Source organism: Rana temporaria, chromosome 5, assembly GCF_905171775.1.
Source record: "Rana temporaria chromosome 5, aRanTem1.1, whole genome shotgun sequence".
In the NCBI taxonomy this organism is placed as follows: Eukaryota; Metazoa; Chordata; class Amphibia; order Anura; family Ranidae; genus Rana; species Rana temporaria.
The window spans coordinates 411,868,112-411,997,989 of NC_053493.1; the positions used below are offsets into that span (position 1 = coordinate 411,868,112).

Below are 129,878 nucleotides of genomic sequence, written 5' to 3' on the forward strand. Positions count from 1 at the left end.
AGAGCGCCCGCCATCCCTCGCATGCGTCGAATGACTTTGACGCATGCGTGAAAGCATTTAACTGGCAGGGCCGCCCACGTCGCTGCGTCATCGTCGCGGCGATGCCGCGTCATCGTCGCGGCGACGCCGCGGACACGCCCCGCGTATTCTTTACGCGCGGATTTCTGTACGATGGTTAGTACAGCCATCGTACAGAAATCCCCAGGCAGACATGTACGGTGAAAACGGTTCGGCGGACCGGTTTCATCGTACATGTTTGCCCGTGTGTACGCGGCCTTAGGAGGTTGAGGTGGATGTGGCGGTGTAGGTGGAAGTGGCGGTGGAGGAGGAGGAGGAGGAGGTAGCCAACACAGCAGGTTTTGGTTTTTAATATATGTATTTTTTAAATTAGGGTAAACCCCAAAAGAGTGAGAAAGATCTAGGGTTGCTACCTCATCCCTTTAAACCAGAACACAGAGTAATTACACAGGTTCTGGGGCTAATTTACTGTCGATAAGGCACCAAGTGAGTTTAATTAGCAGCAACTTAATCAGCCAGAGAACCTGTGTAATTAATATGTTTTTGCTTTTAAAGGGATGAGATGGCAACCCTAGAAAGATCAGAAAAAAAACAATGGCTGGGTAAGGCCGGCCTGGTATCTATTCTGCACAAGGTACGGACAAGTCCTGTGGGATCCATGCCTGGTTCATTTTAATGAATGTGAGCTTGTCCACATTGGCTCTGGACAGGCGGCTGCGCTTGTCTGTGATAACGCCCCCTGCCGTGCTAAATACACGTTCAGACAATACACTGGCCGCAGGGCAGGCCAGTACCTCCAAGGCATAAAGGGCAAGCTTAGGCCATGTGCCCAATTTGGAGACCCAGAAGTTTAAGGGGGCATAGCCGTCATTCAGTACGTGTAGGCGTGTGCACACATACTGCTCCACCATGTTGCTGAAATGCTGCCTCCTGCTAAAACGTTCCATATCAGCTGGTGGTGCTGTTTGTTGTGGCGTGCTGACAAAGCTTTTCCACATTTCGGCCATGCTAACTCTGCCTTCTAAGGTGCTGGCGGTGCCCCTGCTGCGTTGGCGACCTCTTCCTCCTCCTCTGCCTTCGCCTTCTGCTTCCACTGTGCCCCCGCTGCCAGGTGGGAATTGCACCAGCAGCGTGTCTACCAGCGTGCGCTTGTACTCGCGCATCTTGCGTTCACGCTCCAGTGAGGGGATTAAGGACGGTACATTGTCCTTGTAACAGGGATCCAGCAGCGTGGCCACCCAGCACCTGTTATAATGTGCGAAACACGCCGGTCGTTGCGGAGACACTGCAGCATGTAATTGCTCATGTGTGCCAGGCTGCCCAGAGGCAACGAACAGCTGTCCTCTGTGGGAGGTGTATCATCTCTGTCCTCTGTATCCCCCAGCCATGCACCAGTAATGGCCATGAGCTGCTCTAGATGCCATCCTGCTGTGAACACGGTTCCTCCTCCTCCTCCATGTCTTCCTCCTCCTCATCCTCCACCGCGTCATCCTCCAGAACTGTGCCCTTGCTGGACAATTGTGTACCTGGCCTTTGTTGGTGCACGAACCCACCCTCGGAGCCACTTGTGAATGACTGCCCTGAAAGCCTTGGAAATGATCCCGATTCCTCCTCCTCCTCCTGTGCCACATCCTCTTCCATCATCGCCCGTAGCATTTTTTCAAGGAAGCATAGAACTGGGATAGTCACGCTGAGAGCGGCGTCATCGGCACTGGCCATGTTGGTGGAGTACTCAAAACAGCGCAACAAGGCACACAGGTCTCGCATGGAGGCCCAATTATTGGTGGTAAAGTGGTTCTGTTCCGCAGAGCGACTCACGCGTGCGTGCTGCAGCTGGAACTCCATTATCGCCTGCTGCTGCTCGCACAGTCTGGCCAGCATGTGCAAGGTGGAGTTCCACCTTGTGGGCACATCACATATGAGGCGGTGAGCGGGAAGTCCGAAGTTACGCTGCAGCGCTGCCAGGCGAGCAGCAGCAGGGTGAGAACGCCAAAAGTGCGCACAGACGGCCCACACTTTCTGCAGCAGCTGTGGCATATCGGGGTAAGTTTTCAGGAAACTCTGCACCACCAAATTCAGCACATGCGCCAGGCAAGGGATGTGCGTCAAACCGGCTAGGCCCAGAGCTGCTACGAGATTTCGCCCGTTATCGCACACCACCAGGCCCGGCTTGAGGCTCACTGACGCCAACCACTCATCGGTCTGTTGTTCCATGTCCCTCCACAACTCCTGCGCGGTGTGTGGTTTTTCCCCCAAACAGGAAAGTTTTAAAACTGCCTGCTGGCGTTTACCCATGGCTGTGCTGAAGTTGGTGGTGAATTTGTTACGCTGACTGGATGAAGAGGCGGTAGAGGATGAGGAAGCAGAGTAGAAGGAGTTAGGAACAGGAGGCAAACTGAAGCGCCCTGCAATCCTCGGTGGTGGAAGGACATGCGCCAAACTGCTATCCGCCTCAGGCCCAGCCGCCACTACATTTACCCAGTGTGCTGTTAGGGAGATATAACGTCCCTGACCGTGCTTACTGGTCCACGTATCCGTAGTTAGGTGGACCTTGGCACAGATGGCGTTGCGCAGTGCACACCTGATTTTGTCCCCCACTTGGTTGTGCAGGGAAGGGATAGCTTGCCTGGAAAAGTAGTGGCGGCTGGGCACGACGTACTGTGGGACAGCCAATGCCATCAGGCTTTTAAAACTCTGTGTCTCCACCAGACGGAATAACAGCATTTCAAAGGCCAGTAATTTTGAAATGCTGGCATTCAGGGACAGGGATCGCGGGTGGGTAGAGGGGTACTTCCTCTTACGCTCCAGTGTTTGGGAGATGGAGAGCTGAATGCTTCCATGGGACATTGTGGAGATGTTTGGTGACCCAGGTGGTAGTGTTGCTTGCCAGTCCTCTAATTGAGGGGTGGCAGGTGGCACTGTCACTACAGAGGTGGATGAAGAGGCAGAGAGGCCCGAGACTGATGCAGAAGAGGAAGCAGGAGGAGCCAGAGACCTTTCTTGGTTTTTGAGGTGTCTACTCCACTGCAGCTCGTGCTTTGCACTTAGATGCCTGGTCAAGCAGGTTGTGCTCAGGTTGAGAACGTTTATGCCTCGCTTCAGGCTCTGATTGCACAACGTGCAAACCACGCGTGTCTTGTCATCAGCACATTGTGTGAAGAACTGCCACGCTAGGGAACTCCTTGGACCTGGCTTTGGTGTGCTCGGTCCCTTGCTGCGTTGGGCAGTATCAGGCGTACTGTCTAAGGGACGGACGCTCTGCTTTGGCACCCTGCTCCCTCTTCTGCTGTGCTGGTGGCTCTGTGCGACCACCGCCTCTTCCTCCGAACTAAACGGGTCACCTGCATGAGGTTGATTCCATGTCGGGGTCGAGGACCTCATCGTCCTCCACATCATCTTCCACCCAGTCTTCACCACTGCCCTCCTTGTCGGTCTGCACAATTGCAAAAGCACCAGCAGTTGGCAACTGTGTTTCATCATCATCCAAGACGTGCTGTGATGGTCCCCCCATGTACTCATCTTGAAATATAAGTGGTTGGGCATCCGTGCACTCAATCTCTTCCCCTTCTGGGGCTGGGCTAGGTGGATGGCCCTGGGAACACATGCTAACAGACTCATCAAAAAGAAGAATAGACTGCTGCATGCTTTGGGGCTCAGACTGCTTGGCTGATTTGCAAGAGGGTGAGGTGAAAGACTGATGGTGGACATCGGCTGCAGACGCCAACTCTGAACTTTCAGCACAAGACTGGTTGGAAAACAATGTGAAGGAACTGGAGGCACTGTCAGCAACCCAATCTACTACCGCCTGTTCTGCTCCTGGCCTCAACATTCGTAGAGCTGGATTAGGCCCGACCAAATACCGCTGCAGGCTCTGTCGGCTACTCGCACCTGAGAAAGAAGCAGGAACCCAGCCCTAAACAATGTACTGCACAGACAGTATATCACAGGGGACAGGTAGAGTGCTGGTAAAATGGGCAGAGATTCACCTATATATTTCTCTACCTATAGCAATAAGCAGGAAGCCAGCCCTAAACAATGTACTGCATAGACAGTATATCACAGGGGACAGGTAGAGTGCTGGTGAAATGGGCAGAGATTCACCTATATATTTCTCTACCTATAGCAATAAGCAGGAAGCCAGCCCTAAACAATGTACTGCATAGACAGTATATCACAGGGGATAGGTAGAGTGCTGGTGAAATGGGCAGAGATTCACCTATATATTTCTCTACCTATAGCAATAAGCAGGAAGCCAGCCCTAAACAATGTACTGCACAGACAGTATATCACAGGGGACAGGTAGAGTGCTGGTGAAATGGGCAGAGATTCACCTATATATTTCTCTACCTATAGCAATAAGCAGGAAGCCAGCCCTAAACAATTTACTGCACATACAGTATATCACAGGGGACAGGTGGATTGCTAGTGAAATGGGCAGAGATTCACCTATATATTTCTCTACCTACAGCAATAAGCAGGAAGCCAGCCCTAAACAATGTACTGCACAGACAGTATATCACAGGGGACAGGTGGAGTGCTGGTGAAATGGGCAGAGATTCACCTATATATTTATCTACCTATAGCAATAAGCAGGAAGCCAGCCCTAAACAATGTACTGCACAGACAGTATATCACAGGGGACAGGTAGAGTGCTGGTGAAATGGGCAGAGATTCACCTATATATTTCTTTACCTATAGCAATAAGCAGGAAGCCAGCCCTAAACAATGTACTGCACAGACAGTATATCACAGGGGACAGGTGGAGTGCTGGTGAAATGGGCAGAGATTCACCTATATATTTCTCTACCTATAGCAATAAGCAGGAAGCCAGCCCTAAACAATGTACTGCACAGACAGTATATCACAGGGGACAGGTGGAGTGCTAGTGAAATGGGCAGAGATTCACCTATATATTTCTCTACCTATAGCAATAAGCAGGAAGCCAGCCCTAAAAAATGTACTGCACAGACAGTATATCACAGGGGACAGGTAGAGTGCTGGTAAAATGGGCAGAGATTCACCTATATATTTCTCTACCTATAGCAATAAGCAGGAAGCCAGCCCTAAACAATGTACTGCACAGACAGTATATCACAGGGGACAGGTGGAGTGCTGGTGAAATGGGCAGAGATTCACCTATATAGCAGGATACACCTCTCTGACACTGTCCCTAAGAATCAGCAGCAGCCTCTCCCTATCATAACTACAGCAGAGTTCTATGAATAAAGAGTGCTTATTTTAGATTTCTGAGGCAGGATACAACTCTCTGACACTGTCCCTAAGAATCAGCGGCAGCCTCTCCCTATCATAACTACAGCAGAGTGACGATGAATAAAGAGTGCTTGTTTAGATTTCTCAAGCAGGATACAACTCTCTGACACTGTCCCTAAGAATAAGCAGCAGCCTCTCCCTATCATAACTACAGCAGAGTGACGTTCTGTGCTGTGTGCCTCTATCTAATATAGAGGCTGGTCACATGCTGGGTCACATGCTGCACTGGCCAATCACAGCCATGCCATAAGTAGGCATGACTGTGATCAGTTCCCAGTCACAGTAGTAAAACGAATGGCGATTGGCTGCCGTGCAGCGCGCCAAAACATACCCGAATTCCGAACACGACTTTTTCCAATCATTCGGGTTCGGGAGCAAAAAAAAACCAAAGTCCGTACCGAACCCAAACTTTACAGTTCAGGTTCGCTCAACCCTAATCTCTATGGCTCCGCAAAAAGTCGCTGCTGTGCTTGATTGGCCTGCCCCTGAAGACAAGAAAGCCATACAACGTTGTGTGGGCTTCACCAATTTTTACAGAAAATGTATTAAAAACTTTTCCGATATCATTGCTCATGTCACCCAGTTAATTAAACAGCATGCTTCATTCAAATTGCCTCCTGAGGCTCAGGATGCTTTTGAAAAGTTAAAGACTTTGTTCACTTCTGCCCCATTCTAAGACACCCTGACCCTGCTCTGGCCTACGTGCTCGAGTTGGACACCTCCGAAACGGCAGTTGGGGCTATACTATCTCAAAGACAAGGGGCTAAATCTTTACTCCATCCAATTGCCTTTTTCTCTAGGAGACTGAACCCTTCTGAAAATAACTATTACGTGGGGGATCTTGAAATATTAGCTATTGAAGCCACCCAAGAGGAATGGCGCTATCTGTTGGAAGGGGCTGCACATCCTATTCTTATTTTTATTGATCATAAAAACTTGGAGTACTTAAGAACTTCCAGATGCCTAGGACCCTGACAGGCCAGATGTGCACTATTCTTTTCACGTTTCACTTTTCATCTTACCTTCTGCCCCGGATCCAAGAACGGTAAACCCGATGCACTCTCACGTATGTTCTCTGAGTCGGCCCCACCTCCTGAACCTGACACTATTTTACCTGCCACAAACCTTCTACTCCTACAGGCAGATGTGATGTCCCAAATCAAGGAGGCAGTCGATAATCACCCTCCATCCCTGGATCTGCACCTATAACCAAAAGATGAACTCTTCTACAAGGAACAAATCTTTATTCCTGAGCAGTTTAGGGTTCACATCCTCAAGAAATGCCATGACCATCCCCTTGCTGGGCACTTTGGAATCCACAAGACCTCTGACTTAGTGTCCCATTCCTTTTGGAGGATCCTAATTTATTGAAGGATTGTAGAGATTGTGATACATTTGCCTATATGTCTCAGTGTACTGCTCCCTGCTAGCCATGGGTAGAGGTAGAAAGGAATTTCATGTGTGATTCATTCCTCTGACAGGTTATTGACGTGCTAATGTCCCCTCACTATTCTAAAGGTTAATTGATCTATTGTGTTGTGTAAAGAAGATCTGTGTTTACCCTTAAAAGATGTGTATTGTATCATCAGGCTAAATGATTAGAGAAGTAGTATGTTAATTATTCTGATTGCTTCAGTGTATTAATTAACTCCCCTGATGTCTTTATCTAAAGAAACGTGTCTGCATGGTCGGCTCCGACTTGTCTCCTATAATCTGTATGGGAAACCCCACTGTGTGAGGGGGGCGTTCCTAACAGGCTGTAACCACATATAAGCTGAGTTTTTGTGTCAATAAAGTGTCTTGGTTCCAGCATCCAGTCTTGACTCATGTGTGGGGAATCCTGTGATGTTCTTGTATGGAGAGGAGGGAATGCTTGACGGGGATATCATACCGATACCGTCGCAATTGGTTGGTAGCAGTGGGATTTTCCCTTCTACTCTCCTTTACACCCGGATTCCAAGCAGACACTGGAAGAACTACTGGAAGTTCGTGGAAGGATTGCTAGCAACAAAACCAAGCGGGTCATCATAGCAGAATTAATGGAGCTAGACCAGGAGAACGTGATTGCAGCAACGCCAGCGGTACAAGAGATGGAGACACCAGTGATTCAGGAGGAGTCACCAACCAACAAGCTAATGAGAGAGAAGCTAGCATGGTTCGGCCCGAACCCAACGCCGGATGTGGTGCTGAAAGTGATGGACCTGTTAGTAAACGCAGAGCTACAGAAGGCTAAACAAATAAGAGACGCAGAGCTACAGAAGGCTAAACAAATAAGAGACGCAGAGCTACAGAAGGATAAACAAATAAGAGACGCAGAACTACAGTTAAAACTGGCAGCAGTCCAACAAGCAGCCACACATCCTCCAAACAGTGAGTACAGCACAGCAGACGCAAGGAAGATTCCGTTTAGCGCTTTTAAAGCTTTTGATGAAAAGGACTGTGAGATTGATAACTACCTGGCGGATTTTGAGCGACAATGTAACCTGCACCGAATAGCTAGAAGAGAGTGGGTTGCAATATTGTCAGGCAAACTGTCAGGCAAAGCTTCTGATGCTTTCCGGACCGTGCCAGATCAGGATATCCATAGCTACGCCAGGGTTAAAGAAGTGCTCCTGGCTCGTTATGCGGTAACTCCAGAGTCCCACCGACAGAAGTTCAGGGACTCACGCAAAACCACGAAAGACTCTTACGCAGAATGGGCATGCCAGTTGTCCCTGTCGGCCTCTAACTGGGTTAACAGCAGCCAGGCCACCACCGCAGAGGACATTTTGCAACTAATGCTCCTGGAGCAATTTTACAATCACATCCAGACGGACGTCAAGGATTGGGTGAGAGATCGCAGGCCCATGACTCTACCAGAGGCCGCGAAGTTGGCGGATGAATATGCGGATACTCGCAAGACAAACCAGGTCACACCACGGGTACAACCCCCACAACCAACGGCGCCCTCACACCCACCAGCCGCTAGATACCAACCGCCTAACAGACCGATGACATATAGCCCTCGCTATCCACGCCAGGAGGACAACGAACAACGCTGCTTCCGGTGCAAACAGTTGGGTCACTTCAAGCAGAATTGCCCCATGAATGACAACACCAGGTCAAATTGGTCTCAACCTGGGTACCGCCCACCAGCAGCAGCCCATTGTGTAGACTCGGCTTGGGATCCCCAGGAGCTGGGTCAGGAAGAACCATTGGGCACCCCTTACGAAGCCCTCATGGTACAATCTGTTATTACGGACAACAGGGAACACCATTGTCAGCTGGTCATGGGCGACAGCCATGAGCCGGAGGGGCCTTGGAGGGAGCTGGGCAGAAAGAGGCACCGCCAGCTACCCTCCAAGAAGAAGAGGTCCTGGAAGTCATATAACCAGCGGACCTGGGAGGAGAAGAAGCGACTGGAGGAGATGGAATCGCAGCGGGCGCCCCAGATGCGGGCCGAGATGTTCGCCAAGGGCCCACCGGTGGCCCCTTACACCACCACCCAGTTCCTGATGATGAAGGACCACGTGCAAAGCCTGCAGGACATGAGCAAGCAGGATCTGATCCGTGAGTACATAGAGCTGGAGGAGTGGATAAGCCGCATGGAGGAGGAGAACAACCACCTGAGGTCACAGCGGGCTGACCCCCCCAGGCTCCATGAACTGGAGATGGAGCTGGAGAAGCTCAAAGAGGAGAACCGGCGGCTGCGGAGGGAGCAGGGGGTGGCTGACCTTATGGGGCTCTGAGTCCCCTCTCCCCCCCCCGGACTCTGAGCACCAGTGCTACAGCATTTCAACAAATATAACTTTTTCTTTTTATGAATCTCCTGTGATTGTCACTTCAGAGCCATAACCTGCCCCTCCCATAGCGGGACACCTAGACGGCGGCGCACAGACCCATTCGCTGTCTTCACACTGACTTCTGGTGACTTTGCACATCGCACAAAGACTTGGGGACTGACCGGCGTGTGATCTGACGACCCGGTGACATACCTGAGTCTGAAGCAGTTGCCAAGGGAGGTCAGTCACGCCAAACGGAGTTAACCTCGGACTAAAAGCTCTGAACCCGTCAACCCTACTGGACCAGGGAAGGTCCAACCGGGTTTGCCGGAGCAGGGAGCAAAAGGGGGGCCATTGTGATACATTTGCCTATATGTCTCAGTGTACTGCTCCCTGCTAGCCATGGGTAGAGGTAGAAAGGAATTTCATGTGTGATTCATTCCTCTGACAGGTTATTGACGTGCTAATGTCCCCTCACTATTCTAAAGGTTAATTGATCTATTGTGTTGTGTAAAGAAGATCTGTGTTTACCCTTAAAAGATGTGTATTGTATCATCAGGCTAAATGATTAGAGAAGTAGTATGTTAATTATTCTGATTGCTTCAGTGTATTAATTAACTCCCCTGATGTCTTTATCTAAAGAAACGTGTCTGCATGGTCGGCTCCGACTTGTCTCCTATAATCTGTATGGGAAACCCCACTGTGTGAGGGGGGCGTTCCTAACAGGCTGTAACCACATATAAGCTGAGTTTTTGTGTCAATAAAGTGTCTTGGTTCCAGCATCCAGTCTTGACTCATGTGTGGGGAATCCTGTGATGTTCTTGTATGGAGAGGAGGGAATGCTTGACGGGGATATCATACCGATACCGTCACAGAGATTATTTCATGTTCTGCTCCGTATGTCTCAGAAACAAGTCTGATCGTGCCAAGACCTGGGGGTTGTTAGAATCTCTTTCTGTACATAAAAAACCTTGGAACATGATTTCCTTGGATTTTAATTGTGGAATTCCACCCGTCTGAAGGATTCACTACCATCTTTGTTATAGTGGATCATTTTTAAAAAATGGCCCATTTTGTACCTTTGAAAGGAACCCCCTCTGCCTCTGAAACTGCTTCTGTATTTGTCAAGGAGATCATAAGGTTACATGGCATTCCAGCAAGTATAACCTCAGATCATGGAGTGCAGTTTACCTCCAAATTTTGGAGGGCCCTATGTAAAGCTTTAAGGATTGAACTGTGTCTTTCACCTGCTTATCACCCGCAGATTGATGGTCAGACCAAAAGGACAAACTAGTCCTTGGAGCAATATTTGAGATGTTTCTCATCCTTCTCTCAGGATGATTGGGTGTCCCTCCTTCCCTTGGCAGAATTTGCGTACAATAATTCTGTTCATTCTGCTATCAAACAGTCACCCTTCTATGTCAATTACGGGTATCACCCTTCCTCTAGCCAATGTACCCAGGGAGTCTTCTGTACCAGCTGTGCAAGAGAGACTGGACTTTTTCAACAACAATAATTAACTCTTGCGAGAGACTATCCAAAAGTCACAGCCGGCTACTGTAATAAGAAATTTTTTGATAGTAAGAGAAGGGGAACCTGAATTTGAAGCCAGGAGACAGGGTTTTGCTCTCTACAGCTAACCTAAAGTTGAAATGCCCTTCAAAGAAGCTTGGCTCAAAATTCCTGGGTCCTTTCTCAATTAAAAAACGGATTAACTCTGTGGCTTTTGAATTATCCTTACCAAGTAGTTTAAAAATTCATCCTGTGTTCCACATCTCGCTGCTCAAGCCTACAGTCTCTAACCCTTTCCCGAATCGTGGCACTGAAGCCCCTGCCCCATTACTGGTTGAAGGAAGTGAAGAATAGGAGGTTGAGGCTGTTCTGGACTGTAGGAAGAGGGGAGGTCAGATTCAATTCCTTATTAAGTGGAAGGGTTATGGCCCTGAGGATAACTCCTGGGAACCAGCCTCTAATGTTCATGCTCCCAAAGACTCAGCAAAGACTATGGTCTAGATTCAGAGAGGAGTTACGTCGGCGTATCTCCAGATACGCCATCGTAACTCCGAATGAGGGCCGTCGCATCTCGGCGCCTGATTCATAGAATCAGATACGCCTCAATGTTGCCTAGATACGAGCTGTGTAAGTCTCCTACGCCGTCGTATCTTAGGGTGCATATTTACGCTGGCCGCTAGGTGTCGCTTCCGTTGATTTCCGCGTAGAATATGCAAATGAGCTAGATACGCCAATTCAGAAACGTACGTCCGCCCGGCACATTGATTTACGTCGTTTACGTAAGGCTTTTTTCGGCGTAAAGTTACCCCTGCTATATGAGGCGTAGCCAATGTTAAGTATGGACGTCGGGACAGCGTAAAATTTTTCGTTGTTTACGTCGTTTGCGTAAGTCGTACGCGAATAGGGCTGTGCGTAAGTTACGTTCACGTCGAAAGCATTGACTATTTGCGACGTGATTTCGAGCATGCGCACTGGGATACTTTCACGGACGGCGCATGCGCAGTTCGTTAGAAGCGTCAAATACGTGGGGTCACGAGTAATTAGCATACAACACGCCCCCTACCAGCCTATTTTGAATTAGGCGGGCTTACGCCGGCCCATATACGCTACGCCGTCGTAACTTCGGGTGCAAATTCTTTCTGAATATGGGACTTGCCTGTCAAAGTTACGGCGGAGTAGCGTATATGAGATACGCTACGCCCGCCTAAAGATAGGCATTTCTCTCTGAATCTAGCCCTATGTGTCCTCCCAGTATTAGGACCCGGCCTGCTCTTGACCTTGGCTCTGTGTTCTGTTCCCGTACTGTTGCCCATCTCTGACCCGGCTCCGTTCCTGACTCTGGCTCTGTCTATGATTTGATACCTCACTGCCCGCCTGCTGATGAACCTGTCTATCCCTGAGACCTTGCTCCTGTCTACGTTCCTGGTTGCTGTTAACTCTCGGTTACCTGCCTGGCTGTTTCCTGTTCCTGTTCTGCACATCACAGTCTACTCCAGGCCGCTGAACCCTGTCAAGCTGTTCTCCTGGGACCTTTTGCTCCAGGCACTCATGTCCCTCTTGTCCTTTGGCTTCCTCTGTCTCACCTTCAGCAGAGCCAGGAGATATAAGAGAGGCCGACCTCATCAACTCAGTCTTCCATCTGATCCCTGACATATGAGGAGGAACCAGCAGAAGAACCATAATTGCGGTTGGCAGTCAGACAGAGTGGTTCAATGATAGTTCAGCTAAAAAGGTAGGCAGAGTTCAAAGAATAGTCGTTATCTGGTATAAAACTAATATAGCAGAGCAGACAAACAGGCAGCTTGGTCAGGTAATACACATGTTATCACTCTCTATCACAAGCATGAGACTGCAGGCTTGGCTGGCTTAAATCAAATCTGGTCTCCACTCAGAGACTGGCCACATTAATTACCTTGCAAGTGGATGGACAGACAGACAAGGAGAATGCCATAGCCAAAACCAGGATGCTGGAATAGGGAACAGGAGCGCTAGATGCTTCTGACATTAACACTGTACAGTAACACAAGGACATTTCACTTTGTCACTACTTCGAACAATCCCTCTAGTAGAAGCCAAGGGTATGGACAGTATTAGTATACTACGAAGGTTGTCCCATCCAAGCAAGCACTGGCACTGGTGCACAAGGGTTAGCAACAGCAAACAGTTACTACCGTGTTTCTCCGAAAATAAATATACATTTTGGCTGCATAAAATGCATTAGGGCTTATTTTCAGGGGATGTCTTTTTTGTCCCGTCCTCTTTCCCCCTCTACCTCCCTGTCAGCTCAGGAGTCAGCATCTCTGTTATCCCCAAAATAAACCCTAGTAGAAGTCCTTGTAAAATCATTTAATCAGCTCAGTAAATGCATTATATAATGTTCAGTGTGTCTTTATGTAACATTGTAGAAAATACCTTATTTACAGCCCTGCTGGGCTTTCACATGACCCGCCGGAGCTCGTCTTCCCTGTTCTGAGCACTGCTGAGGGAGATGCTGAGATCCCCGCTGACATAAATCCCCCTCCGAGCGCTGCAGAGGAAGGGGCCGCTGACGTCAGCTGGGAGGAGAGGAGGAGAGCTCAGACGGGTTACAGCGGTGCTGTAAATAAGATATTTTCTACAATAATGTTACATAAAGACACACACTGGACATTGTATATTCCTTTTTACATGATTTTAAAAGGATTTTTACTAGGGCTTTTTTTTTCGGGGTAGGGGTTATAGTGCAGCCATCATAGAAAATTAAGATAGGTCCTATTTTCGGAGTAGGTCTTATTTTCGGGGAAACACGGTAGGATCATAGACACAGGTCTGTATTCACAATGTCCCTGGATACTTGTCCCCTTCCAATATCAGTCAGACATTTACCCATTTACTCTTCAGACCAGACTCCCAGTGAGACCCATTAATTTGCTCCAGATATTCTCAAGAAATAAGCCCCCCCCTAGCTCTGGCTTAGTTGGGACCTTGATAAACTCTTATAGGATCTACTACAGGGCTGCCCTGATGGGCAATAGCCTTTCAGGCTGGGATCTTCTCCTCGTGGACAAGAACAGGGCAGCTCCAGACCTTACACTATTTATGTATTTCTCAGCCACCTACTGGGCACCCACCCAGAGGGATTGGCTGAGGCAACATAAATATTCATGCTGCTGATCTGCCTTTGCCACTACATTCTAGAATCTCCCAGAGGACACGGGGAAACAATCAAACCTGCAACCAGTCCACAACAGCCCAAAGCAATCATAAACATTTGCACTGACTACAGAGGAGCCTAAAGAACTGAATTTACCTAGCCAACCTATCTATGAGGGTGCTACAGAAGAAGTAAGAAGGGGTGGCAGTGGGAAAATATTATGAAGGAGGTAAGCATAGGAGGCAGTGAGACTAGATTATGGAGAAAGCAGGGAGAGGGGGCAATGCGACCAGATTATGGAGATGGTAAGGTAAGAAATGCAGATGAGGCAATGGAATCAGTTTATGAAAGATACAAGGAGAGGAGGCAGTGTGACCAGACTATGGAGGTGGCAGGGAGAAGAGGCAGTAAGATTGGATTTTGGGGGAATTAGAGATAGAAGACAGTGATAAAAGATTATATAGGAAGTCAAAAGAGGGGGAAGTGGAATTATGGAGGGGGTAGTGACAGAAACACAGACAAATGGATTATGGAAAAGGTAGGGAGCAGAGGCAGTGTGACTTCTACTACTACTCTGTAATCCAAAGAACTTAAGAGGCAATTGAGGAAATGCAACCCTGGCCCAGCCCACCCATATAGAGCACCTTGCATCATTTTCCATCTTCAACTTGTTTTTGCTGAGGAACCTTTGTTCCAGAACTACACCGCAGGAGAACTTTGGAAAAGAACAGAAAATACTACAGAACTGGTAAAATGAACCATTTTTGCCAAATACTTCCCCCGAACATATAAAAAAATCCCAAATCTTTCCAAATGTGTTTTAATAGTGAATTGCTGGCTCACAGCTAAAAGTAAACTAAAGAAAATTGTGAACATGACTTGAATTTTCAGCAGGCGGAGTTAATTTTGACATCAAATTGTGATTTAGTTTAATCGTATTATAGTCATCTGAATTATTTTAGTTTTAGTCGTATTTTAGTTGACTAAAATCTCTCTGCCAATCCCCCCTAGAGCAGGAAGATGACAGATCCGTGTCCGCTCTGCTATGCAGAACAGACACAGCCCGCTCTCCTCTATAGGGGGTATGGATGGTAATGGACTGCATGTCTGTTTTCATCTGATTGTCATCCGATCCATCTGTTTTTAGCAGACTATCGGATTAGTTGCTCGGTGGGTGTCAGCAGACACACGTCTTCTAACATTCACTGCCCCATAGACAATAATGGGTGGTCTGATCAGGTCCGCCTGTAATTTTTTGGAGTCAAAAACACCCAGTGTGATAATTGTACAAGGCAGCATGTATCATCCAAACACAGAGATCAGGGATTCAGCAGGTTCAATGGTAACTCGTTAGCCACATAGTGTAAGTCCGTAAAAACGCTTTAATAAAAAAAGGGGGCTAAAAAGTACTCACAATATCATTGAGTCAACAGGCATGTCAGATCAATCCAAAGCAAGGTAAATCAGCTCATGTACACAGCAAGACAGGCGTGGCAATGGCACGTACGTAGGCTCCGCCCTACATGTTTCGTCACAACTGACATCATCGGGGGCAAGTACATGCCGTTGATAGCCACGCAGTATTTGTATGCATCCAGCAGGGGAGGGTTATATTAATTGACCAATCGATGATAGGAATATGGCCGCCAAAAAACCCAAGCCTCGATCGAAGACCAACAGGATCAGGGAGTATGCCTCCTGTCCTGTGTCATATCCGACCGGTTTGTGAACCAAGCCTCGATATGGAAAACATACTTCACATAATGAAACATGTCCATCGCAGAATTCAGAAACTGGATTGAAGCTTGGGTTTTCTGGCGGCCATATTCCTATCATTGATTGGACAATTGATATTGATTTTTTTTTGTATGAAAACCTTACTAATTAAACGAAAATCATACATTGAGTTCACATACGACAAAAATTGTATAGACTGCACATCCAGCTTTTGTCTGACGAAGAACCGTAATCGGCTGTCGAAAGCACCGTACTAACGACCCAAAAATCGGCAGATTGTTCGGACAAAATGTTACTTCTGATTTTCGTATTGTGTGCATACCTCCCAACTGTCCCTGATTATGAGGGACTGTCCCTGTGTAGCGCCATTCTCCCATTGAGTAGGCGCTATGTGTTAAATTATAGTTGCCTGAGCAGTAGTTTGGTTTAGAATTATTATTCTAAATTGTTGGTTCTGTTCAGTTCAGCTGGGTTGCACAAGTTTCCCCCTGACGGTGGGTGTCGCTGTCACTGCAGGTCAAGGTTGGAAAGGCAACAGGCTGGATGTATTGGGTATCTCTCTCTCAGAAGTGGCTCAGGGGGCGTGGTCAACCCGCTGTGCATTCTGGGGAGGGGAACTTAAGGGCCAGACGCTGTTTGGCGGGGTTCGTTTTCCGATCCCGACCTGATGGCCCTTCTGGCCTCAGGGATGTTGAGCTGTTTCGTAGCCTCAAAGCCAGCTGGCCCGAGGCCTAGCAACTGAGAGTAGGCCCAGGAGTTTCTGGGGCCTACTGATCCATGGATGGTCCGTCACTACCTTATCTATGGAAGGGGAAGCTGAACCAGTGGGATTCAATTGATGGACGTACCCTGGCGGATTTGCCTCACTGTGCTGCCGGTCCAGCTGAAAGATTCTTGGCACCGTGAGTTGTGTAACTTTTGTTGGAACTGTATCAAGTGTGCAGTTGTTTACACGATCTTGTGGCAGAAGACCGTGGAACGGCCTCACGACACTTATCAAGTCTGTGGCAGAGACTTTGACGAGCTTCGCACCAGCTGCTAGGCCAGTGAGAGTAGGCCTATCTGGTGGTTGCTGAAATCCAGTGTGGAGCTGAGTTAATCCTCTGGATCTAAGTTGTACCTGTGATCCGCAAAGCAAAAGTACCTGAGTCTTTCCCTGTCCCTCTACCCCTCTGTTGGAGAACTTTGCCTAATAAAACCCTTGAAAGAGACTTTGTGTTTGTTGCATACATTCTTATGGACAACTCTTCAAGGAGAACCCCTGAAACGAGCATATGGAACAGTAAGGTAATGGCAGGGCCAAATCTAAGCCAGCAGCTCCTTTGGGGGTAGTGCTACACGTGGGGGCTCGTCCAGGATTTGTCGTTATCTCTGGCAACTCAAAACGAACTGTGCAGTCACTTTTGGCTGTGTGGGCTCTGGGCGGAGCCAGGAAAAGAAAAGTCTGCGAGCTACGTGCTAAAGGGAGCAAGTGGGAGGAGTTCCCGCCCATTTGCCACGTGAGACGTCACATGTGTGCAGTTGGTTACATGATCTTGTGGCAGAAGACCGTGGAACGGCCTGACGACACTTATCAAGTCTGTGGCAGAGACTTTGAGGAGCTTCGCACCAGCTGCTAGGCAGTGAGAGTAAGCCTATCTGGTGGTTGCTGAAATCCAGTGTGGAGCTGAGTTAATCCTATGGATCTTATTTGTACCTGTGATCCGCAAAGCAAAAGTACCTGAGTCTTTCCCTACCCCTCTGTTGTAGAACTTTGCTTAATAAAACCCTTGAAAGAGACTTCGTATTTGGTGCATACATTTTTATGGACAACTCTTCAAGGAGAACCCCTGAAACGAGCGTATGGAACAATAAGGTAACGGCAGGCCCAAATTCAGGGGGTAGTGCTACACCTGATTTGGAACAAAGTCCCTCTGTCCCTCATTCCTCCTCATTTGTCCCTCATTTTGGTCTGATCTATATAGTTGTATATAAAATGAACTATTTATCGTTCAAAAAGTGTTTCCCAGTGATTAAGGTTTCATCCAATTTCTAAATTGCTGCTTTTGTAAATTTCAAAAGCCAATATAAAGAAATACTAGTGCTAAAAAAAGAGCACTTGTGGGTTTAAGTAATCATTCTTTTTGTATAAGTCTCCATTAAGGGGGTGTGGCAGGGGATGGGTCCTATGCCTACATACATTTGGTAATAGGTGTCCCTCATTCCCATCACAGAAAGTTGGGAGGTGTGTGGTGTGTATGGGCCTCAAGTCTCTGAATAAATCACAGATTCTCTTTTGTATGATGAGCTGTCTGTGTGTGAGGCAGGCAGCAGCAAGACTGAGTCTGTGAATGACTCAGATGCCCCGTACACATGTGCGGGATTTCCAAGGAGAAAGCCGAGAACTTGCTTGGTAGCTTTTCCCCCTACACACGGACGGTTTCCCCTTTGGAGAAACTCACATGAGAGCTTTGGTCGGGAATCCCGACCGCGTGTATGCTCTATCGCAGTTTTTCCCATAGCAAAACTGCCAAAAACCACGGGAAAAAGTCCTCCGGGAATCCCGGCGGGAAAGAAGAGAGCAGGTTCTCTTTTTTTGTCCGTCGGTTTTTGGCAGTTTTGCCGTCGGGATTCCCGACCAAAAGCTCTCCTCGCAGTTTTCCTGTCGGGAAAGCCGGCCGTGTGTATGAGGCTAAAGACTCATAGGTAGATTCAGTAAGAGTTAGGCCGACTTATCAGTAGATAAGCCGACCTAACTCAGAATCTACGCCGACTTATGTTTAAGCGTATGCTCAAACAGAGATACGCTTAAACATATCTAAGATACGACGGCTTGCGCCGTCCTATTTTAGATTGAAATATTTTGGATGGCCGCTAGGTGGCGCTTCCATTGCGGTCGGTGTAGAATATGTAAATGAGGAGATACGCCGATTCACGAACGTACACCCGGCCGACGCAGTACTTTTACGCCATTTGCGTAAGAGATAGGCCGCGTAAAGTTAGAGCTAGGCCCTATTGGAATAGTAATGTCAAGTATGGCCGCCGTTCCCGCGTCGAAATTCAATTTTTTTTACGACGTTTGCGTAAGTCGTCTGTGAATCGGGATTTACGTTGTTTACGTCCACGTCAAAATCAGTAGGCCTGTGCGGCGTACTTAGCCGCAATGCACACTGGGAAATGTAGGCGCCCGGCGCATGCGCAGTAACAGAAAACGTAAAAAACGTGAGGTCAAGCCTCATTAGCATAAAACACGCCCCCCTCAAACACATTTAAATTAGACGACCTTACGCCCGCCCGCTTTAGGCTACGCCGCCGTAAGATAGCAGGCAAGTACATTGTGAATCATGTACTTGCCTAGCTGACTTACGGCGGCGTAGCCTAAACACGCTAAGCTACGCCGCCGCAAGTTTGCACCATCGTACCTGAATCTAGCTATCAGAGAGCACACAAGTTATGCAGGCAGAAGAACTGAATGTGAATGACTCGAATCTCAGAGCAGTGAAGCACATAAGATTCATGAGCTGCTGTGAGAAGTCTCTGATAAATCACAGAGAGCTCACAATGTATTGGATCATCAGCTGTGTGTGAGTCAGCAAGACTGGACTGATAAGGGACTTGCTAGGTGCTAAATCTAGATGTTTATGTTAAAGTGGAGTTCCAGCCTGAATTTTTTTGGGCAAAAATCCTAAAAAACATAAAAAAAATTTTTTTTTTATACTTACCAGAAATAGCGGTTGCGATGCGGAAGTCCCTAATCTGCCTCTTCATCGTCCGCGGTGGTCTTCTTCCTCCGTCCTTCTGCGGTGTCTTCTGGTGAATGGGGCGCGCTGCCTTCTGGGAACTATCCCAGAGAGCAGCCGACCCATTCACAAAGAGCCGCGCGGCTCACGCATTTGCGCAGTAGGAAACAGGCAGTTTCCCTTACTGAAGATGGCGGCGCCGGGAGCTGCCAGGATCGAGGGATCGTCCACCGGGGGGGCTGACATTGAGGGCAAGTAGGACAGGTAAGTGTCCTTATTAAAAGTCAGCAGCTACAGTTTGTAGCTGCTGACTTTAAAAAAAAAATTGCGGGTGGAACCCCCCTTTAATTATGTTTTTGTATGTTTCAAGATATCTGTCTGTATACAATGATTAATAACTATTTTTGCTGTATTGCAGACATTTTAGAACAATTTTTTGTATAAACCTTACAACAGCTAAATAAAGTTACTTAACATTTAATATGCTGACTGTACTACTGAGTGTATCACAGGACTGAAGTTCATGATCCTTAAAGTTCCTTAGAGTTCCACCCACATTTTTCACTCCTCACCATGCAGCACTAATGTGCATCCTTAAAATGTATTGGCAGTTTATTTTTATTTTTTTTCTGTTCACGTACCTGATTTATGCCTACATCTAATTTCACTTCCTCCTTTTAGGGCCGCGGTGATGTACGTAATTTCTGGCTTTCCATTGGCTCCTGAGAGATGTGTGTCATCAATGGGAGATCTTGACCAGCTTGACATGGCACTGCTCCCGTAACATTTAACATTGGCGTCTATAGAAGATCTTGGTCAGCTTGACATGGCACTAATCCGGTAACATTTAACATTGACATCTATGAAATATCTTGGTCTGCTTGATGATTGTAATATTCATAATACAGAAGAAGGGAAACAATATCTAACGAGTGGACATTGATGGTCAGACTTTAAGGCCAAGGAAGTAGGTTAAAAAAGTTTAATTTGATAGCATATAAGTACAAAAACAAATACAGAAATAATACAAAAAAATATTATTATTATTAGCCACTGTATATTCCTCAGAAGTCGCCAACGCACGTTTCGCCGTGGGGCTTCTTCAGGACGAAGACGAGGAATGCATGTTTAGCAGAAAAACAGATTTGTGTCTGTAATGATACAGTGTAAAGGGTTAATAACATATATATATATAAAAGAAAGAAAAAATTAAAAGAATGAATATCTAAGTGTATAATTACATGACATATGGTCCTCAGCGGAAGTATCCAAAGGGCATATGCGATGCACAATAAACGACAGTATACGTCGGAAGTGCAGTTTTGGCAGGAATTTTCACGCACAGCACCAGGAATCTCATTTTCGCAAAAATATGTATATATATACTCAGTATAGTCATGGTAGTCATTATCCACAATGCATGCACACTCATAGAAAAGAAGAGAAGACATATAATAGAGGTTCAGATGTAGCCAAAGTATGTTTAAATACAAAGACAGAGAGGAAAAATAAATAAAAAAGAATAAAGGTAAAAAGAAATATAAAACAAAACAAAAACGACAGATATGTCTATAGTAATAAAAATATGGCGTTTATGATGTGGCAACACAGAAAATCACCTTTGGTGAACCAATAAAGGTCAAGCAAGTGGTCCGTGGATTGCAGGGCTAGAAACTCCCAGGCAGACTGCACAGCTCAAAAAGACTGTGGTTACAAAGAGGGAGAAAAGACAGTATATGGATGAGAATAAATATAGGAGTCCCCATGATTAGCAGCCCAAATTTAGTTAAATAATAACCAAAATCAAGAATATGAGCCTTAATTCACCTAATTAAAATGGTCTCAGGCTTACTGGGACAGCAGATAGTAGTCAGCATGTACAACATGTGAATCCAAATGTTCAAGCCGGTAACGCCGCTAGTAACCCTACACTGCAGTCAAAACAGGAGGCCTATGAATAAGAGGAGATATAAGTGAGAGTGTAACAAATAACACTCTCAGAAAGCACCAAGGAATATCAAGAGGCGCAGAAGCATAAGTACTTACCATGGAGCAGCGTTAGTAACGGATATCTGTGTCCCAGGGTGTACACGAGGCAACACAAAGCAGATGCGTCTGTGTCTCCCTTAAATAGGGCACATCCCTGCGTCAACGTGCGACGTGTGACGTCATTAGACGCGCGCCAACTCGTTCCGGCGGCGCATAAACAGGTCGCAATTTTCGATGTGACAACGGAACGGATATTATAGCATAGCCGTGAATCACGGCCAAGCATAGGCTTATAAAGAGGCGCATATATAAAGGATTAGGCCACTAAACAAAATAGACCATAAATAGTAAAAAAAAAAGGGTTTTAGAAAGCGGGCTCACATGGCACAGCTAGGAAAAAGGGAAACATAGATGTCAAAAGTAATAAATACTTGAACGATCTCAAGCTTGCCATCATGTGGACAAATAGGAACAGCACATCCTATATTGATAGGCAAATATTGCCCAATTCGACTCTAGAAAAAGTGATTGTATAGACGCACAGTATAGATCAAAAGGAAAAAATTAGAAGAGTGTGTACATACATGGAGGGCAATGACTATGTCCTAAACAAAATATACAACCAGTGATTAATCAATTCCTGGTTGACCGTTATGGAGCCAAAACATAAAAAGAGAAATTGGTAAATTGTCGCAACCATATCCATGAATAGAATAATACCCATAAGATGAAGCTAAATACATATGCCCCTGGTACAACCTTGGAGGACCAAACAATCAAGCAATCAGCAAAGAGATATCCAAACGTCTAAAAATATTCATCAATAGATTGTGTATATGTGTGCAAGGGTATATGATTGCACATTACTTCCTGGGTTTGGTATGGTAGTCCCATTACCATTGTATTAAAAAATAGCACATAACCTATATTTTATTACTGTTTATAAAAAAAACAACTAATATTGGACAAAAATAACAATAACTGGTAAACATATATTCTTCTTATTTGGGATTTACCCAAATATCATTTATATTGTGTTTATAAAGAGCGTCCATATACAAAAAATATATAGTCTAATGCATAAACCATCCCAGTTGGAAAAAGTGGGAGAGGTTAAGATGTTGTGGGTTAACAAGGATGATAATAGGCTTAAAATAACACAAAATAATGACGGGTAAATAACAGAGAACCTGTTTGGGGATCATTAAACATATAGAAATGACTTGAAACTCATTGAGTCATTCAACCCTGGCCACACGTTTGCCTTGAGGCGATAGATCCATTGAGTTTCCCGCTGTAGGACTTTCTGATCGAAATTGCCCCCTCTGGGGTCCTCGGCTATGCAGTCCAGTACCGAAAATTGTATTCGGGGGGTTACATAGCCGTGTGTAAAAGCAACATGATATCCCATAGTTTTATTTAGTAGACCATTGGTAATATAATACATGTGATCTTTAACCCGTTTCCATAAGGGGCGGATAGTTTTGCCCACATAGAAGCATCCACAGGTACAGAAAATTATATATATAACCCCTTGTGTTTGACACGTGACATGTTTGTGTAATCTGTGTGTTTCCCCATTGGGAAGGTCAATGGTCTGACCCTCTCTAATTAGGTGACAAAAATTACAGTGCCCACATTTATAGAGGCCCGGTATTTCTGACAAACCTGATAGAGGCTTGCAGTAAGTACTTTTAACCAACCGATCTCTTACCGATGTGGATCGTCTAAATGTAATATTAGGGTTCTTTGCCACATATTTGGAGAGAGTGGCATCTGCCGTGATTAGATGCCAATGTCTTTGGATAAGTTGACGGATTTGGACATGCTGGTCCGAAAAGGTCGTGATGAATCGCATCACGACATTGTCAGACTTTTTTTTGGGGGTCTTAAGCAGAGTACTAGCTCTGTTTCTTTCAGCAGCTCGATTGAATGCCCTCTTTAAGCAGGATCTGCTATATCCTCTCGTATTAAGTCTGGTGTAAAGCTTATCCGCTTCGCTTTTGAATTTCGCATTATCTGAGCAATTTCGACGTAGCCGAAGGTACTGGCTGTACGGTATGCTCTTTAGCAATGGTGCCGGGTGGGCACTAGCTGCATGTAGCAGAGTGTTGCCCGCAGTGGGTTTGCGGTATAAAGATGTTTGTACGCCATTGACCTCATCGACATAGATCAATATGTCCAGGAAGGCAATGGCCGAGTCACTATGATTCATAGTGAACTTTAAATTAAATTCATTGCAATTCAAGAAACTCATAAAAGCAAGCAGATCCTTTACTGTACCCGTCCAGAACATCAGCACATCGTCGATGTATCGAAACCAGCTTAGTATAAATTATAAAAAATAGGTGTTAGAGTCAGACGAAAAAAGTTTTCGCTCCCACCCCCCCAGGTACAGGTTCGCGTAGCTGGGGGCACATGAAGTGCCCATAGCGACTCCCTGTACCTGGAGGAGGTGGGACCCATCAAAGGAAAACACATTTTTCGTAAGGATATGGGAGAGAGATTTAAGCACAAAACCATTGAGTTTATCCATTTTTGGTCCCCTTTCGGCAAGGAAGTTGGAGATAATTTGGAGGCCTTTATCATGTGGTATTGATGAATACAGGGCCTCCACATCTATTGAGACCAAAAGGCAGCCATCAGGCACCGTTAATCCATCAATTGTTCTGAGTAAGTCGGGCGTGTCTTGAATGTAGGAGGGTAATGAGGTCACGTGTGGCCTAAGGTATTGGTCAATGAATACACTTGCTCTTTCAGTTTTAGAGCCGACTCCTGATATAATTGGGCGGCCTGGTGGATGTTGTAAATTTTTGTGCGTTTTGGGTAGCGCATAAAAAGTGGGGATTCTAGGGTGTGGGACCTGAATACCATCAAAGATGGCTTTGGTAATAGACCCGTCAAAAAGTGCCAATTGTAATAGGTCATCGAATTGCTGATTGAATTTGGTGATGATCTCTTTATTAATTTGTAAGTACCATGTGCGGTTTTTCAGAATATCCCAGCACATGTTCCTATATTGTAAGTTGTTCATCACCACGATATTACCGCCCTTATCGGATGGTTTTATAATAATTTCTGAATTTTTACTCAGTGCATCCAGGGCTTGGGTGTGTATGGACGAAAATTTAGGGTTAATATGTTTGACAAGAGAGAGTGATTCTACCTCCTTTATTGTTTGAATAAGGAAGGCCCAAACATTCGAGTTAGTTTGGAGTGGTGGAAAATTTAAAGACTTCTTTTTTACTGCTTTTTCAAGTGTTTCTAGATCTTGCCTGTATACAGATAGTTGTACCCTTTCTCCTTTTGACTCATAAGATTCAGGCGTAGTATCTTGTGTTGGACAGCTATCATTTTCGTCTAATAATGAGATTAGTGTTTTTAAAGCACGAAAGTCGGCAACTGTGAAGCTTTTCCAAATTTCTTGGTTGACGACTTCAGCTTGTTTTTCTTTTCTTTCCCTATCATACATGAATTTCAATGTTAGTTTTCGAGCAAACAAGTACAAATCTTTGATAAGATTGAACTTGTTTGTTACTTGATTCGGGCAGAAATTGAGACCTAGACTGAGAAGTTCTTCCTCAGATCGATTAAGGGCATATTTGGACAAATTAATTATTTCCAGTTTAAGTGTATCATTGACCATAATGGGGGGTCTAGACAGAGTCAAGTAGGGAGATTTATGTATATTAGGATCTGGTGTATTTCCACCGTCATTTTGAATAGTCTTTGTCATTGGTGCAAAATAATGGTCAATCTGTCATTTTTTAGGGGTGTCTTTGGGTATTGCACCCGATAGATTGGTGTTGTGTGGTCTGGCTAGGCTTTTTGCTGATTCCAGAATATTTTGACGTAAGATCGGGTCTATTCTAGGGGTACAGGAAGAAGAACAAGTAGACAGCTCAGATGAGGCACCCAGTGTGGAGGGAGGAAACATAGATGTTAACTGAGATAGCGGGAGTGGCTGTTCTGTTACAGAATCTGTCACTGCAGTGCTTGTAGTGTGTATATCGTCATTATCTGTTAATCTTTTTTTAGTTTGTGCACCGTTAGAGTACCCACCACCTTGTTGAGTCCTTTTCCGGGTATTCCGTCCATGTCGTTGTCCTTTCTCACGACCTTTTCGGACCAGCATGTCCAAATCCGTCAACTTATCCAAAGACATTGGCATCTAATCACGGCAGATGCCACTCTCTCCAAATATGTGGCAAAGAACCCTAATATTACATTTAGACGATCCACATCGGTAAGAGATCGGTTGGTTAAAAGTACTTACTGCAAGCCTCTATCAGGTTTGTCAGAAATACCGGGCCTCTATAAATGTGGGCACTGTAATTTTTGTCACCTAATTAGAGAGGGTCAGACCATTGACCTTCCCAATGGGGAAACACACAGATTACACAAACATGTCACGTGTCAAACACAAGGGGTTATATATATAATTTTCTGTACCTGTGGATGCTTCTATGTGGGCAAAACTATCCGCCCCTTATGGAAACGGGTTAAAGATCACATGTATTATATTACCAATGGTCTACTAAATAAAACTATGGGATATCATGTTGCTTTTACACACGGCTATGTAACCCCCCGAATACAATTTTCGGTACTGGACTGCATAGCCGAGGACCCCAGAGGGGGCAATTTCGATCAGAAAGTCCTACAGCGGGAAACTCAATGGATCTATCGCCTCAAGGCAAACGTGTGGCCAGGGTTGAATGACTCAATGAGTTTCAAGTCATTTCTATATGTTTAATGATCCCCAAACAGGTTCTCTGTTATTTACCCGTCATTATTTTGTGTTATTTTAAGCCTATTATCATCCTTGTTAACCCACAACATCTTAACCTCTCCCACTTTTTCCAACTGGGATGGTTTATGCATTAGACTATATATTTTTTGTATATGGACGCTCTTTATAAACACAATATAAATGATATTTGGGTAAATCCCAAATAAGAAGAATATATGTTTACCAGTTATTGTTATTTTTGTCCAATATTAGTTGTTTTTTTTATAAACAGTAATAAAATATAGGTTATGTGCTATTTTTTAATACAATGGTAATGGGACTACCATACCAAACCCAGGAAGTAATGTGCAATCATATACCCTTGCACACATATACACAATCTATTGATGAATATTTTTAGACGTTTGGATATCTCTTTGCTGATTGCTTGATTGTTTGGTCCTCCAAGGTTGTACCAGGGGCATATGTATTTAGCTTCATCTTATGGGTATTATTCTATTCATGGATATGGTTGCGACAATTTACCAATTTCTCTTTTTATGTTTTGGCTCCATAACGGTCAACCAGGAATTGATTAATCACTGGTTGTATATTTTGTTTAGGACATAGTCATTGCCCTCTATGTATGTACACACTCTTCTAATTTTTTCCTTTTGATCTATACTGTGCGTCTATACAATCACTTTTTCTAGAGTCGAATTGGGCAATATTTGCCTATCAATATAGGATGTGCTGTTCCTATTTGTCCACATGATGGCAAGCTTGAGATCGTTCAAGTATTTATTACTTTTGACATCTATGTTTCCCTTTTTCCTAGCTGTGCCATGTGAGCCCGCTTTCTAAAACCCTTTTTTTTTTACTATTTATGGTCTATTTTGTTTAGTGGCCTAATCCTTTATATATGCGCCTCTTTATAAGCCTATGCTTGGCCGTGATTCACGGCTATGCTATAATATCCGTTCCGTTGTCACATCGAAAATTGCGACCTGTTTATGCGCCGCCGGAACGAGTTGGCGCGCGTCTAATGACGTCACACGTCGCACGTTGACGCAGGGATGTGCCCTATTTAAGGGAGACACAGACGCATCTGCTTTGTGTTGCCTCGTGTACACCCTGGGACACAGATATCCGTTACTAACGCTGCTCCATGGTAAGTACTTATGCTTCTGCGCCTCTTGATATTCCTTGGTGCTTTCTGAGAGTGTTATTTGTTACACTCTCACTTATATCTCCTCTTATTCATAGGCCTCCTGTTTTGACTGCAGTGTAGGGTTACTAGCGGCGTTACCGGCTTGAACATTTGGATTCACATGTTGTACATGCTGACTACTATCTGCTGTCCCAGTAAGCCTGAGACCATTTTAATTAGGTGAATTAAGGCTCATATTCTTGATTTTGGTTATTATTTAACTAAATTTGGGCTGCTAATCATGGGGACTCCTATATTTATTCTCATCCATATACTGTCTTTTCTCCCTCTTTGTAACCACAGTCTTTTTGAGCTGTGCAGTCTGCCTGGGAGTTTCTAGCCCTGCAATCCACGGACCACTTGCTTGACCTTTATTGGTTCACCAAAGGTGATTTTCTGTGTTGCCACATCATAAACGCCATATTTTTATTACTATAGACATATCTGTCGTTTTTGTTTTGTTTTATATTTCTTTTTACCTTTATTCTTTTTTATTTATTTTTCCTCTCTGTCTTTGTATTTAAACATACTTTGGCTACATCTGAACCTCTATTATATGTCTTCTCTTCTTTTCTATGAGTGTGCATGCATTGTGGATAATGACTACCATGACTATACTGAGTATATATATACATATTTTTGCGAAAATTAGATTCCTGGTGCTGTGCGTGAAAATTCCTGCCAAAACTGCACTTCCGACGTATGCTGTCGTTTATTGTGCATCGCATATGCCCTTTGGATACTTCCGCTGAGGACCATATGTCATGTAATTATACACTTAGATATTCATTCTTTAAATTTTTTCTTTCTTTTTTATATATATATATGTTATTAACCCTTTACACTGTATCATTACAGACACAAATCTGTTTTTCTGCTAAACATGCATTCCTCGTCCTGAAGAAGCCCCACGGCGATACGTGCGTTGGCGACTTCTGAGGAATATACAGTGGCTAATAATAATAATATTTTTTTGTATTATTTCTGTATTTGTTTTTGGACTTATATGCTATCAAATTAAACTTTTTTAACCTACTTCCTTGGCCTTAAAGTCTGACCATCAATGTCCACTCGTTAGATATTGTTTCCCTTCTTTAATACTTTACAGATGTGGCCCATGTGAGTGCTTTCCTTGCGTTTTCTTTCCAATTTCTTTATTTTCTTCCCCCCCCTTTCTTTCTCTTAATATCTATCTATTTTCCCTTTTCCCTCCTTTTTCTTGCAATTTTTCCTTCTCTCCCCCCCCCCCTCTTCTTATTGCCCCCCATCTATTCCCCCTCTTATTTTGAATCAATTCATAATACAGACTCACAGTGATCGCTCCTACTTGTGCCAGAGGTACCAGTGACACCTAGTGGCAGAAGGAAGGACTGACAGACAAACTGAGCAAGACAAAGCTACAAATCAGCACTGGGTGGCTACAGCCATGCAGACTACATTTAGGAGACACTCCTGCATATGTCAGGGTGGCCACATGAACTTTGAGGATGAATTGTCCCACAGTCCCTGCAGCTACAGAGATCAGTGAGATTTTGTTTTTTGGCCTAATTATTGTTTGTTGGGAATATATAAATACTTGGCTGTCCATAGCCTGGCCACAGGTTCACATTAAGTGTCTCTGATCCCTAAATCTAAACTCCAAACTGTTTATAGTATTGAATAGGGGCTAATGAGCTAGAACCCCTGTCGAGTTATTATTGCTATCAGTGTCCCCTTCTTTATTTCTCCTGGTGACCACTGACACTGACACAGAAAGTGTTGGAAATCAAACATTTAATGGCTGCCATTGGAACAGGAAATGAGGGAAACCTTCCAATGTCACCATGTGTTCCGGTGACACCGATCTAAGAGGGTCATTCCTCTGAGATGGAGAGATTTCCTCTCACTTCCTGTGTCTCTGGGGACTGGAAATGAAAGTTTGGAGCACAGACGGTAAAAACTGACCGAGGTTCTAACCCTTCCCTACTCTATCCAAACTGAAAAAAAAAATCTATTGTAACCAAATCCTGAAAATTAACTCTTCAAAATACTATACTGAACATTTAAAGGTTTCAACAAAATTTTATTGAAATGCCAAAGATGAAAGTTCAACAATAAAATGTACAATAAAATGTCATCACAAAATATTCCCATCACAAGACATAAAATGGCACAACAAATAGAGACAAGATAAAATACAGAAAAGTGAAATCTAAAACCTTAAACTACATTGAATATATAAAATAACACATTTAAAGGACAAAATATAATTGAACCTCCTCTTCTGGGGTGCCCCCACTTTCCGCTCCACCTCTTTTGTGTCAGCTCCAGAGAAAGTGGCTTGCTATGGGGGGGGGGGCACATCTGTGGGTTTGCTCCTGAGCCGGGCTGTGTGTGTCCATAGATACACACAGTGCAGCTTGGTCCCACCCTCACCACTCCCTCCTCGCAGGATCTGAAATTACACAGTGCAGAGCTCAGTGAGGGGAACTCTGAGAGCTGATTGGTGAGAAACGACCCCCCCTCCCCCTTCACACAGCACACAGGAACAAAGGTAAGGCTGTCAATCACAGGCTGTGTGTTGGAGCTCCCTCCCCTGTCACCTTTTTTCTCTTGTTGTCAGGAAAATGAATCAGTGACCATGAGCCATAATTTATTCTGGCATGATAAAAAAAATTAGGAAGAAGAAAGGTGTGGCTATGGGGGATAAATATGTCCCTTCAGTAGCCAATTTGTTTATGAGCCATTGGGAAAATCAAGTCATTTTTGATATCATCAGAACTGAATTGAAATTTTACAAAAGATATATTGATGATATCATTATCGTTTGGGCTGGGAAACTAGATACTTTTTACATGCTGATAGTGGAAGGAAGCAGCAGACAGAAATTACACTTAGTGCTCTGGATTGAACACACACTATAGAGGGATATGCTTTGTTCATATTTCATGTCTGATCGCTGCCACAAATTTATCCGGGGCACCCGGCTCTCCCCACCTGTCCTCGCCTGGGCTGGGAGTCTCAGGTTGGGAATGATTGCCCGGGAGAAGTCCTTATGTGTTTTCACCAGGAATTTCCTTTACATGTTCCTCCATACTGTTCTGGACCTAACAATTACCCCAACCAGAAACATTTTTTTTATTTCGAGTAGATAGTTATTTTTTTCATCTGTGTCCCATTGGGGAGATTTCATTTCACTTCCTGTCCCATAGACATTGCAGGAAGTGAGAGCAAATCTGTCTAAAGTGAGGGGAGTCCCCCTGGTGGTCACCAAAACGAATGTCCTCAATAACCGCTATAAGAACGGCCGCCGTCAAACGGCTTGACAGAGGCACAATGGCTCTCCTGAGAGAATTGCGTAGCTGTACAGCTCAGTTGCAGGCAGGCGCGTGCCGCTTGCTCCCGCTACACGCTGGTCAGGAGGACTTGGTGTCCTGCAGCGGCCACGATTTCCTTGTACACAGGCAGAACGGGGAAATGCCTATGTAAACAAGGCATGTCCTCGTTCTGACAGGGATCTTCTGTTCCCAGTGGTCGGGAACCATGATCTCTGTCATGTCCCAGTAAGCCCATCCCTCCTACAGTTAGAGACACTCATAGGGAATACAGTTAACCCCTTGATCAACCCCTAGTGTTAACCCCTTTCCGCCAGTGACAGTTATACAGCAATTAGTGCATTTTTATAGCACTGATCGATGTATAAATGTCACTGGTCCCAAAAATGTTTCAAAAGTTTTTTTTTTAAACATAAATATGTAGAAGAATACGTATCGGCCTAAACTGAGGAAGAAATTTGTTTAAAAAAAAATTAACATGGGATAGTTATTATAGCAAAAAGTAAAAAAAAAATATTATATTTTTTTCAAAATTATTGCTTTTTTTTGGTTAAAAAAAAAACGCAATAAGCGTTTATCGATTGGTTTGCGCAAAATTTATAGCGTTTACAAAATAGGGGATAGTTTTATTGCATTTTTATTAATTATTTATGTTTTACTACTAATGGCGGCGATCAGCGATTTTTTTCGTGACTGCGACATTATGGCGGACACATCGGACAATTTTGACCAATTTTTGGGACCATTGTCATTTTCACAGCAAAAAGGCTTCCGGCGGCAATCGGGTCTGCGGGTCCCGTGGCTGCGGTCACAGAGCTTCGGACCGGGTCGCGGGACCCGCAGACCCGATCGCCGCCGAAGTCTCGCGATCGGTCCCCAGAGCTGAAGAACGGGGAGAGCCTTTACAACCCCTTTATTTTAAATACATTTATACTTTTCACTCGGTCCCTCTAATGTAATGACTGCTCAACTTTAATCCTAACCCCTAACATTAATATACCCCCTAAGCTTATTATAACCCCTAACATACAATCTGAATGTACAATCTGTTACAGATCTGCCATCAACTACTGTATGTAGTGGAAGGGTCTGCCTGGATATAATTTGAGTAGATTGCTTGTCTGTCCTTATATTACATACTTTTCGCAAATCTAAGGCCTCGTACACACGGACGGACTGTCCGCTGAAAAAGGTCCGCCGCACCGTTTTCAGCGGACATGTCCGCCCGGAGATTTCTGTCTGATGGTTGTACACACCATCAGACAGAATTCCCTAGAAGTTCAATGCTTCCACGCATGCGTCAAATCACTTCGACGCATGCGAGGGATGGCGGCCGATCGGACATGTCCGGTGAGTCTGTACAGACGACATGTCCGGTGAGTCTGTCCGCTGGAAAACGGTCGGCTGGACAAATGTCCGCTGGAAACCTGTCCGACAGGCCGTACACACGACCGAACATGTCCGCTGAAACTGGTCCGCGGTCGTGTGTACGGGGCCTTAGGCTGACCATACACTATACAACCAAATCTCCTTTAGTTTTACCCAATCTATGTCATATGAAGACAAACTTTGTATACGAGCCGGCCTGATTTTAGACTACTCAGAGGTAGTTGATATCAGGCCGGCCCATATTCTCCACCGCTGATCTAACGGATCTGTACATTATATAGCGTTTGGTCAGCCTAACGCTAAATAAACCTCCCCAAAAAATCCTCCCCTGTCTTATTTGGGTTGATTTACTAAAACTGGAGAGTTCCAAATCTGGTGTAGCTCTGCATGGGAGCCAATCAGCTTCTCACTTTGAAAAAAAAAAGCCTGGAAGCTGATTGGTTTCTATGTAGAGCTGCACCAGATTTTCCACTTTCCAGTCTTAGTAAATCTCCCCCCATTGGATGCGGAGGTGATGGATGATGGAGGAGACTCTCCTGTGCTGAGATCTACCAGATCCACCGATTGAAGAAATATGTTATCTGTACAAACTGTGTCATCCTATGAATCAGATTCACATTTCTCACCAGATTTCACCAGATTCAGCTCAGATTTCCTGCAATACGATCATTTTACAGGTCTCCTGACCCCCCCAGACAGGTTTATAAGACCTTTCAATACACATAACCCAACATGGAGGGGCTCAGTGAAGGTGGTGGTGAAGGTGTGGAGGTGTCTGATCGGGTCACACAGATCATAAAAGGACAGTTGCCCAGCCTCATAATCCACATAGATCCTGACTCTGTTACTGGAGAGATTGGGAGATATGCTGATTGGTTTATTGTCATGAAATAGATAACACACACCTCTACCCCTCCACAAACCCCAGGACTTCATATTATATCCAATCCCTGCCTGTTCTACTCCTCCCCTCTCTATACTGGGATAACACATCCCGACGCTGTAATGTTCTGACTCACTAACATCCACTTCCCAGTAATGTCGCCCCGAGGAAAATCTTTGACTGCTTAACACCTGGGGCCACCGCTGAAATCTCTCCAGAGTTTTTGGATGATTCTGCTTTATATCTGACCAGGATGCAGTTTTCATGTCATCTGATATCTGTAGATTATTATAAGCTGTGTTCACATCCAGTAATATGTCTGAAGCTTCCTGTATATAGAAGTATACATATCCCCCATTTATCATATCAGATAACCCTGTGAGTAATGTGTGTGAGATTCCAGACACATCCAGATCCCCTCCATCATGGAGGAGTCTATCATGTCTCTCTCTGTCCTCATTATCTCCCTCCTCAGTATCACACAAGTCCCCTGTGTCTGATTCCTGTAGGACAGTCAGTGGGTCAGTCATGTTACACAGCTCCTCAATGTCCTCCATCTTTCTGGACAGATCCTCCTTCTTTATTTCCAGCTGATGGATCAGATCAGACAATGAGATCCGCTCTTCCTGGCTGGAGATGTTCCTCCGCACTCTCTTCTCCAGGTCATCCAGATGTCTCCTGAGCTCTATGAACAGAGCAGTGACTCTCTCTGTTAGACTGGCTGATTTTTCTTGTACTTTTCTCCTGCGGTCCTGCAGACTCTGGACCCTTTTCTCTGTCTCCTCTCTCTCTGTAATCAGTTTCTGCAGAACATTTCTCAGTTTCTGTTTCTTCTTCTCAGAGGCCTCATCCAGAGTCTCCACCTTGTGTCCCCGGTGTTCTCCGGCCAAACTGCAGGACACACAGATACAGGCAGAGTCCTCAGTGCAGTAATATTCAAGAAGTTTCCTGTGGATGGAGCATTTTCTGTTCTCCATGGAAGTGGTGGGATCAGTTAGGACATGTTCTGGTGACTTGCTGTGGACTCTCAGGTGATTATCACACAGAGAAGCTTCACACAGCAGACAGGATTTAACAGCAGGTACAGGAGAGTGAATACAGTAAGTACAGAAGATTCCAGTCCTCCCTTCTTCCAGCTGAGTAGATCGGAAAGTCTCCACTATGTTACGTAGTGTTATGTTCCTCTGCAGTACAGGCCGATCCTGGAACTCTTCTCTGCACTGAGGACAGGAATAACCTCCAGACCCCCCCTGTGTATCCAACACACGATCAATACAGACCCGGCAGAAGTTGTGTCCACATCTCAGGTTTACAGGATCTGTATAAATGTTCAGACAGATGGAACAGTCCAGCTCCTGTCTCAGATTAGCAGACGCCATCGCTGACAGCAGAAGAGAGAAATGAAACTAAAAAGTCTCCAATGATCTAAAGGGCGTCTCACATTTCTCGGCACAGGGTGGGGCTGAGCTGGTCTTGCAGCTTTTATCTTAAGGGAGGTTGTAGATAAAGAAAATGTTTATAAATTAAAGGTATCTAGTCCTACATTTGTGAATTTATATCCATTTTTTTTTACATATTGTATTGATTTTAAAGTTTAAATTGCATCTGTAGACAAGGCACAAAACATGCCTGACTCAGAAAGCTGCATGACAATCAGGTAACTAATATTTGAATAATTGAGGTCCTCAATGGCAGCTTTTTGGTTTTCTTTAAAGCGGAGCTCCATCCAAAAGTGGAACTTCCGCTATAAGCACTCCTCACCCCCTTACATGCCACATTTGGCATGTCATTTATTTTTTGAGGAGAGCGGGTACCTATTTTTGACAAGTACCCAGCTCCCACTTCTGCTCGGCCACCTAGGTGACTCTCCCCCTCCCTCCCTGCAATCTCTTGGGACACGTCACAGGTCTGAGAAGATTACCTGGCCACTGAGTAGGCGCATCGCGGATGATATGCCGCAAGCTGTCAAAACAGGGGTGCCCACACTTGTAATTCCTGCGCCACGGAAAGTAGAGGGAGAGAAGCGAGGCTTTGGGTGGCCACATCCGTGGACTGTGGGACAGATGAGTGTCTCGTAAAAATGAGTGGAACTCCACTTTTAGACCCAATTCACACCTTAAAGAGAGAGGAGGCAATAATAACAAATTATGGGGGTGGTATGGAGAGGAGGCAGTGAGACCATATAATGATAAAGTAGGTAAGATAAGAAAAGTCCATAAAAGCTGTTAGGAAAGGTTCCACTCGCTGGTGATACCATCTGATATTTGGTGTGCAGTACTGGTGTCCACCAGCAGGTGTCTCCTGGCAGTTTGGAACTGTCAGGAGAGCCTTTCTGCTGGTGTTATGTGATCTTTGGGCCGCAGTACTGGCGTCCACCAGCGGGTGGATCCTGGCAGGATGGAGCAGATATCTCCTCCTGCAAAAAGGAATCACCTGAACCTGACAGCAGGTAATGGTATAAAAACCTGGCAAGTTCAACATACTTTGCCTTGGCTTCATCTTGTGCCCCTGATTTGAATCTTGATCCCGAACCTGTTGCCTGAACCTGTTATCCGATCCTGATCCTGACTCTGATTCCAATCCTGATTCAAAACCTATTTGTACCTGTTCCTGTCAGTCCTGTATCCCTGGATCCCTGCCCTGCTATCTGATGCCTTCCACCCTCTCCCTGTCCATTGCTCCTTGTCCCCCATTTGCTGATCTCCCGTTATGACCATGGCTTAGCTAGACTACGATTCCGGTATTCCCTTTTGGCTATATTTATTTGTCTGATTATTGCTACGTTGGGTTCTTGTCTAATATTGGTTTGTTGTGCACTGTGTATTATTGGAGGTGGTTGTGTTACATATTATTAACATTTCATTAATAAATTATTACTTTCTTCACCTATATACACCTGACTCACTTGTGCAGTCCACACAGTTCTGATCGCATCTGATTCATGGCAAAAGCATGACAAGTTTATACGAAGACAATGTCAGCAGTAAACCAAAGGAAATACGAGGAGGAACCAGCAGGAGAACCATTATTGCGGTTGGCAGACAAGCAGAGTGGTTCAATGATAGTTCAGCTAAAAAAGGTAGGCATAGATCAGAGAATAGTCATTATCTGATCCAAGGTCATACTCAGGAAAAACTAATATAGCAGAGCAGACAAACAGGTAGCTTGATCAGGTAATACACACGTTATCAATCTCTATCACAAGCATGAGACTGCAGGCTTGGCTGGCTTAAATCAAATCTGGTCTTCGTTCAGAGACTGGCCACATTAATCCCCTTGCAGGTGGATGGACAGACAGACAAGGAGAATGCCATAGCCAAAACCAGGATGCTGGAATAAGAAGCAGGAATGCTAGATGCTCCTGACATTAACACTGTACAGTAACACAAGGACATTTCACTTTGTCACTACTTCGAAAAGTCCCTCTAGTAGAAGCCATGGGTATGGACAGTATTAGTATACTACAACATTTGAATGAATAGAGAACTCTGCGCTATGGTAATAAAAATATTAATATATTAAAGAAGCTGCTCTCGTGAGTAGGTGTAGCGTGCGTTCCACTGCCCCTCTGTGCCAAATCTGGAAGTGGTTGAACATGACCAGGAATGCCTCGACGTACGTTTCATCTACTGATGTCATCAGGAAGTTTGTCTTATCCAAGCAAGCACTGGCACTGGTGCACAAGGGATAGTAACAGCAAACAGTTACTACCGTGTTTCCCCCGAAAAAACATATAAATTTGGTTGCATAAAATGCATTAGGGCTTATTTTCAGGGGATGTCTTATTTGTCCCGGCTTCCCCCCCCCCTCCCTCCCTGTCAGCTCAGGAGTCAGCATCTCTGTAGTCCCCAAAATAAACCCTAGTAGAAGTCCTTGTAAAATCCTTTAAGCCGCTCAGTAAGAGGATTATATAATGTTTAGTGTGTCTTTATGTAACATTGTAGAAAATACCTTATTTACAGCCCTGCTGGGCTTTCACATGACCCGCCGGAGCTCTTCTTCCCCGTTCTGAGCACTGCTGAGGGAGATGCCGAGATCCTCACTGATGTAAGCCCCGCTCCGAGCGCTGCAGAGGGAGGGGGCCACTGACGTAAGCTGGGAGAAGACGAGGAGAGCTCTGACAGGTTACAGCGGCGCTGTAAATAGATATTTTCTACAATAATGTTACATAACTGGACATTATATAATCCTTTTTACGTGATTTTACAAGGATTTTAACTAGGGCTTTTTTTTTCGGGGTAGGGGTTATAGTGCAGCCATCCTAGAAAATTGAGATAGGTCCTATTTTCGGAGTAGGTCTTATTTTTGGGGAAACACGGTAGGATCATAGACACAGGTCTGTACTCACAATGTCCCTGGATACTTGTCCCCTTCCAATATCAGCCAGACATTTACCCATTTACTCTTCAGACCAGACTCCCAGTGAGACCCATTAATTTGCTCCAGATATTCTCAAGAAATAAGCCCCCCCCCAGCACTGGCTTAGCTGGGACCTTGATAAACTCTTATAGGAATTACTACAATAGCCTTTCAGGCTGGGATCTTCTCCTCGTGGACAATAACAGGGCAGCTCCAGACCCTACACTATTTATGTATTCCTCAGCCACCTACTGGGCACCCACCTAGAGGGATTGGCTGAGGCAACATAAATATTCATGCTGCTGATCTGCCTTTGCCACTACATTCTAGAATCTCCCAGAGGACACGGGGAAACAATCAAACCTGCAACCAGTCTACAACAGCCCAAAGCAATCATAAACACTGACTACAGTGGAGCCTAAAGAACTGAATTTACCTAGCCAACCTATCTATGAGGGTGCTACAGAAGAAGTAGGAAGGGGTGGCAGTGGGAAAAGATTATGAAGGAGGAAAGCATAGGAGGCAGTGAGACTAGATTATAGAGAAAGCAGGGAGAGGGGGCAATGCGACCAGATTATGGAGATGGTAAGGTAAGAAATGCAGATGAGGCAGTGGAATCAGTTTATGAAAGATACAGGGAGAGGAGGCAGTGTGACCAGACTATGTAGGTGGCAGGGAGAAGAGGCAATAAGGTTGGATTTTGGGGGAATTAGAGATAGAAGACAGTGATAAAAGATTATATAGGAAGTAAAAAGAGGGGAAAGTGGGTTTATGGAGGGGGTAGTGACAGAAACACAGAAGAATGGATTATGGAAAAGGTAGGGTGCAGAGGCAGTGCGACTTCTACTACTACTCTGTAATCCAAAGAACTTCAGAGGCAATTGAGGAAATGCAACCCTGGCCCAGCCCACCCATATAGAGCACCTTGCATCATTTTCCATCTTCAACTTGTTTTTGCTGAGGAACCTTTGTTCCATAAATACACCCAGGGATGGACTGGCCATAGGGACTACAGGGAGTTTCCCGGTGGGCTGATGGCTCAGTGGGCCGTTTTTTAAAACAAAGATGCTGCTTGGAGGACTTTTTGTAATGCCCTGGCAGTGCCCCAGTGTGAAAGCACTCAGGCTTTCACACTGGGACTGCAGCGGAAGCATTTTTCAGTCACTAGTCAAGCTATTTTTAGCCCAAAAGCGCCTAAAAAACGCCTTACTGTAAAAAGGGGTCCTACACTCACCCCCTCTCTTTTACACTCACTCTCTTTATCTTACACTCACCCCCTTCTCTAACCACCTTTCCCTCAACTGTCCCTCTCTCTCTCACCCTCTCATGATATACAATAATGGATGTAGGGGCCTATTGGTAAGCGTGATTTTTCACGGGGGGTGGGGGCAGCATTTTATTGAATTAAAGTGGGCCGGTCTGGATGAAGTCCAGGGCCAAATTTTTGTCCCAGTCCAGCCCTGAATACACCGCAGGAGAACTTTGGAAAAGAACAGAAAATACTACAGAACTGGTAAAATGAACCATTTTTGCCAAATACTTCCCCCGAACATAAAAAAAAAATCCCAAATCTTTCCAAATGTGTTTTAATAGTGAATTGCTGGCTCACAGCTAAAAGTAAACTAAAGAAAATTGTGAAATTATTATACCTACTTCAAAAAGATAAAATACACATAGCGTTCATACAAGAAACGCATTTTCGCTCAGATGTTTTCCCTAAACTCGTTAATCAATATTTCCCAGTTGTATACCACGCTTCCACAACTGTTTCTAAGACTAAAGGTGTTACTATACTAATTTCCAAGACATGCCCCATAATTATTACAGAAGTCAAAAGAGATGAAGATGGTAGATTCTTATTCCTTAACCACCTGAGGCCCGCGCTATAGCCGAATGACGGCTACAGCGTGGACCTGAAAATCCAACTGGACGTCAATTGACGTCCGCCCCTTTTGGCGTTCCCCGCGCGCGCTCCCGAGCGCGCAGCGGGGAAACTCTGTGTTGGCCGTGTCCCTTGGACACAGCCAATCACAGATCACGGCGAACGGCCAATCAGAGTGGTCGTTTGCTATGCGATCTGTGCGGCCAATGAGAGATGATCTCAAATGTAAACATTTGAGATCATCTCTCATTGCCGGCTCACACAGAGACAGCGTCCTGTCTCTGGAGAGGAGACCGATCTGTGTCCCTGTGTCACCCCCTAGTGTTAACCCCTTCAATGCCAGTCACATTTATACAGTAATTAGTGCATATTTATAGCACTAATCGCAGTATAAATGTGAATGGCGCCACAAATTTGTCCGATGTGTCCGCCATAATGTCGCGTCCCAATAAAAATCGCAGATTGCCGCCATTACTAGTAAAAAAAGAATAATAAAAAAAAACCAATTCTGTCCCCTATTTTGTAGGCGCTATAACTTTTGCGCAAACCAGTCGCTTATTGCGTTTTTTTACCAAAATTATGTAGAATACGTATCGGCCTAAACTGAGAATGGAAATTAAGCCTTATGCCGCGTACACACCATCACTTTATGTGATGAAAAAAAATGACGTTTTTAAAAACGTCACTTTAAATGACCGTGTGTGGGGGAAAACGTCGTTTTATGTCTTTTGAAAAACGACAAAAAAAATTGAAGCATGCTTAAATTTTATGTGTCGTTTTTCAAAACGTCGTTTTTTACTTCACAGAAATTGACCGTGTGTAGCAAAAAACGTCGTTTAAAACGACGTTTTTACACCCGCGCATGCCCAGAAGCTAGTTATGAAGCGAGCTTCAATGGAAAAACGTGGTGAACGTAACCTCGCTTTGCTAGAGCATTGTGAGAAAAACGATGGTGTGTAGGCAACTTCGTCTTTGAAAATTGAAGTTTCAAAAACGTATTTTTTTACTTCACAGAAAATGTCGTTTTTTTTCATCACATAAAGTGATGGTGTGTATGCGGCATAAGAATTGGTAATCTGCCATGTAATAAATGTTTGACTTTTGGGATTAATACCGCTTTGAGGTAAAGAAAATGTCCGGTCATTAGAATCACTTTAAGTAATAAAATATTTGTGACTGGATTCAGGTAGATGCGCGCATCTTTAAGGCGGCGTAGCGTATCGTATTTACGCTACGCCGCCTTAAGTCAGAGAGGCAAGTACTGTGGGCCAGATCCACAGCCAGCCGGTGTAACTTAAATATTCGGATTTAAGTTACACTGCCGGAAAATTTCTACCTAAGTGCCCGATCCACAAAGCACTTACCTAGAAATTTTCGGCTGTGTAACTTAAATCCGGCCGGCGCAAGGCGTTCCTAATTTAATGGGGCGAGTCCCATTTAAATTAGGCGCGCTCCCGCGCCGGCCGTACTTCGCATGCTCACGACGTCATTTTCCCGACATGCTTTGCGCGGTTTTACGTTGCGCCAGGTTTTGAGGATCGCGACGGGCGTAAAAAAAAAAATACGAGTTGCGGCGGGAAAAATTTTTTTTGAAAAAAAAAAGACGGCGACGCGGGATAGAAGGGTCTACTTTTACAAGGCATAAACAGTTTAGGCCTTGTAAAAGCAGCCCTAATATTGCGACGGCAAACTAATACTTACGGAGAAAAAACGAAGCTTAAAAGCTACGTGGATCTCCGTAAGTGCTAATTTGCATACCCGAAGCGGCATTTCGACGAGAAATGCCCCCAGCGGCGGCTGCGGTACTGCATCCTAAGATCCGGCAGTGTAAGTCCCTTACACATGTCGGATCTTCTGCCTATCTATGAGAAACTGATTCTGTGGATCAGTTCCATAGATAGAAACAGGGATACGACGGCGTATCAGTAGATACGCTGGCGTATCCCTTTTGAGGATATGGCCCTTTATTCTCAAAGTCCTTGCCTCCTAACTTACGGCGGCGTAGCGTAAATGTGGCCGGCGTAAGCGCGCCTAATTCAAATGAGGATGGGGGGGCGTGTTTTATGTTAATGTTTTACGAACGGCGTATGCGCCGTCCGTGTACATATCCCAGTGTGCATTGCTCCAAAGTACGCCGCAAGGACGTATTGGTTTCGACGTGAACGTAAATTACGTCCAGCCCCATTCTCGGACCACTTATGCAAACGATGTAAAAATTTCAAATTTCGACACGGGAACGACGGCCATACTTAACATTGGCTACGCCATCTAGGGGGCAGCTTTATCTTTACGCAGCGTATCTCTTATGGAAACGGCGTATCTTTACTGAGACGGGCACACGTACGTTCGTGAATCGGCGTATCTAGTCATTTACATATTCTACGCCAAACTCAACGGAAGCACCACCTAGCAGCCAGCCTAAATATTGCACCCTAAGATACGACGGCGTATGAGACTTACGCCGCTCGTATCTTAGCCTAATTTAAGCGTATCTGGTTTCCAGAATACGCGTAAATTTAGGACGGCGCCGATTCAGAGTTACGTCGGCGTATCTACTGATACGCCGATGTATCTCTCTCTGAATCCAGCTATTGGACTTTTCCAGATGACATTTTTAAAACATAAATGAATGATCATCCGGCATCATCTCTGCTGTTAAGCAGTCAGACAGGTAAAAGGTCATAAACAAGCATTCTTGTGTTGGAATCCCATTAGCCCCACATAGCACCTTTCAGGTACGTCACCCACCTCCCTCTCTGTCACTCCCCTCATTTGAGGCGCATTGCATTCGTCTCTTCTCCCCAGTTTCTCTAAGGATAGCTGTCATCTACCGCCCCCCCGGTCCAGTATCCTCCTTTCTTGATGACTTCTCTGCCTGGCTACCCTACTTTCTCTCTTCTGAAATCCCCACAATCATTCTTGGCGACTTCAACATCCCTACTAATGCTAGCACTTCTGCAACTTCCAAACTTCTCAGTCTAACCTCCTCTTTTGACCTGAAGCAATGGATACACGCTCCTATTCACTCTGAAGGCAATACCCTTGACCTTGTCTTTTTCCACCTATGCGCTCCATGCAACCTCTCCAACTATCCTTACCCCCTCTCTGATCACTACCTTATTAATTTCACTCTCTCCATCTCCTCTGTCTCCTCTCCCTCCAAATGCCTAACAGTCACTCGTAGAAACCTTCATCATATCAACCCTTCTCTTCTATACTCTGCGACTGACCACCTCTATGACAAAATCGCACCCCTGTCCTGCACCGACCTAGCCACTTCTGTCTACACTTGACTTCTAGCATCACTGGACAGACTGGCCCCCCTCACTACACACAGAGGGGTAGATTCAGGTAGAATAGCATTTTTTGTGCGGGCGTAACATATCCTATTTACGTTACGCCTCCACAACTTTTACAGGCAAGTGCCGTATTCTCAAAAGAAAGTTGCGGCGGCGTATCGTAAATAGGCCGGCGTAACCCTGCCTAATTCAAATTGTGAAGAGGTGGGCATGTGTTATGTAAATTAACCATGACCCGACGTGATTGACGTTTTTCACGAACGGCGCATATGCCGTCCGTGGAATTTCCCAGTGTGCATTGCTCCAAACTACGCCACAAGGACGTATTGGTTTCGACGTGAACGTAAATTACGTCCAGCCCCATTCACGGACGACTTACGCAAACGACGTAAATTTTTCAAATTTCGTCGCGGGAACGACGGCCATACTTAACATTGGTACGCCGCATATACTCCTCATATAGCAGGGGTAACTTTACGCCGGGAAAAGCCTAACTTAAACGGCATAACTGTAATGCGGCGGCCGGGCATACGTTCGTAAATTCACGTATCTAGCTGATTTATATATTCTAGGCATAAATCAGCGTACACGCCCCTAGCGGCCAGCGTAAATATGCAGTTACGATCCGACGTCGTAAGAGACTTACGCCGGTCGGATCTAATAGAAATCTATGCGTAACTGATTCTATGAATCAGGCGCATAGATACGACCGGCCAGACTCAGAGATACGACGGCATATCCGGAGATACGCCGTCGTATCTCCTTTCTGAATCTTGCCCAGAATAAGGCCCCGTCCCCTTCAACCCTGGCAAACAGATGATACTAAAAGTCTGAAAAAACACAGCCGTGCTCTCGAGCGCCAGTGGCGCAAGACTAGTCCCAGAAAGACTTCTTCGTCCAGTATAAATCTGCCCTCCAAAAATACAATTCCTGCCTCCTCGCTGCCAAGCAGACCTATTTCACCACCCTCATTAAAAACGTATCATCCCGTCCCCGTCAACTCTTATCTACCTTCAACTCTCTCCTCCGTCCTCCATTGCCTCCACCCACTAACTCACTCAACGCCCAGGAGGTTGCCAATCACTTCAAACAGAAGATTGATACAATTCGCAAGGAGATCTCTACTGTTCAGACACCCTCCACACTTCACACCTCATGCACACAGGTACAGTCATTACTCCCCTCTTTAAACCCCACCGCTACAGACGAGGTTGCTAAATTACTTGCTAACGTCCATCTTACCACCTGCGCTCTGGATCCTGTTTCCTTACAAATGCTACGTTCACCCTCTGGCTCTATTCTACACTCTCTAACCCACATCTTCAATCTCTCCCTCTCTTCTGGCATCTTCCCTAACTCTTTGAAACATGCACTAGTCAGCCCCATACTTAAAAAGCCCTCACTGGACCCATCCAATCTTGACAACCTACGCCCCATCTCCTTGCTCCCCTTTTTATCCAAACTCCTTGAACGTCTAGTCTACAGCCGACAGAGCGTCCACCTTGCTGATAATAACCTTCTTGATCCCCTTCAGTCTGGATTTCGTCCTCAACATTCCACAGAAACTGCTCTCCTAAAACTAACAAACGATATACTAACGGCCAAAACTAAGGGACACTATTTCGTGCTCCTACTCCTGGACCCCTCTGCCGCCTTCGATACGGTCGACCACCCCCTCCTCCTCAAAAAACTCCACACCTTTGGTCTCCGTGACTGTACTCTTCGCTGGTTCTCTACCTACTTATCCAACCGCACTTTCAGCGTTACTTACAACTCTACTTCCTCCTCTCCTCTTCCATTCTCTGTTGGGGTCCCCCAAGGTTCTGTTCTTGGTCCTCTCCTATTTTCAATCTACACCTCCTCCTTGGGTCAGCTGATAGCCTCCCACGGCTTCCAATACCACCTCTACGCTGACACTCAAATCTATTTCTCTGCCCCTCAACTCACTCCTTCATTTTCCTCAGGTATCACTAATTTACTATCAGAGATATCAGTTTGGATGTCACACCACTTCCTCAAACTCAATCTATCCAAAACGGAACTTATCATTTTCCCTCCCCCACGTGCCTCTTCCCCTGATCTCTCTGTCAAAATTGATGGCGCAACTATCGACCCATCCCCACATGCCAAGGTCCTAGGAGTAATCCTGGACTCTGAACTGTCCTTTGAGCCTCACATCCAATCACTGTACAAATCTTGCCGCCTCAACCTTCGCAACATCTCCAAAATACGCCCCTTTCTAACCAATGATACAACAAAACTCTTAATTCACTCCCTGGTCATCTCTCGCCTTGATTACTGCAACTCCCTTCTCATTGGCTTACCTCTGCATACTCTAACCCCCCTTCAGTCCATCATGAATGCTGCGGCCAGACTCATCTACCTTACCAACCGCTCTGTCTCTGCTGCTCCTCTTTGTCAATCCCTCCACTGGCTTCCGCTCGCCCAACAAATTAAATTCAAACTAACAATTACCTACAAAGCCATCCACAACTCTGCCCCCAGCTACATCACTGACCTAGTCTCTAAATACCAACCTAATCGTTCTCTTTGTTCTTCACAAGACCTCCTGCTCTCTAGCTCTCTCATCACCTCCTCCCATGCTCGTTTACAGGACTTTTCCAGAGCCTCTCCAAGCCTATGGAACTCCTTACCCCAAACTATCCGTCTATCTCCTTCGCTATTAGCTTTTAGAGGATCCCTGAAAACCCTCCTCTTCAGAGAAGCCTATCCTACCCACATCTAACAACTGTAATTTAATTTTATCCATCTGATCATCCCCCACATCTACTACCCTCTGTTCCACTTGACCCTCCCTTCTAGATTGTAAGCTCTAATGAGCAGGGCCCTCTGATCCCTCCTGTATTGATTTGTATTGTAACTGTACTGTCTTCCCTGATGTTGTAAAGCGCTGCGCAAACTGTTGGTGCTATATAAATCCTGTAAAATAATAATAATAATTAGAATCTTTAACATGGATGTAAACTCTCCATATACCCAGCGATGTGACAATCCTCAGGTGATGCACAGGGAGGAAACAAATCCTCCTACATAAGGTGTACCTGTTTATCTGCAGTCTTCTCTTCTCTACAGCTGCTCAAAGTGAATAATTTATACAGCTTGTCTGAGATTTCAGAAAGAAGGGGGAGGGGATCTAAAAATTACACAGTGCTGAGCTCAGTGAGGGGAACTTTGAGAGCTGATTGGCGAGAAACAACCCCCCCTTCCCTTCACACAGCACACAGGAACAAAGCTAAGACTGTCAATCACAGGCTGTGTGTTGGAGCTCCCTCCCCTGTCACCTTTTTCCTTTTGGTGTCAGGAAAGCTCATCAGAAGTGACCATGAGCCACATTTCTTCTGGCACGATAAACAATTTTTTAGGCAGAAGAAAGGTGTGGCTATGGGGGCTAAATATGCCCCTTCAGTAGCCAATCTGTTTATGAGCCATTGGGAAAATCAAGCCATTTTTTATATCATCCGACCTAAATTATCGTTTGGGCTGGGACACGAGATACTTATTTACATGAGAGAGAAGATCACCGCTCAAGGTAGGTCTATTGTAGGGTCGTTTCAAAAATATAGGACTCCAAGGGTGCAGGCAATGCACTAAGGCAAATATTGGTAAAAAGATGAGGGATGGACAGCCGCACTCCAAACCAAACAGGTTGTCTTTATTCAAATCAACAGCAAGAACACAGCAGATCACAGCAATAGGAACAGGAGAATACCGACGTTTCGCACTGGCTTCAGTGCTTATTCATGGCTTATACTTATTTACATGCTGATAGCAGAGGAAGGAAGCAGCAGACAGAAATGACACTTAGTGCTCTGGATTGAGACAAGTACACAATATAGAGGGATATGCTTTGTTCATATTTCATGTCTGATCGTTGGCACAACTTTCTCTGGGGCACCCGGCTCTCCCCACCAGTCCTCGCCTGGGCTGGAAGTCTTTAAGAGTGTACATAGTTAGTCAGGTTGAAAAAAGACACAAGTCCATCCAGTTCAACCACAAAAAACAAAAAAACAAAATAAAAAACACAGTAAAATCCTATACACCCAACTCCATACCCACAGTTGATCCAGAGGAAGGCAAAAAACCCCAGCGGAGCATGATCCAATTTGCTACAGCAGGGTAAAAAATTCCTTCCTGATCCCCCGAGAGGCAATCGGATTTACCCTGGATCAACTATACCTACAAATCTTAGTACTCAGTTATATTCTGTACATTTAGGAAAGAATCCAGACCTTTCTTAAAACAATCTACTGAGCTGGCCAGAACCACCTCTGGAGGGAGTCTGTTCCACATTTTCACAGCTCTTACTGTGAAAAAACCTTTCCGTATTTGGAGGTGAAATCTCTTTTCCTCTAGACGTAAAGAGTGCCCCCTTGTCCTCAGTGATGACCGTAAAGTGAATAACTCAACACCAAGCTCACTGTATGGACCTCTTATATATTTGTACATGTTGATCATATCCCCCCTTATTCTCCTCTTCTCAAGAGTGAATAAATGTAGTTCCTCTAATCTTTCCTCATAGCTGAGCTCCTCCATGCCTCTTATCAGTTTGGTTGCTCTTCTCTGCACTTTCTCCAGTTCTCCTATATCCTTTTTGAGAACTGGTGCCCAAAACTGAACTGCATATTCCAGATGAGGTCTTACTAATGATTTGTACAGGGGCAAAATGATATCTCTCTCTCTGGAGTCCATACCTCTCTTAATACAAGAAAGGACTTTGCTCGCTTTGGAAACCGCAGCTTGGCATTGCATGCCATTATTGAGCTTATGATCAACTAAAACCCCCAGATCCTTCTCCACTACAGATCCCCCCAGTTGTACTCCCCCTAGTATGTATGATGCATGCATATTCTTAGCCCCCAAGTGCATAACTTTACATTTATCTACATTAAACCTCATCTGCCACTTAGTCGCCCAATCAGACAGAGCATTGAGGTCGGCTTGTAAATTGGAGACATCCTGTAAGGACGTTATTCCACTGCATAGCTTGGTGTCATCTGCAAAGACAGAAATGTTACTTTTGATCTCAGACCCAACATCATTTATAAATATATTGAAAAGTAAGGGTCCCAGCACTGAACCTTGGGGTACACCACTGATAACCTTGGACCATTCAGAGTAAGAATCATTAACCACGACTCTCTGAATTCTGTCTTTCAGCCAGTTTTCTATCCATTTACAAACTGATATATCCAATCCTGTAGACCTTACCTTACACATGAGCCGTGTGTGCGGAACTGTATCGAACGCTTTTGCAAAATCCAAATATATCACGTCCACAGCCACTCCTCTGTCCAGGGTTTTACTTACCTCTTCATAAAAGGAAATCAGGTTTGTCTGACAACTTCTGTCTTTCATGAATCCATGTTGTCTGCTGCTTAAATAGTTTTTTTCCTGCAAGAACTCATCCATGTGGTCTTTTATTAAACGTTCCAGTATCTTCCCAACTATAGAAGTTAAACTAACAGGTCTATAGTTACTTGGTAAAGACTTTGTTCCCTTTTTAAATATGGGCACCACATTGGCCCTGCGCCAATCCAGTGGTACTATTCCTGTCTTTAATGAGTCCCTAAATATTAGATACAGTGGCTTTGAAATGACAGAGCTCAACTCACCTAGGATCCGTGGATGGATGCCATCAGGTCCAGGTGCTTTATCCACCTTTATTCTGTCTAAATATTTCTGGACCATATCACTTTTGAGCCATTGTGGATTTGGGGCTGTGTCACTCCCACTCCCATTTTGGACATGAGCTCCCCCATGCTCCATTGTATACACAGAGCTGAAGAAAACATTTAATAAATTTGCCTTCTCTTTGTCCCCAGTCACCCACTCTAGATTATTTTGTAAGGGGCCTACATGCTCAGACTTTACCTTTTTACTATTAATATATTTAAAGAATTTTTTGGGGTTTGTCCTACTATCTTTTGCAATCTGTCGTTCGTTTTGAATTTTTGCATCCTTGATTTCCTTTTTACATATCCTGTTATATTCTTTGTAACATTTAAACAACACTAGTGTTCCTTCATTTTTATATTTTTTAAAAGCTACTTTCTTATTGTTTATAGCTTTTTTAACTTTGACCGTGAGCCACATAGGTTTTATTTTTAGCCTTTTAAACTTATTGCCCATGGGAACATACTTTGCAGTGAGGTTCCACACAGTCTTTTTGAAGAATTCCCATTTTTGTTCTGTGTTCATCTGTGCCAATAGTCCCTCCCAGTCCAAGTCCTGGAGAGCAGCCCTCATCCTTGGAAAATTTGCTCTCTTAAAATTTAGTGTTTTAATATTTCCTGTATGTATTTCTTGCTTATAGTTAACATTAAATGAAATCATGTTATGATCACTGCTACCCAGGTGTTCCTTTATCTGAACATTAGTAATAAGCTCTGCATGGTTTGAGATTATCAGGTCCAACAGGGCATCATTCCTAGTTGGGGCCTCAATAAACTGCACCATAAAATTGTCCTGCAATAGGTTTTTAAATTTTTGTCCTTTAACTGTCCCAGAAGTGCCATTAATCCAGTCAATTTCTGGGTAGTTAAAATCCCCCATTATTATCACTGTCCCAGACCTTGCAGCCCTTTCCATCTGTGCAAGGAGCTGAGTCTCCACCTCCTCATTAACATTGGGTGGTTTATAACAAACTCCAATGATTAATTTTGAACTACGCACATCTGTATGCAGTTCCACCCATAATGCTTCAGCCTCATCACACTCTCCATCCACCAGGTTCTTGGGTTGGGAATGATTGCTCGGGTGAAGTCCTTATGTGCTTTCACCAGGAAATTCCTGTACATGTTTCCCCATACTGTTCTGGACATAACACTTACCCCAACCAGAAACATTATTTTATTTAGAGTAGAGAGGATAGAGTAAGAGGGGGTTATAACCCCGATCATTTTTTTTCTTTTCATCTGTGTCCCATTGGGGAGATTTCCCTTCACTTTTTGTCCCAGAGACATTACAGGAAGTGAGAGCAAATCTGTCTAAAGTGAGGGGAGTCCCCCTGGTGGTCACCAAAACTAATGTCCTCATTAAAATACTTTCCCTGTTCTGGTGAAACCCAAAATTTGGTAATCAGGAGAAATAGAGAGGGCGACTCTCCCTAATGGGGGACAAAATAAAAAATAAAGTTTTACCTTTAGTTATACTGTAACCACTTCAGCCCCGGAATAATTTACCCCCTTCCTGACCAGGCCATTTTTTTTGCGATACGGCACTGCATCGCTTTAACTGACAATTGCGCGGTCGTGCGACGTGGCTCCCAAACACAATTGACGTTCTTTTTTTCCCACAAACAGAGCTTTCTTTTGGTGGTATTTGATCATCTATGCGTTTTTTATTTTTTGCGCTATAAACAAAGAAAGACTGCAAATTTTGAAAAAAATACAATATTTTGTAGTTTTTGCTATAATAAATATCCCCAATTTAAAAAAAAAAAACGTATTTTTTTCTCAGTTTAGGCCGATACATATTCTTCTACATATCTTTGGTAAAATAAATTGCAATAAGCATATATTGATTGGTTTGCGCAAAAGTTATAACGTCTACAAAATAGGGATAGAATTATGCCCTTTTTATGATTATTATTTTTTTTTACTAGTAATGGTGGCGATCTGCGATTTTTATCGTGACTGCAACACATTGTGGCAGACAGATCGGACACTTTTGACACTATTAACATTATTACAGCGATCAGTCCTAAAAATAGCCATTGATTACTGTATAAATGTCACTGACAGGGAAGGGGTTAACACTAGGGGGCGATAAAGGGGTTAACTGTGTTACCTAGATGTGTTCTAACTGTGGGGGGAGGGTACTGACTAGGGGAGGGGACCAATCATTGTTCCTATTTAGTAGGAACACACAATCTGTCTCCTCTCCCCTGAGAGAATTGGCATGTGTGTGTCCACCAGATTTTGCACTCTCCAGTTTTAGTAAATCTCCCCATTGGATGCGGAGGTGATGGATGATGGAGGAGACTCTCCTGTGCTGAGATCTACCAGATCCACCTATTGAAGAAATATGTTATCTGTACAAACTGTGTCATCCTATGAACCAGATTGACATTTCTCACCAGATTTCACCAGATTCATCCCAGATTTCCTGCAAAATGATCATTTTACACGTCTCCTGACCCCCCCAGATAGGTTTATACGACCTTCACATACCCATAACCCGGCATGGAGAGGCTCAGTGAAGGTGGTGGTGAAGGTGTGGAGGTGTCTGATCGGGTCACACAGATCATAAAAGGACAGCTGCCCAGCCTCATAATCCACATAGATCCTGACTCTGTTACTGGAGAGATTGTCAGATAACCGGATCTCTTCATTGTCATGTCTTAGATAACACCCATTATACCTCCACAAACCCCAGGACTTGTTATTATTATATCCAATCCCTGACTGCTGTCCTCCCCTCTCTATACTGGGATAACACATCCCAACGCTGCATGTTTCTGCCTCACTAACATCTACTTCCCAGTAATGTCTTCCCGAGGAAAATCTCTGACTGCTTAATACCTGATACCAGGACTGAAATCTCTCCGGTGTTTCTGGACGATTCTGCTCTATATCTGACCAGGATACAGTTTTCATGTCATTTGATATCTGTAGATTATTATAAGCTGTGTTCACATCCAGTAATATGTCTGAAGCTTCCTGTATATTGAAGAATACATATACCCCTTTCATCATATCAGATAACCCTGTGTGTAATATGTGTGAGATTCCAGCCACATCCAGATCCCCTCCATCATGGAGGAGTATATCATGTCTCTCTCTGTCCTCATTATCTCCCTCCTCAGTATCACACAAGTCCCCTGTGTCTGATTCCTGTAGGACAGTCAGTGGGTCAGTCATGTTACACAGCTCCTCAATGTCCTCCATCTTCCTGGACAGACCCTCCTTCTTTATTTCCAGCTGATGGATCAGATCAGACAATGAGATCCGCTCTTCCTGGCTGGAGATGTTCCTCCGGACTCTATTCTCCAGGTCATCCAGATGTCTCCTGAGCTCTATGAACAGGGCAGTGACTCTCTCTGTTAGACTGGCTGATTTTTCTTGTACTTTTCTCCTGCGATCCTGCAGACTCTGGACTCTTTTCTCCGTCTCCTCTCTCTCTGTCATCAGTTTCTGCAGAACATTTCTCAGTTTCTGTTTCTTCTTCTCAGAGGCCTCATCCAGAGTCTCCACCTTATGTCCCTGGTGTTCTCCGGCCAAACTGCAGGACACACAGATACAGGCAGAGTCCACATTGCAGTAGTATTCAAGAAGTTTCCTGTGGATGGAGCATTTTCTGTTCTCCATGGAAGTGGTGGGATCAGTTAGGACATGTTCTGGTGCCTTGCTGTGGACTCTCAGGTGATTATCACACAGAGAAGCTTCACACAGCAGACAGGATTTAACAGCAGGTACAGGAGAGTGATAGCAGTAAGTACAGAAGATTTCAGTCTTCCCTTCTTCCAGCTGAGTAGATCGGAAAGTCTCCACTATGTTACGTAGTGTTATGTTCCTCTGCAGTACAGGCCGATCCCGGAACTCTTCTCTGCACTCAGGACAGGAATAACCTCCAGACCCCTCCTGTGTATTTAACACACGATCAATACAGACCCGGCAGAAGTTGTGTCCACATCTCAGGTTGACAGGATCTGTATAAATGTTTAGACATATAGAACAGTCCAGCTCCTGTCTCAGATCAGCAGAAGCCATCGCTGAAAGCAGAAGAGAGAAATTAAATGAAAAATTCTCCGACAACGAAAATCCAAAGGGCGAATCACAGGGTGGGGCTGAGCTGGCCTTGCAGCTTTTATCTTGAGGAAGTTTGTAGATAAAGAAAATGTTTATAAATTAAAGGGATCTAGTCCTACATTTGTGAATTGATCTCCGCTTTTTCTACATATTGTATTGATTTTAAACTTTAAATTGCATCTGCAGACAAGGCACAAAACTGTCTGCTTGACTCAGAAAGCTGAATAATTGAGGTTCTCAATGGCAGCTTTTTGGTTCTCTTTAAAGCTGAGCTCCATCCAAAAGTTTAACTTCCCCTTTAAGCACTCCTCACCCATTTTTTTTGAGGGGAGCGGGTACCTAGTTTTGACAGGTACCCAGCTCCCACTTCCGCTTGGCCACCAAGGTGACTCCTCCTATCCCCCTCCCTCCCTGAAATCTCCTGGGACATGTCACAGGTCCCAGATGATTGCCTGTACAGAGCCACAGAGCCAATACAGGGCAGTGATGGTTTGGAAAACTAAACTGATTGGTGCTGAGGGGTTTTAGACACACAGTAATCACACCTCCTTGATTAGTGACCACAGAGAGAAAGCTCCCAGTACTGTGGTTATCAGGAAACAGACAACCAGGAAGTGTGGAGATCAGAGAAGAATTACAGCAACTTGAGAGCAAAAATGAACAATGAGGACATGAAAATAGCACTGCATTAAGGTAAAGGAAGCTATTAAGATAAAAAAATGTTTTCCTTTACAAACCCTTTAAACAGAGAGGAGGCAATAATAACAAATTATGGAGGAGGTATGGAGAGGAGGCAGTGAGACCATATAATGATAAAGGAGGTAAGATATGAAAAGTCCATAAAAGCATGAAAAATTTATATGAAGACAATATCAGCAGTAAACCAGAGGAAATATGAGGAGGAACCAGCAGGAGAACCAGCATTGTGTATAGCCAAGATGGCAGCCACTGTGGACAGCAAGGAAGTCACTTATCTGTTTACTTCCTGACTTCAACTGCGTGACATCACATCCAACTACCTAGAGCAGGGGTCCTCAAACTACAGCCCGTTGGCCACATGCGGCCCGCGGAGGACTTGTAACCGGCCCACCCGACCCTGACAGGCAACGCCGGTTACACTGCAGGTTGTAACACAGCGATCCCGCTGTGTCACGGAGATGACAGTGTTAACAGTTCGGGCGCGCTGTGATAAATGTCCCGCCCTCCTCCTCCTAGACTAGCTTGTGTGATAGAGCCAGTGTTCTGTCTATCACACAAGCTGGTCTAGGAGGAGGAGGGCGGGACATTTATCACAGCGCGCCAGAACTGTTACCAACACTGTGAGCTTCGTGACACAGCGGGACTGTCACAGCAGTTGAGTGAGCAGTGAGCAGTGGTACAGTAAGGAGAAAGTGCTGTGAGGGGCTTACAATGATGAGGGAGGGGGGGGGGCTTGCGATGGTGAGGGGGGCTGATATTGATGTAATGATGATGATGGTGGTGGGGGGGGGCTGATGATGATAAAATGATGATGTAATGATGATTATGATGGTGGGGGGGCTGATGATGATGATGATGGTGGGGGGGGGCTTGCAATGAGGGGCTGATGGTGTAATGATGAAGGTGGGGGGGCTTGCAATGAGGGGCTTGCAATGGTGAGGGGGGGGTTGCACTGAGGGGCTGATGATGATGATGTAATGATGATTGGGGGGGCTTGCAATGAGGGGCTGATGATGGTGAGGGGGGCTTGCAAAGCTGAGGGGGGGTTGCACTGAGGGGCTGATGATGATGATGTAATGATGATTGGGGGGGCTTGCAATGATCTTGATCGGCTTGCAATTAATGATTGTGAGGGGGGGCTTTTAATGAGGGGCTTACAATGATGATGGCGAGGTGGGGCTTGCAATGAGGGGATGATGATGATGTAATGATGATGGTGAGGTGGGGGGGGGGGGGCTTGCAATGATCGTTTTTTTATAGTCCGGCCCTCTAACGGTCTGAGGGACAGTGAACCGCCCCCCTGTTTAAAAAGTTTGAGGACCCCTGACCTAGAGGGACTTGCTGCTGTACCACTGACCACCTGGAATGCTACCACCTGATGGACGTTCTACAGCTATGCTTTTATATTTATTTTGCATGTGAGTGCAATATTCTTTGTTTTATGTTTTTTTTTTTTTAAATGCCATGCTTAGATTGTGGGCTTTCTCTCCCTTTCTTTCTTTTTTTTGTTTTTTACATACTGCTGGTTCTTCCTGGTGTTTCTCCCTGGTATAGTTCCTGGATCCTGGTATTCAACGTTACACCCACCTGGAGGGGTCTGCTGTGACACCACTGACCACCTAGTATACTGCCACCTACTGGAGACTTGGCCGGTGTGCTCATATACTCATTTTAATTTTTAATGAGTTTTAAAAAATACAACATTCAGGTAGTGGGGCTATCTGTCCCTCTTTCTTTTCTTTTTGCAGATTATGGAGGAGGTGTGTAGAGAAGGCAGTAAGACTGTATTGTGGAAGAGTTAGGGAGAGAAGTCAGTATCAGATTATGGGGGTAGTAGAGAGGGGAGGCAATGAGACCAGATTATGGAGAAGGTAGGAAGAGGGGGCAGGGCGGAAAAAAAACAAAATTATGGAGGATTTAGAGAGAGGATCCAGTGATAACAGATTATGGAAGTGTAGCACCTGAAAGTGCCCGCTGATTTGTCTTTGGTTCTTTTCCCAGATCAGTCCAGGGGAAGCCAGGCACATGGCACAGTCCCTCATTCTGGCCTAATGGTCAGTCTAGGGCAGCGTTTCTAAACTCCAGTCCTCAAGGCGCCCCAACAGGTCATGTTTTCAGGATTCCCATTATTTTGCACAGGTGATTTGATCAGTTTCACTGCCTTAGTAGTTACCACAGCCGTTTCATCCGAGGGAAATCCTGAAAACATGACCTGTTGGGGCCCCATGAGGACTGGAGTTGAGAAACACTGGTCTAGGGGGTTGTGTTTTTGAGATTTATTGCTAAATACATTTGGATGGGGTGTGGGGAGCTGTGGACTACTCCAGTAACGGTCACACTGACCCCTTATGAAGGTGGTCAGACACTATAGCTGTCTACTATGTTCTTCACCTTTAGCAGCCCCCTTTTCCATAAGCCAAGCAAGCCTACCGATATTCAGTTGACCCCCAGAACGTATACACAATACTATAGTACCTGGCTATCACACCAGGGCATGCACAATCTGAGCAAAGCCAACAAGTAATTGGAGTTGGCAGACTGGCAGAGTGGTTCAATGATAGTCCAGGTAAAGGTAGGCAGAGTTCAGAGAATAGTCATTATCTGATCCAAGGTCATACACAGGAAAAACTAATATAGCAGAGCAGACAAACAGGCAGCTTGATCAGGTAATGCACACGTTATCACTCTCTATCACAAGCACGAGACTGCAGGCTTGGCTGGCTTAAATAAAATCTGGTCTCCGCCCAGAGACTGACCACATTAATCACCTTGCAGGTGGACAGACAGACAAGGAGAATGCCATAGCCAAAACCAGGATGCTGGAATAAGGAGCAGGAGCGCTAGACGCTCCTGACATTAACACTTTACAGTAACACAAGGACATTTCACTTTATCACTACTTCTTAAAACAGTCCCTCTAGTAGAAGCCAAGGGTACAGACAGTGTTACTATACTATGAAGGTTGTCCCATTCAAGCAAGCACTGGCACTGGTGCACAAGGGATAGTACCAGCAATCAGTTACTAGCATCCTAGACTCAGGTCTGTACTCACAATGTCCCTGAATACTTGTCCCCTTCCAATATCAGCCAGACATTTTGTAACTTTCCGCTTGTCACTTTAAACCCTTGTTCAGCACTGACTGACAGGTGGAACCTTTATGCATTCCTCTTGTTTCCCTGGGGAATGTTTTAATCATCAGACACTTCCTCCTTTTTCTAGTTTTGGAGAAAGGGGGTTCTCATTGATTCAGCATTCACAGGCAAGCCAGCCAGCAGTACCTCGTGGGAAGGCGATTGATTATTGAAGGTTTCTAAAGTTTAAACTTGCACCCCTTGGCAAGCGGAGCAAGGTATGCAGTAAAGGTGCATTGTCTATAACAGTATATATTTTTTAAGGCATAAATTGAGTCCATGCTGTTAGTTAAAAGATATGCTGTAGACTATCCAAATCTTTGAACATATAGTCATGCTTCCTTAGATGTTTAATGTTAATTTAGATATGTGCGTAGATAACAGAACCCCACTTTGTAATTCCACATTTGTAATTATGTTGTAACCCCTTTTTGTGATCTCTGTAAACTAATATATTGTATGTCATTTTACAGTTTTCACGGTGCTTAAGGAGTTAAAAGGATTAACCTCTGTGGTGTTCAACCCTACTGCACAGCCAGGGAACAGGGCGGAAAAATCTGTCGCGGCCGAGACTGAGTGCACCGCGCGGGGAGCAGTTCACCCAGGTGCCACAGAGGTGGAGGCGCTTAAGCTTAAGGAGTCCTCCCTCCTGTGTCACGATCTTCATCTTCTCCACCCGGGCGGCTCAGCTGCACACTGTCCTCTCCTCTCCACCTGCCGCCCGGGTGGAGTTTGTCCTGAGGGGGGGCTGTACTAATGGAGGGGGCGGTTTGTGGGTTTGTGGGAGGGTCTGTACTAATGGGGGTGGTTTGTGGGGGGTTCTGTACTAATTGTGGGGGATGGCTTGTGGGGGGGTCTGTACTAATTGTGGGGGAGGTCTGTACTAATTGTGGGGGGTCTGTACTAATTGTGGGGGATGGCTTGTGGTGGGGTCTGTACTAATTGTGGGGGTCTGTACTAATTCTGGGGGATGGCTTGTGGGGGGGGTCTGTACTAATTGTGGGGGGTCTGTACTAATTGTGGGGGATGGCTTGTGGGGGGGTCTGTACTAATTGTGGGGGATGGCTTGTGGGGGGGTCTGTACTAATTGTGTGGGATGGCTTGTGGGGGGGTCTGTACTAATTGTGGGGGATGGCTTGTGCTGGGTTCTGTACTAATTGTGGGGGGTGGCTTGTGGGGGGGTCTGTACTAATGGGGAATGGCTTGTGGTGGGGGTCTGTACAAATGGAGGGGGTGGTTTGTCCGGGGGTCTGTACTAATGGATGGGGGGTCTCAACTAATGGGGGGTGGTTTATGGGGGGGGTCTGTACTAATTGAAGCGGGAGGTTTGTCCTGAGGGGGGGTCTGTACTAATGGAGGGGGGGTGGTTTGTCCTGGGGGGCAGCAGTGTGTGTGGGCTGCCGCTGCGGGCAGCATCTGAAGGACGAGTCCACGCCGCACTCACCACACAGCCGGCACTGACCTCGAGCATAGTTTGGTAAAGTCAATATAAACCCAAATCCAACCACCAAGCTGATAAAAACTTTAACATGATAATGTCGCTTAGAAAGCCTTTTTTTTTTTTTCAACAACAGCGCTGTCACACTTTGCTATGCTGTACCCATACGAAATTGTTCAAAGTTTGCATAATAAACTAAAAAAGACCAAATCTTTTTTATTTTTTTTGTAGCACTATCCCCGAAAGAGCTGCTGGTTTGTTTGGGTGGCATGTTACCTCATGGCTCCTCTGCCGTCTTAGGGGTGTATGGTGCATATAGCAGTAATGGAATGTCCAGGACAGGTGTCTTTTCTGTGCTCTTTATTACCCAGCCGGGTAAAAACAATAAAACTTGTGGTGAAGAAGGTAGAGTTGAAAGGAGAAGGAGAACAGCAGATTCAGGCGTAGCAATAGGTAAACAGTCCTGCTCCCACGTGTAACACTTCTTGCACCACTCCTGCTTGAGTAGGAATAGCGTACCTGGACAGGCCTCTCTCACTGACCTGGCAGCCAGAGTATCGCTCGAACTTTTAAGGAAAAGTCTTTGCCACAGACCCTCCTGCAATGAACTGGAACCTTTAAGGAAAAGTCTCTGCCACAGACAACCCTGATTGTGGTTACAGAGATGAACCTCCTCGATAGAATTACGCCTGGATCTCCTTCAAGTTGCTTTCAGGTACCGACTGACAGGTGACCAGCCTCTTAGTGTCCGGATACCTCGATCCCCGGTGGTTTGTCGAGACCCTATTGGATCGCCAGCCTCTCATTGGCTCTCCTCAGGTGGACTCCCCACCGAACAGCTATGCCGCTTGGGATCTTCAGGATTGGGAACCCAATCGACCACTGGGCTCCCTGCCAAAGCTCAATTGTTCCGGACCAACATGGTCCCGGAACCAGGAACACCGCGTGGCACCATTGATTACACAAGGATTTAATTATTATGATCAATTACCATTGGCTCATCTTAAATAGATGGTACCTGACACCATATAAATCTCTAAAACATACCCTTCCTCAACACCCACTTGTTGGAGGTGAAGAGCAGTGGTTCTCAACCCTCTCCTCGAGTACCCCCAAAAGGCCTTTTTGCAGGTTTTCCTTTATCTTGCACAGGTGCTTTAAATCAGAGTCAATGGCTTGGTATTTTGGTATTTTGGACAGCCATTTTATCTAAGAGAAATTCCCAAAACATGGCCTGTTGGGGGTACTTGAAGACAGGGTTGAGAACCACTGGTGTAGAGAACAGGTTGGGACCCTCTACCACATTTTATAGAGCGGCAAAAATGTAAACAGTATCTGGAAATTAGTTTCTAACTTTGTTTCTACACTTACAGGAAATCAAATTCCTCTTACACCAGCAATGGCTCTATAAGGAATGGACTTAACTATATACCCTACAATTTTGGACAGCAGTAGCCAATATCTTGATTACCGTAAGACTTACTATCACCTCACTATGGAAATCCAATGATGTCCCCAATCTTTCCGGAGTCATCGCTAGAGTAAATAAACAAGCTCAGGTTGAGTTGTTGATAGCCTTTAAAAATCTTTCTGTGGTTAGATTTAGGAAATAATGGCAAAACTGGATCTCACACCCTAGAGCTTCTAATTATCTTAACGATTCTATTAAAACATTATAATGCTAAAATTATTAGGCTATAATATGAGGTTCTATACTGTTTATTATCTTAGTTGACTTCCTCTAATTCCCTAACCTTTACCTAAATGCTTTAGGAATACTAGGGTCTCTCTTTGTACCGTACCCGTTTACAGTGTGCCCCCAATGGGGTAAACAGGTTATGTAAAACTATACACGAGAAATAAATATGATGCTTTTTATAATGGGAATTATCAGGTATGATTTCAAATATTCTGATTACTGTTAAACATATTGGTAAATGTTACGTAACCTAAAGGTTACTGAAAGGAAATAGTAGGTATTCTGAACGACCACCCTTCTTGTAGGTACACCAACAGGGCCATCAGATATCTGGAGACACCGAATGAAGGAGACACGAGAGGCAGGTTATACATTCGTAAGCTGTCTGAATTATTGTAGCTCGTGTCTAAGCTTTTATTCAGTTACAAAACAAAGAAAGGCGTGATTATGAGAAGGCATAGGTAGGCATACTTGTCCTTCTACTTACACAAGCTTATTCTATTGTGCAAAGTATCATATGACTTAAAGTCTTACAAGTTAAAATAGACAACATGAGGAGTAAACAATAACAATTTCAGGAATCGGCTGACCACAGCCAACCAAACTTCCTGACTATGTGCACACCGTTTTATCGCAAACAATATATATTTACTTAATCAGCAACATTTTTAACTTCAGAGGCGCAGTTCGTATATATTAGATTACAAAACACAATGGGCTTGTTACATGATCCTTTTAGGTACTACTCCATATATTTGATTTCTTTCCCATATTGTTTTTGTTATACGGAAAAATGTAATAAAAATGTAATGTTAAAAAAACTGCCGCGCTATACAAGTTATAATGAAGTGCAACAACACATAAAATGACGAAAGTCAATCCAAAAAAAAATGTCCAAAGGAAGATAGGTGATAAAGTCTTTAAAATCGTGTCCAAAGGATGATAAATGACCATACACCCAAGTGCACCTTTCACCGTGATAATACAAGATGTACTCTTACCGGATCTCTAGACGCCACATTATAGGAGTCTAAACAGACAGCGAACAGACCAATTCACAAAACATGGAGGATCTATCCATTTGGACATAAGTGGGGATAGTGTCACGGCTGACCATGCTGGTTCTCACTCTCTCATAGGTGTCATGTAAAGAAAAGAGAGAATGTCCACATAGTGTAAAACCGTATGGTGGTTTTATTAAAGCGTTGCTGAATAACTTACACAAGTCCAGTAAAATGCGGCATATAAATGAAAAGTTTCCCAGGTTAAAATCTGCAGATCAAAGATCAGGCTGGCATGGTGTAGTAGGACATAGACTCCACCCTAAATGTTTCGTCATATGTGACGTCAATCGCTTCTCGGTTTGAGAATTTATAATTCATATATGTGTATATTTATCTTGAATACAATTATATTGTATTTTATCTTTACTTCCGCTTCGGCTAAAGTCCCATTTATTATGGGGGAGTATCTCCTTTTTTGATTCTATCATATTAGGGATGTTGGCAGGTTAACTGGGTTTAGCTGGAAGTACCTTTCTTATATCTGTGTGTGACGTCATAGGGGCATTATGGAATCTATGTCCTCCTACACCACAACAGCCTGATCTTTGATCTGCAGATTTTAACCAGGGAAACTTTTCATTTATAAATGCCACATTTTACACAGAATGTGGACATTCTCCCTTTTCTTTGTATGACACCTGTGAGAAAGAGTGAGAACCAGCATGGTCAGCCGTGACACTATCCCCACTTATATCCAATGGATTGATCCTCCATGTTTTGTGAATCCTATAATGTGGAGTCTAAAGAACCAGTAAGAGTACATCTTGTATTATCGCGGTGAAAGGTGCACTTGGGTGTATGGTCGTTTATCATCCTTTGGAAACGATTTGAAAGACTTTATCACCTATCTTCCTTTGGACATTTTTTTGCATTGACTTTTTGTCATTTTATGTGTTGTTGCACTTTACTATCACTTCTATAGGGTGGAAATGTATGTTTTTTACACAAACTGTTCTGTTGTGTGATTGCCAGATGCTTTTTGGTCACTTATGTTTATTGTTTTCACCTGCGCAATACCAATATCCCACATACCATTACTAATTGTTAATGACAGCACTTCATATGTGTTTTGTATGTATGTAACTATTTGTATGTGAGCGGGACCCAACAAAATTCATTGATATTGTTATTAACTAAACTTTTTAGACAGATTATAACAAAACATGTTAAAGTTTTAATTGTGTGTTTATATTATTATACTTGTGTATTGAAGTCCGCCACAAAGAAACCCTAAGATGCTCTTTTCATAACGAGTTACTTAGTGGGTAATGCTCGGGGCACGGCACACAGCTCAGCATCAGAAATAATGTCACGTTTATTAGCATTCAGCCATTTGGCGTCCCGACGCTCAGTTCCCGGGGGCAGCTTGAAGGTGAAATTCTGTAGCATAGCTGAGAGGAGTAGGAAGAGCTCCATTCGGGCCAAATTCTCTCCGGCACAAACACGCTTTCCTGTAGAAGAGTTGAGGGAAATGAGGCAGAACTATAAATCTTACTGCATTTTGTCATATTTTATCAAACGCATCAAATGATTTGCCTAGCCCAAATCAGTAACACTTATTTATAACTAGTGTTATTCTGTTATTTGTCAGTAATATTTCGCACAAGCTTGAAGATCAGCGCAGGACAAGAACTGAGGAGTGAATTCCTGGATCTATATATGGAATCTGGATCCACCAAATCTTGGACAAAGCCCCCTTTTGCGTTGATCCTCTGGTTTCCTGCACAGCAGTGTTCTCCACTTAATCATTCTCCTAGATTCTCATAGTTGGATGGCCATGTCTTGGTAGGCTTGCAGTTGTGCCATACTCTTTCCATTTTCAGATGATGGATTGAATAGAGCTCCGTGAGATGTTCAAAGCTTGGGATATATTTTATAACCTAACCCGGCTTTATCCTTCTCCACAACTTTATCCCTGACCTGTCTGGTGTGTTCCTTGGCCTTCATGATTTCGTTTGTTCACTAAGGTTCTCGAACAAACCTCTGAGGGCTTCACAGAACAGCTGTATTTATACTAAGATTAAATTACTCACAGGTGGACTCTACTAATTTGGTGGCATCTGAAGGCAATTGGTTCAACTAGATTTTAGTTAGGGGTATTCGGAGTAAAGGGGGCTGAATACAAATGCACGCCTTACTTTTCACATATTTGTAAAAAATTTGAAAACTATTTTCCTTCCACTTCACAATTGTGTGACACTTTGTGTTGGTTTATCACATAAAATCCCAATAAAATACATTTACTTTTTTGGTTGTAACATGACACAATTCGAAAAATTCCAAGGGGTATGAATACTTTTTTCAAGGCAATGTATTAGCGAGAAGAAATTGTTCACTCCAGTCTGACACTGACAGAATAATGTTGTGGATTTCTCACCTGCTGAGAATGGCATGAAGGCCACCCGATTGCGGAACTGACCCTGCTCATCCAGGAAGTGCCCGGGGTTGAACCGTTCTGGTGTCTCCCATTGAGAAGGGTCATTAAGCACCGATGTCAGGAATGGAAGGATGATGGTACCCTGGTAAAGGGAAGAGAGAGAAACTATTGTACACGAGTAAAAACACATCATACAGGCTCAGTGCCAATTACATCATGTCAATGTCCGTAACAAGCTAAATACACAAAATTTGACTTATTTATCTAGCAGTAAATGTTGGAATAACTAGGAAGAGTATAATAATCCGGAGTAAATACAAAGTATACATGGGCCCAAACAGGACAAGAAACTTGTTCCTTATTGGCTTTTGTACACTGTGGTATCCGGGTAAGCTACTCATCGATCATGATCTACCTGTCAATTGCAACCGTCTGACAGGCAGACAACGACCGTGATGGTGCCCGTGATGGCAACCACGACCACGCCGCCACTCCTGACCACCACTGCCACATCTCAGATAACAGCAGCATTCTATATTACAGTCAAGGCAAGTGCTAGGTTAGGGGCGGGCCAGACGGGAACAGGAGAGACCACACCAATCAGCCAGCCCAGCAGATCCCAGGGCTGTGTCTGTGTAAAGATGAAGTGATGTAGATAAATATGAATAATCGTTGCGATAATTAAACAATGTCCTTATAAACAAATAAATGATGAATAGTCCAATCTATAGTGAATATGAACAATATAATAGTCCAATATATGTGAATAAAAGGCGAGATGCTATAGACAGAAGCTCTTCACTTTGATCCACCTCTGTGCATGTGACAAATTACTCCTTGTGCGACCCTTCACCGGATGTGCCCTTACCTTAAAGGGGTTGTAAACCCTTGTGTTTTTTCACCTTAATGCATCCTATGCATTAAGGTGAAAAAAATTCTGTCACTGACCGTCCCCCCCAGCCCCCCCATTTTACTCACATGAGTCCTGTATTCCCCTGTCGGAGACATGCTCTTCCTCTCTGCCCGTTGTCTCGGCTCTCGAGTGGATAGCTTGATAGCAGCGCAGCCATTGGCTCCCGCTGCTGTCAATCAAGTCCAATGACTCGGGAACGTGTCCGCAAGGTAACGCCTGGGAGAGCATTTCTCCTAGAGGGGGTTATAGGTTGCTAGAAGGAGCTACCAGCGCCGCTGGGGGACCCCAAAAGTCGAGGATCAGGGCCACTCTGTGCAAAACGAACTGTACAGTGGAGGGAAGTATATGTTCGCTATTTAAAAAAAAAACAAAAAAAAACAAAGCCTTACAAGCACTTTAAGGATTAATAAAAAAAATGTGTAACGGTGGTTAATCCTTTGGGGTATTCCCTTTTTTTGTTCCTCCTTCCTTTGGTATGTATCTTAGGCAACCGATTCTACCATGTAATACTCTTTTCTGATAGTCACCAGAGGAGGTATTTTATGTAAATAACCCTGTGCTGCCAGTATACGGTATAGCCGCGAACAGGGTGGTTGAAAAAAGCAAAATGGGTGTGTAAGTGTAGTGCTTAAACAATACAAAATGTGATATCCAGTATTGTATACAATAAACAAATGACACAATTAATAATAACTAGCAGTAACTAAATGATGATGGCTCACTGTGACATAAACAATCAAATATAGTGTACCAAAAAAGAATGAACTAAAGTCCATAAATATTGAAAAAATGAATAGTCCACCAAGTGCCAGGAAAAAATGAAATAAAGTGTAAAATTGAAGAAGGGGAAACAACTTCCAAATGTTTCTTGAAAATACAAAATCGTGACTTCTTGTGCAAAGTATAATGACCCACCACCGGTAAGTGTGAGCTTACCGCAAAGGATGGACTCAGGGGGACTTATGTCTCCGTGAATCAAAACGAGCATGTATGGAATGAACCAAGATGTCGATAACTGGGAGAATCCTAGTTAGATGTACACCATGACCTCCGATCATCGATGGTAAAGTGCAGCAAAACATATAGTGGAAATTGATGATGGATACCGAAACTTGTTCTCAGTGAATATCAGCAATATGAGGAGATGGAAAAGGAAAATGGCCACATAGCATGATCTCGTTTTTAAAATATATAAAATATTTATTACAGCTATTGCACTTACATGTAGCTGAGATAACAAACGCTTATATATACAAGTGAGGCGGCAGTGGAGTCCTCCCGACACGTTTCGTGTTACAACACTTCATCTGGGGTCAAAGGAGGCCAGAGGAGGTCTTACATCACCCACATGCATTATATGTTATATATATATATATATATATATATATATATCTCAACTCACATTTTCCATATTAAAAACAGCCTGTGTGCAAACAACCTGTGTGGGGAGACGGTGGTTTCACCTGAGATCTGGCTCTGCAGCTCTGGTCGTTTTTCCAAATACTTCCTCCTACGTCAGCCCTCCAATCTCCCCTACTAGTTTCGTCACAGCCTCGTGACTTCCAACCATATCTCCCAGAGGAAGTCACGAGGCTGTGACAAAACTAGTGGGTGATGTGAGAGGAGGGCACTGGTGACTATCAGTAAGGAGTATTACATGGTGGAATCGGTTGCCTAAGATACATACCATAAGGAAGGAGGAACAAATAGAGGATTAACCACTGTTACATGTGTTTTTATTAAGCCTTAGGGTAAGGGCACATCCAGTGAAGGGTTGCACTAGGAGTGATTTGTCGCATGCACAAAGGTGGATCAAAGTGAAGAGCTTCTTTCTATAGCATCTCACTTTTTATTCACATATATTGGATTTTGTATTTTTCATATTCACTATGGATTGAACCATTCATAATTTATTTGTTTATAAGGACATTGTTTAATTATCGCATTGATTATTCATATTTATCTTCATCACTTCATCTATTTATTTACATGCTGCTTATGATTGGGAATCCATGTGGATTTTTGAGCACTTGCACTTTACTGAGGATCGGGAGATTGTACTGACCATCCACATTAGGAGGGTCACATATCACATTTATTGATTATTTATGTTCACTTAGCGCTGCACTCATTTGGTACCGTATTTGCTGGCGTATAAGACTACCTTTTATATCGTCTTATATGCCAGGTCAGCTGCTCGGATGCCTGCTGGATGTGCGGTATAATGGGAGGGCCCGTGGAACCCAGAATTTCTTAGAAAGTATGAGATACCCTTGCTTTAGCTCCCCATGCACCTCTTATGTCTAAATCACCCTGTGTCTATTAGGGACATAGGGTGACTGAGAAAAAATATCTTGGACTTCTTCAAATGGGACAGTACTATTCATTAACAATCTCTCAAGAAATATAAGGATGTTATTTGGGCATTCCAGGAAGTTCAATGTAACAGGCCGACTGTCTATTGGTTAACGATGCTAATGTCATCACCCCCAGACACCTGTTTGTTGTAATGTTAATGAATCCAGACTAACTTCCAAGGATCCTTTCATGGGGGCTTGGGCCAATTGACCCTGTATTGTATTAAAAAAGGATTCCTGTGATAATGTGTATTAAAGTTCAGGAGACAGCAAGGCTGCTAAAAGGAATTAGGTAATTATCATGTTAATTAGGTCTGGTCACAGGTGTATTTCCAGAGTAATATGATGCACCTCCTTTTTTGGTGCATAAAACTTGTAGTCTTTTCAATAAAGATTGTCAGTCCTGCTTGAAACCTCAAGACAGAGCTTCGTCTCGTTATTGAGGGAGAATTATTCTTATGGGTCTTGTTCGCCTGACTGGAGTGTCGGTAGCTGCCTTGGTGCTCAGAAAGGGAATGTCCTAAACGGCTTTAACCCCTTTCATACACGGGGTGTCAATACATGCGGTAATACTGTATGTAGCTTCGGCTACATACAGTATATACTGCTTAGCTAATCCCGGCGAGCGATGTATTCAAATGAATACAGAACCTGCTCGGATTGGAGTAACAACCTCTGCCAATCCGAGCAGGCTACATACAGTAGCCTGCTCGGATTGGCTTTGAGAGTCAGAGAGGCGCGGGCTGATGTTACAGCCTCTGCCAATCCAAGCAGGCTTTGTATTAATTAATAGAATACATCACTCGCTGTGATTGGCTCCAGCAAGAAGGAAGAAGAATATGGCTCCAGCTCCAGCAAGAATGAAGCATATGGCTCCAGAAGGAAGAAATATGAAGTGATGGAAGCCTCGGAAGGGGGGGTCATCATATACGGTAAGTACAGGCAAAATAATCTTTAAAAAAAATGTAAAATTAGGGGGTCGTCTTATACGCCTGGTCGCTTCATGTTTTCACACACATCAAAACACATGGTGCCAAACATCCAGGGCGAATTTCTAGAAGGGTCGGAGATCCCAGATGAAGCTCAGGTTGATCGGGCAAAACATGTCAGATTACACGACACCCTGTGAGTGACTCTCTGATGTCACATCCTATGCAGCTTGCCAGACCTGCACATGCTCTATGGACTCCTCAAGCACCCAGACATCCATCTTTAATCAGGCGCATTCAGCCACTGCTCCACGAGACTTAATCTGAACAAGTGGTGAATGATCTTTCTCTCTGTGAAGCTCCCCATGCTGACTTCAATCATGTACTGACCCCAGGAAAGTCATTGCATCAAGGCTGGGTGAGTGGACTTCTAGCACTTTTTGACTTTACATCTGGCTTTCCTTTGGATGAGTTCTATATTGAAGACCTCCCAGCCATTGTCCCTGGCTCATGAAGAGTCACCTCTAGACAAGGGTGCTACATTACATACTGCGGACCTCTGAATTGAGCAGTACTTGCTACTGTCCCCTAAACTTTTCAAACCTTCATTTTTAATGGGGCCATGCTAGGTTATCTCCTAAAAGAAAAAAGCTATGGGCTGGTGACCTTTGATCTATTCTATGTCGTTCAAGGAGATCTCCACCTCTCCAAGTTTGCCTACCCCTGCTGTAGTAAATTACATTCTGCTAAGGGTTACATTAAAAGAAAAAACTCAGAATTAACAAGCTGTATGACATCTAAATGGTAGCTGGTCACGTGCAGAACAAGAAAGCAGTCACTTTTCTGGCTGCCAGAAATACAGAAATGTGCCTATACTCCCATACCCTACAACTTTCCCTCGATACAGATGCTTGTCCTTTTTTTTCCCATTTTTAGTGGCGTTTTATCGCCATTTCCCTTATTATCTGCACACTCTGGCACAAACATGGGCTGACGTATGTCATAGTCTTATACCTTCGGGAGGGTGTATCCACGGAACTCGATGTCTTTTGTCACGGCGTGAAAGAGAGCAATTGGTGCCAAATCTAGGACTCTCTGTATTTCATGGATGACGGCGTTGGTGTATGGCAGTTGTGGTCTGTTTTCAATCCCAGGTAGATGCAATGACTGCGTCACCTCATCAATTTCTTGTTGAACCTTTGCTGAAATATAAAGGGAGTCACCTGTGATTTTCTAAAACTTCTATGTTAAAGAGAATTGATAGACTTTTTTGATATGTACATTGTGATTGTGTGCTCCATTCTGGAGTTTGTTTGCAAATGCTCACCACTACTAGCTGGAAAAAGCAGGGGAGCACAGTATTGGAATGTTAGGAGATTATGGAATAATTATAGACAGTGTGAGAACCACTCATCCTATTCAGTCGCCCAGTACTTACCAATAATCAGTTATTTCAATCATTTGTCTCCATGCAATCATCAAGCAACTACTCATCTCCTGCAGTACTGTGCAGTTGCCGGAGACAGTCTCAGGATTTTGCTAGGCTAAAGAGACGCTCAGAAGAGACATTTGGTGGTCAATGAAAGATGTGGCCTGTGGGTTCCATAAAACATGTAGGTTGGGGTAAATTGAAGTATTCGGGATAACTTGGAGGAACTCAGGGTATTTGTGAGCAACTCAGGGTATCAGGTGGAACTGCGAATAAATTGGGGTATTGGAATGAACTGTGAACAACTCGGGTATCGAGAGTAACTGTGAATACCATGGGGTATCAGGAGTAACTGAGTAACTCAGGGTATTGGAAGTAATAGTGGGTTCGGGAGTAACTGGGAGTAGCTGGAGTACTGTGAGTAACTGAGTAGCTTGGAGTACCGAGAGTAATTTGGAGTAAGTGGAGTACAGTTTCCAGTGACCCAGAGCAACTTGAAATAAATTGGAGCAGTTCAGAGTTACTTAGAGTAGTCTGGAGTAACTTAAAGTATTGGGGTAAATAGGAGTAACTTGAAATACCATGGTAATTTGGAGTAGCTTGGGCCTAGGGATCAGTGAGACAGGAGCAAAGAAGAAGAGAAGGATTATCCCTTTAGAACAGCAGGTAAGATGTCCAACAGGATTGGGACCCAGTGCACATCTTGCTCCATGTATGCTTTCCTTGAAGAACCGTTCAAGAGCGAATACTGCGAGATGTGATCTAGTAGTTTCTCTGGAAGCCCTGATCCAGGTTCTAATCAGGTGGCAACGGTGAGAAGCATCGGCAAACTGGATAGGACCATGAACATTATCCAACAGGTGCTGGTGGGGGCCAGTAGAGAGGGGGTGGGGATATGGAGGTACAGAAGCTAGAGGTAGGTAGCTGGGTGACAGTTAGGAGGGGTAGAGTGAAGAGCCTTAGGCAAGCTAGTCCTGAGTTGGTACACCCCAACAAATATGCCAAGTTGCGTGATGTTGGGGATATCGGCTCAGGGGTGGCATTGCTGGAGCAGCTTCCCTCCCCTAGCTGCAGGGGAATGACTGCTTGGGTAAAGAGGGGGCAAGGATACAGGCAAGGTTAAGCATATTCTGGTGGCAGGGGACTCAATTATTAGAAGGATAGATAGGCCAATCTGTCACAAAAAACACAATTGCTGAACGGTAAGTTGTTTACCAGGCACTTGGGTGTGGCACATCACGAATCGGGTGGACAGATTATTGGGTGGGGCTGGGGAGGACCCAGCTGTCATGGTACATGTTGGTACCAATAACAAAGTTAGAGGAAGATGGAGCGTCCTAAAAAATTCAGGGACTACATTGAAGAGAAGGACCTCCAAAGTGGTATTCTCAGAGGTACTACCTGTACCCCGAGCCACGCCAGAAAGGCTGGGTGACAAAGGGGAGGGTTCAGAGGAAGGGCTAGCCAACAGTGAGCAGGGGTCAGAGGGTACTAATAGAGGCATTAGTGGTAATATAATACCTAAACCCTGGGGGGAGTGGGTTGACAAAACATAATTACAGCCTCTAAAAAAAATAATAATAATAAGGAAAGAATTTGTACCCGTACAAAACCTATAGGCATGATCACAAATGCCAGGAGCCTAGCTAACAAATGTAGGAGCTGGAGCTGCTGGTACATAAGGAGGATTTGAACTTTGTGGGTGTATCAGAAACGTGGTTTGACAGCTCAGCATCTATCCAGGGGTATTCATTGTATCAAAAGGGACAGGGAGGGTAGAAGAGGAGGAGTTTTCCTCTATATCCAAAAATGATTTGCTAGTGAACGTGAGGGACGACATTGCAAATGACGAAAGGGGGAGGTAGAGTCCCTGTGGGTGGAGCTTCAAAGAGACGAGACAAGTGGGAAATGAATAGTGGGGGGTATGTTACAGGCCCCCTAATCTGAAAGATGAGGAGGAGTTGGCCCTCTTATAATAGTTTGAAATGGAAGCGAGGCAGGGCAATGTTATCATAGTGGGGGACTTTAACTATAGAAGATATCGACTGGGTGGAAGGGACAGCTAACTCTTTAAAGGCCCGTCATTTCTTAAAGGTCTTACAGGACAACAATTTCATGTCCCAATTGGTGGATGCCCCAACTAGAACAAATGCTTTTCTAGATCTATTAATTACAGATAACACAGATCTGGTCACAGGTGTGGCGATACGGGCCAACTTCCAGTGATCATAGAATACTTATATTCAGCATAAATCATAGGAAAAGAAGGCACGCTAAAAGAGCCAACCTTTCTAAACTGTGCTCAACACTACAAGATATTAAATGGGACCAAATCCTAGAAACAGTGAACAATGGGGAAAAATTGGAGTGCTTTAGGAACATATTAAATAAACAAGGTATCAATAAGTGTATTCCAATGGGTAATAAATATAAATGTAGTGCTACCCCTGTGAGGGCCGCTTGTTGAACCTGTACCCCACTGTTTGCCACGACCATGCAAGTCCTCTGACACCCCGGGTTCAGACATTTTCAATAATATTCAAAGAGTTAAAGACACATACAATGTAGGTGCAAAAGTTGAACCAGGTTTACTGAAAAGCTATGAGCATAAATCCCCAGTGGTCCAAAGTTGACCCCTGAGGAAGTTTCGCATTAGCAAGAAAACAATAATAGCAATGATTTAAAATAGCGACACAGAACCAATACTGATTGTAGAATATAAAGATTTCTTTAAGCAACACTCTACTGAAACCGACGTAAACAGGCAGGAGGAGGGCAGAGGGGTGACCACTCTTGTGTCAAACCACTCCCTTCTCAACCTCAACACCAAAGGCCAAATGGAGCAGTAAGATATAACAATGTCCTTACATTGCAAAGGAAAATGCAAGCGAGCGAATAGGCTGGCGAGCAATAAGAAGGGGGTGGGACTTCTTCATTTCAATGTCCTTACATTAATAGAAATATTAACTCTGGAATACTTAAACGCGCTCAGTCAGCAAATAGAGTGCTGGGTATAGGCACTTGTACTGATGTTACTAACTGAACAGTCCCCTTAGGGCAGTGCTTCTCAATTATTTTCTGTCATGCCCCCCCCCCTAGGAAGAAGAAAACATTTTGCGCCCCCCCCCCCCCCCGCGCGACTGTAAATAGTATCATTTGTCTATAAAATTGTTATAAGTACACCTCTGCATAACACCGTATCCTTATTAACGTATAAGAGAATAAAAAAAGAAAGAAATGTGGATCAATTTACAAAAAAGAATACGCCTCGCTACATACGCCTCGTCATATGTCCTCGTCTTAGCCTTCGGGAGACTTTCTGTTATCTCCTTCTCTCCTTCTCTCTCCGCCTGTCTTCTCATCCCTGTTAAATTTTTTTCCATGATGTCACTTGAGGGTCTGCTACACTTCGTATCTACAAAGAGTCACCCGGGCGGGTTTGGCCAATCAAGATAGAGCATTATGTCATTGTCTATCCAATTGGGTCTGTTCTCCTCGAAAGGGTCACGTGGTCCTCCGCGTCGGGCTGCTACTGGGGCTGGGCTGGGACAATCTCAAGTGATCGCGCCGCGCTGCTCCCTCTCTCTGCAGTATGCAGTATTTGCCGAGGTCAAACGAGCCCCCCTTTACGGAGCCTCGCGGCCCCCCAGGGGGGCGCGCCCCACTATTTGAGAAGGACTGCCTTAGGGTAAGGTGACCAGATTTTTAAAATGAAACATATTTTTTCTTTACTAGTAATGGCAACAATTAGCAACTCTCTGCCCGTCGCCGCCGCCTCACAGCCTCTTTTTTTTTTCTTAAAGTGTATTTTGTGCGTGTACTCGAGAGAGGAGCCGGACTGCAGGAGTTGGGAGTAGGCAGGCCTCCCCCAGAGGCAATCTGCCACCTTTCTCCATGCCCCGGGTGGCAATGGCGGGTGTGTGAGGGGGTCCTCCCACACAGCCCGCCCTACCTGCTCCGCTTTGAAGCCCAACGGGGCAGAGGGACTCCCTATAAGGGAGTGAGAGGATTTGCCCGCTCAACCAGCCCCGTTAGTCCTTCACCTCTCTTTTTTAGAGACCGCGTGGTCAAAGTGCGTGCATGTTAACCCAATTTCGAGTGCGTGTAAGTGTGGTGGTTTTTGTGGGAGGGGGGTGGGCGTACTAAGCGCAGGCTTACCTCGCATAGCACACCCACCGGGAGCCGGGCTGAGACCACCAAACTCAATTCACATGTCGCCGAGACCGGGATCCGAACCCCTAGCTGCAGAGGTAAATGGCTTATCAGCGCAGTGCCTCTTAAGTCTTACTCTTTGGGCCCCGGCTACTACTGGATGGGGAGCGGAGGAAGATCACTCCGCCAGGCAAGGCAAGGAGATAGGCAGGTGGCTGGCCAGGATTTGAGCCAAGGCAGAAGAACATGCGAGCGAAGCTGAATGGGCATGCACCCGAAACTGAAGAAATATTCCCTTCGCTCCGACCAGCACATGATCATCAGAAAGGGGCACAGATAATGGGAAAAATACAACCCCCCTAAGCTAGTAGGCACGGCGGAGCAGGGGGGGGGGGTGTAATTCTATTTTTTTTTTTTCATTTTAATTCTGCACTGATTGTCTTTGAAATTGCCCCTGCCCCCTATTAAATCCATTCTGGGGACAAAACCAGGGACAGACTTGGTCCGGGGACAGTGTCCTCAATCAGGGGACTGTCCCCTGAAACTGGGGATGTCTGGTCACCCTACCTTAGGGGGAGAAGGATATGTTGTAGTCTCTCAGAGAAGAAAGAAGCATCAGCTAGACCTGGAGCCCCGTGATCGGTCCCTGGAGCTGAAGAACGGGGAAGCTGTGTGTAAACACAGCTTCCCCGTTCTTTACTGTGGCGCCGTCATTGATTGTGTGTTCCCTTATATAGGGAATCACAATCGATGACATCACACCTACAGCCACACCCCCCTACAGTTAGAAACACAGATGAGGTCATACAAAACCCATTCAGCGCCCCCTTGTGGTTAACTCCCAAACGGCAATTGTCATTTTCACAGTAATCAGTGCATTTTAAATGCATTTTTTGCTGTGAAAATGACAATGGTCCCAAAAATGTGTCAAAATTGTCCGATGTGTCCGCCATAATGTCGCAGTCACGAAAAAAAATCGCTGATCGCCGCCATTAGTAGTAAAAAATTTTTTTTTTATAAAAATGCAATAAAACTATCCCCTATTTTGTAAACGCTATACATTTTGCGCAAACCAACCGATAAACGCTTATTGCGATTTTTTTTACCAAAAATAGGTAGAAGAATACGTATCGGCCTAAACTGAGGAAAACATTTTTTTTAATATATTTTTGGGGGATATTTATTATAGCAAAAAGTAAAAAATATTGAATTTTTTTTCAAAATTGTCGCTCTATTTTTGTTTATAGCGCAAAAAATAAAAACCGCAGATGTGATCAAATACCACCAAAAGAAATCTCTATTTGTGGGAAAAAAAAGGACGCCAATTTTGTTTGGGAGCCACGTCGCACGACCGCGCTATTGTCAGTTAAAGCGACGCAGTGCCGAATCGCAAAAAGGGCTCTGGTCTTTGACCAGCAATATGGTCCGGGGGTTAAGTGGTTAAATGTCTTTTTAAAACACCTCCTAGTATCAACTTAAAAGTTGAACTGCAGCCTTTTGTTATTTGTGTAATGTTGGATGGAGTGTGCAAGGTTTGGAATATCTGACAGACAAACAAAGCAAATTATTCTGAATTACGTATACCAGGGCTAATATGGATCTTACCTTGGACATCGGGATAGTGAGCCAAGAAGACCAGGCAGAATTTCAGAGTGTTAGCAGTGGTTTCAGAACCTGCTGCTAACAAACCCACCGTCGCCGCCATCAGGCTGTCATCACAGAAATCTGGGTCCTCCTCATGCTCCACCTGAGAAGACAGAGAAAGGAATAACATCAGCCAGCAGAAATGAGCAAACAGCATGAGGTGAATGCTACAGCAGGCTCCCAAGGCATTACAATATATATTCAAATACAGTATTTGTTTTTTAGAACTCTGCAAAAATGATTATTATTTACTTGTTCAATGGGTGGTGAGTTTTTCTCCCTTTGAAAAGCCATGGCCTGCATAAAGTCGTGTGCCTGGTCCCTTATTGCATGCTAAGGTTCCTGCAGTGGGAGTCCCGGTGTTCTGCCGAGATGTGTCCCCCTGGCGGATAATGCCCGTCCTGGACTGCGCAGGCGCAGCGCTCTAGCTTCGAAAATTACCGAACATGAGTTGTGCATGAGCTGTAGACTGCGCCTGCGCAATGAACAGGGCATAGTAACAGTCGTTGCTGCACGCTCCTGATGCTCGCCCAACTCTGCAACAGTGAAAAACTCGCCCTTCTTGTCATACACCCGCTGCCCCTTGCAGACGATATAATAGTAATACACACTCCACGGGGGGCATGGCTTGTGTATTATTATATCGTCTGCAAGGGGGGGTGGGTGTATGACAAGAAGGGAGAGTTTTGCACTGCTGATGGGGGAGTTTGTGGCATCCGCCCCTTACACTATATAATTGTATTATACACGTCCCTTGCAGAGTGGAGCGAGCATCGTGAGCGTGCGTCAGCGTGTGGCACAATATTGTGCTCATTGCGCATGCGCCGTGTCCAGGCGATTGACAGCTGTGTTGAGCTTCGGCAATTTTCGGAGGTCTGCCGCGCCTGTGCAGGACAGAGCGGGCAAAATCCGCCGGGGGACTATTCTCGGCAGGACACCGGCAACCAAATACCCCAGACGTGTGCCAGAAGCTGAGAATTTTTGGGCCAGTGGCTGCAGTTCTTTAACTGAGTAATGACTCTTCGCCCACCAGACGATTAAGTATTGAACTTTTTTATCTTTTTTTTTTTTGGTAAAGTGTTTTAAAAAATAATACGACAAATTTGTGGAGAGAAGAAAAGCAAGGCAATTTGTGGACATGTGGAAAGGTGATAAATAGGGAGCAAATGGAAGAGAAAATTATTATTTGAAAGAAAATAATAAAAAGAAAAGAGGAAGATGAGGCGGAGTGGAGAGTAGGGGAATTGGAGAAGGAGGGAAAAGAAGAAGAGGAGAAGTAAGTAATGGAGAGGCAGATAGAGTAGAAAGGGAAGAAAAGGAGAAGCAAAAAATGGAGAGAAAAGAAATAAAAAAGGAGGTAAAAAGAGTATAGGAAAGGAGATAAGAGAAGAAAAATGGGAAGGAGAGGAAAAACAAGGAATTAAGAGGGGAGGAGAGGAATAGAGAAGGGGGGCGCTGGCAGCGCAGCAACTGAATGCTGTCAGACAGAATGTATTTGCTTTAATGAGTAAGTGAGTTAGCAGCCCTTAGTGGTCAACAATAGCAGCCACTCATACAGTGGCTGCCCCCTAATCATCATGCAGGGTGCTGGATGTATGGATTTCAATGTTTCTTTTTTTTTTTTTTTTTTTAGGACCATCGGATAGCATTTTAATTATATTTTTTTGCAGTTTTGAACTGTATAAAACTATTTGTATTTATTACAGCTTTGCATATATTTTGCTGTATATTAGGGTTTTTAGCGCACACTATTTTATTTTCACATTGATATTCAGGAGTAGTCAATGTTGGAAATAAACAAGGAGTGACTAAGTTGTTTTGTGTTGTCGTTAGTCTGGAAGTGGCGAATTCCAGAAAATGTTGCGGACGTTAAGACAGCAAGATTTACCAAGTTATTGGATGTGGGGTCTGAATGAGAGGTCAGAGTCTAGGATTACACCCAGCACCCTGGCATGTATGGAGAGACTATTAAACATTCCACATATACACAGCTTTGGTTGTGGCAGTGGTGCGTATACCTTGCATTTTGACACTTCCCACTAGTAACTATACAGCTTTTTCCTCCATTCCCATGTGCGGTTCCCACCAAGGTTAACCAAGAGGAGGGGGGAGAAGAGAAGAGAAGAGAGGAGGAAAGAATGAAGGAAAAAAGAGAGGGAGGGAAACTTTGAAATGGGCCATTGCACTGTAATGTAATCCTAGACTATTATATTAGGCAATCATGCCGTCTGAAATTGGTGATTTTCTTAGAGCCTTGCACACACGACCGGTTTTCACGACGAGAAAACTGTCAGTGTGAAAGGGCTCTTGGTACATCTCATTATACATCACATCTGTAGATGGACTACTGAGGTGCAGGAATGGGCAGGGGCTGTGTATCCTATGCAATCTATCATGCCATAAAACATCTAGAGCAGGGGTAGCCCAGAGCACGTGTAAAGGGATGCTGGGGATGCCATCCCCCAGCACACCGTACACTGAACACTGTGACTTACCTTGGTTCTCTCTCTGTGCAGCCCGAAATAGAGATGGGAGAGGGAAGCATTCCAACTGGAGTTGGTGGAAACAGTGCGGGATCCAAGACTCCCAGTGTGAGGAATTCATTCCTGCACATCAGCACTCAGCAGCCACTGAAAACCAGAACCAGAACCCTTTTGTCAGGAAGAGGAGCTGCCCCTCCCCCGAGCACTGCCAGGCTGGATTCTGGCAGTGGTTCTGGACGTACACTAACAAGGAGAGAATGAGGGAGGGGAGAACTCTGGCACTTTGGCGCCTCCACCTCTGCAGGCACTTGGGTGCAAAGCACCCTGTGCACCCTGCCTAGGATCGGCCCTGACATTGGAATATCTGGCAGGGTCGGCTTAGTATAAAGCACCATACAGAACCATTTGCAGCAATTCCTGAAATCTCACCCTCTCCACTACAACCAATTACATTCACACGGCCATTCTCCAGAGCGGGGCTGTTTGTGATTAGCTGGGTTATGGCAATATGGCCAATACTTATCAAGGACACTTCAAAAGATGAGGGTCAGTGTATTTACCTCTTTTATCTTCAGCAGGAAATAATCAATCAAATCTCGGGGGGCCTCAGGCTTCAGGGTGCGTCTGTGCTCATTGATGTAAACTTGCACAAAGTTCTCTAGGTAGGAGTTTTCCTTAAAAGCAATCTTTGGTAATACTGGCAGCTTGAGCAGGAACGGGAATACGTTGCAAAGCTGTCCGTCAGAAACACAAGGAGTAAACAATTAAAGAGTTACAATGTATGTCAGTGAAAAATAAAATGACACAAATGTACATCTTTACAATACATTCACATTGTCTATGTTTTAAAAGAGATGTTGGGTTTACATAAATTTACTTTAATAGTCTAAACTCTAAACCTAGCCAATACATTTTAAATACTGGCATATCATTGAATTCCAGAACAACAATTATAAAATACAATACAGTAAGAAAACTTTGCCAAAAACAGCACTGACATTTTGAGTCAAATTTAAGTCATTCAAGAAAACTTAGAAATGCGCACTACTGGTTTCCTTCGGTGACCATGTAGTAGGTACTAGTGGTAGGAAGGAAGACAAATCCACCAATGATGATAACCTACCATGTGCAATGGGGATGTAACATTCTTAATGTGTCGGGAGGTGTGAGACATCAGATCATGTAACTTTGTGTCTTTGTAGTCAAAATGTTCTCCAAACAACACTGAGCTGATAATATTCCCAACAGCGCTGGCCATGATCAGTAGTGGATTGAATGGTTTTCCTGAAATAAGGAGAACAATTAGATGTCTTTTACAGCTAAAAAATTTATTTTACAATTTCTTTACACTTTGGAGATTGAAAAAATGAGTGCCATATGACATGTCTGAAAGGGATAACTGTGCCACTGGGCCCATTTGGACCCATGGGGATAGACAAAGCTATCAGGCCTATAGTTCTGAGGCACTGCAATGCTTTTAAATGAGAAACCTCTAGAGCTAAGTGCACTTAGACTTGACTACTGCAAACCTTTTTTGTGGTAGAGAGAATGGCCCGGATTCACAAAGCACTTACGACGACGTATCTGTGCGCCGGACCCACAAACTAAGATGCGCCTAAAAATAGGCTTCATCCCGCCGACGTAACTTGCCTACGCCGGTGTAGGGTGGGCGCACATTTAGGCTGGACGCATGGTGGCGCTCCCATTGATTAGCCATTCAAATATGCAAATGAGGAAAAAACGGCAATTCACGAACGTAAGTGCGCCCGACGCAGGCTACGCGAGGTGCGCGTAAGTTGTACGTCCGGCATAAAGTTAAGCCCCATAAAGGAGGTGCAACTCAGCAGCAGACATGCAAAGGTCTTCACCAGGGAATACAAGCCGGCGTATTTTACGTTGGACGTGTGTCTGGCTGGGCGTAGGTTACGTTCACGCCGTAGGCAGTGATCCGGCGTAGTTTAGGCAGTTGTTCCGACGTGGTTGTGAGCATGCTCAGAGGGATGCGTCCACGTCCCGGCGCATGCGCAGTTCGTGATACGTATCTGTCTGGCGCTCGGACCATCATTTGCATGGAGTCACGCCTCATTTGCATGGCTCACGCCCACTTCCACCTACGCCAGCGTAGGCCTTTGAAACCCAGCGCAGTTTTGGGAGCACTGGCTTTGTGAATCCAGTGCTTGTCTCTCTGCGCTGCGTCGGCGTAGCGTAAATAAGATACGCTACGGGGGCATAAATATGCGTTGATGTATGTGAATCCGGGCCACCGGATTCAGATACAATGGTGTATCTGTCCGCGGGCGTAACGTATCTCAGATACGTTAAACCGCCGTAAATTAGGACGCAAGTTCTGTATTCAGAAAGAACTTGCGCTCTAAGTTACGTCGGCGTAACGTATGTGGTCCGGCATAAGCCCGCCTAATTCAAATGTGGATGATGTGGGTGTGTTTTATTTAAATTATATGTGACCCCGCGTATTTGACGTTTTTTACGAACGGCGCATCCGCCGTTCGTGAAAGAATCCCAGTGCGCATGCTCGAAATTACACCGCAAATCGTCATTGCTTTAGACGTGAACGTAACTTACGTCCAGCCCTATTCGCGAACGATTTACGCAAATGATGTAAAATGTTAAAAAATTTGACGCGGGAACGACGTCCATACTTAACATAGGATACCCCTCATATAGCAGGGGTAACTTTACGCCGGAAAAAGCCGAACGTAAACGACGTAAAAAAATGCGCCGGGCGGACGTACGTTTCTGAATCAGCGTATCTACTTAATTAGCATATTCCTCGCGTAAATATACGGAAGCGCCACCTAGCGGCCAGCATAAATATGCAGCCTAAGATACAACGGTGTAAGACACATACGCCGGTCGGATCTTAGGGTAATCTATATGTAACATAGATACGACCCGGCAACTCAGAGTTACGACGGCGTATCCGGAGATACGCCTTCGTAAATGCTCTCTGAATCCGGGCCCACTGTGTTTAACTAGGTATTTAGTCTAGCTCTGAGGTAGACCAGATCTTGAGGATGACCTAAGGTTAAATATTAAGCTGAAGTCAGGGTGAGTGAGTGAGTGAGTGAGTGAGTGAGTGAGTGAGTGAGTGAGTGAGTGAAAGACTTGGAAAGCGCAACACATGCGAACTGAATCGACTCTGGGCGCTGTATCCATTTCATGGGTAAGGAACCCCTTGACCTCAGAAGAGATGGGTTTTAATCTTTCTCCTGAAGGCCAAGTGGTCCGACTCCAGTCGGATGGTGGTTGGTAGTGCATTCCACAGGCGAGTTCCCTGGACTGCAAATCTTCGATCTCCTTTGGACTTGTATCTGGCTTTGGGTATCTGGAGTAGGTTTTGATTGGTGGATCGCAGAATGCGATTGGGGTTATGGGCTTTTATTTTTTCGCATAGATATTGGGGGGCGTTGCCTTGAATACACTTATGTATTAGACAGAGTGCCTTGAAAGTGATTCTGTCTTTTACTGGCAACCAATGAAGGGATCTCAGTGAAGGTGAGATTGATTCCCATGGTTTTTTTCCAGTCACTAGTCGAGCGGCCGTATTTTGAACGACTTGCAGACGAGTGTTTTGGTATTTGGGGAGTCCTAGATAGAGGACATTTGCGTAGTCGAGTCTGGAATTGATGATTCTTCCCACCACAACTGCAATGTCCTTTCGGGATAAAGGGCGTGAGTCTGCGTAATAGGCGCAGCAGATGGTGGGATCCGCTGACTACTGACCCTATTTGTGCATCCATTGTCATGTAGGTATCGAAAATGACTCAGAGACTTTTGACTTTGGTGCTAGGGGTGATAGTTTTACCCAGAATGGGCGGGGGAGTCCATGTTGACGCGGGGGGATTTTTCCGGTTAGCGTGAAACAGGAGAAGTTCTGTTTTTGAACCGTTGAGTTTAAGATAACTGTTTGTCATCCAGTTATCTATTAAGGCATTTCTCTAGTCCAAGAGAATGATCCTTTTTGTTGCAGATGCGGAAATACAGTTGTGTGTTGTCTGCATAGGAGTGGTAAAGTAACTTCTGGTTACTGATGATTTCAAAGAGAGGGCGAAGATATATATTAAACAATACAGGCGATAAGGGAGATCCCTGAGGGACTCCGCATGACACCGTACGTTTTTCAGAAGTGAAAGACCCCAGTTTCACTATTTGTGATCGGTTTTCCAAGAAGGAGGAGAACCAGGGTAAAACACCTTCAGCGACTCCGGCTACTTCAGCTAGCCTAGCCAGTAGTAGTCCGTGGTCTACAGTGTCAAAAGCCGCGCTTAGGTCCAGCAGTATCAGGAGACAAGATTCTCCTTCGTCTGCGGCCTCTAGAGCGTCATCCCATATTTTGAGCAGCGCCGTTTCTGTTCCGTGACCCGGACGGAATCCTGATTGAAATGGGTCGAGTAATTTATGATTGTCTAAATGCAGTTGCAGCTGTTGTACAACTACTTTCTCCATTACCTTGGAGAAAACATTTAGACCTGTGATGGGCCTCCGGTTGTTTGGGTCTTTGGGTCTTAGGGTCCAAACGGTTACTTTTCTGGACATGATTAGATTTATTTTGAATTAGCCAGATGTAACAGATCATCAATATAAATGCTGGATTTCCATGTTCCATTTTAATTTTAAATTTCCATGAATGTCTCTAGGAAATAGTTTAGTACCCACAGTTCAGAAATGTTCTCTATCCAGACCTGCCTAAAGCCTGCAAGTCTTGCCTGACCTTGCAGGCCTGAATGGCCATCCGTTCAAATGAGCATGGTGGATTCAGGCCCAGTACAGTAGGTAGCCTTAGATAGGTTTCACTGGAATGCCTTTCCAGGTTTATAGGATTTTTCAGCTTATTCTGGGGCTCGTCTTCTAGCCTGGAGTTCTGTTGCTGGAGGGTAGTCTTTGGTCCTGCAGAATAAATAAAGACTTCCCCCAGTAGCCTTATTGATAGTCTCCAACTTGTCACTAAACAAAGAGCAGCCTTGAAAGGGTATTTCACATCACCATTGTTTTGAGGATGAGTCCACCACTCACAGGTTGAGCCAAAGCACCCATTTGGCTATCATGGACCAGAGCATTGTTCTGACCGAGTAACTTAAACGGTCCCAAACGGACAGCAATGGTCCCACCATTTAGGAGCCGGTTCTTTCTCTCTGCCTCCACTTTTGACATTACCACAGCAAAAGGAGTGGGAGGCAGAACAGTCCCACACACAGATCGGGAGGCACAGCAGCACTAGATAAAGGGCGGGCATGGGAGCTACTGAAATCAACTTTTCATTTCAACAAACTGGTGATGAGTTGCCATGATGCTGGGTGGTAGGAAGGGGCAGAGCTATAATTTGAAGGAGGGGACAATGCTGCAGGAGGAGCCTGTAAGATGAAGCAGGCAGAGCTGTGGGGGGCTGCAATGTGAAGGGGGGGCAGAGCTGAAGGGGACTGTGATGTGAATGGGGGGCCAAAAGTGCAGATGGCTGTGATGTGAAGGGGGTCCAGAGCTGCAGGGGACTGTGAGGTGAAGGGGACCAGAGCTGCAGGGGGCTGTGATGTGAAGGGGGTCCAGAGCTGCAGTGGGCTGTGAGTCGAAGGGGGTCCAGAGCTGCAGGGGGCTGTGATGTGAAGGGGGTCCAGAGCTGCAGGGGGCTGTGAGGTGAAGGGGCTCCAGAGCTGCAGGGGGCTGTAAGGTGAAGGGGACCAGAGCTGCAGTGGGCTGTGAGGTGAAGGGGGTCCAGAGCTGCAGGGGGCTGTGAGGTGAAGGGGGTCCAGAGCTGCAGGGGGCTGTGAGTCGAAGGGGGTCCAGAGCTGCAGTGGGCTGTGAGTCGAAGGGGGTCCAGAGCTGCAGGGGGCTGTGAGGTGAAGGGGGTCCAGAGCTGCAGGGGGCTGTGTGGTGAAGGGGGTCCAGAGCTGCAGGGGACCTTGAGGTGAAGGGGATCCAGAGCTGCAGGGGACTGTGAGGTGAAGGGGATCCAGAGCTGTGGAGGTCTGCGATTTGATATAGGCTGAAGAGCTGTGATGTGAAGGGAGAGCAGAGGACACCACTGTGGGGGTTTCTGTGAAAGGGGGGGGGGGGGGAGAGAACACGGCTGTGAAGGTGAAACTGATGTGAGGAGGAAGAAAGAACAAAGAGAAAGAAAATAAAGAAAGAAAGAAAGAAGGAAAGAAAGAAGTAGAAAGAAAGACGAAGAAAGAAAGACAAAGAAAGAAAGAAGAAGAAAATAAGGAAAGAAGAAGAAATTGTGATATGCAGGGAGACTGAGGACACTGATATGGTATTGTACTCCCCTCCACCAAATGATTTAGATTTTGACCAGTGCACAAAACAAGCTCCATAAATACATGGATGAGCGAGTTTGGGGTGAAAGAAACTTGACTGGCCTGCACAGAGTCCTGACTTAAACGCGATAGAATACCTTTGGGATGAATTAGAGTGGAGACTGTGAGCCAGGCCTTCTCATCCAACATCAGTGCCTGACCTCACAAATGCTCTTCTGGAAGAATGGTCAAACATTCCCATAGACACACTCCTAAACCTTGTGGACAGCCTTCCCAGAAGGGATAAAGCTGTTATAGCTGCAGAGGGTGGGCCAACTCAATATTGAACCCTACGGACTAATACTGGGATGTCATTAACCACTTAAGACCCGGACCTTTAGGCAGCTAAAGGACCCGGCCAGTTTTTGCGATTCGGCACTGCATCGCTTTAACGGACACGTCTGCGGTTTTTATTTTTTGCGCTAAAAACAGAAATAGAGCCACAATTTTGAAAAAAATGCAATAGTTTTTACTTTTTTATATAATAAATATCCCCCAAAAATATATAAAACATTATTTTTCCCCAGTTTAGGCCGATACGTATTCTTTTACCTATTTTTGGTAAAAAAATAATCGCAATAAGCGTTTATCCATTGGTTTGCGCAAAATTTATAGCGTTTACAAATGGGGGGATAGCTTTATTGCATTTTTTTTTTTTTTTTTACTACTAATGGCGGCGATCAGCATTTTTTTTCGTGACTGCGACATTATGGCGGACACTTCGGACAATTTTGACACATTTTTGGGACCATTGTCATTTTCACAGCAAAAAATGCATTTAAAAATGCATTGTTTACTGTGAAAGTGACAATTGCAGTTTGGGTGTTAACCACAAGGGGGCGCTGATGGGGTTATGTGTGACCTCATTTGTGTTTCTAACTGTAGGGGGGTGTGGCTGTAGGTGTGACATCATCGATTGTGGTTCCCTATAAAAGGGAACACACGATCGATGACAGCGCCACAGTGAAGAACGTGGAAGCTGTGTTTTTCACACAGCTCTCCCCGTTCTTCAGCTCCGGGGACCGATCGCGGGACTCCAGCGGCGATCGGGTCCGCGAGTCCTGCGGCCACGGTCACGGAGCTTCGGACCGGGTCGTGTGCGCGACCCCACGGCTGGGCTTAAAAAGCCACGTACATGTACGTGGATGTGCCCAGCCGTGCCATTCTGCCGACGTATATCGGCGTGAATGGGTCCTTAAGTGGTTAAAGTTCATGTGCATGTAAAGGCAGGCATCCCAATACTTTTGACAATATAGGGGTAGATTCAGGTAGGGCTGCGCACTCTTACGGAGGCACAGCGTTCCGTTTTTACGCTACGCCTCCGTAAATTACTTGCGCTACGCTTCATTCACGTAGCAGTAGCTCCGTAATTTGCGGGGGCGTTCCGTAAAAGTGGCCGGCGTAAGCACGTGTAATTTAAATGATCTCGTAGGGGACGTGGATCATTTAAATTAGGCGCGTTCCCGCGCCGAACGTAGTGCGCATGCTCCGTCGGGAAACTTTCCCGACGTGCATTGCGGTAAATGACGTTGCAAGGACGTCATTTGCTTCAACGTGAACGTAAATGCCGTCCAGCGCCATTCACGATTCACTTACGCAAACGACGTAATTTTCAAAAATCGCGACGTGTATACTTAGCATTGGCTGCGCCTGCTAATAGCATGAGCAGCCTTACGCAGAAACCGACGAACGCAAACAACGTAAAATTCGAACGCCGGGCGCGCGTACGGTTGTGAATCGGCGTGAGTATGCAATTTGCATACTCTACGCTGACCACTACGGGAACGCCACCTAGCGGCCAGCATAAGAATGCAGCCTACGATACGACGGCATAAGAGCCTTATGCCAGTCATATCTTAGGCTGCAGTCGGCGTATCGAGCTTTCTGAATACAGAAAGTCGATACGCAGGCGCTACTTAGCAATTACGCTGCGTATCCATGGATACGCAGGCGTAATTGCTACCTGAATCTACCCCATAGTGTATATAAATCCAATCTTATTATTTCACCATCAATCCCCCTTAATAGGATGGAGCCCGATCGCTGTTGTGGGAAATGTTTGCCAATATGGATTTTCATGTGTGCGTGCAATAGACTGATGCACAGGCTAGTCCGCTGTTAGTAGCTGAGTAAAGCAGCCAGTGGGCCTCGATTATTAGACAATCAGGTCCTCCTTTTACATTTTCTGAACATGCAAGTGTCTACATTTTTCATCAATAAAAATAAATGAAAATATTTTCACCCACCTTCAGTCTCGGCAGCTGCCTGTTTTAGATAAACTGTCTCCTCTTGGACGCGGGATTCCATGGTCTTCTTCCCCATCCCAAAGTTTCTTAGAGAGGAGATGGTGAAGCGCCGCAATGGACGCCATCGCTGGCCACTAATACCTAAAGAAGAAACAAATCCTCAGTGATAATCACAGGACCAACTATAATTAAAGGGGTTGTAAACCTTTGTGTTTTTCACCTTAATGCATCCTCTCACCTTTGTTAATAAAGTTTCTTATTGAACAACATAAAGTTTTTACCTCAGAAGCCATTTTAGTTCTGATGCAGATAATGGAAGATCTTGTAATTTGCCTCTAGATACACTGTAAGTCTATTTATTATTTCCCAAAGTTCATTTTATACTTTGACTGCACTGTTATGTGTTTGATATAGGATGTATAGTAATATTTAATGTTGTAATTATTGCAAAGTGTCACATGTAATACATATTGTAATTCTACGTTTCTCTGATTGTATTGCAGTTTACAGAACTATTGATAGAAGTAAATTCAGTTTTGTAATAAAACACAACGCTATTTCTGTCTGTTTTGTTAACCACTACCCGTCCGGCCTATAGCAGAATGATGGCCGGGCGGGGGTTCTGTTATCCTGACTAGGCGTCATATGACGTCCAGCAGGATAAAATGCCGGCGCGCGCCCACGGGTGTGGCGTGTCAGTCTGACAAGGCACATCTCCGATCGTGGTATGGGGCCTCTGACGTAGGCTTCTTACCACATGATCAGCTGTGACCAATCACAGCTGATCAACGTGTGAACCAGGAAGTGCCGGTAAACAGCTTTCCTCGGTTCACACTGACAGGGAGAGGCGATCGGCGGGAAACCTGAGCCACGATCCCGCATTTCCGCCAGCTAGAGTGAGTCTGGAACAAAGCCGGAAACAGATTTGATCCAGTCTTCTCTCTGTAAACACGGAAGCGACGTCACAACGTCACTTACTCGGCTGCCAATTGCGCCATTTAATTTTTTTTTACAGTATTCAGATTCGCCGTTTTTGGTGATCTGAATACTTTGATGTGTAAAAGAGAGATTTTGGGTCTTTTAGACCTCCGACCACTCCATAAAGAGTACCTGTCACCACCTATTACTGTCACAAGGGATGTTTCATTTCAATTCGTTACTATTGTAATACAGTACATCCGAATTTCCAAAGAACGAAAAATTTGTCCGAATTTTGTTTCGGAACAAAACGATCTGTACATGTATGAGAAACAGCAGGGATCCTGCAAGAAGGGAGGGGGGGGATGTCTAGGAACTCTTCTCCTGCCTCTCAAACTAGAGTTCCCAGATTACTGACAAACAATGGGAAAGTGCTACAACCCCAAAATCCCATGAGAATATGTTTATTCTCAGGATGAGAACAAGACATCTATGCCCAGCTTCATGTAGTGCTGGACATCCTTAGATCCAATAGAAAAGTAAAGGACATCTTGGCATAAAAAACTGTGTGAAGCATTAAGATTTAATTATGTGTTAAATAGACTCACGTTCAGTTTTTGTTTGATTGGTACGAAGATTTTACCCACCTCCTTTTTAAAACCCAATTTTTGTCATTGTTCATTTAGCTATGAATAAGCATCTCACAATGTGAAACGCGTTAGCCACCTTTCTCCTGTTGTTCACTTTTCATTTTTTATTTTTTTTAACAGGGAAAACTTTTCATTTTTGACTGTACAATTTTGGACTATTTTAATTTTACTCAATAAAGACGTCAGTCCAGGGTTTTTACCTCATCATAACAAACTGTCCTTGCCTTTCCGCGGGTCGGGGGTCCGATCGGGACCCCCCCGCTACATGCGGCGGTCGGATTCCTGCGGGGAGCGATCCGGGACGAGGGCGCGGCTATTCGTTTATAGCCGCTCCATCGCGATCGCTCCCCGGAGCTGAAGAACGGGGAGAAACATATGTAAACACGGCTTCCCCGTGCTTCACTGTGGCGGCTGCATCGATCGTGTCATCCCTTTTATAGGGAGACTCGATCGATGACGTCAGTCCTACAGCCCCGCCCCCTACAGTTGTAAACACACACTAGGTGAACCCTAACTCCTACAGCGCCCCCTTGTGGTTAACTCCCAAACTGCAACTGTCATTTTCACAATAAACAATGCAATTTAAATGCATTTTTTGCTGTGAAAATGACAATGGTCCCAAAAATGTGTCAAAATTGTCTGAAGTGTCCGCCATAATGCCGCAGTCACGAAAAAAATCGATGATCGCCGCCATTAGTAGTAAAAAAATAAATAAATAAAACTATCCCCTATTTTGTAAACGCTATAAATTTTGCGCAAACCAATCGATAAACGCTTATTGCATTTTTTTTTACCAAAAATAGGTAGAAGAATACGTATCGGCCTAAACTGAGGAAATTTTTTTTTTATATATATGTTTTTGGGGGATATTTATTACAGCAAAAAGTAAAAAATATTGAATTTTTTTCAAAATTGTCGCTCTATTTTTGTTTATAGCGCAAAAAATAAAAACTGCAGAGGTGATCAAATACCACCAAAAGAAAGCTCTATTTGTGGGGAAAAAAGGACGTCAATTTTGTTTGGGAGCCACGTCGCACGACCGGGCAATTGTGTGTTAAAGCGACGCAGTGCCGAATTGTAAAAACGCCTTTGGGCATTTAGCAGCATATTGGTCCGGGGCTTAAGTGGTTAAAGACAAATACAAATAAAATGAATAAATAAAACACATGTCACACCGCCAGGGGGAGAGGTTCAAATAGGGAGAACATGGGTGGACTAGGCCAAATCTAGGTCCAGGTCCCACCTGCAGTTAAGACCACGTGGGACTCGTACCCAAACCTCCCTAGCTGAAAGTCTCGCCCCCCCCCCCCCTATTTCCAGCACGAGGAGTATGCTCTCTCTACACATTTTATTATGACTAAGGCCCATGTTAGAGGCTGAAACGCGTTGATATTTAGAGAAATGTATTCCATTTTAAGTTTCAATGGATGAAATAAAGTAACAGTTTTTATGTCCTGGTGCCGGAGTTTTTCCTTTTCTACCAGATTACTGACAGTATGGAGTGGGTTGGATGTTTTATATTATGTTCAAAATCGGCAATTGTGTTTGGTACACAGTATTTATAGCAAACTAAGTGCCATTCAGTTCGGGTTCACAGGTTTTTAATTTTATTTCCTCCTTCATTAAATAAAACTGTACGTTTCTAATTCTGTATATAGAAAACTTCTTTGCATTGTTTGTGATGCCCCCAACCTCGCTTGTTCTGGAATAGTCCTGGAATTTTGTGCAGTAGGGATGAGGTGCATGTTTGGACTGATGTAAGATTAGATCCCAACTTTTATAGTTCGCCAAACACTCAATGAAGGTGCCAACCTGTCCACCAAGCCAAACCTCCATCTGCAGCAAAAAGTGATACATTTAGCAGCAGTATTACTGCTGCTACTAAATATACCGTATTTAATCGGCGTATACCGCACACTTTTTTGCCCTGAAAATCAGGGCAAAATCGTGGGTGCGCGGTATACGCCGATACCCGCTTTCCCGCGCCGAGTTTGAATACTGCGCCGACATATGCCGAGCGCAGTACACTCGGGTATAGTCGGGCAGTCTCGGCTCCTTCCGCGCTCACGTCCTGGACGTACAGGACGTCAGCGCGAGAGTTGCCGAGCCTGCCTGACAATACACGAGTGTACTGCGCTCTGTATATGTCGGCGCAGTATTCAAACTCGGCGCGGGAAACGAGCGGGGAGGACGCGAGGACGCCGCAGAAAGATGGCTGGACCCGACGAAGAGGACACCCGAAGCCGCAGACGGACGCCGGATCCGACGAAGAGAACACCCGAAGCCGCAGAAGGACGCCGGACCCGACGAAGAGAACACCCGAAGCCGCAGACGGACGCCGGACCCGACGAGGCCACAGATGGACGCCGCACAAGACACCAAAACTGTAAGTACAAAAAAAACTTTTTTTCCACAGGATTCGGGGCAACATTAGGGGTGCGCGGTATACGCGGGAGCGCGTTATACCGCGATAAATACGGTAACCGCTTTCCTCTCAAGGCTCCTTGTTACTAGGAAGCTAGCAGCCACTGGCGTCCTAGCAACCGGTGACACATTACCGATCCCAGCCATCTGCTGGCCAGTTACTGTATAGCAGCTACAAAATAGGGGATAAATTTATAGCATTTTTATTATTATTTTTTTTTACTAGTAATGGCCGAGATCAGCGATTTTTATCGTGACTGCGATATTGCGACAGACACGTCGGACACTTTGACACATTTTTGGGACCACATTTATACAGCGATCCCTGCTATAAAAATGCATTGATTACTGTATAAATATGACTGGCAGGGAAGGGGTTAACACTAGGGGGCGATCAAGGGGTTAATGTGTTCCCTAGGGAGTGATTCTTACCGTGGGGGAGGGGACTGACTGGGGGAGGTGACCGATGGTTGTCCCTATGTACAAGGGACACACCATCGGTCTCCTCTCCCTGACAGGACGTGGATCTGTGCGTTTACACACACAGATCCATGGTCCTGCTCAGTTACTGGGCACGCGCATCGGGTCCCCAGTGACGCGGCGGCTGTGAGTGCGCGCGCCCCCTAGTTGCTTGTGAAGGCGCAACGTCATATGATGTCCGCCCAGAACAAGAGAGTCTTCCTCCCGTCGTCATTTGACGGCGGGCAGTGGACAGGATGTTAATAAATGACTTGTGAAAGGCATCAGTATGTTTTTTTACTTTACTATCAAATTCCAATAAGACCATGCCCTCATCAACAGGATAGTCACCCCAGTAAGTTACCCTTCCCAATGTTGATGGCACGTGGCCCGGTGTGGTTCAGGACAGGGAGGTCATACACCTAATGCTCCCCCTTTCCTGACCAGCCTGACTACATGATGGGATAAGGGTCTGGTGTGGATTTTGGGTGGACTACAGACATTTATTTTCTTAGTTTTTTTTATTTTGTGGGTTCCCCCTTAACATTCATAACAAATTCCCATCTAGATAAGGTATATGTCCCCTAGTACCCAGCTTTTCATGCCCTTGTTTGATTTGGGAGTCCGTATGCTGGGCTACCTTGAGAGTCCTTGTTACTCCCACCGTTTACCCCATTGCCCACCCCAATAGTCCAATAGGGAAATATCATTTAGTCCCAAAAAAAATGTAATATGGAAATGATCAGTCTACTGCCTCGCAGACGGTACCATGTGATCGCTGTAACCAATAACAGCAGATCACATGACAAATAGTAAATAATGGATGGCTTCCTTTCATGCCATCCATTGGGTACAATTGTGTTGCTAGCTGTGATTGGTCACAGTGATCACATGGTACAGACAGGGACAATCACAGCCCATCTGTACCATGTGATTAGCTGTGACCAATCACAGCTAATCACAATACTACTAACTGAATTTAATTGAAAAAAAATAAATTAAATTAGTTGAGTGAGTGAACACTGTGGCAATAAATCATACAAATAAATATATAAAAAAGAAAGATTGTATAACATTAATCATAGTCTCTCTGTGAATAATGTAATTACTTGTAGTTACTTGTAATGCCAATGGCCACCACAATATGGCGCCAGATCACAGAAGGCCACAAAGCCGCGGCCTCAATTACCGGCCGGCGCGGGCCCGCCGCGATCACACGGCGGGGGAGGTGGAGGCGCCCCCACCTCCCCCGTTGTGCGATCGCGGCGGGCTCGCGATGGCCCGTAATTGAAGCCGCAGCTTTGCGGCCTTCTGCAGGCCTAAGCTTCCCCAGGTGCCAGGTCACTATTTCTTGTCGCAAATTGCGACCAGGGGCATGGATTTTGGCGTGCCCTGATATATATTATACACACACATACACACACACAGTACCTAATGTACAGCAGAGCGGGCTGAGTTCTGAGAAGTGTCCTGACAAACTTACTGAATCCTCTGTTGGGGGTGTGTAGCGTTGGTATAAATGGCCGGGCACTGAACACCTCGGCGTGGTTCAGCAGGGCGTCCCTCACCGTCTCATAACCGCAGATGACCACCATCGGCTCCGTCAATTTCCAGATGGTAAACATCGAGCCATACTTTTGGCTGAGCTGTCATAGGTAAAAGAAATGTAGAGAGACAAAGGTCAATAATGTCAGGAATTCTCTCTCTGCGAGATCAGAGATTTACAGTGCACCCCCCAGCTCACACCTTGTTGCCAAATAATATGCAGCAGCTGAACCCATTATTTAATATAGATGTACCCGAATCGCCCTGTTCCCTGGCTGTCTCTCTGGCTTTTAGACTTGCCGAGTTCCTGAGAAGCTTGCAGCAAAAGAGGGAGCACAGCACACAGCCTGTGATTGACAGCCTTAGCTCTGTTCCTTTGTGAAGGAAGATGTGTCTCTTCCCACCCATTAGCTCTCATAGCTCTTCTCTCCTGAGCTCCACAGACAAGCTGTATAAATTCTGGTTGTAGGGGAAAAAAATGCATGCCGATAAACAGGTACAACTTATGTAGGATGATTTGTTTCATCTCTATGTATCACCTGAGGCCAGACACTTCACTGCATCTTTGTAACGTAGATGTTCCTGAGAGGAACCTGCATGTTTCCTGTCTGTCTCTGGCTTTGAGGCCCCGTACACACGACCGGTTTTCTCGGCAGAATTCAGCAAGAAACTCGATGGGAGACGTATTCTGCCGAGAAAACCGGTCATGTGTACACTTTTTGCCGAGAAACCCGTCGGGAAACTCGTCGAGCCAAAAAGAGAGCATGTTCTCTATTTCCTCGTTGGGCAATGGGAACATTTGGCTCGACGAGTTTTCTGACAGCCGAACAAGGAACTCGACGAGCAAAACAATGTGTTTTGCCCGTCGAGTTTCTCGGCCGTGTGTACGAGGCCTAAGTCTTTCCAAGTCCCTGGCAGGCATGCTGCTGCAAAGTCAAACTCCTGAGTTGTATGCATGATTTGGTGTTGGCCTAGAGAAAGCATTGAAGCCAGAGGATCTGAATGACAATGGGGGTAAAAACACACTTAACCACCTTCCGCCCATGCTATAGCCGAAAGATGGCTACAGCATGGGCTTACAGTACTGGGAGGGCATCCATAGACATCCTCCCGTGATCGCACTGTTCGCGGGTGGATGCGGCTAATCACAGATTGGGGTAAAAGGCCAATCACAGTGGCCCTTTCCCATGTGATCAGCCAATGGCAGCTGATCACGGAAGTAAACACAAGTCAATTTTCAGCATTTTTCTCCTTGCGCTGATAGCGTGAGGAGAAAAGAAGAAAGCCGATAACCAGTTTCTGTTACATGGACATCGGTCCCAACAGTGCCACCTATCAGTGCCCACCGGTGCTGCCAATTAGTGCCTCATCATCAGTGTTACCTATCAGTGCTGCCTATCAGTGCCAATCAGTGATGCCTCCAACTGTGACATCTATCAGTGCCCTTCAGTGGCGCCTATCAGAGCCAATCAGTGCCACTCATCAGTGCAGCCTCATCAATGCCTGCTCATCAGTACCCATCGGTACCCCCTTATCAGTGCCCATCAGTGAAGGAGAAAAATTACCCATTTGCAAAATTTAATGACAAACTATGAAAAACGTTTTTTCTTCAAAAATGTTCAGTCTATTTAATTTCTTTAGCAAAAGATGAAAAACCCCAGCGGTGATAAAATACCACTAATAGCAAGCTCTATTTGAGTGGAAAAAAAAATGATAAACATTTCATATGAGTACAGTGTTACATGACCACGTAATTGTCATTGAAAGTGTGACGGGGCTGAAATCTGAAAATTGGCCTGGGCAAGAAGGGGTATAAGTGCCCAGAGGGGTCAGTGACAACAAAGTGTTTTTTGGTAATAACAGCCCTCCCTTAAAGAGGAAGTAAACTCCCCTGGTGTTTTTGTACCTATAGGTAAGCCTAAATTTGCACCGTTTAGCAGATATTTACTGTATACGCCGCCGATTACATCCTTGGCACATGTGCTCTGAAGGAACGGCCGCCCGTGTGGTTTCTTCAGGGCCTGTGCCGTGACCGCAGGAGTAACGTCATTGCAGCTCCGGCCAATCACAGTGTCGTAGCCCGCAAACCCGGAAGTAACTCCGGGAAATATGTTGGCCGTGTCAGCGGTGTGCGGGCTCTGCTGCAGGGCTTAGTTCTAAGGTGAGTATTTCATAATAAGCTAGTATGCGATGCATACTAGCTCATTATGCCTTTGTCTTACATGTTTTTCATTTTTTTTTTTGAGGTTTACTACCTCTTTAAGTAGATAAGACTGCTGGGTGGAGGAACTGAACTGCTGAGTCATTGCTGGGAGGGAAAGATGAGCTGCTTAGCCTCTGCTGGGAATACAAAGGGTGAGCTGAGCTGCTGAATCACTGCTGGTGAAGATGGAGGGAGGTGGAGGATTTCAGTGCTTCTGTTTTGAAGAATGGAATGCTCCACAATACCCATAGCCACATAGGTCAGTGAAGGCCTTTTTATTAAAGTCAATTTAGTGCTTGTAAAGAATATATAAAAACTTAAATATTCTTACCCTAACCACTGCCCAACCCAGTTTAAAGTGATAAAAGTAAGCTACTGTATGAGCAGCAGATATAATATTACAATCAGTGTGTAGACAGCTGTCTAAATGTTATGGTATTCAGCACAAATGGCAGTGGCGGCCTGTCCATTAGGGGCACATGGAGCGCCGCCCCTTATCCATGTGTCTGGCTCCCTAATCTACATGCAGGGTGCCGGAAGCATGGATTCCAAGGAGGGGGATGTTGATGCACGTGATTAGAGACAAAGGCTCTAATAGGCTTTTAAAAAAGGGTGGGCTCAGGGCGAAGAGCACTGCGCTCTGAGCCTACCCAGTTGTGTGACAATAGCAAATTAATATTTGCCATTATCACACTGATCCTCCTCCCAGCCAATCAGGAAGCGGGTCCTGAGACCTGTCACCCAATTGGCTGAAAGGACAGGTGATCCTATTGGATGCCTAGGAGGGGGGAGGAGGAGACGCAAAGCGGAAGCCTCTGTGATGCAGAGGAAAAGGAGATGCGATAGAAGCTTCCACCTGCAGGAGAGCTGCCCGTCCACAACCTAGATGGGGTAAGTGAGGGGCTAGATGACCGACCGCGAGTGGCAAATGGGTTACTGTTTTGTAACTGAGGTTAATTATGTGCTCTGGTGTGCCTTCCCCCTGCATGTGTCACTTCCCGCTGAGAGGGGATATATGTAGGAGGAGGTTAGGCCTCTGGTCTCACTTGAGAATTGAAAGGAGACCACACAAGCGAGATGTAATTATTGCATCAAGGGTGGGGTGGTCCTGTAGCGGGACCCTGATATGGGACGAAGAACTGAACCCGTATTATCTATTATTTATTTATGTAGCAACAATGGACTACAGTTACTTTATTATGCAGACCACCCCGTCATTCCCCATCTATTTCAATGTTCCCCTAGTGCTGGGCTCCAGTAAGTGTCATCATATTTGTGAGCCATCCAGGGAGGATTGTGGGACTAGTAGTCTGTGGAGCAGCCATTCGCATGCTGTGATATTACCCCCGGACTACACATTCCAGATATTCTTCTGGAACACAAACTGACCTCTGGGAGGACCTATGAAAAGGTCAGCGGATCCGCCCTGCGCTCTCTGGGCCTCACTGAGTGAGCACCTCTGTTGCCGAGAGAGAGGACTGCGGTTTACCACACAGTGATTGAGTAACTCCATCCTGGCCCAAAGGGGGGCTCAGCTCTGCTTGCTGTTCATCAGACGTCAAGGCCCCAACCCTTCAGACAGACACAGCGAACACTCGTATTCCATCATCTTTTTGTACTGTAATATTTGACTTGTGTTGGAGTGTCATTTAAAAAGTGCCTGAAAAAAGGATGTCTGTCAGGTAAGTTAGCCCCAATGGGTCATCTTCAGTGTCCGGGACCAATGGAATTGGTGTACATTGATTTCTTATGTCTGGAACCTGAGGGGACGGAGTAATGGCCTGGTTGTGACAGACCATTTTACTCGTTATGCTCAGGCTTTCCCAACTGGGGACCAGCAAAGATGGTACTGTAGCAAAGACCTTAGTGGAGAAGTTTTTCATCCATTATGGGCTGCCTCAGCGCTTACACTCGGATCAAGGCCGGGACTTTGAGAGCAAGCTAATCAGAAGATTGTGTGAACTTTTGAATATGCAAAAATCAAGAACCACTCTTTACCATCCACAAGGAGACCTGCAACCTGAGCATTTCAATCGTACCCTGCTGAACATGCTAGCTACCCTTCCTTTGGAGAAGAAGCAACATTGGGGTGATTACATTGCCACAGTGGTTCATGCTTACAATAGCACAGTGAACGACTCTACTGGGTATTCTCCTTACCGGTTGATGTTTGGTGAGGAAGCTCGCTTACTGGTGGATCTAGCTTTTGGAACATCTTTTGATCACACATCTTAAGCCCCTTTTACTGAGGATACATCAACAGGCTTCGAAAAAACTTGAAGACTGCCTATGAGAAAGCTAAGGCAGCATCCACCACTAGGGGACAGAGAAACTAAAAAGACTTTGATCTTAAAGTAAGGGTTCAAGACTTGTAACCTGGAGACTGGGTACGGCTGCGCAAACTGGTGGTGCCGGGAAAGCATAAGCTGGGCAATCAATGGTGTTCTCTGCCCTACATTATCTGCAAACATTTACCTTGTCTTCTCATATATTAGATCTGACCTCAAGGAAAGACTGGTCCACTCAAACTTGGCATCGAAACCACTTGCTGCCAAAATCCAAAGCCATCAGAGTGCTCCCACCTTCTTATCCAGAGACATATCAGTCTCCTACCCTACGATCCAGGGTTCGTCAGGGTCGCAAACCCCTACCTCCAGAGGAGAAGAGTGATGAGGACGAACTAACCCTCAATTGGCTATGGGTACCCTCACCTGACAACAACCCTGCTGCATCTCAGGTTCCTGGGAAGAACAGTAATGAAGCATCCCCCGGTTGGAAGACAGGATCTCCCCAGTTTGAAGCTGAAGGGCCTGTGCTCACCCCTGCAAGAGGGAGTGGGGAAATTAAGATAGAGTCAAGTGACCGTTTAGAGGTGCTAGATCCTGTGGAAGTTCCTTCTCCTCCTAGTCATTAAGTAGAAAGTGAGGGTGTTTCGGAGAACTTGGAAGAACCAGAACCTGAACCTGGATGTAGTTTCTGGGAAAAAGATCGTTATCCAAAGCCATTGGAAAGCATCTATTTTAGACTGAGACAAAAGATTTGCCCTCCTAAAAGACTGACTTATGATGTCCTCGGGGAAAGCTTGGATGAACTTATCACTAGCGCAAAACATTCTAACCAAGCACTTCCCTCCTTTTTTGAGCCTTTGACAGAGGATGACCTTGTTCCACCTCCTGACACTACTGGATCGGCCACTAATTTATTACTGACCCGTCACAAAATTGATATGCCTTTACCTGATAATGTACGGTATATAGTTTATTGTTAGAGAATGCTTCGCTAGGTCAGTTGTTGTCTGTTGCAGCTTCTGGTTTGTAAAATAACTGTTTACTTTGTGTACTGTAAAGTGATTTCACAGGTTGTGTTCTGTGTTCGGGGACCAAAGACTTTAAAGTGGGGGGAGGATGTAGCAACCGTGGACTACAGTTACGTTAGTATGCAGACCACCCACGTCATTACCCATTTATTTCAATTTTCCCCTAGTGCTGGGCTCCAGTAAGTGTCATCATATTTGTGAGCCATCCAGGGGGGATTGTGGGACTAGTAGTCTGTGGAGCAGCCATTCGCATGCTGTGATATTACCCCTGGACTACACATTCCAGAGTTCCTTCTGGAACATGATCAGGCCTCTGGGAGGACCTATGTAAAAGTCAGCAGATCTGCCCCGTGCTCTCTTCTCCCTGGGCCTCACCGAGTGAGCACCTCTCCGTTGCTGAGCGAGAGGACTGCGGCCTATCATGCAGTGATCGAGTAACTCCAGCCTGGCCCAGGAGGCCTCAGTTCCGCTTGCTGTTCGTCAGATGTCTGCACGGCAGAAACCCATCGGACAGACACAGCGACCACTCGTATCCAGCAACTGGTGGGTCATTGTCAACAGGCTCCTATCCGCTTCGGCTGTTGGTGAGAGGGCAGTTGCCCATCATTTTCACTTTACTGCATTACATAGATAACTGTATCCCCAACCTACTCTCATTAGGATATAAAGGTTGAATAGGTCAGCCTCGGACTTCCCTTTAGTGTGGTAACATATTGCCTTGAATAGTAGATCATTTGCCATTTTATCAGTTGAGTCTCTAATTGGTATATTTTTGTACATAAGTGTATATTGTGCCTTTGTACTGTTGAACTGTAATTAAGCTGTTTTATCTGGAGAATTTTGGCGGTTATCCAGAACTCAGTTGACCGACTCTTTATTCCAGTAAAAACTAAGATAATATAAATATGATTTACCTATGTTTTTTTTTTTATAATTAAACTTTATTAAATTTTTTTCTTTACATATAACATTTAACATGCCTTAACACTTAAAAGGCAGCTCGATACTACCTTCCTTTACCTGTGTTGGAGTGTCATTTAAAGGTGCCTGCAAAAAGGATGTCTGAACACAGAGTGCCAGGTGGGTTGGAGTGCTCACAGGGTCAGGGGCGATGCAGATGAACAGGTAAAATCAAAGCAGCCCCCTAGGGGGCCGTTACAGGGGTGGACTGACAACCCATGGGGCCCCCGGGCAATAGAAGATTATGGGGCCCCTGGGCTTACAAGATGGCCACCACGCCAGGAGGCAGAGCAGAGGCGGGGCAGCTAAAATCTCAGGATTTTCACATCAAAAGCATGTTGGTTTAAGACATAGCAGGGACAGATGTAAAAAGAAACACAGATTTTTACATACTGTCCCTGGTTTTATTGAGCCTGGCAACCCTGATGGGGCCCCCTAGTGGCATGGGGCCCTCGGGCAGTGCCCGAAAGTCACAATGGTCAGTCCGCCCCTGGGCCGTGATACATTGGGACCTAGCACAACAAAACATATGTGCACTACAGTAACAGCACTTATAGGAGAAGACCATGCCATGTTTCTTTGTAATGTTGTACCGTTTGCGATTAACATCTAAGGAACAGCATATGTACAAGTGACTATTTTTACTGGCGCTATACCGCCACCGCGCCTCCTGCCCCAGTGTGAAAGGGGCCTAAATCTACGGGAGACGGTCGAGAACCGGTTAATATTTGCTAATGTCTTCCTGCTTCTCCTCCCAGCCAAACAGGACTCCAGAGGAGATGCGGGGGGGGGGATCCGCAGCCTGGCTGGCGAGGGGGCGAGCAAATTGGCCGGCGAACGATCGGCGACAGGGGGGGGGGGGGTTGATGTGAGGGGGCCAGGTTTGTTTGGCCCCCTCCCAAAAAAAAAAATTGAGCACCAGCCGCCACTGTTGCATAGAAACTGCTGAGGGGCAGACTGATATGTGTCTAAATTTGTTGCAAACTTGCTTGATACATTCCTCTCTGGGAACTTGCAACAGCCGGGTATGAAGTCCTCAGTCACAGGACGGGTTCAATGTTCAGAGCTGGTGGATGTGCAATTCTCCTTTCACTCAAATGACGCAGTAAAAAAAAAAAAAAACATATTATGACCGCTCGATACAAAGTCTACAGCTAGAGTTTGGTGGAAATGATTTTCATAACAGCAGTAATAACCTTTGTTATGGAGCCTCCGAATTTAGCTTTTTAGAGGGACTGTCCTATTTTTGAGAAAATTGCAAACTAATGCTGGAACTCAGTGCAAAATAAAAAATAAAAACTTATATGATGTGGTCTGCCAGCAACACATGGTCTGTATTGATGTATCTGCATCTCCACCCCCCTGCTGTCCAGGTCCCCCTTCTGTGTGGCCCTCTCCGCTGCAGCATTAACACCCCCCCCCCCCAGCTGCTGAGGACACACAGGGGGTCTCTGCACAGTAAATACGCCCCATTTACCAGCCCCTTCATTTCCTGAATTGACACAGTGAGCAATCGGCACCGATCACTCATTGTGCCTGTTCATCGCTGTAGCATAGTAGATTGTGTTTACTATGCATTCGTTTGTTAATACGCAGGGAACTTCCCAGCCATTCACTGTCCCTTGCAGCCAAGGCTGCATGGGAAATCTATGTCCTCAGTCACTTTTTTCCCCCCCAAATGTGAGCCATCAGGGGTTTGTTTAGACCCCTGATATTTCACCAAAGCCCCCCAAGGAGGCTCTTAAAAGAATGTAAGAAAAATAGAGGGGGGCTCTCTGGGAGGCTGTAAGGGGCCCAGTGACTTCTAACAGCTGCCAACAACCATGCCACATTCAAAGTCACTTAACCACTTAAGCCCCGGACCATTATGCAGGTAAAGGACCTGTCCCCTTTTTGCGATTCGGCGCTGCGTCGCTTTAACTGACAATTGCACAGTCGTGCGACGTGGCTCCCAAACAAAATTGGCGTATTTTTTCCCCCCCACAAATAGAGTTTTCTTTTGGTGGAATTTGATCACCTCTGCGGTTTTTATTTTTTGCGCTATAAACAAAAATAGAGCGACAATTTTGAAAAAAAAAATAATTAGCAGGAATGAAAAAATAAATCAAATAAAAAAAAAATGGGAAAAGGAAATTGGGAGAACAATAGCAGAAACAGAATGGGAAAAAATATTACATAAAACATCTTTGGCGACTAAATACCAAGAAAGAAACTATAAAATAGTAATGAGATGGTGTTGGAGCCCAGTGGCGTTAAATAAGATAAATAGTTGGCAAACAGATATCTGTTGGAGATGCAAGGTCGAAAGGGGGGACTATGGATCATATTTGGTATAGTTGTCATCTGGTGAGAAGTTTTTGGGAAAAGGTTCACGAGATATACTGGAAACTGTCCGGAGTAAAGAGGAACCGAAATATAGATATTTGTTATCTTTGATTCCAGACACTATAAAAAGTGTATTAAGAAAGATATTTTTCACCATATGACAACAGCAGCTAGAACATTAATAGCTCGTAACTAGAGAAATGATAAAGACTTAAACATAGTACAGTGGATTTGTGAAATGAACAAAATATATGGAAAGACAGATTAGAGAAGAAGGATATATAAAATAGTCAAATGCCAGTAATATGGCAAAAATGGGATGAATTTCGGCTCTCGGAAGGAATGAAACACACATATATATATATATATATATATATATATTGTGGTGGTTTGGGTCTGTCTTACCTGAATGATGGCGGGTTTTTGCCATATTTTGGGAGAGACAAACACAAGTTAATTGGCCAGCTGTGGTTTGGGCTTTTAAAGGCTGATCTAAACAGCATTCAGGGCCACACCCCACAGACAGGAGGTCTGTGCTAAGGAGTCAGGTGACTCCCAAAAGCTCTGTGAGAGAAGACAGAGTGGATGCATCTCTGCAGGAGGCCGAGGTGATGACTGTTGGAGCAGAAAGATGTAAGCTAGACGCTGTGTGCGAATTAGAAGCCGTGTGTGTCAAGAGGACAAGTCGCTGTGTGCAAATCAAATGCTGTGTGCAGATAAGTCGCTGTGTGCGACTGTTGATTTTCTTTGCAAGATACAGAAATGATGAAACCCCCTGCAAGGGCTGCTTTTGTTTCTTGTGAACTTTGAACTTTTCTTTTAAATAAAAGTGGGCTACCAGGCCCTTAAAACTCAGCTCCGGATTGGCGTCTCACTGAAAAACGCATCCACCGTTGGAGTATGATTCCCCAATCTTACATCTGGTGGAGGTATTGCTACGGGCAGTTTGGAAGAGTTCCAGATCCACGCATACCAACAAACAGTGAGTAGAAAGCAACCGTGCGTTTTTGGCAGCAATGCTATGATGAACAGCCAATATGAACTTGAAGTTAAAAGTTTTTCTGCTGTGAACTTCTGTTAGCTGTGTGTGGCAGTCAGGAGAACTGCATTACACAGGAGTTCAATTAATGGACTGTGTTGCACATGGCCTGAGAAGACATATCCATTTGGGAAGGCCCAGTGAATGGATAATTCAAGTGGAATCGCAGAGAGTGAAGTCTGCGTGTGAAAGTGTGCTGTTGGCAAGTCTTGTAGAAAGTACACCAACATTTTTTCCTGTGTTTTAAAAGGAACTGTGTTATAAATCATTGCCCTGTTTGCAGCGATGGGAAGGTCAAATCGCAAACCAGAAAGCAATATTTGCTGAAATGAGAGACAGGACTTTGTGGCTGGAGGGTTTGTTGCCGACAGAACAAGCCCCAGAATCATGCAAAAAGCACTTGGCTGCGCTGAACCAAGCCAAAGTCAAAGTTCATGCTGTTGTCCCTAGCAACACAGTTGAAATGAGTGCACAGGTGATTGCAAGTGCAGAGAATCCACCAAAGTTTGAGTCTGCAGTGGATTGGTGCAAGCGACACTTGGCCGCACTGAACCAAAATAAAGGGGAAGTTCATGCTGTTACCCTTAGCAACGCTGGTGCAGGCCGGCCAGCTATTAATGTGCAAAGTATTAAGAAACAAGTGCGCTATTTGCAGTGCAGTGAGTGGGGGCATGAAGTGTCCAAATGCCCTTTGTCCCAGGCTTCAACAAAACAAAGGTATGAGAAGCCTGCGCTGAATGTAAAGAGTGAGCAGATGGGTGCAGTCGCCCATAGCAACGCTTATGGTGTCAGGTCAGTGGACCGCAAGACAAAAATATTGCCTACAGAGAGTCCTGGCAGGTTTAAAGCAACGTCGCTTCATGGAGAGAGTCTACGTGTGTCGGAGAGCCAGCAACGTGCAGCTAGGAGAGCACCGTTTCCGTTAGCAACCGGAGAAAATGTGTCAGATGCAGTTCAAGGTGTTATGATTTGTGCCTCTGATTACATGCAACCCATGCTACCAGCAGAGGAGGTTGGAGACTTCTTGAGAAAATTTGAAAAAGTCGCCGTAAGGGGGAAATGGCCTAGAGACCGGTGGCCAAAATTGCTACAAACCTTGTTGCCGGTGGAGTACCGGTCGGTTTACCATTTGATGGACAGTGACCAGGATGACTATCGCAAGTTTAAAGAGGAAATCCTTCTTAGAGGAGAGTTTCATCGCATCATGGGCCAGCAGAGCTTGGCAGGAGAAAGTCGCCAAACACCATGTCTGGAATGTAGCCAGCTGGGGCATGAAATATTGTCCTGCCCTAGATTCTGGGGTGCCGTTGAAAGTGAAGTTGCTGAGCAGAACTCTTTTTTCGGTGGGCCAAGTTTCTTTTTCAGATGTGTTTGCAGTCACCCTTGGCAACAATAAGTCTTCTGTTGTGTCTGCAGGGGGTGTTAAACAGTGGGAGATGCCTGCTGTAATTTCGTCCTGTGGCCACCAGGAGGAGTTCACCAGTGAATATGCAACTGAGACGATGCCCTCAAGTGAAGATCGATTTGCCGACTTCAGAGTATGGTAAGACTGTTGCAGTTTCTGTTTCAAGTGAAGTGTGTCCGGTGAGGACATCGGCAGAAGTTGTAAAAATGGACTTGCTGCAGTGTGTTACCCAGATCAGTGGGGAGACACAGGGTAAAGCCCTGCTTGCAGCAAGGTCAAGGTCTGAAATGGACATATGGACTATGGGTGCACTTAAGGTAGTCCAGCAGAATGTTGAGAGAGATGTGTTAGGGGTGACCAAAACAGTTGGTGTGTCATGTTCCCTAGCGATAGAGACAGCTGCTGCGGAGTTGCCAAGGGAAACCGCCAAGGAGCCTGTATTGGTAAGGCAAGGTGTTTCCCAGGACAACTGTGAAGCCGCCCTAGTGGGCAAAATAGTTCCGTTAGAGAGGAAGGCTAATGTGCTGAGTCGCATGCAGGATGCTGTGCGTTCTGATAAAAGTCAATCTGATAAAGGTTATAGAACTGCTATGTTTATAAATGATGATGATGTTGTTGATGATACATGCACTTATGGTGATGTGTTCACTAATAATGAGGTAGGGGTGATCGCTAAACAGGTTATGCGATTTCCCTTAGCAACAGTAGGTAAGGTTGCAGAGGTGTCCTTAGAAACCTCCAGGGAGCTCTGTGTGTTGGAGCCAGAGGTTGCCTGGGATGACAGTCGTGCCGCTCTGATGGATAAGAGGGTACTTGACCTTTGTGATGAGAAAAATGGTAAAACTGAAATGTCTGAATTTGCTTGTAGTGATGTGTTACTACAGTCTGTCGCTGCTGACAGAAAAAGTCCTCACGAGTTTAATGAAGCGCCACACAGTGGCCAAGTTATGTTATTGCAGCCTGCTGTGTTTAAAAATGTGTTTGCGGTGGACACAAATTCTGCTATGCAAAATGGAGAGACTGCAGGGCCGGTAGACATGGGTGCATTGGCTTTTGCAGAAGTTAACCCTCTCCAGTTGGAAGGATCTGAAAAGGGCGCATACATGGCAGAAGTTTTGTCCTCAGCAAAAGAGATGAGGAATGTTGCTCTTCAGAATGATATGGTAATGGATAGCGATTTGGAATCGCTCAGTGTTGCTGAAAGTGAGAGGATAAGTGTCGCACATGCGATTTGCAGTGCTCAAGGGAAGCCGCAAGTTTTGTCAGTTGCCTCTGAGGTAGAGGTCTCTTTAAATGACTCAGCCTCTCACGCTTTAGCAAATGAGCCCCTCCACATCGTTAGTAAAGGAAAAATTCCTAGAGTTCTGTGTTTAGATGTGACATGTTTAAAAATAACTGAGATGTTGTTGGAATTGGTGACAATATTTCCAATGTACACCTGCGTGTATCCACAGCAGAAGGGTGACATGGTACTGCGTAGTACCAATCGGTGGACACAGGTGGTACAGGCATTGTTAAGCAATATTAATGAAAATTGGTTGCTCTACTGTTGGTTAATTTTGTGTAAAGTTGTCTCAGTTCTCATCGAGAGTGCTTCCAGCGGCGGTTGGGTGCGGAAGGCGCTCAGGGGAATTGTTAGAGATATCAGAAGTAATAGACATAGTGGAAGTCTCTCCGTCTGCTGATGTGATGGAGTGTATTCCTACTGGTGCTGTCCGAGGTACGGCTGAGCAGTGGTTGGTACGCGCGTACTGTCTCACCCTCTAGACCTCATGTAAAGGAAGGGCTCGGAATGGACGTGGCAGTAGTGGGACTTCAGTCCATCACTCAGAGAGGTACAGTTTGAGGTACCCGGAGACACTTTGATAGGAAATAACGGTAATGATATCTGTAACAAAGTGTATGAGAAGCACTGTAGAGCACTGTCAGACAATTCTGAGCTATTGGTTGAGGTACCAATGGACACAGAAGTGGTTAAAGAGATTGGTGTGGAAAAATGTGCGTTGGTAGGACAATTGTTATTGGAGTGTTGGACAACAGGGGGCTATGTGAAACTGCGGGACTGTCCCATAGGGAGTAACTGCTTGCCTGTAGGTGGTCCCTCCATAGACTCTGTCCTAACAAACAAGGGGGACCAGAGGTCCCATTGACAATGTTGAGTCAGGTAGTGAGAGTGGTCAGTTCCTGACAGATCCCATAGAAGTAGGTCCCCAACAGTCCCAGGAGTGTAGGTCCATGGGAGGGAAAAGAGGGATTCTGAGGCCAGAAGATAGAAGGGATAGAGGGATTTGTAAGAGCCCATGGTTTAGGAAGAAGTGCTGGTGGAAGCACACCCGGAAGAAGAGCTGGGTAGAGTGCCCCTTTAGAGGAAGGGTTGGGCAGATTAGGACTCCAGCTGCTCATAGTTGGCACAAAGGCGCCATGGCGAAGTGTTGGTGGAAACAGACCCGGAAAAAATGGGCCTGTGTAGCCAATGGTTGGCCCAGAGGTGACCCATTTGTGATGATGGGTCTGTGTGTTCCTCCCTCCGGTTCGAAACAGAGGGGGAGGGTATGCGGTGGTTTGGGTCTGTCTTACCTGAATGATGGCGGGTTTTTGCCATATTTTGGGAGAGACAAACACAAGTTAATTGGCCAGCTGTGGTTTGGGCTTTTAAAGGCTGATCTAAACAGCATTCAGGGCCACACCCCACAGACAGGAGGTCTGTGCTAAGGAGTCAGGTGACTCCCAAAAGCTCTGTGAGAGAAGACAGAGTGGATGCATCTCTGCAGGAGGCAGAGGTGATGACTGTTGGAGCAGAAAGATGTAAGCTAGACGCTGTGTGCGAATTATAAGCCGTGTGTGTCAAGAGGACAAGTCGCTGTGTGCAAATCAAATGCTGTGTGCAGATAAGTCGCTGTGTGCGACTGTTGATTTTCTTTGCAAGATACAGAAATGATGAAACCCCCTGCAAGGGCTGCTTTTGTTTCTTGTGAACTTTGAACTTTTCTTTTAAATAAAAGTGGGCTACCAGGCCCTTAAAAATCAGCTCCGGATTGGCGTCTCACTGAAAAACGCATCTACCGTTGGAGTATGATCCCCCAATCTTACTATATATATATATATATATATATATATATGAGAAAACATTTAGGGGGGGAGGCAATATGGCTGGAAGATGGAGAAACAAGGGGGAAGAGGGGGGGAGGGGTGATTTATTATTTACTTTTTTTTTTTTTTTTTGTGTGATGAATATATGGGGAGAATGGAGGCAATGGGAGTAGATGAATGTTGAAGGATATGAATATTGAAGGGTAATGTGTTTTAATGATAAAGTAATTTATAAGTATCAAGTCTCGGAATTTTGTATAATTTATGTGAATAATGTAAATGATTCTTGAATATATTTGTCATACCAAGCAATTGAACAGGTGTACCTAATAAAGTGACTGGTGGGTGTATTTTCACAACCACTTGTTTCTCAGAGGTTGGTTAGATTACAAAAGGTCACTTACCTTTGTGAAATTGATATCGGAATTTCGGAAATCCATATACTTCGGGGTTCCCAGGAAGGGCAGCGGGGTGGGTCCGGGGGGCAGTGACTTGTACCGTCTGTGCTGTCTCCACCATGATATGATAAAGTGGAGGGTGATGAGGAGAGTGACCAACAGAGCGAGGATTGCGGAGAATTCCATCTTCCTGGAAGAGACAAATAGTAATAGTGTATGACAGCGGCCAATATTCCTGTACAGCCCCTTCCCATTGAATAACGGAGATATGACCGACTCAGTTCAAATTCATTACTTAACATTATCCTTTTGGCTCTTCCCGCATACCTCCCAAGTTTTTGAGATGGGAACGAGGGACACCTATTAGCAAAAGTCGTTGGGCATAGGACACACCCCATGCCACGCCCCCCTTAAAGGAGAATTATACAAAAGAAATTATCAGTTAAGCCCCCAAGTGATAAATGGTTTTCAATTTTTTTTATAAATAAATATGTGAAAAGTGTGGTGTGCATTTGTATGGCGCCCCCCTGAGACATTCTTCTTTGTAAAATATCTGAAGCGCTGTCAGATTGGATGGAGAGCGTCTGTGAACAGCAATTTTCAAGTCTTGCCACAGATTCTCAATGTGATTTAGGTCTGGACTTTGACTGGGCCATTCTAACACATGAATATGCTTTGATCTAAACCAGTGGTTCTCAACCTGGGGGTCGGGACCCCCTCGGGGGTCAAATGATGATTTTCAAGGGGTCACCAAATCCTGGGCTGTTCCTGAAGCCTGCACCTTTCTCCCAGCCTTTTAGTGGCCACCCAGCAGGGCTGTCCCTGGAGCCCGTGGCTGCCCACTCAGCTTCTTTGCAGCCACCCATTCAGTTCACGACATGGCTGGGGGCAGAGACTAGAGGTCAGGTGACTGGTGAGGAATATGAAGTGGGAGGGGCTGGAGGAGACCCTATCTCCTGATTTCGGTAGAGGTGTCACTGCTACGAGACACCACAAAGTCAGAGACACAGCGAGTAACACTACCTGGGATTATAGTTGCCATTAAAAGTCCCCACTACAGTTCTCAGATCAGCAGATTACCATTATCAAGAGCACCCATGTTGGCTGATCAGAACTCCCCCCAGCATTGCCACTCATCCCATTCCCCCCACACCAAGGAGCAAGGGAAGGAATAAAAATAAAGAATATGTGGAAAGGAAAGGAAAAGAGAGGAAGTAACAAAGAAATAGGGAGAGAAAGAACAAGAAAGATGGCTAGAGAGAGGGATGGGGGGGAAAAAACTAGAAATTAGGATAGAGAGATAAAAGGGAAAGAAAGGAGAACAAACATCCTAAAATGTACCATAAGGAGTTTTAATACTTTACGAGTGGAAGGGACTCAGGGAGCGCTAAATGTCCGTGGGCTAGGGGCGCAAAATACTTGACTTGCCTTGGGTGCTGACAACCCACGCTACGAAAATAATTTTACTTGGGGGTCCCCACAACTTGGGAAATTTTATCAAGGGGTCACGGCACTAGAGGGGTTGAGAACCACTGATCTAAACCATTCCATTGTAGCTCTGGCTGTATGTTTAGGGTCGTTGTCCTGCTGGAAGGTGAACCTCCGCCCCAGTCTCAAGCCTTTTGCAGAATCTAACAGGTTTTCTTCTAAGATTGCCCTGTATTTGGCTCCATCCATCTTCCCATCAACTCTAACCAGCTTCCCTGTCCCTGCTGAAGAAAAGCATCCCTACAACATGATGCTGCCACCACCATGTTTCACAGTGGGGATTTTGTGTTCAGGGTGATGTGCAGTGTTAGTTTTCCACCACACATAGGGTTTTCCGTTTAGGCCAAAAAGTAAACTTTTGGTCTCATCTGACCAGAGCAACTTCTTCCACATGTTTGCTGTGTGAGAAACCATCTGGGGGACAAATTGCAAACAGGACTCTTATGGCTTTCTTTCAACGATGACTTTCTTCTTGTCACTCTTCTATAAAGGGCAGATTTGTGGAGAGAACAACTAATAGTTGTCCTGTGGACAGATTCTCCCATCTGAGCTGTGGATCTCTGCAGCTCCTCCAGAGTTACCATGGCTCACCTCTTGGGTTCTTCTCTGATGCAGGGCCGGCTTTAAGGCAGGGCAAAAGGGGAAACTGTCCTGGGCCCTGTCAGTGTTGTAGGGCCCAAAGTAGCTGCCCTTTACTTGCCAACTATCCTAGTTTAAATTCCCTTGTCCCTTTAAGTTTTAGTCCTGTGCTGTGTCCTGGTATCTCAGTGTGAAGTGCTGCTATTAATGCTGCCCTATTGTTGTGTACAGATGACTCACCTGCAGACCCTGTGTTTACATGTAACTAAACATTATTCATATGCCAATATCGGGGGCAATAATATGTAAAAAGCGGCGGCTGACGGCATTGATATGTAAATAAAGGCGGCATTGATATGTATATCATGCCCCTCTGCAGTGAGGAGATGTGCTGTAACCTCAAGCAACCAATCAGTGAGCAGTATTGCATGGGGGGGCCCCCCAAGAATTTGTCCAATCAATATTAAAGACGGTCCTGCTCTGATGAATGCTCTCCTTGCCCAGCCCGGTCAGTTTAGGTGGACGGCCATGTCTTGGTAGGTTTGCAGTTGTGCCATACTCTTTCCATTTTCGGATGATGGATTGAACAGACGCTCGGTGAGATGTTCAAAGCTTGGGATATTTTTTCTAGAACCTACCCCTGATTTAAACTTCTCCACAACTTTATACCCGACCTGTCTAGTGTGTTCCTTGGCCTTCATGATGCTGTGTTTTTCTTTTACTAAGGTTCTCTAAAAAAACTCTGGGGGCTTCACAGAACAGCTGTAGTTATACCGAGATTAAAGTACACACAGGTGGACTCCATTTACTAATTTGGCGACTTCTGAAGGCAATTGATTCCACTAGATTCTAGTTGGGGGCATCATAGTAAAGGGGGCTGAATACAAATGCACGCCACACTTTTCACATACCGTATTTATCGGCGTATATCGCGCACTTTTTTCATTTTCAGGGCAAAATCGTGGGTACGCGATATACGCCGATACCCGCTTCCCACGCCGTGTTTGAATGCCTGCGCCGACATATACCGAGCGCAGTACACTCGGGTACATTCGGCCAGGCTCGGCTTCACTCGTAGTCATGCTCTGTGACGTTTATGCGTGAGAAGCAGAGCCTGGCCGAATATACCCGAGTGTACTGCGCTCGGTATAAGTCGGCGGAGGCTTCAAACTGAGCGTGGGAAGCGGGGATTCGACATGAAGACAGCGCGGGAGAAGCCGGGAGGACACCACCGAGGCCGCAGACGGACGCCGGACCGGACGAGGGCGCCGATGGACGCCGGGCAAGACACCAAAACTGTAAGTAGTAAAATGTAATGAAATGTTTTTTTACAGGAAAAACGGGTCAAAATTAGGGGTGCGCGCTATACGCCGGAGCGCGCAATACCCCGATAAATACGGTATTTATTTGTAAAAAAACAAAACCATTTATCATTTTCCTTCCACTTCACAATTATGTGACACTTTGTTGGTCTCTCACATAAAATACATTTACGTTTTTGGTTGTAACATAACAAAATTTCAAAGGGGTATGAATACTTTTTCAAGGCACTGTAGATCAAGCCCTGAGGTGAGCTGCCACCCTCACAACAGATTTCAACATGTGGTGGATATCTTTAGTTTCGGATCTAGTGGGTGACACATTAAGGCGGAGGTCTGCACAAAAATGGAACCTCCGCTTTTCAGAACCCTCAAACCTCCCCCCCCCCCCCCCCCCGTGTCACATTTGACACCTTTCAGGGGGAGGGGGGCTGCAGATACCTGTCTAATACAGGTATTTTCACCCACTTCCAGGCATAGTCTCCCACCCCTTCCCGTCCCCCACCTCGCTATCTTCTGGGAAACACACAGGTCCCAGAAGAGAGCGGGGACCAGTTAGGACGCGCAGCATTGCTTTTATTTCCTGATTCCCTCACCGAGGATGGTGTCGGGGGCAGCCGAGAGACGAGCGATTGATCGGCCTAGACTGCCGACATCGCGGGCACCCTGGACAGGTAAGTGTCCATTTATTAAAAGTCAGCAGCTGCAGTATTTGTAGCTGCTGACTTTTGTTATATATATATATATATTTTTTTAGGCGGAACTATGCTTTAATAATAATAAAAAAAAAACACTATCTGAATGAATCTGCATGCATTGAAGATTTTTTTTCCTTGGGACTATATAGATTGATACAGTGTATCAATCAATTGGACAGTTAATTATTCTTTGTATTTTATTTATTTTTATTTATTTTTTTACACAATATCGCTGTGTTCACATGAAGTTGCGGGATAGATGGGTTTATTGGCATCACAACACTGAAAGTACTGAAAGTGTTTTAGATGCACTTTATCGTGTGTATAATTTTTTTTTTTTTAGATGCACTTTATATTTATATTTATAATACCAAACACTGAGAGCACTTTTTATAATCAGATGCACTTTATACATATATGAATTGAGTTTACTATGCATATTGGAATGCGGCAGATACACACATTACCATCTTTTGTAGACAAACTAATCGCCATTTAGACACAATTTTATTTAGAATTTCATATTCTAGCTAGCAAAGCGCCACATCATTTATTATTTCCAATCCTTTATTATTTCCTGGCTAATGTTAGCATTTTACTGTTAATTTTTTTCTTTTTGGCGCCTGATGTTAAAGTGGAGTTTCACCCTGATAAAAAAAAAATAAAAAAATTACAGGAAAATGAAGCAAAAAAATAAAAATGTTTTACTTATGCCCTGTACACACGATCGGTTCATCAGATGAAAACGGACCGATGGATTTTTTCATCAGATGTCCGATGAAGCTGACTTTCCTCAGTCGTGCCTACACACCATCAGTTAAAAATCCGATCGTGTCCAACGCGGTGACGTAAAACACAACGACGTGCTGAGAAAAATGAAGTTCAATGCTTCCGAACATGCGTCGACTTAATTCTGAGCATGCATGGATTTTTGACCGATGGATTTCCCCACAGACGATAGTTTTTTTCTATAGTTTTTTTAACCATCAGATCATTTTAAAACAGGTTCTATTTTTTTTCCACCGATGGGGAAAAAAACGATGGCGCCCACACACGATCGGTTCGTCCGATGAAAACGGACCGTTTTCATCAGACGAACCGATCGTGTGTACAGGGCATAACCCAAAATACTTGTTGCTATGCGAATGTTCCTAATCTGCCTCTTCCTTTATCCACGGTGGGTCTTCCTCCGCATCCTCCTTCTGGTGAATGGGAACTGTGTGTTTCCCAGAGAGCAGCCACCCATTCACAAAGTGGCGCGAGCCTCGCGCATGCGCAATAGGAAATGGGCAGTGAAGCCCCAAGCTTCGCTGCCTGTTTCCCTTACTAAGGATGCTGGCGCTGGGACCTGCAATGATCCGGATCAGCATGGGGGGGGGGGGTGCGCATCATCGCAGGCGCCTAAGACAGGTAAGTGTCCTTATTAAAAGTCAGCAGCTACAGTGTTTGTAGCTGCTGACGTTTACAAAAAAAAATATTGGTGGAATCCCGCTTTAATGACTCGATTTTCTGAAAACCGCTCCAAAAAAACAAAATCTTGACTTTAAAAAAAATAGCTACCAATTTATCTTATCAGCACATCTTATCAGTTCTTATCTTATCATCAGTTCTTATCTTATCATCAGTTCTTATCTTATCATCAGCTCTTATCTTCTAATCAGCTCTTATCTTTGTAGCGCCTGTGTACTTATCAGTACAGGTGCCATCTTAAATTTAGTGGGATGAGAGCCTTTTTTGCTCTCATCCATGTTTGATTTATTTAAATTCGGCTGTCGCCAGCCCTGAACTGTCCTGTGGGTCATTCTGTGCTCCAGAGATGTGGTTCCATCTCTGGATGGCAGGTGGCGCCAGAGGGGTCCAGGCGGAGCCGCTTCTCCCCAGCAGCCAATTAGAGGAGTTTTCCCTCGCGGGGCATGCTGGGGAGGGGTATTTCTGTGGCGGAGGCCATTGCTTGGGGTTCTTCGCGGGTTCCTGGTTCCAGGTGCGGCACCCACCTTTAGGGTGTGCGCACATCACGGGCCCCGGCGATATGGCCTACCAGGCCGGGGCGCACGTGCTACGCGGAGTTCCTGACTCTGGGCCCTCATGGCCTGGAGCAACTGATGTTGCAAAGGGACCCCAGTGACTTACTGGGTTCCCCATCCCTCATCAAGAAGATCCCAAGCGAGTTGTGCTGTTCGATGGGGAGTCGGTCTGAGGTGAACCCGGAGGCAGGTGATCCAACAGGGCTTAGACGAACCATCGGGGATCCGAGTGGCCGGACGCTGACAGGTTGTATGCTGCAAACTGTCAGTCGGTGACTCAAGGACTAGAAGTCTATCAGAGGGAGATTCAGGCCAATTATCAACGGGGAGGATTCGCTCTGCTGTTCATGTTCTTGATGTACTAGGCCTGTGGCAGAGGTATCTTTACAAATCCTAAATTCCAAATAGAGCCGGGTCTGTGGCAGAGACCTGTTCCTCCCCAAAAGTTCTAAGTGACGCTCTGGCTGCCAGGCCTGTGAGAGGGGTCTGTCCAGGGGCACTTTACCCACTCCGGCTGGAGTGGCGACGAGACAAGTGTGATCATTGGAGGCAGGACTGCTTCCGTTTATCCGTAAGCTGAATCTGCATGGTCTCTTTTCACCAACCTATTTCTATCTACCTCAGTTGGATTGTTGGTCATGTTGGACTAGAAATAAAGCATTGAAAGCGTCAACCAACTGTCTGGACATTTCGTCACTGCTCTCACCACCATCATCACCCCTAGACACATCACAGAGGTAACTTAATTATGCCGTCCCAAATCTAACCAGCGACTCCTCCGGGGGTAGCGCTACATCTTATTATCAGCTCTTATCTTATCGCTTCTTTAGGTTGGACACTCACACAGTATCGAAGATTAGATTTCATTTGTGATTAAGGCCGGGTTCACATATATTTGCTGCCGCTGTTCCCAGCATGGGGTCCAGTGCGTTCCTATTCACTGGTTCAGTTGCGAATCAGGTTTTTGCCTGAATTCGCACAGGACCCTTTTGGAATGCGATCCGCGGCTGCCCCAGACCTGGGTGAACCGGCTCCACCGAGAGCCAGTCACACTCACATGTCATGCGAATTGGACACAGGAAAACTGCATCCAATTCACATGTAGCAATGTGGACTACAATGGCAACGAATAGCTATCCCCTGCCCTATCTGTAGATCATATTATCCCTCTAGTGCATAGCGTTACCAGACTGACATATTTGTGAGCCCAACTAAAGGGAGTGTGGGATTGGTAGTGCCATCAGACGGCTGTTCCCCTGCATGACTACGCTTTCGGACTTCATATCCCAGGAATCTTTGCTACCACCAAGAAATTGCTGGGGAAGAGCTATAAAAGAAACCAAAGACTGGCCTCACACACTCTTCTTCCTCCTGGGCCTTGCGGGTGAAGGATCTCCCCATGCAGGGAGAGTGAGGTCGTGGCCTACAGCATTCCTACCTGACTGAGAAGGGGTCCAGCACTGCCTGCGATTCATCGGGCATCTAACCAGCACCACCTCGACAGTGCAGCAACCCACGCTTCATGCTCCGCAAAGAGTGATCATCACAAGTGGGTCCGCAGCCAGGAAATCTATTCGGGAGTCGCTAGTTGGAAGGCATTGAATTGGCCCGGTCGTTGGTGAGAGGCCCACTGCCCATCTTTGCAAACCTTTCCTTTGTTGTTTCACTAGGACACTGTGCACAGACAGCTTTACCTTGGGAACACTTTACTGCACCTTTATTTGAACACTGTATAGGCTCTTTAGCTACAGTCATCACAAGATATATTTACCACTCTGTTACTACACCTTATTGGATATAATTAATGAGCTCCAACAGCCGGCGAAGACCATCAGATCTGCAACGGGGACATTCTGTCATTGATATTTAAAGGGCCCTCATACCATCCTTGTTTAGCTTCATCTCTCATTAGGATCAAAGGTTAAAACATACCGGCCTGGGTTTCTCTTTCTAGAAGTATTGTCAGAATTGATGCTGCTTATTCTTTCAGGTTATGTCCTGTATTACTCTATTGTACATACGTGTATATAGTATTCTGTTGCCTGCCTTAACTGGCATTTCTTGAGGAGTCATTCTGCTGAGTTTGTGCCGTTATCCCAAACTCGGTTGAACCATTGCCTCCTTTGTACAACAATATCTTATCAAGTACTCCAGTAAAAGTCAATAGAATATAAACATAATGAGTGTTGTCTTACTACTGAAGGGTGCTGCAAGGATGGGTTGGAATGTTTACAGGGTCATGGAGATGCAGATAAGGTAAATCCAAGTTCCCCAGGGGGGCCCGTGTCACACACACAACCTAAAGTAAACACTATCAGCAGGGAATAAAACCAATCACTTCCCTTAGCCCCCTTTCGCACTGGGGCGTTTTTCAGGTGCTTTAGCGTAAAAAAAAAAAAAAGTGCCTGAAAGAACAGAATGTGAAAGCCCAAGTGCTTTCACACTAAAGCGCCTGAAAAACACCCCAGTGTGAAAGGGGTCTTAGCGTTAAAAAAAGCTCCTGTAAAGCGCCTGAAAGAAGCTGCATTTGTAATCCCAATGTGAAAGCCCTGAGTGCTTTCACACTGAGGCGCTACGCTGGCAGGGCCTTAAAAAAAAGTCCTGCAAGCAGCTTTGCAGCGCTTTAGGAGCGCTGAATATACCGCTCCTAAAGCGTCCCTTCCTATTGAGGCACTTTTTTTAACGCCAAAACGCCTGAAAAACGCCCCAGTGTGTAAGGGGTCTTAGCGGGGTTTTACCAGCGTTTTTCGGGCGCTGGCAGTGTGAAAGGGCTCTGAAAGCACTCGGGCATTCACATTGGGATTGCAGGTGCGGCTTCTTTCAGGCGCTTTACAGGCCCTTTTTTTTAATACCAAAGCGCCTGAAAAATGCCCCAGTGTGAAAGGGGTCTTTGTAAAAGTGGCACACTGTGCACATAAACACTGGCTAGGTACAATGTTAACCCTTTTATCGCCCTAGATGTTTAACCCCTTCCCAGCCAGTGCCATTAGTACAGTGACTGCATATTTTTAGCAGTGATCACTGCATTAGTGGTTCCCACAACGTGTCAGTTAGGGCTCTTTCACACGTCCTGTCAGTTTCTTTTGTCCACTCCGTCGGCTCAGCGGGGAGCGAAAATACGAACGTACGATTGGACAATCTTACTAAAATACGAAACACCGAAAAAGCAAAAGAACGAAAATGACATCTATAACGAACTATTTGTATTCCGTATTTAAAATCCTTTGGGGCAGATTCACAGAGCGAGTACGCCGGCGTATCTACTGATACGCCGGTGTACTTTCAAATTACCCGCGTCGTATCTTTAGTTTGAATCCTCAAACCAAGATACGACGGCATCTGGGTTAGATCCGACAGGCGTGCGGCTTCGTACGCCTTTGGATCGTAGATGCAATACTTTGGCGTCCGCTGGGTGGAGTTTGCGTCGTTTTCCGCGTCGGGTATGCAAATTAGCTATTTCCGATGATCCACGAACGTACGCGCGGCCGTCGCATTCTTTTACGTCGTCTCTAGTCGGCTTTTTCCGGCGTATAGTTAAAGCTGGTGTTTTGCGGCGTATAGTTAGATTTGCCATGTTAAGTATGGCCGTTGTTCCCGCGTTTAATTTGAATTTTTTTTTTTTTTTTGCGTAAGTCGTCCGTGAATCGGGATGGACGTAATTCACGTCTATGTTAAAAAAAATGACGTCCTAGCGACGTCATTTAGCGCAATGCACGGAGGGAAATTTCGGGACGGCGCATGCACAGTTTATTCGGCGCGGGGACGCGCTTCATTTAAATGAAACACGCCCCCTGATCGCCGATTTGAATTCCGCCGCCAGAGATAGACTACGCCGCCGTAACTTACGGCGCAAAATCTTTAAGGGTTCGATTTAAAGCCAGGTAAGGTACGGCGGCGTAGCGTATCTCTGATACGCTGCGCGGGTGCAGATCTGCCCCTTTGTCTGTTCGTATTTTCATTTGTGTGTTTTGTAAATCCGTTTCTTTGTCTGTTCCTAAATTTGTGTACTTGTATCGTTCTTTTGAATGGGCACTGGGCAGTGTAGTTAGTGAGTGATTACTTAATATCTTAGCCAATCAGCTTATCTCTTTTGTGCCGAGTCACATTGTACAGTGTAAAGCCTCGTACATACAATCGGACTTCAAAAAAACGTTTCCGTGGGTTTTTGTCTGAAGGGAGTTGGCCGGACTTTTGAAACCGAAAAAGTTTGTCCGATGGAGCGTACACACGGTTGGATTTTTTGGAAAACGCTAATTTTGTTGGCAAAAAGTCCGACCATGTGTACGGGGCTTAAGAGAAAGTATATCTTAATATGGATTAGCCGCGTGTTGCTATGTATTTACGAAAGTACAAAATTACGAATCCATTAAACAAAAATTATTATCTAACAAAATTACGAATTTCAACGAAAATAAATTAGACAGAATTACGAATCATTCAGTATAAACGAAAATAAAACTGTTCCGAAAATACGAACGGGTCCGAATAGGAAAACTTGAGTCTTACGAAATTACGAATCTTTACGAATCTACGGAACGAGACGAAACGGAACAAAAAAATACGAACATTTTTGTTGTGCACATGTCTACCAATAAACATTAAAGATGGCCCTGATAAGCTGTACAGATAAAAAGAAACATTTTCATACAATAATAAGGTTATGCACAGCTGATCTCTTCCATTCATTCTGTACATAAAAAGATAAAAGCATTACAAAGACTACAATTCTCCTTTAAGAAACATGCACATGTTTGGAAGTATACATAATAAATGGTCACGCTTTTCAGGAACTCAATACACTGGGTAGAAGATACAGAATGATCGGCTCCAGAAGAGAACGCCATGATCCTTACCTGCTCTTTAGTAGTAGAGGCACCTCTGAACGTTTAGTACTTTCCCTGTATCTCTACTGGTGACTTGGTGTGAATGATCCTGACTGCAGTCAGTGGAGTTCATTCTTGTTGAGTCAGTGGAGTTCATTGTTGTTGTCTGCTCTTTACTATAGATACTGTTAATGATTAACCACTTCTATATGGGTCTATTCTGGCACTCCTCTTCTACATGTTAAAAGCATCATTTTTTTGCTAGAAAATTACTCAGAACCCCCAAACATTATGTAGTATGGGCACTACACTAAAGTTAGTGGGGAATGGGAGAGTTATTTTGCTCCCATTCACAATTTGCTAAATTGGGACTTCTTCGACTCCAGAAACGTCCACTGGGTCAGTCTGTGCTCCAGGGATGCAATACCATCCCTGGCCAGCAGTTGGCACCAGAGGGGTTCTGGCAGAGCAACTTTCCCCAGCAGCCAATTAGAGAAGTTTCTCCCTTGCAAGGCATGCTGGGGAGGGGTATATCTGTGACAGGTGTCATGTCAAGTTTTGCGGAGTCCCAGTTCCAGGTGCGGCATCCACCTTCAGGGTGCGCGCATCCATGGACCCCGCCAGCGCGGCCCACCAGGCCAGAATTGCAGGCTACACAAACCCTCATCTGGAGGTAAAAGAGGACCCCAGTGACTTACTGGGTTCCCGGTTCTATTGAGAGGATCCCAGGCTGGGTGCCATTCGATTGGGGGGTCGGCTCAAGGAGAACCGGGAGGCAGGTTGTCCGGCAGGGCTTGAACGAAAAAAATCGGGGATCTGGTGACCGGAATGCTGACAGGTACGCTTTACTGTCATCTGGTGACCTATGCAGAAATCTACTGGGAGGATTCGCTCCATTCAACCACTTAGCTCATTTAAAGTAATTGGCCTGTGGCAGAGGCCCTAGAGCCAGGTCTGTGAGAGATCTGTTCCTCCCAGAAAATCCTAAGTGACACTTCGGCTGCCAGGCTTGTGAGAGGGGTCTGTCCGGGGGCACTTCACCCACTCCAGCTAAGAGTGGCGACGTGTTATAATTTGGTAACCTATTGAGCAAGGACTGCTCGATTAATATCCAGGCCTGATACTGCAAGGTTCTCCCTTTTTTCTTCATCAACCTATTCTTACCACTTATTGTTGATGTTGGCCGTGTAGGCCTGGAAATAAAGCATTGGAAAACCCTTTATTCACTGTCTGGACATTCGCTCACTGTTTTGGCTCACTGCTATCACCCCTAGACACACTGCAGGGTAACTTAATACGCCGATCCCAAAACAATTAGCGGCTCCTTCAGGGGTAGCGCTACACGTGGGGGCTCGTCCGGGATTCGGCTGTTACCAATGGCAACCAGAAAGTGAGTGGTCATTTACCAAAGAGCGAAGAGTGTTTGGGACTGTGTTTGAACTGTCCGGCAACGAGAGAGTTAACCTCTCGCATCACTAAGCTTGGGCGTACGTGCGGCCTAGCATGCGCCTACAACGTGCCTGCACAAGTTCTTCCAAGTGGGAGGAGCCACCCTCCCCTGCGTAAAACGTGCAGTGGGAATTCGCGCCAAGCAGCAAAGCAGCGCCTATCTGTCAGAGAGAAGCAGAGCCGCGTGGTGATGTCCGCCTTCCGACAACCGGGCGTTGCCGCCCAGAGATTGAGGCCCCCAACCACTTCATCGGGGGTCTTTAGCGCATTTGCACCGTCTGGGGTGCCGGTGACTGATATAGGCGTCCGCCTGTCTACCCAGGGACGGTTCGTCCTCCTGTCTAGTGGGGGGGACGCAGATGTTGGGCCTGACCTGTCCTCGTTGCGGGGATCTGTCTGTGAAGATACAGCCCTTTGCTCGATGCCAGCGATGCCGGGCCTACCTGTTTGTGGCCGTTTCACCCACGCAGGCTCCGAAGGAGTATCGGGTGAATTTTATCACCGCCACCCTTACCGTGGAGGAGGAAGCAGTATAGTCGGAAACCCTCCCCGTCGGTGATGATCGTGGAACCAGAAGTCCGGGACCCCGAAGTGATTTCAGTGTCGTCCACCCTGACCCTACCTTCGGCTACCTCGCCACCTTCCTCATTGGAGGTAAGCCTTGGGGAAAACCCGAACTTAGAAAGTGTCCTATCCAGCGTGACAAGCTCATCGGACGTGACAAGCATTGACCATTTCGGAGACAACTGCAACTTCCGCAGCGGTCTCCGTGCGGCGTGCCCCTACCGGAGAAGGGTCCAGCCTCCCGCAGCTGCGGATGAGGCCTACTTGCCCAGTGTCCCTCAGACTGGCCTGGGGACCCCGCAACGGCCAAACCCTGTGGTCTCCTGTCAGCAGAGGAGTGGCGTCTGATGGACTTTAATCTATTACCAGATGATTCCATGATTGATGACTGTGACCGTCTCCTGGAGTTGCAAGGCTCCAAGGGACCCAGTACCTCTGACTATACTCAGGGCACGAAGAAACGCTCCGACCAGAGCGCACCGAATGTGTCCAAACAGCCGCCCGTGGATGTCCCGCACCTGACCTGGGGAGTCGGTGAGTCAAGTTTTGTGTCTGTTACTGCACTCACTATCCCCGTGCCCCTTGTTGCTCCTGGGGAGGGGTATATCTGTGACAGGTGTCATGTGCTAGACAAGTTTCGCGGGGTCCCAGTTCCAGGTGCGGCATCCACCTTCAGGGTGCGCGCATCCATGGACCCCGCCAGCGTGGCCCACCAGGCCAGAATTGCAGGCTACACAAACCCTCATCCGGAGGTAGAAGGGGACCCCAGTGACTTGCTGGGTTCCCGGTTCTATTGAGAGGATCCCAGGCTGGGTGCCATTCAATTGGGGGGTCGGCTCAAGGAGAACCGGGAGGCAGGTTGTCCGGCAGGGCTTGAACAAAAAAATCGGGGATCTGGTGACCGGAATGCTGACAGGTACGCTTTACTGTCATCTGGTGACCTATGCAGAAATCTACTGGGAGGATTCGCTCCATTCAAGCACTTGGCTCATTTAAAGTAATTGGCCTGTGGCAGAGGCCCTAGAGCCGGGTCTGTGAGAGATCTGTTCCTCCCAGAAAATCCTAAGTGACACTTCGGCTGCCAGGCTTGAGAGAGGGGTCTGTCCGGGGGCACTTTACCCACTCCAGCTAAGAGTGGCGACGTGTTATAATTTGGTACTCTATTGAGCAAGGACGGCTTGATTAATATCCAGGCCTGATACTGCAAGGTTCTCCCTTTTTTTTCTTCATCAACCTGCTCTTCCCACTTATTGTTGATGTTGGCCGTGTTGGCCTGGAAATAAAGCATTGGAAAACCCTCACTGTCTGGACATTCGCTCACTGTTTTGGCTCACTGCTATCACCCCTAGACACACTGCAGGGTAACTTAATACGCTGATACCAAAACAATCAGCGGCTCCTTCGGGGGCAGCGCTACAATTATATACCGTTTTTTCTTTGATATTGATTTTAACTACTTTTTGATTCTCATCTATCAAAAAGGTACCTCAATCCAATGGGTGCAGTTTGCTCACATCCAGCAGGGTAAGTCTCACTGTCCAGGTTGTCCGGTGACGTCAAGAATTTTGATCGATCAAAAAAATTTAAGATTAATCGAGGAATTAATCTTTAATTTCCCCAGCCCTATTTTTTTATATCTTTTTTTGGGGATATTTATTATAGCAAAAAGTAAAAAATATAGAATTTTTTTCAAAAATGTAGCTCTATTTTTGTTTATAGCACAAAAAATAAAAACCGCAGAGGTGATCAAATACCACCAAAAGAAAGCTCTATTTGTGGGAAAAAAAGGTCGCCAATTTTGTTTGGGAGCCACGTCGCATGACCGCGCAATTGTCAGCTAAAGCGACACAGTGCCGAATTGCAAAAAGGGGCAAGGTCCTTTAGTTGCATAATGGTCTGGGTCTTAAGTGGTTAAGACATTTTCATACAATAATAAAGTTATACACAGCTGATCTCTTCCATTCATTCTGTACATAAAAAGATAAAAGCATTACAAAGACTACAATTCTCCTTCAAGAGATCCTATGGAAAACATGCACATGATTGGAAGTATACATAATAAATAGTCACGCTTTTCAGGAACTCAATACACTGGGTAGAAGATACAGAATGATCGGCTCAAGAAGAGAACGCCATGATCCTTACCTGCTCTTTATTAGAAGAGGCACCTCTGAACGTTCAGTACTTCCCTTGTATATCTTTACTGGTGACTTGGTGTGAATGATCCTGACTGCAGTCAGTGGAGTTCATTCTTGTTGAGTCAGTGGAGTTCATTCTTGTTGAGTCAGTGGAGTTCATTCTTGTTGAGTCAGTGGAGTTCATTCTTGTTGTCTGCTCTTTACAAATCCTCCCTATAGATCCAGTTAATGATTAACCACTTCCATATCGGGCCTCTTCTGGCACTCCTCTTCTACATGTAAAAATCATAATTTTTTTTTGCAAGTAAGTTATTCAGAACGCCCAAACATTATATATTTTTTTTTTAGCAGACACCCTAGGGAATAAAATGACGGTCATTGCAACTTTTTATCTCGCACGGTATTTGCGCAATCATTTTTCAAAAGCCTTTTTTTTTTTTAAACGATTTCATTAATTAAATAATAACAAAACAGTAAAGTTAGCACAATTTTTTTTTTGTATAATGTAAAAGATGATGTTACGGCGAGTAAATAGATACCCAACATGTCACGCTTTAAAATTGCTAACACTCATGGAATGGCGCCAAACTTCGATACTTAAAAATCTCCATAGGCGATGCTTTAATTTTTTTTACAGGTTACCATTTAGAGAGGAGGCCTAGTACTAGAAATGTTGCTTGTGCTCTAACGCACACGGCGATACCTCACATGTATGGTTTGAACGGCGTTTACATATGTGAGTGGGACTTGCGTGTGTGCTAGCTTCTGAGCGTGAGCTACCGGAAACAGGGACTTTTAAATTAATTTTTTTTAATAAAAACATTTATTTCACTTAATTTTTCTTTTTATATTTACACTTTTTTTTTACATTTTCTTTTTTTTGATCACTTTTATTCCTATTACAAGGAATGTTAACATCCCTTGTAATAGGAATCTATCATGACAGGTCCTCTTTATGGAGGAGATGTGGGGTCAATAAGACCCCACATCTCTCCTCCAGGCTGGAAAGCATGAGATCGAGACATCATAACGTCGCGCCCGGGCCTCCGACGGTCATAGAGATGACTGGTGACCATCTGGTCACCGGAAATCTCTATGGTCATCATCCGGCACCAGCCGATTCTTTCTCCGGGGTCCCCGATGGCACAGGAAAGCACGGAGCAGCACCGGATGAAACGGCGGAACTGCCGCTATAATTGTTTTTGCTGTGCACAGAATCGGCGGCAGAAAATAATGATATCTGAATGATGCCTGAAGCTGCATCTGACGTACTGCAGGCGGGAAGTGGTTAAGCCATCAGTAGCCATCAGACACAGCAGTAGTAGTTGGAACACTAATCAATTCCAGACTCGACTACTCCCTCTACCTTAAGGTGACCAGATTTTTTAAATAAAATCCGGGGACATATTATTTTTTTTACTAGTAATGGCGGCAATCGGCGACTCTCTGCCCGTCGCCGCCGCCTCACAGCCTGTCAAGTCTGAAGCCTCGTACACACACTCGGTTTTCTCAGGTAATTATACACACTCTCAGGTTTCTTGTCTGATCCTGTTCTCTATTTTCTCATGGAGATTCTTGTCGGCCTGTTTCCCGACGAGAAACCCAAGAGTGTGTATAATTACCTGCCGCCGTGGAAACCAGCGCATGCTCGAAATCACTTTGAGGCATGTGCGGTAGCTTCCATTGCATACGTGATGACGTCACTGCGTTCTTGCCTTTCAAGAGAACCGCGGTTCTTTTGAAAGGACTGTGTCCGTACACTCGGGCAGCAAGAGATTCTTACCAAGAATCCCGTTGGGAAAAACAACGTTTCTTTCCTGATGAGATTCTGGCCCGTGTGTACGAATCCTCACTCTCCGGACCCCGACTACTACTGGGTGGGGAGCGGAGGAAGATCACTCCACCAGCGAAGGCAAGGAGATAAGCAGGCAGGCGGCTGTCCGGGACTTGAGTCAAGGCAGAAGAACATGCGAGCGGAGCTGAATGGGCATACGCCCAAAACTGAAAAATATTCCCTCTGCTCCAACCAGCACATGATCATCAGAAAGGGGCACAGATAATGGGAAAAAATACACCCCCCTAAGCTGGTAGGAGCGGTGTGTAGTTCCGATTTTTTTTTTATTCTGCACTGACTGTCTTTGAAATTGCCCCAGCCCCTGTTCAAATCCAATCTGGGGACAAAACTGGGGACAGTGTCCTCAATCTAGGGACTGTCCCCTGAAACCGGGGATGTCTGGTCACCCTACTCTAAATAGGACTAAAAAAGTAACAGATTTCTCGTCTACAAGTCGTCCAGAACACTGCAGCCAGACTGGTAACGGGTAAAAAAACGTGGGAACCAATCTCCCTGGTCATGAGGACCCTCCACTGGCTATCCGTAAAGGATCGGGTGACATTCAAGACCCTCTGCCTCACCCACAAATGCACGCAAGGAAACACGCCGCAATACTTATGCGAGAAAATAAAACACTACACCCCAAATCGGCCGCTACGATCATCTAATCAGAACCTCCTTCACATTCCCAAGTCCCACTACAAATCTAAAGGAGAACGAAGATTCACAGTCCAAGGACCCTGGTTATGGAACGCTCTACCTACAGACATTCGGATGGAAGAAAACCATCGGGCCATCAGAAAAAACTCAGGACCTATCTTTTCTGAAAGCGTGGCTGGACGACGACATTGGATACAGCGATTTGAGGCATTTAGTTTGTATTTGTAGCGCTATACAAGTTACTCACTCACTCAGTACCTGTAAACAAGGTGTGCATGTTACTGTAATATAGTCTTGTCTTGTATAACAGTATTACCTTATTTACCTGTCCAACTAGAACTTCCAGATCTCAAGTAGGAATAAAGTTGATTGATCGTTCAACTTGGGTGCAACCAGCCTGTCTGGTTTTTCATGTGATTATTGCTAGTGGCTATAGCCGCTAAGATTATTGTCAGTTAATTTTTATTTTATTTTACAGTAATTCTAATTGTTAGCTCTTTGTGCAAACCACATGCAGCGGTTCCCCCTGTAGGGGAGTGTTGTGGCCCACCTGTCACCCTTTCCAGCCCAGCATTCACTTCCAGACACTCCAAGACAATGAGTAGTCCATTAGCTTTGTTTTGCATTTTATTGAGAGATTAGAACTTGGATGGGGTTAAGGAATTTATGGGATGCCCAGAAAGATTTGCGTAGTTTAGGACAAAGTGTATATACACTCCTTTTCCTCCAGAACAAATCTTTAGGCACAGCTAACATGTGGTTAGGCCTGACTCTGACTCCAGCCAGGCCTTAGCAACAGTCCTTTGCAGACAGGGACCACTGGTGAAGCAACAAATAATGTAAAGTTCTGGTGCTAGCTGTCCTAGGTGGACTACTGATCCCAGTCAGCTCTCTTCAGGTCCTGCCAGCACTCCTGGCTGCAGCTGCCTAGCTTCACTGCCCATGACACCACAGTCCTCACTCGCTCTACATCCATCTCAGATTGCATCCTCCTAATCCACTCCGGGAAGGCCTGTGAAGCATATGCTTCAGTGTAATTCAGCTTTGTAAATTACATATAAGCTGTGTGTTGTACCATTAAAGTCTGTCTTGTTCCAGCAGTAAGCTTGACCCATGTGTGGCTTATTGGGTGATTCCAGGAATATTCCCCCTCGTGGAATATTGGGTGACTTTCTTTATGGGAAAAAGGGAAGACTTTGACGGGGATATCATTTTAATACCGTCACAACTGGTTGGCAGCAGCGGGATTTTCCCTTCTACTCTCCTTTACACCCGGATTCCAAGAAGACACTGGAAGAACTACTGGAAGTTCGTGGAAGGATTGCTAGCAACAAAACCAAGCGGGTCATCATAGCAGAATCAATGGAGCTAGATCAGGAGAACTTGGTTGCAGCAACGCCAGCAGTACAAGAGATGGAGACACCAGTGATTCAGGAGGAGGAATCGCCAGCCAACAAGCTAATGAGAGAGAAGCTAGCATGGTTCGGTCCGAACCCAACGGCGGATGTGGTGCTGAAAGTGATGGACCTGTTAGTAAACGCAGAGCTACAGAAGGCTAAACAAATAAGAGATGCAGAACTACAGAAGGATAAACAAATAAGAGACGCAGAACTACAGTTAAAACTGGCAGCAGTCCAACAAGCAGCCGCACATTCTCCAAACAGTGAGTACAGCACAGCAGACGCAATGAAGATTCCGTTTAGCGCTTTTAAAGCTTTTGATGAAAAGGACTGTGAGATTGTCGCTCAAAATCTGCCAGGTAGTTATCAATGTAACCTGCACCGAATAGCTAGAGGAGAGTGGGTTGCAATATTGTCAGGCAAACTGTCAGGCAAAGCTTCTGATGCTTTCCGGACCGTGCCAGATCAGGATATCCATAGATACGCCCGGGTTAAAGAAGTGCTCCTGGCTCGTTATGCAGTTACCCCAGAGTCCCACCGACAGAAGTTCAGGGACTCATGCAAAACCACGAAAGACTCTTACACGGAATGGGCATGCCAGTTATCCCTGTCGGCCTCTAACTGGGTTAACAGCAGCCAGGCCACCACCGCAGAGGACATTTTGCAACTAATGCTCCTGGAGCAATTTTACAATCACATCCAGATGGACGTCAAAGACTGGGTGAGAGATCGCAGGCCCATGACTCTACCAGAGGCCGCGAAGTTGGTGGATGAATATGCGGATACTCGCAAGACAAACCAGGTCACACCACAGGTACAACCTCCATGACCAACGGCGCCCACACACCCACCACCCGCTAGATACCAACCTCCTAACAGACCAATGACATCTAGCCCTCGCTATCCACGCCAGGAGGACAACGAACAACGCTGCTTCCGGTGCAAACAGCTGGGTCACTTCAAGCAGAATTGCCCCATGAATGACAACACCAGGTCAAATTGGTCTCAACCTGGGTACCGCCCACCAGCAGCAGCCCATTGTGTAGACTCGGCTTGGGATCCCCAGGAGCTGGGTCGGGAAGAACCATTGGGCACCCCTTACGAAGCCCTCATGGTACAATCTGTTATTACGGACAACAGGGAACCCCATGGTCAGCTGGTCATGGGCGACAGACATGAGCCGGAGGGGCCCTGGAGGGAGCTGGGCAGAAAGAGGCACCGCCGGCCACCCTCCAAGAAGAAGAGGTCCTGGAAGCCGTATAACAAGCTGACCTGGGAGGAGAAGAAGCGACTGGAAGAGAGGGAGTCACAGCGGGCGTCCCAGATGCGGGCCGAGATGTTCGCCAAGGGCCCACCGGTGGCCCCTTACACCACCACCCAGTTCCTGATGATGAAGGACCACGTGAAGAGCCTGCAGGACATGAGCAAGAAGGAGCTGATCCGTGAGTACATGGAGCTGGAGGAGTGCATAAGCCGCATGGAGGAGGAGAACAACCACCTGAGGTCACAGCAGGCTGACCCCCCCAGGCTCCATGAACTGGAGCTGGAGAAGCTCAAAGAGGAGAACCGGCGGCTGCAGAGGGAGCAGGGGGTGGCTGACCCTATGGGGCACTGATCCCCCCCCCCCCCGAACTATGAGCACCAGTGCTACAGCATTTCAACGAATATAACTTTTTCTTTTTTTTATGAATCTCCTGTGATTGTCACTTCAGAGCCATAACCTGCCCCCTCCCATAGCGGGACACCTAGACGACGGCGCACAGACCCATTCGCCGTCTTCACACTGACTGCTGGTGACTCTGCAGATCGCACAAAGACTTGGGGACTGACCGGCGTGTGATCTGACGACCCGGTGGCATACCTGAGTCTGAAGCAGTTGCCAAGGGAGGTCAGTCACGCCAAACGGAGTTAACCTCGGACTAAAAGCTCTGAACCCGTCAACCCTACTGGACCAGGGAAGGTCCAACCGGGTTGCCGGAGCAGGGAGAAAAAGGGGGGCCATTGTGAAGCATATGCTTCAGTGTAATTCTCCCTGCTTGTTTAATGTGTGTGTGTGTGTTAGAGGGAAGGTGATTTCAGGTGGGACTCACTCCTCTGCTAACAGGCTGATTGAAATGTTAATGACCCTTCCTCAGCCAGTCCTATTTCAAAGGGTAATTGATCTATTGTGTGTGTGAAGGAGACCTGTGTTTACTGTTTACTGTGATTAAAAGTGGCTCATGTTAATTATTCTGATTGCTTCATTGTGGTAATTATCTCTTCCATATGCGGGGCCAGGCTGTCTAGATAACGTATTCTGTTACAACTAGTAATTAACTCCACTGATGTCATTATCTAAAGAAAATGTGTTTTCAGGGTCGGCTCCGAAGTGTCTGCCTAATAATCTGTATGGAAGCCCCAGTGTGAGGGGGCGGAGATTGTCATTGCAACAGCTTTGTAAATTACATATAAGCTGTGTGTTGTACCATTAAAGTCTGTCTTGTTCCAGCAGTAAGCTTGACCCATGTGTGGCTTATTGGGTGATTCCAGGAATATTCCCCCTCGTGGAATATTGGGTGACTTTCTTTATGGGAAGAAGGGAAGACTTTGACGGGGATATCATTATAATACCGTCACAAGGCCTCCCCAGCGTTCCTGGCTGTGTGTCACTCACCAACACCTAGTGGATCCCTCCTGGAGACTTGCCCAGCAGTACTCTCCACTGTCCTCTCCTGGTCAGGACACCCCTGTGGTTTGTACGAGGGTCCCTTACACTCCTGAGCTCCAGGCCCAAGGTCACTCCCCCAGACAGGGGAACTTCCTCAAAGGTCACAACAGCTAGTACTCCATCTCCCAGTTCTTCCACCCGACAACTCCTCCCCAGCTGGGCTGACTCTAGGTATTTAAGGTGGCCTGCCTCCTGCCAATCCAGGTTGGGGATTGGTCAGGGCTTCTTAGAACAATCCAAATAACTCCAACTTTCTTACCCATCTCTTTTCGAGAAGCCTCTAGAAGCAGCAGGGAGGTAACCAAAAGATGAAGCCAGCTGTGAGTTACCAGCCTGTAGGCCACTCCCAGGCCCTCAGATCAAAACAAACAGGCCTAGCTTTTAGCTAGGCCTGCCTAAAATTTACCTACTCTACATAAAAATCTCTGTCTAGCACCTACAGTAGAGGGTGCTACACACATCTTTGCTGCCTTTTGCTCTTATTGAGAGCTTGTTTGTCTTTAATTTAATCTTGTGGTTGATTTATCCAATTTTGCTGTCATGTCTGTTCGTTGTATGGACCTGGCAGTGGGGGGGGGGGGGTTAATTACAATCTGGTGGCTGCAGCCCGATTGCTCACACACACCCCCTGTTACCAGTGCCCCCCACCCTGCCGACTTTCCGGGCTCCGCTTGCCTGTCTGTGGGAATGGGAGCAAGATGGTGGGTGCCAGTGGCTGGGGTGGAAGGAGAAGAGCAGACACACGTCTATGTCTATAACGTCACTTCCGGGTCAGCCTACACTTTAAAATGTTGAAGCTAGTAGGTAAGGTTAAGGGAGTATCAGGTTCTGCACAACAAAGCGGTGGTCGGGCCTCACCTCCTAGAGGCAGGGAACTCTGCCTTTTCTATTACACAAGCTATACAGCCACATCCCATAGCCGAGCACAGTATGCACTCAAGGAGCCTTCAGCACTGCCACCATTACTAGCTCCTGCCACCTCTTCTGAAATATTCCAAAGTTCTGGGACTGTAAAGGTGCCACACAAAATGTCCATAGCTGGACCTCAGCTGCCAAATTTCTAATTTAAAAAATGTCTAATCTAAAAGTTTGCTGTGTTTGCATCTAAATGTTTCTAATCTATTCCAGTGCTTTATCACACAGAAATATTTTTGGCTATTGTTCCTCAAATAATAATGTTGATTTCTAAATAAAGCCTGCCTTGTCTCTCCATCTTGCATTGCAGCCTTAACAAGTTGCTTACATATTGTCTTTCCATTTGGGTCCTTCCCCCTCCTGTTTGTTGTCTGGGCAAAGTGCATGGCAAGAGAAGAGTGCAAGAGATCCTAGCTTCATCCTAACAGATAGACAGCCTTATGCTACTGTATGAATGGCTGAAGGACATCAGATCTCCAGGATGAGACATTTTTCTGTCCACATGTGTAGGGTTCTTTGCCTCAAATGCTGGCCAACTGCGATTCTGTGCAAGAAAGCCTGAAGCATATGCTATTTGAAGGAGTTTGTACAAGCACATCCAAGAGATTGAAGGGGCAGAGATCAACCCTGCTGGTGTCAGTGGGTAATATAATAAGCCCCATTTTTGCTGTCAGTTGGTGTAAGAATAAATCAGTTGGTGTCAGTAGGAGCAATAGTAAACCCCATTGTGGGTTTTAGTGTGAGAAACAACTTTACTCACTGTTGTCTTTGAAAGCAATAATATACAATAACTGGTGCCAGTGGTGGCAATTAGAGATGGGCCAAACACCCCTCTGATCGGTTTGCAGCAACACTCCAGAACGGGAAAAGATCTAGTCTGAACGGCGAACACCATTGAAGTCTATAGGAGGTGAACAGGAAAAATCAAAAGTGCCCATTTTGAAAGCCTATATGTGTCATGGTCTTACCTCCTTGCTGTCCTCCTTCGTTTGACATGTGCTTGCGGCCATCTTGGTTTCTGGGTTTCTTGTAGCCTCCCACCCTGCGGCTCCTCCTTCCCACTGGGAGGAGCTGGATGCCTGGCTCATATATATAGGAGGTCTGTGGCTTCAGTTCCTTGCTTGGTCCTCCTGTGTTCACATGCTTCTAAGACTGCTGCTGCTTCTGGTTCCGATCCTGGCTTCGTCTGACTTCCCTGCTGGTTCCTGATCCTGGCTTCGTCTGACTACCCTGCTGGTTCCTGATCCTGGCTTCGTCTGACTACCCTTCTGGTTCCTGACCTCTGGCTTCGCAAAGACTCTGCTTTGGTTTCACCATCCGTTTGGACTTTTGCTTTACAGCTTGATTTTCAATAAAACATTCTTATTTTCACTTATCTCTTGTTGTACGTCTGGTTCATGGCTCCGTGACATTAGGACCAAGCCATGAATTCTGACGGTACAGGGCCATCCTCGCTACCCACGCTGGTTGCCAGACTTGATCAGCAGGATCACCTGTTGGGTCGGTTCGCTGTGGCGTTGCAAACCCTGCTTGAACGCACGGCTCATTTCGCTCCCGTTGCAGATGGGTCGGTGGTCGCTCCTGGGCCCGCTCCTACTGCCGCTCCGGTTGTTGCGCCAGAGTCTACCCCGACACCTGTTGTTGCGCCTGCGGTGTTTCGGGGTATGACCGGTTCTGCCCCCCTTCCACAGCGCTTT

General features: G+C 45.5%; 3 protein-coding genes across 4 annotated transcripts; all 3 read right to left on the reverse strand.

Moving 5' to 3' along the window:
- Positions 1–32,253: 32,253 nt before the first annotated feature.
- LOC120941572 (E3 ubiquitin/ISG15 ligase TRIM25-like) lies at positions 32,254–34,080 on the reverse strand. Its single transcript, XM_040355052.1, has one exon. It carries the CDS (start codon positions 34,045–34,047, stop codon positions 32,452–32,454), a length of 1,596 nt encoding a protein of 531 aa, XP_040210986.1. The 5' UTR covers positions 34,048–34,080; the 3' UTR covers positions 32,254–32,451.
- A 16,251-nt stretch (positions 34,081–50,331) lies between these two features.
- Positions 50,332–51,945, reverse strand: LOC120941573 (E3 ubiquitin-protein ligase TRIM39-like). Its single transcript, XM_040355053.1, has one exon. The coding sequence runs from the start codon at positions 51,937–51,939 to the stop codon at positions 50,347–50,349; it is 1,593 nt and encodes a 530-aa protein (XP_040210987.1). The 5' UTR covers positions 51,940–51,945; the 3' UTR covers positions 50,332–50,346.
- A 9,216-nt stretch (positions 51,946–61,161) lies between these two features.
- Positions 61,162–120,796, reverse strand: LOC120941574 (cytochrome P450 2C29-like). 2 transcript variants are annotated; one of them, XM_040355054.1, is made up of 10 exons: positions 120,673–120,796; positions 105,590–105,773; positions 90,786–90,948; positions 84,852–84,992; positions 77,418–77,578; positions 76,855–77,028; positions 73,773–73,914; positions 67,601–67,788; positions 62,388–62,529; positions 61,162–61,461 (listed from the first exon to the last, which is right to left on the reverse strand). In XM_040355054.1, the coding sequence occupies exons 2-10, from the start codon at positions 105,767–105,769 to the stop codon at positions 61,265–61,267; spliced, it is 1,488 nt and encodes a 495-aa protein (XP_040210988.1). In that variant the 5' UTR covers positions 105,770–105,773; positions 120,673–120,796; the 3' UTR covers positions 61,162–61,264. The 2 variants fall into 2 exon arrangements, with proteins under 2 accessions (XP_040210988.1, XP_040210989.1); XM_040355055.1 differs by lacking the exon at positions 120,673–120,796 and adding an exon at positions 116,545–116,672.
- Between the last annotated feature and the right edge of the window lie 9,082 nt (positions 120,797–129,878).

Coding starts and splice junctions, on each gene's coding strand:
- LOC120941573 (XM_040355053.1), bottom strand. CDS start 51,939: ATGGCTTCTGCTGATCTGAGACAGGAGCTGGACTGTTCTATATGTCTA.
- LOC120941574 (XM_040355054.1), bottom strand. CDS start 105,769: ATGGAATTCTCCGCAATCCTCGCTCTGTTGGTCACTCTCCTCATCACC. Junction 84,993..90,785: donor CACCCCCAACAGAGGATTCA/GTAAGTTTGTCA, acceptor TTTCTTCTTTAG/GTATTAGTGGCCAGCGATGG. Junction 73,915..76,854: donor TCCTGCTGAAGATAAAAGAG/GTAAATACACTG, acceptor CTGTCTTCTCAG/GTGGAGCATGAGGAGGACCC.
- LOC120941572 (XM_040355052.1), bottom strand. CDS start 34,047: ATGGCGTCTGCTAATCTGAGACAGGAGCTGGACTGTTCCATCTGTCTG.